Below are 134,532 nucleotides of genomic sequence, written 5' to 3'. Positions count from 1 at the left end.
CATTGAAACGGTATGTGAATAGCGGGTCTGGAAGTGAGAGCGAGGGAAAGATAGTGTTGAATTTTCTTTTCCAAGATCTCTCATCAGCTATGCCAATAGCTCATTGATAAACATAATCTTCTAACCCCACAAATTTTACTTTAAGTCTGCATACTTGCGGCATATAAACCTGCAAATATTAGAGTAAGATGGCCTCCAACTTTTGAACCTAGCAAAAGTGATTCACATGATATTTATTATACAACCCTAGATGTGTATGATTTATTTATTATGACTCCTCCCTCTGTATTGCTTTATAAGTCCCCAAAATAGCATCACTTTTGTGGTTTGCAAGCTTCTAATTCTAACATTTTTTTAACTTTTTTACATGCTTCTCTTTCAAGTTAGTAAACCAAAAATTATGACCTACTTTAAATTTTTTTGAAACGGTAAGCCGGTGAGTTATTTAGTTTTATATCAATATCTATATTAAACCTATCAGTAGATTATATCTAATAATTAAAGCACTATTTTTTTAGATCTCTACAGTTAATTTTTTGTAGGTTTTTCTACATCCATGATGAAAAATGTCCTCTTTTAGAAGAAAAAGAGGAAAGACAAAAAAAGAAGAGAGGATAGAGACGGTAACACAACATGAAATTTATATATATAAGTCATGTTAAAAGTAAAATTAGAATGAATTTGAATTAATATTAAGATTTTATTTAATTTTTTTAATTTTATATATTGGAGATGAATTTAAGAATAAAAAGATACTTGATTACTTAACTTCGCAAAATGTTGTTGACTAAGTTCAGGACCCAAGCTCGAAGCAAACTAAGGCTTAAATTCTTAAAAGTGCAAATTTACTTATATTATAAAGACTTTTGTACTTATAGTATGTAAAATATAAATTCATTTACTTTCTTTACCTCTTATAGTACAATATAACAAGTTCACACATATTATAGTGAATGTTGTAATTGAATATTTATAGTTTAATATGTTTGCAGCAATGTTTGAGGACTCAAGGCATTTTGTGATAAAATAGTGCATTATATAAAAAAGTTAGTTGGCAAATAAAATAGAAATATTACCTGGCAAATAGTAATAAAAATGATGATAATTAAAGAGATTATATTCCAAATGTACAATGTTTTTGGTCATTTTTTTTATCTTAGTTAAGTGAGATTAAAATAAAAACTTCATTATCTATTTTTTTCGAATTGAATTAACTACCGACTTCATGTGTATGTTCCTCAATGTTACAGTCAACAATTATATGTATATTTTGCACTTTAATATTTTTGTTATCTTTCTCCTTTTGTTCCCTCACATTATGACTTTTGTAGCTAGTTTTTTTTTTCTCTTTGTTTAATCATTTTGTAGCATTTTTTTTTCTCTCCTCCAATGTCTGATATTTTTGCAACTTAGCAATTAGTTATAAGAAATTGCTTGAATGGTAAGAATATTTTTACCTTTAATGCACTCCACTTTCGTGCTAATTTATAAGCATGGTATGACATATAGTATCTAAATAGAGTTTTCGTAAATTTCAGACTTGCAGCCACTGTAGACTCTTTCATAACTCGGACGCGCCGTATGTGAGCTACACCCAATCGAAGGTCTACCAGTCGCCAAAGATGTGGTGTCCCTGCGTGTCGGTCATCAAGGCCCAGGACTACGGGTCTCGTAACTGCCACCCGACATGATGTTCAATGTGCGAGTCAAGGTCCAAGTGGGGTTCCAGTCGACACATGAGGAGGTCATCAGTGAGAGGGAGCTAGTTGACCTTCTCATGGAAGGAGGATCTCATGTTCATGGCGTCAGAGCTGCTGGCCGACAACCTGATCATGCTCATCGAGGATCATTCGATCAAGGAGCCTACGCTCGTCAGCCATGCGATGGTCCCGATGGGCTCCGTCGAGCAGTGGCTAGATGAGTGCCATGTGGAGGCTAGCAAGTGGTTCAACCTGGAGGTCGAAATAGGGACTATAGGGCTCGATGTGGTCAACTGTAGCGCGATGACGACAACAACCAACTATTGCAGTCGAGTGCATCTGAGGTTGTGCTTGCAGGGTGGGTACCACGTGCTAGATGAGATGATGCACATGTGCAGCGACTATCACTTGGAAGCCACTAGTGGGGACGCTAGAGCTCGGCATAATCAGGGCACATGGCCTCTTCCCAATGAAGACCAAAGGCGGGCCCAGGGGATCGACGTCGTTCGAGTTGGTCTAAGCTCGGCGGCGTCAAAATTGGGGTTCAATTGACAACGTGCCAACGCAGTAGGGCTTGGCGTCGTTCCAGTCGAAGGAGGTGAACGGTGTGAAAAAGTCGCCGAACTTGGAGCTAGGGCAGATTTCAAATGGGATAAAGGAGGAGGAAGGAGAAATGGAGAAGGAAAAAAAAATAGTAGAAAGGTAAGGGCATATTTGTCGCAAATCCTACACGTGAACCACATGTGACTATTTTTATTTCAAAAATGGGATGTCGGCATAACGGAAGTGCAACACTATAATGCCCTGTTAGCTTAGAGGGTCTAGTTGTAGCGTTTTAAATGTTAAGGGGTGACTGCGATATTGCCCTATAGTTCATGGGGTGTTATTGTAATTAAATCTAATTTTTAATATTCATATTTAGGAGTTAGTGGTATCTACAAGTGCATTAAAGAATAAAGTAGCATCTACAAATTTAAGATGGTGTTAGTAATAGTGTTTTTAATGATGATAAAACAAAGAAGTTGATGTAAGATGTTTAGAATAATTTTGAGAATGTTGAAATCACAAAGGTAATTGATGAAAAAATAGTTAGCAAGTGTAAAATAATATGTAAATTTTGTTAAAAGCAATTTAGTAGGAAAATTTGTATGAGAATGATGCACTTGAGGGACCATTATAAAAAATAAGTATAGTAGAGAAAGTAAGCAAATATTACTCGATTTCACAAAAGTTAGAAAAGTGAAATTTTAGAGTAATACAGGTAGTATAATGAGAAAATAAGTAAAAAAAAAATTACCACAATGATGATAATGCATGAATCTACTCTCTATTGCTTTTCTAACAAAATCAAGGATTATTATTAGAAAAAATATTTCAAAACTAAATGTTAAGCAAAAAAATTTATATAATATGTTTGTTTTACTTTCATGTCGTATGAGTACTATTATGTCTAGACTTCTAGAGAGAAAGGGTTATTTGTGTGTTACCATACATTTCATTAATGATGATTAGAGTATTAAGAAAATAATTATAATGTCATGCATTTAAAAGGAAGATATACAAGATTAAATCTATGGAAGCATTTTTAAATAATATGATTAATTGAAATATTAATCAGAAACTCTTTTCATTAACTCTGGATAATGATCATGTTAATGATATTTGTGTTAAAGATGTGGCTGGTTAGCTTAATAAATAGCAAACTCTTGTTTGTGATGGTATATCTTTTATATTAAATGTGCGACATATATTATCAATTTAGTTATGTAGGGCGATTTGAAAAAAAAGAAGATGCAGTGAAAAATATTTGCCATATCATTATAATTATAAAAAATTTAACTTAGCATCTAGAGGATTTTTAAATGAGAGCAAATAAATGTAATTTAGATATAAATAAAGTTCTTTCTCTTGATGTATTAACAAGATGAAATTCTATTTATTTAATGCTTAGAGATATTATATATTACAGCAATACATTCAGAAGACTTCAAACCTATGATCTAGTAAATTTGTTGTATGCCCAACAAATGAACGATGGGATAAAGCTACTAAATTATATAAATATTTGAAAAGCTTTCATTAGATAGTTAAATTGTTTTCAGAAACTTCATATTCAATTATTTATTTTTTAAAGAATTTTATGCTATTTAATTAATTAAATAATGGTGCTAAAGTTTTAATGAATGCCAACACTAATAAAAGAGAAATTTAACAAATATTAAAGGTAAAGCAATCTTATATCAGTTGTGGCTTCGTTTTAGATTCTCGGTACATAATAAAATTTATGGTATATTATTTTACTAAAATGTATTCTCTCGATGATATTAAGAAATTTGAAAAAGTTTGTAAAGTTATAAAGAAGTTGCATAATGAATTTACATCTAAATTTTTCTATTACTCTAATCGTGAGGTGAATATAAATACTAAGTAAAGCTTTCCAAAATAGTACGACTGTAGCGCTTTACTCATCTACGTGGTGAGCATACGACATACACCTGGCCGGTGAAAGGACAGAAATGTTACACAAAGATAAACAAATATTTAAGGTAATATATCCCAAAGGTCATATTACAATTCACATAAATATATTAGCACATAAATATCTCAATTTATTGTAACAATACTAGACCACTACATAATTTAACAGAACTTACATTGGCCACATCAAACTATCGAGTTACGATAAATATACGAGTAAAATATAATCCAACATGTTTTATATAAATAACCGTATGATATAATAGAATACAAATATATAACATCAATATAACTCAATTTCTACCTAAGCTATCTTCTATATTATTTTACGTCTAACTCACCTCATCCTTACTTTAAAATGTTTCTTCACGATATCTAAAATTTATTAGATACCACATCTCTAGGTATTAGGAAAAAAATAGAGTCACAAGCTAAAAATTCAGTGAATAGATCTTATACCGAATCAATAACATCAAACAATAGTAAATCATATACTAGTTAATATAAATAAGAAATGAGCATCATATCATATATGAATATATAAATATATCATCAATAACATATAAATAGATAATAAGTCTTATAGCATAAATGAGCATATACTTATACAATCATACTATAACTTTTTCAATATATTAATAAATAATGGATTCCGACCATGAAAATACTATAAAAATCCAAATGCTATATGATGCATGACAACCATTAGATAATCATGTATATCAATATATGAAAGAATTAATGCATTTTTCAATATCTTTCTCATCAGTATTAATAAGAATAACATAATCATACTAGACCACCATGCACGGCCATATCTAATGCTCAGTCTTATCATCATGTCTAAAGGTAAGGGCATATACCATACCATCTGGTAAGAATATGTTTTGAGGATAACTCACCACATATACTTTGGAGCCTACTTGGGTATTCTCACACTTTTAATAGACTATCATATTAATGAGATTTTATGCTAGCATAATAATAATACATTTATCTAGTACTATAACAAATTATGTAGAGGAATTTAAATATAATATAGAGGAATTTAGGTGGTAAAGAAGTTAAACAAAATATGATGTAATGTAGTTTTAAATTATATCTGCATACTTATGTCTAAGATCATCCTAACAACTGAATGATAAAAATATACGCATATATAATATACTATATAGGATCATATGATCATACTAGAAGCCAAAGAATAATGTGTATATATAAATATAAAACATATCATATTATGAGAAAGCTATCTATGGGATAAACCTACTCACAATCTGACGAAGATATAAAGAATACACGTCTTTCGTCCATTAACTAAACGTCAACTCGTCGCTAGCAAGGCCATGTGGTTTTAAATAAGAAGTTTAAGATTTCAATTAGTATTTATTCATATAAAATGTAATAATTTACTAGGTTTAGAATTAGTTCTTTTATTTTTATTAAATAACTAGATTTATATTATATATTTAATTCTGATAATATTAAATATGATACTACTGCAAGTTATATTCTATTTATTAGTTGACCTTGTTATGCTAATTAGAAAGTAAACATAACAGTTATTCTCTTTATATATATATATATATATATATATATATATATGTTTAAATGCTATTAGTTATAGTTAATTACTAATTGTACTAAATACATTAAGCTAATAAATATATTAGTGAGCATATAATCTTACAATAATTAGTCGATTAGCTAATCAAATTTCTATTGTGGTTTCTGATTATGATATTGATTGGACCTATCCAACCCGTATTGAACTAGACCATTTTTGTTTTTAAAGAATAAGGAATTCTAGCTAAAGCGTTCGAACAGCCGCATCATGTTCGCATATACAAAGACACTATTTTGGCTATTCAGATGGCTTCTCAAGGTTGTTCGAATACCCAACGATTGAATTATTTCGTATTAGAATTTATTTGTTATTTTTGGACGTATTATTAGCCTCTAAATATGTGGAACGATAGCCACTTTGGTATTATTGATTATTTTTGGTATTTGTTTTGCATATAGGCTTAAGCCAATCTTCTCCTCCTCCTCTCTCCCCCTCAGTACCCACTTCGAGATTTAACCCGCGATCGAGGTTACACCTCTAATGCTTCTCCCACCTCATTCTAGTAATCAAGTCCACTTGGAAGCCCTCCCTTCCCCTCTCGACTTGTTCAAGGTACTATCTCATCTACCATAGCCACTTTCCACTTCTAAAGGAGCAATATTTCTGAATCTCAGATCATTTCAATGGTTAGATCGATTCCTATTACTTTCAAAAGTCTCATATCAATTTATGTCTGGAGCTGCAACTTAGATCGCTATCATCTTCCTAGCTGGTTAGCCAAGGACAAGAGAAAGAGACTACATTCTAGCCAACGCTAGGTGAGCCTCGCCAGTGAGCGCAGTTTGAAGACAATGATGACGATGATCCTTAAATTGTGAGGGATGGTGAGGAAGATCAAGGAGTTGATAGAGGATGTCGGAGGAATCATGTATGGCCAGAGAAGCACCCACCTCCGATTAGGGCTGGAGCAAGATTTGACGCCAATCGCAATACCGGCATCCATGCGCGCCGTTTGATTAGAGTTTCCTAAATTTTGAGGTGGAGATCCAATTTATTAGCTCTATCATGGCAACCAATTCTTTGTCCTCCAAGGCATGGATGAGGACTAAAAGGTTCTCCTCGCATCCTTTCAGCCCAAGGATGTGGCGTTATAGTGGTTTCAGTTAACTACCATTATAGGCCGATCAAAACATGGGCAGAGTTTCACCGCTTGGTTTTCAAATGGTTTGGATCGTCGGGCTATGAAGACTTTCATGCCATTTTGATGAAGGCGGTCTAGAAGACAATAGTGAGAGCTTATCAAGAAGAATTTGAGTGGGTGTCCAACCTATGTACGCCACATGGTCGGATATTTAGCTCAAATCCATTTTTATTGTTGACTTACAGGAGGACATTCAAGCCGATGTACGAGCATTGCAACCTATAAATCTAGGGAAAGTAATATAGGATGCTCTATTTATGGAGGACAAATATCAAGCACTTAGAGGGCACTTGAGGCAGCCATGGAGCAGCTAGCCACAACTAAAGTTGTCACACACTACTAGTGGCTCGGTTTACTCGCTGCAAGCTCCTATTGGTGCAGTAGGACAACGGCCACCATTTCACACTTTCATTGATGTGAAGACAGCCCCTAGGCCATCTATGCGTACTCTAACACCCACCCAGGTGGAGGAGCAAAGGGTAAAATGGTTGTACTTCAGGTGTGACAAGAAGTTCACCTCGGGGCACTGTTACATGTGGCAAATCGGTTCAATGATGCTTATTGATGGTGAGGTTGAGGACAATGTACATGAGGATAAGGTCGCTCCTGGCGATGAGCATAAAGATGTGAATTAGCTAGTGGCCGAGGAGGGGACTGTTTCGAAGGAAATATGGGTGCGCATCTCATTGCATGCCTACTCTAGAGCCGCTACATCGTCGAAGACCTTACAGGTGGACGGCATCATAACAAAGCATACCGTGCGCATCCTTATTGACATAGGGAGTATGTACAACTTCCTAAATAAGCGACTAGTTTGAAAGATCAGGCTCACTTTCGAACCGACGGTAGGATTTGATGTCACCATTGACGATCAGACAATGCTCCGAGCTAATATATTTGTAGTGCTATTTAGGTGTGAGTCTAAGGACACACATTTGCCATGGACTTGTATCCGACTGCACTCCATGGAACGGATGTCATCTTGGAGACACAGTGGTTATTGAGCTTGGAATTAGCCACTTTCAACTTTGGAGAGATGTGTCTCACCTTTAGGCATAACGATGTGAGGTTGCAACTTAATGGCATTAGGCCGCATTAGGGAGCTACATTGCAGGTCTTACTTGGCTTGCCGAGCACCATAGACCTAGCTTACTTGATGTAGCTAGCTCCTACTAAGCCTAAAGAGATACATGAGTCAGGTATAGCTGATGATTTGGCTCATATCTTACAGGAATATTTGCTCCTCCTTGAGGAGCCAAAGAGGTTACCACTAGTGTGTAAGGTGGATCACCACATAGAGATTATGTTGAGAGTCGGATTAGCAAACGTGAGGCCTTATCACTACCCTCACATTTAGAAAGAGGAGATATCTAAACTATTGACTAGGATGCTGGACTAGGAGATCATTAGGAAATTCTATCTCCTCTCATGAGCAGTCTCTAGTATAAGACTCTCCTTTAGCTGCATTATCACTTTAGCCATTGTTGGTCTTTGAGCTGAGAATTTTGCCGTGCAACTCACTGCTAGGTCCATAATCTTCCATAGAGAATTGGCATCATACTTTCCTTGCAGCCTTCAGTCAACAATATCATCAATATTTCCCTTGTCAAGCTTTGGCTTCATGCGTTCTAGAATGTGAACCTTCTCTGAGCATTGCATAGTTGGTGGTTCACTAGTAATTATCTCCAATTAAACAATTCCGAAGCTGTACATGTCACTCTTCTCACTGAGTTTCAATGACTTATGGTACCTACGAAAAAGCATAAAGATTAACCATGTGTAAGGAGCCACAAAGGACAATGTTTGCCTGCACATCTAGTGAGAAAAACTATCTCATACTCTTCCATGAGATATTATCTTAGATCCTTCTTCTTAATAAGGAAGTTCTTCCAGTTCTTGCCCGAGGAGATATTTCAACTAGATTATCTACTTTGTTGTGTTCCAAGAAGTCCCAACTCTCAAGCCATCAACTTCTATTAGAAGAAAATGAATATATGAAAAAGAGACATACTCTGCATCAATGTAGCCTGGTGTGCCAACAAGCGTTACTGTTGACACGTATTTGTACATTGCTTAGAACTGCCTTAGTCCGAAATCAACTATCTTTGCCTCTAAATTGTGGCCTAAAAGAATGTTGCTAGTCTTTACATCTCTGTGAATTTTTGGTTGCTTTAATCTTTTGTGCAGATAATCCAGGCCTACATCATTAGAGTCAAAGGAACTGGATGAAAAGAACTATGTAGTTTAGATCTAGAAAAAGAGATGAAACAATGCAAAATGTGAAACACCCAAACCTCAAAATACATGTGTATACCGCATGCGTAAATCCCCCACGTGGTGCATCACGTGACCTGTCAGTAATAGGTTTCCACAAGTCACATAGAAATATAGGTTTATACCATAAATAATCTCAAACAAGCATGAGTCCAGATACAAGTTCCACAGGCACAACAAGCCTTCAAATATACACATTCAAAATACAACGGCCAATTATAACACCCTCGCAGAGACTCACAACTAATAGAAATAGTCATAACACATTCAAAATAAAAGGCAGCTAGCTACTCCTCGCTAGTCGCACCTGCTACCCCTAGCTCTGAAATGATGCCATCAAGAGGTGGTGAGCACACCGCCTAGCGAGTAGAATTCATACAATCTATAACAATGAAATCACAAGTGCATATCTAATGCATACCTATAATTACTAGCAATAAAAATACATTTATTTAAATGACTTACCATGAGTTACTAAATCAATACAATCAATAAAGACTACATGTCACTATCCTAGAACATGCCAACTCCTAATCATAATAAGTCCACACAGGTATAAAGCCTAATATAATTTTTTATCCATACAAATCTCAATTATAGCATTTACATATTATGATTAGAAATAAAATAGTAGTTTCATCGTTTCATGCTTACCAAGGTATTAAAAATGTTTTATCATAGCTCATCGAGCCATTCACCACACAGTGTAGATATTCTCAAGAAAATCATCTATCATATAATCATCCATCATCTCATACATCGAGGAGGGATATATACACATCTAGCGGTAATACCACCCAAACATATATGGCGACACTACATGTGATCGATTGTCTGTGGCCATCAGACTAAGGACTTCGGTCATAGGCCCATATCTCACTATCTCTAAATCATCACCGTCCTCAGCGGGAGAATCAAGAGCCCTCAGCTCATCAATGGACGCCCTAACCCTACGTCGTCGGGTACAGAGATATATTTTTGCCTCACAATCATGTTATTCTATCACCATAATCTAGTTATGACTATATAGTATAATTACGTGAATGCCACACAGGCTCCCAACTTCAGGTGTAGGCCGTTAATAATATAGTCATAAATGATACACTCTACCATTAACCCCAGGCTGAGCGAGTAGAGGCACTACCGAATCAGAACCCGACTACTAATAATAGGTGGAAGTGGTGCAGTGTCTGTGAGTGTATAAGTCATGTCATAGTCATCATGATCGTTACATTCTATATTTACAACAGATATTTATGCAAGGGTTAATCATACATGATACATGTAGATCATCGTTACACTAATGTATGTGCTAATATTAACATTCTCATAGCACATGTAGATCATCGTTACACTATCAATAACTGCACATATCAAGATATATCATAGCACACTAGATGCATGTAATAATACTAACATTCCTATAGTGTCAGAGAAGGTATAATAGCTGTAACTATATTATTACTCGCCTGAGGAGTCTCCACAGTACTCTAATTCTCTTTAGCTAGTCGGCTCCTCCGAAATCCCAAAACCCTCCTCACGTGGTGTCCGTCCTATTAATTTACGCAAGTAAAGTCATACGTAAGGTTAGCGAATTAATAGAATTAATTATCTTATTAGAGAATTTAGGTTTAGGCATATACATGAGTCAATGGTCCCCACTATTTAGGTGATGGAGTGGTTAGGCTAATTAATCAGGTGGAATAGAGAAATAGGGCTATAAGATGATCCCAAATGGCCTAAACTGGGGTGTTGGGTTGGGCTTAGCCTAACCCAATAGGCAAGGGAGTCCTTGGTGGGCTGCAGCCCACAAGGTTGGCTGAGGTGGGCTAGGGTCCAACCACAGCTCACCAAAGGCTTGGTTGGTGGGCTGTAGTCTGTAGCCCACCCAACCTAGGCCTAGTGGGCTGTGGTCTGGACCGCAGCCCACCAAGGGAGGGCTTGTGGGCTGTGGGCTGTGGTCTGACTGCAGCCTATAAGGGGCTTAGAATAGGCTTAGTGGGCTGCGGCGCTGCGCTGCCGGTGCCCCTTGTGGGCTGTAGTCAGACCACAGCCCATAAGCCCTCCCTTAGTGGGTGGCTAGCCGGAGGGAAGGGGAGGGAAAAGAGAGAAGGAAATCGAGGAGAGAGAGAGAGACGGCCGCCATCGAAGTTTATGGCACCAGCGGCGGTCGAGGGGGTAAGTACAGGGAAGAAAAAAAAAACAACAAAAAAAAAGGATTTACTGAGGGGTCGCGCGGTTGGCCTCGTGGGCCGTCGGCTGTGGGGCTTCGTCGGCTCCGGCGTCGGCAATTCGAGAGAAGGTGAGGGAGGGAGAGATGGTGCGGTAGGGGGGGGGGAATAGGGGGGGGGGGGGGAATAGGGGAAGGTTGTGATGGTGGCGTGCACAGCAAGAGAAAAAGAAGGGGAGGAGAAGAGGAGGATGGGTCGGACGGGGTGGCAGGGGTGTTGGGATGCACGCATGTGCTCGACGCGTGCGCGGGTCCCTCCCCCTTTTTTTTTAATTTTTAGGGTGTTACAAAATGTTCAGGATAATCTGGAGACACTCTCTCCAACTCAATGGCCTAGCAAGGCCAGTTTTACCTATGAGAGAACAAAGAAAATCCATTATTGATTTGCAGACCAACTAGCTATATCATCCTATTAATGATGTCTTTCACACAGAAAAGTTATCAGATTGGGATGCTTGAAGCTTCTAAGAAGAAGAAGAAATGCTAACAATATATCCAATTGACTATCAGGCTTCACTGATTCATCCTTTTACCAATTTTTCAACAAAACACCTAAAAGAACACGAAGTGGATTTTAGACCTAATGGAGAGTGATATGCTTAAGGCCCCAATACAGAAAATCCTTGAATACGAATTCAATCAACTAATGCATGACAAAAGAAACTAAAGACTAAGAGAAGCAATCTTAAAAATTGGCAAATGTCATCAAAACTACAAATAAATAATAGTGCAGTAAATACATGAGAGAAAACCAATCAAACCAATCATCAAAATAAGTCAAACTAAGTTATCACATTGGGGCCAATGCTTGAACAGGCTAGGTTGGTCTGTGCTCTCCATGAAGGTATTTAAGCAAACTAAATGAAGAAAATAAGAAAGAATACCTACATGTATTTGCCGTGCAGCGAAACCACACCCTACAAATCAAGTTGGTATGGCAGTCAGTACACCTTCAATTTATATTGATTAAGAAAATTACAACTATAAGAAACTGGACCGGATAGGCAATATACCTTCAACTAAGCATTTATCTCATAATATAATTGATTACATGCATAGTTATCAGAATCGAACCAAGACCATGTGGTCAAACTAGAGAACAAATGAACCGTTCATCAAATCGATTTGATTTTTTGTTTTATTATTAGACTAGATAAACAATCAACCTGGTAAAAACTTACAAACCTAGTGGCTTAATAAACAAAACCTGATTGGTTCGCTGTTTTTTAGCGAACCAGGAAGGTCAAGTATATTTTATTTTTATACTACTTTATAGATATTTCTATTTTTAAAATTACATAGAACAATTTGTATATTATTGGTTCAACCGGGTCTCTAACCGAGTCAATGTTCAGTCCGGTTCTGTTAATTATGATTACATGGATTAAGACTACAGCTTGTTCATCTTGACTGACCTCTGAGATGATCATGAAGGCTTCCTTGAGGCATATATTCAAAGGCAAGAGCTAGGTTCCCCATCGGTTACTAAAGAAACTAGGTTCTTATGGTGAATCAACTGTCAGATAGAACTTTGCATAACTAGCATCAAGAAGATTCTACTTCATGATGATGTTCTGTACAAAGCATTTATAACACTTTTTACATCTCAATTTTGTCATGTTAATTCAATCCTTGCATGCCATATGAAGTGCCTAAGCACTGATTTAACATCAGCTATAGCACAAACCTTTGTTTCCAAAGCTCATCATCACATTGCTAAAACCCATCTCATTTCTGAGAGAACAGACACCAAACAAGATTCAATTTAGTTACTTCAGCCAGAAATTCCTTCTGTCCTTGTGATGATGATCCGAAGAGCAGCTTGGCTGCAACCACAGTACCATCTTCCATGTAACCATGTAAACGGTCCCAAATCCTCCTTGTCCGATGACTCGCATAATTCTGTTGGTAATGTTCGTCAACTGGAAGTATGTGAGCTGCCTAATCTGAAGTTGCACATGATGCTTTTTTAAAGATCCACATTACTTCCAGGATCTTCTTCAATATGCGTCCTTGTAGGGGCATTTGGAGAAGATACTTCATAAAAAAAAAGGGGAGATTATGAGATAAACATCACAGATAAAGGCTTCAAGTTCAAAATATAACTGGAATAATATTCGAGTAAAATGAAAATGAGAAAGGGATTATTGCAAAGTAAAGCTTGCAGTTACAAGTAATAACCTTGTGGCCTTCCTCTCAATATCAGTATGGTGAACACCACCACTGCCAGTAAGACCACATGAACTACTGAAATAACTACAATGACTGGCATAGTGATCTTCTTCCCCTTTGAAATAGACTCGGGTGAGACACCATTGCCACATGTATTAGAACTGTTGTCAAATCTAGCACCAAGAAATTTTAACAAAAGTTGGCAGTAAGCAAGCTCAAGAAGAAAAATGCTAGAAGGCAAAAATAAAAAGGAATCCCATGAATGCAGTTCACTCCACATTAAAGTGCAGCAAAAGAGAGAAAAAGATATTTCCTCACATTATGATCTGGGATTCTGGCATATTGCATTTGCCTCTTTCTTCAAAAAGCTGGAGTTGAGTCTATTACCTATGTGCAACATGTGAAAACAACTTCTACCCATAACCAATGTCCACAAGCAACACTATGTTCCCCTACTTGAGGACTTTAAGCTAATTGAAATTTGAAAGAATCCCCAAGCATCTAATAACTACTTAACTAGCCTATTAGAATTATTAGATTTAAATTATCTAATTATCTTATTTCATGCTGACTTTGTATAAATAGGGGTCAACCCTCTTTGATAAAACGTCGAATACAAAATATTTCTCACCACTCTCTTCTCTCCTCTCTTCTCTTCTCCTCTCTCTTCTCCTTCAACCCAATCTAGGGTAATCCAACTATTGTTTCATGGTATCAGAGCGTTCCGATCTCTAGCTCTCACTCTCTAATAGTCATCTCCCCCTTGGATCGTTTTTTTTTTCACCATCGTTGAGCTTGGGAGCTGCCGCCTCACTCCTCGAGCTCGCTGATGCTACAGCAGCCACTGCCGCAGCCTCTATCACCACAGCCACTGCAGCAGCAGCCGCAGCCCCCACAGCAGCAGCCGTAGCCACCGCAGCAGTAGCCGCAGCCACCGCAGCAGCAGCAACAACGACAGCTTGCAGCTGCCCCTGTTTTCAGCAGCAGCAGCACATCTATTCTTCCTCGCGAGTTCCTGCAACTACAGCAGCAACTACAGCAGCCACAACCACCGCAGCAGCAGCAGCAGCAACAACGGTAGTCGCAGCTGCCTCTGTTTTCAGCAGCAGCAGCAGCAGCACGGGCATCAATTTCCTTCCTCTTCTTAGTTCAGAAGCAACAGTGCAGCAACCACCCTTTAAGCTGTTGTTCTTGATCGAGCTGCCTTTCATCTCCTTTAATCTGACAGCTCGGCACCACTGTTTTGGCTAGCGCCCACCAAGTGTTCGACGAAAGTTCCCTGCCTCCACAACACTCTTTTTTTCTGCAGTTCTTTGATTCTGCACTTGCAGGATTATATTTTCACCTACTGCCCACTAAGTATTCGACGAAAATTCACTGTATTCTCAGCTCTCTTTCTGCTGTTCTATTCAAAACTTTCCGCTCACCAGGTGTTCGACGAAAGATTTGAGTGGGCTAAGTGGAAAATCTTACATCACTCTCAAGGTGGCTGATCAATTGTCGTTCCTTCCAATGGCATCTTATGTTCCGGTCGATCGTGAGAGTGTATCATTAGTCGGTTTTCTACTTGTCACCGAGCAGGATTGGATCACATGGGCATCTTCTATTGAGACAGTCCTCCGCGGGCGACGTCTTCTCGGACACATTGACGGCATCTCTACGGGATGTGCTCCCCCTCGCACTATCATTCAGACTACCATTGTGACCTCTACTGAGTCTGACACACCCAAGGCTGTTCAGTCGGAGGTTCCGTCTTCGGAGTATGGTGAGTGGGAGCTACGCGACATGGAGGTTTGCACCTACCTCATCTTGCAGGTTGATCGATCGTTTCGACCTCAGCTTCAGACCTTGTCTTCTGCTCAGGCCATTTGGGCTCATCTTAGTCGTCGATTTGTTCAGTCGAGTCTGATGCGTCGCTTTCAGCTTCGTCGCGATGCTCAGGAGGTCAGACAGGGTCAGCTCTCTATCCAGGACTTTTACGCCCGCATGACTGACATATGGCGTGAGCTTACGTCTATGGAGCCCACTTTCAGCCACCCCTCTGACTCGATGTCCGCTCAGCGCCACCGTGATGAGGATCATCTAATGGATTTTCTAAATGCTCTTCGTCCGAAATTTGGGGATTTGACTCGTCATTTATTGCATCGTTCCACTTTGCCAAGCCTAGACAGTGCTATAGCTGAGTTACAGGCTGAGGAGCTTAGGCAGCGTCTTACACCACCTTCTGTAGCCATAGAGAGTGTGCTTGGTGTTGCTCCTGCTCCTATATTAGTCACGCCTGATATTTCGACTGCTGCTCGCGTCACTCATGTGCCTGGACGAGATCACCACTCATCGCGTCCTATGTGCACTCATTGTGGTCGTCCTGGTCATCTTGCCGCTCGTTGCTATCGACTTCATCCTGAGCTTGTTCCCCGTTCTAGCAAAGGGGGATCAAGCAAGGACAGGAGTCGTCACTTAGCTTCCTCTACCGCTGCACCAAATATTAGTCCATCTGATCACTCCAGCAATCTCACCTTCAGCAGTGCGCAGCTCCAGCAGATTCAGCAGCTCATTCATGGAGCTCTCAGCTTCACTGGTGCCTCTACTTCTGCATCTGCTGTCTCTGGTATGACTAAGCCCTGGATTTTTGATTCTGGCGCCTCACATCATATGACTGGTGACCCTTCCATCTTTACTAGCCTCACCTCTGCCCCTATCACTCTTCCTCATGTTCATACAGCTGATGGGACCCATTACCCTATCTCTCATATTGGTTACATTACTCCTACCACGGATCCCACGAGTCGTCTTACTTTATCTGATGTTTGGCTTGTCCCCGGCCTAACCATGAGTCTTATTTCTATTACTCAGCTCTCTGACTCTGGTTACACTGTATCCTTCTCTTCTACTTCTTGTGTTGTGCAGGACCCGTCTACAGGCCAGAGGATTGGGATCGGTAGTCGGATACATGGGCTTTATTACCTGGATCAGCTTCACCTTCCATCACCTCGTCCCAGTGCTTGTCCAGTCACTCCTCTCTCTCCTTCAGACTTGTGGCATCGGCGTCTAGGTCATGTATCGAGTCAGCGTCTCAAGACCTTGTCCCGATCTGGATGTTTAGGCAGTGGTCATTTTTCTTGTTTGTCCCCTTGTACTGGCTGCAGGTTGGCAAAACACCGGGCCCTTCCGTTTCCTCTTAGTACAAATATCTCTGATTCCCTTTTTCACCTTGTGCACTCTGATATTTGGGGACCTGCTCCACTCCCTTCGGGTCTTGGTTTTATCTACTATGTGTGTTTCATTGATGATTTTTCTCGTTTCACTTGGGTTTACCTTATGCGTCAGCGCTCCGAAGTGTGTCAGATTTATCGTGATTTTTCTTCTATGGTTCGTACTCAGTTTGGTCGGTCTATTAAGATCTTCCGATCTGATGGTGCTCGTGAGTATCTTTCCTCTGAGTTTCGTTCCATTCATGCTTTTGCCGGTACTCTACCTCAGCAGTCGTGTCCCTATACCCCTGCTCAGAATGGAGTTGCCGAACGAAAACATCATCATCTTCTTGAGACCACTCGAGCTCTTCTCTTTGAGGCTTTTGTTCCTCGTTCTTATTGGGCTGAGGCTCTTCTTACTGCTCTCTATCTCATCAATCGAACTCCATCATCTGTCCTTGATGGTTTGACTCCATACGATCGTCTCTATGGTACTTCCCCCTCGTATGGTCATCTTCGTGTTTTTGGGTGCACCTGTTTTGTTCTTCTTCCTCCAGGTGAACGTAACAAGTTATCCCCTAGAGCAGCTAAGTGTGTCTTTCTAGGATATAGTCCTGAGCATAAAGGTTATCGTTGTTATGACACTTCTGCTCATCGTCTTAGGATATCGCGCCATGTCACTTTTCTGGAAGAGATACCTTTCTTTAGCACTGATACCTTAGCTCCATCGGATTTATCTTTTTTAGATCTCCCTACTCCTAGCCTATCCTCCATCCCCTTCGAGGTGCCTGGTTCAGCCCCACCATCAATATCCCACATGCCTCAAATTTCTCTACCCATCGACACGCCTTTACTACCAGTTCCTTCTGCTCCACCAGACCGCTCTCTCGCTGAGTTCCCAACCCCCCCAGAGGAGTACCCCCCTCCCATGACGACTTTGCCCTACTTCTATACTCGCAGGTCCTGTCCTCCTCCCACAAATGAGCCCCCCACTCCTGGCAGTATCTCTGCCTATCAAAAGTTTGCATTTCTTAAAAGAACTGACCTCCATTGAAAAAAATTCCAGCTCTGCAATAAAAGCAAAAATTTTGCAAAGCGCCTATTGCATTGTTTAATCTTCATCCTCCTATGGTTATTAGACAATTTATAGAAGTCCTCTAAAAAAATCTCGCTTAACTTCTAAATAACAGTCTGAATCTCTCCATCTAATCCTATATAATTTGTTTCTTTCTTCACAAACACTTATTGATAATAATTTGGAGCTCTTAAAGCTAGTAACATTCAAAGTAATTTTAAAGACAAAATGATATACTTCATTCACATAACACCTAATGGCAGAAGTGGATTGAATTCTTGAAGAAACTATATACCCTTGTTCCATCATTAACATCTAACCACGGTTATGATAGTGCTTACAGCAGCGTTCATGTAATAAATGCCAGTAAAGAAGTGTATTTTGGCCTGGGACTATTTTTACTGGCATACCCTACCTCACATTAATGGAAAAAGACATGGGCAATGAGGATGCTACTTTTATTAACTACAATAAAAAAAATTAGTGGAGTCTTTGACGGAGGTCCACGAGAAGGTATCACATAACACATTAGTAAAAGAACCTCAAGAAGAACATCAGGGACTGGTCCAGTGAAGCAATTGCCCGTCAAGTCCCTGCCTAGAAGTTGATAGCATTTAACCTCCAAATATTTTTTTTCTTTCCTAAAGTCTGAAAAATAAGCTTGATCTGAACAGTTATAGTGCCTGAAGGGAAGATAAATTTGCTAGAAAACCGGGCATTGTCCCATTTAACTTTTTGTAAGACAAATCCTAGAAACAAAATACCAACAATGTACAATTGTCCTAGAGGCTCTCCATCTCAAGATGTATAACTATTAGTTAGTAATGTACTGCATAAACGTGTTTCTGGGATAATGAAAACACTACAAGATCTAAACAACTGATTCAGGAAAATTGTAGATGATCTTGAAAATAAAGAATAAAATGAAAATGACAAGGCATATTATTGCACATCGTTGGATATCGTGAGTAAATAACTATAAGTCTATAACTCATCCATCAGAAATCTTAGCAGCCCCAAAAGAAAAATGTGTACCTTACCATTAGTGGCTTCAATTAGACAAGACCATCACTTGCTTAATAATGATTTGCTAACAATTTCCACAGAGGGAGTAGCTCAAAAAAAACGCCAAAGGCAAGTTATATAGAAGGTTGCATAGTTGATGGTTCTATTTAAAAATTATATAAATTTCATTGTGAAGCTTTGGGAAGATCCTACACGGCACAAGGTATGGGATCCAGATCTGATTACAAATCTTACACAACTAAAGTGTCAACTGAAGTGCGAGATCTCTAAAAGTATGTTCCAGCTAAATTTGGTACTAGTAAACTGAACGTTTCAAGTACACAACCAATAAAAAAAATGCTAAGAATAGCTAGCGAATCATTCAGATGCAAGGCTTGATCACATTTGGATCTGTTTTACATGCTCAAATGCAATACGCCATTGAATAGTTGAGATTCCATTAACATGCTTTTGGTCATTCACCATCATGTTTGCACGGGAATTGGTATGTAGATCCGAAAACTGTTTCTTTTAACAATCAACTTTCTGGAAGAGTGAAAGAAATTGGCAGATATAACTTTTTGGCAGAGAGCTAAAACTATTAAAAAAAGGTGGCCCGTGGCCATACTTACTGTAATGCCTTCGCCTGGCACATGCACATGCACGCCCACATGGCACGTGCGACGCACGTGACAGGACGGGCGAGGCCCAACATACACAAATACACTTACACTCAACATAATTCATCTCAGAGATAAATCATACTATCAACCAAATAAACATATTAACATAGATAAATCATACTATCAACTAAATAAACCTATTAACATATGAATATCCAAGTACACAACAACCATACTAGACAGCTACATAATCTAGCAAGATCCACATAGGCCACAACAAACTATCAAAATACAATTTAAAATTATTAAAACATGAGTACACTATAATCCGACCTGTATTATATAAATTATCGTCTAATACAATAAAGTACAAATATCAAAAAATGATACAACTCAATTTCTATATAAACTATCATCTATACCGCCTCGCATCTAAATATCTTTTTAGGATATCTCAAGTCGCTATTACGTACCACATATTTAAGTGGGTTAGAAAAAAATAAAAAAAGTCATGAGCAAAAGGCTAAGTTAATAGACCTTATCTTAAATTAGTGATGCTAAATAGAGAGTAAATCATATACTAGATAATATGAATCAGAAAGAGCATTATGTTATGAATGAATATATAAATGTATTCTCAATAATATATAAATATACAGTGGATATCATGTCCTAACTGATCAGATATATAATTCTCGACAATGTACTCTATGTCATACTATTACCATAACTCTCTCAAATATGACACATCATATGGTGCATGCTGACCACGATCATGTTATGATATCAAATGCAATAACATATAATGCATAATAACCACTCAATAAACAGGTATATCATGTATATCATATGATAATGAAATTATATATATTTCTCAGTATCTCAGTTATTAGTATCGACTCTAAATAATATCATCATACTAGACCATTATGCAAAGTCAACACCTGGTACCTAATTTCAACATCTTGCTCATAGACTTAAAGCATACCATGTCATGCGTTAAGAGTATCTCAATCATAATCATACTCTGTCATACACTAAGGGTATATCAAAATTCATCTAGATCGGATACTCTACCAGTTAATAGAAATCACATGAGGGTAACTCGCTGCACACATGCCTTAGCGAACAACAGGTATCCGATTGTCTATGCGTACAGATTCAACTATTCTAAGACATGGGTCACAAGATATCGCATATCAGCGACCACCCTTAACCCTAGCGCTTACTCAAGTATCCTCATACATTTTCTATTAACTTTTCTATTAATGATATTTATGTATTTTTTTCCATATAATTGATCACGTGCATATATCAAGTACTATAATAAGTCATGTATATCAAAAATATAGGTGGTAAGAAAGTCAAGAGAAAAATAATGCAATATAGTCTCCAACCATATATTTAACACATGCATATCTCTACTAGTCTATCACATTTATACTCATGCTAGAGATCATCTCGGTATAAAGTTATAACAGTATAATCATCTCTAATCATCTCTATATGTCATCAGCATACTCATATCATAGATTAGTCTAATCAAATACATGATAAAATATGCTCGATTGAAATCATCTCTAGATAAGATCATATAATCATGCTTGAGGCCAAAACATGTATATATATAATTATATAATAGATCCTAATTTAAAAAAGGTGTTCAGGAGATAAAACTACTCACATTTGATCAGAAGACACGAACCACGTGACACTCACATTCGACAACGGAGTGTCAACTCATCGCTAATAGAATCCATAAGGTCTAACATAAGGGGTTTAGAATCTGAAAATATTTAAGTAATATAAAATTAGTCATTTATCTCATTAAAATATGTTTGTGTAAAATATGATAATTTTTTGAGCTTTAGTGTTTATACTTATCTTTTAAACTTTTAATGTTAAGATTATACTATGTATTATAAAATGGTCGGTTATAAAATGAGAATAAAAGAGTTGCTCCTTTTTAGATAAAAGAATAGTCTAAGTATGACATTATAAAATAAAATAAAATAAAAAAGCTGAATATATAAATATATATATATAATTATAAATAAATATATAAATATACATACAAATCTAATTATAAATAAATTGTGGTTCCCACTCTATTTTGATTAACTAGGAACAATGTAGTCGTTACTTTATAAAAATAAATAAATAAATAAGCCTAGTATCTCATTTGTTACAAAATAATATATAATAAATTATTAGAATTGTTTAAAATATATAATATGAATATTAGTATACATCTATAAATCTAATGATTATAATTTATGAATCTATCTATTAATCTAATAGAAACATAAATAAATAATAAATATAAGTATTACTTGTATTTATGTGTAATAGCTTATAACATAATTAATCATTAATTAATTATAATTAATAATAATCATATTGATGAATGTATATTATTATTAAACTAATTAATGTCTAAATCTATTTGTATTAATTAAGAATGAAATACCTAAATAAATAAATAAACAAAGAAATAAAATTAAAAAAATAAAGGAGCATTGCCTACTACACTATTGTAGAAAGATGAGGAGAAGAAGCTACGGAAGAAGGAGAAGAAAGGAAGGAGAAGAAATAAGGAAGAAGAAGAAGAGAAGAAAGGAAGGAGAAGAAATAAGGAAGAAGAAGAAGAGAAGAAAGGAAGGAGAAGAAATAAGGAAGAAGAAGAGAAGAAAAGAAGAAAGGAAGGGAAGGGAGGAGGAGCCAGGTCAGCAGGGAGGGGCTCAGCCGTTGTTGGCCAGCTAGCGGTCGGCCTCTCGCTGGTGGCCTAATTCTAACGAATCCGAGAGGGAAAGAGAAAGAAAGGGAGAGAAGAGAGAGAGAGAAGAGAGAGAAGAGAGAGAAGGGGGGGGGGGGGGAGAGAGGCTCACTAGCATCAGTGGAGGTGGCGACAGGCCGGCGAGGCAACGACGGTAAGAGATAGAGAGATGGTGTTAGGTGAGGAAGGCGGCGACGGCTACGACAGTTGTGAGCACGCGTGGCGCCCTCAATGCACGCCTACAAACTGCATGGCACAAGCTCGTGCTATACAACACTAAATTTATTATTATTATTTTCTTTCTTTTTTTTCTTTTTTTAAATTTAATTTATATATTATTATTATCATTATTATTATTTTATTATATATATATATATATATATATATATATATATATATACACTTACAAAGTCTTGATTGCTTTCAGAATAGAAAATGAAATGGATAAGTGACCCGTCAATCCACTGGAGGAAAGATTTCTGCAACATTTGAATCCATTAATTATCTTATCCTAACTAATTTCCAACAGAAGCTTTCCTTTTAAAAAAATTTATAAAGTTTCCTTCATAGATACAGAAATATGATCCTTGAAGCATTCGCGCCATAAATATAAGTCAAGCCATCCCTAGCATACTTATTTGGAGCACAGGGATCACCCATCCAATTTCTCTTCATCTGGCATTGCACCTTGATTGCTGTAATGGCATCAACTGGTACCACAAAAGCTTCATGCAAAAAACCTAGATTATATTGATTGAAAATATTTTTTTACCTAGGTAAGATCTGATTCATATCTAGTTTGTATCAGTATTCGTATTCGTTTAAGATTTGATTCACATTCATTTAAAATTCAACTCATATCCTATCCTATTCATCCAAGATTCGATTCATATCCAAAATTATTCTCACCTATTTAGTTAAAATATAGTTTCAACGTTTACTATTCATATCCGAATTTTTCAAATATGAATTGAGCATCCGATCCGCTTTCACCCGATAGAAATGCTCTTTGGCGGGCCGGGCGGCCCGCATTAGGGGGAGATAACGGTCGGCGTCGGCCGGGCTATCGGTCAGGACAAGTATTTGGTTAGAAAATAACCGATTAAAAAGAAAAACCCTCCCTCGAGACTTTAATCCCTAAATCCTCTCCGCTCTGCCTTTCTGGATCTCTCCACTCTCCAACGGCGCACCGGCGGCGAGTGGCACACGGCGACGACATAGGTACGCCCGCGGATTGTTCGCTCTCTCTTACTCTCTCGCCACCCCCACTGGCGGCCGCCGCCTCCCACAACTCTCCCATCTCTCTCTCTCTCACCTGCATTCTCTCTGACTCTCCCACTCCCACAAGTCGCTCCCCACCGGCGACCACCCCGCCCGCAGCCACCGGGCCACCTTCCCACTCTCACTCTCACCTTCCTGCTGCCAAAGCTCCAAACAATTTCTTGATTGCTCCTTGATTTTCAATCTTTCTTAAAGTTGCTAGGCATGACAAACTTTCTGCCCATTACCGCTTGTGAATGAACAGTCAACTGATTTATTATCTAAATTGAATCTCTGCTTTGCTTTTTTCTCTAACGATATTAACTGTTTATTACATTAAAATAGAGTAATGTGGTAGGAAGTTCCAAAAAATTGCAAGAAGCATAGTCAGAACTCAGAAATATCCTGGGATTTAACCAAGATTTCAGTAGATGTAGATTAGTATCACAGTATTACTATTTAGTGAATGTAGATTACTGCTAATTACTTAATTATTTATTAGATGTATATTCCTTAAGAATAGTCTCTGTGTGCGTGCGCGCATGTCTGCGTGCTTGTGCTTGTGGAGATCTCCCTCTTACCTGCTTCACCGTTTACCATGGCTTTCACCCCCTCCTCTACCACCTGGGTGTACAGTTGGTTCTTCACTTGAATACTGTTGAACTGTGCTTTTTAATCGATCAGTAATCAGCCAAGGATCTATACTGTGCATGCATGATGAAATTAGTTTTCGGTGATTGGTTATATGATTCATGCTTATACAATTTCATGTTGATTTTTATTTTTTATTTTTCGAGTTACTCTTTAGAATTTTCTGGCTAGGAGCTGTTATCTTTTCTCGACATAGATTTTGTTGCCACTTCCTTAAAAAGTAAAAGAAAGAAGGCAGGAAAAACTTGTGGATGAATGTGAATTTGAATTAATGTAGGACATCACCAGATTCGGAGGGCTTAAAGAGTACGATGAAGCTAAAGGTTGTCTGCAGGAAATTATATGATTACATTCGATATGATCTAAAGGAAATTGCTTTCCCTTCATCCCTGCCTGACCCTCCCCATCTCAAAAAACGAAGAGAACTGACCTGGAAAGAACGTTGGTATGTTTTGAAGGAAGCATCCAGGCTTTATGCCATTAGCTGGGTGCGAGATATTGGCCCTGACCTCAGACCAAATGACTATAAAAAGGATGTAGAAGAACCTCATGTAGAAAATGCTAGATCTCGCCAAAGTGAACCTTCAACATTGGAGGATCTTGCAGTGGCCGCAAGAGGTGGAATGGAGACCCTGAGACCTGCATTGCAACGCATCTATATGATGCGTGCTTCTGCTTATAGAGATGCACTTAAAAGCTTCATAGAAGGTTATCAAGAAGGGGTAGGGCGTATCATGGAAGAAAAAGCAGATGCTGCGTCTCAGCATCAAAGTGATGAACCAAAAAAATCTACGTGATCTCTGTCTATGAAAAATTTCTGTAAGTTATTTGTAATGTCGACACTATTAGCCATAATTTTCAGACATACAATAGAAATGATTCTGACTTTCTGATTGTTGTAAACAGAGGTATCTCTTTCACAATTTATGACTTCTTAATAATGGCATTCTCAGCGACCTACCCCCTGCAGCCATAATTATCGCCTCCTATTCCTTGCAGTGCGTTGGTTGTGCTATTCTTCTGTTCTTAATGTAGATAGGTACATGTTGTCGATCAGTCATTTGTTTCATAGAATTTAAAGGCACAAGTGTTGAATGGACAAACAAGTGATGCTTTCGTCATCTTCGATATATATATCTGGTTGTGATTTAATGAGCTCAGAATGTTTTCAGATTATCATGCAAAACTTCTGTATGTGGATGTGCAAGTTTACAGATGCATGCTTTGTAATATGGTTTATATTGATAGTACAATAGTACACTTAAAAGGAAGATGCTCTTCTCAGTCGCAGTTTGATCATTGTTGGAAACAAAATATAAACTTTATTCACACATAAATTCTAGACTCTACTCATAATAGAGTTGATATAAGCAGGGACATTTGCACTTAATCGAATATTCAACTGCTGCAATATATCCCCAACATCCTGAAAAAAATAAAAAGAAAAAGAAAAGAAAAGAAAGGAAGAAAGAACGAAAGAAAGAAGTGAAAAAGACAAAAGGGGAAGACTAGGTGGGGCCAAATAAATCTTCGCACATCTTGGGTTGGGATTCAGTTGTGCAGGTCAGTCCAGGCACGCCAATACATTAGTCGCGCTTATTCGATGGCTCTAATCAATTTTGCTCACATACTGACCTTGGATATTTCCTTTTGGGCACAATTGGAACCGTCGGATGCATGCAACCGTATCTTGGTACACATCCGACGGGCACCCGGACTGAAATTGAGCTCTTTAATCTTGACTTATGCCTACATATACCCAATAAAGCTCATAAGACTCATAATTTCTTCCGTGTAGTCGGAGTGAGCACCCACCCACTATTCGTGCCTGCTCTCTTAAAAGTTTGCAGACTGGTGTAGGCATTTTGTCGAACGTTTGGCGTGCACTAAAAGAGGAGGCGATGAAGACGAAGGCCGTGGCCCTCTCTGTCGCTGAGAGATGTAGAGTAAGACTTTCATATTCCTCTCCTTAAAACTCCATTCTTACGTAAATACTCTAGACCTTTTAAATGGGTCTATTTGGGAGCCGACGCAGAAGAAATAGTCGATCTAGTAATGCTTTCATGGCTTCTTTTTTGCAGAATATTTTGGCTTCGAATTGGCAAGCTCATCTCAATACCATCAAGGCAGATGTGAAGGGGAGGTGAATGTCACATAAATCGATTTCTTTGATCATATGGATTCATTCTGTTTCTCTTATTATTTTGAACAAATTGATCAATTTCCCATTATGATGGTACTTTCTATTTGTACATTACCTGCAATTATTCAAGACACTGATGTTTTTCTGTTAAACTGAAAAAAGCAAGAATGACATCTACACATCGAAGGTTTACTACATGATTCAGAAGGGCAGGCCATACTTGTGGATACGAGATGGGGACTTCCACAACACGGTATTGTGTTATATATCTAGCATTTTGATGTTCTCTTGCTATGTAACTATGCTATTTTAGATGAGCTGAGACTAATTAGAGTCCAGTCAAAATGTATGATTTATGTCTGAATTTGATGCTTTACAGATGAGATTCTGTGTTGCAGTTTAGTTAGTCATTGTTATGTTTTTGCTTAGTTTTGGATATGCAATTTTGACTTTCACCCTGCCTGATAGATTAATTTTGCAGAACACACTTATCGATGAACGTGGTTCTCTTTCCATTTCTACCCTGATCCCTGGTCCTCTTATGGGCTTGCTTAGATCCATAAAAAAGGTTGGTGCTTCACAGATCTCCAATTATTCCATGTGACTGTTTATGCATCTGAAGTTCCTTGCAAGACTTAGTAGATGAATCGCTACAGAAATTTATCTTTCCATTTTCTTAACCTATCTCCTCGATTGTGTAAATCTCATAGAGCAATTTATAGAATTGTCTAAGGAATTTGCAATTACTGATTATATTGTTAATGAAATGGTAATAGCAGAGGGATAGTGAGCTCGTATTCTCATGGTTAAAGTCTGCAGTTAAAATATCTTAATGAAATATCCTCCCATGTCCATGTTTGTGTTACACTACAACTATGTAAAGCTACCTGCTCATTGCTGGGAAAGGTAAATAAACTTGAATTATGATCTCTTGAGATTTGGATATGGAGATGAAAATGATAAAACACACGTGCACACAAACAATAGAGATAGGCAAAAAGAGAGTACCATGCTAAACTTCTATATGAGGCTTTCTTGCCTGTCCGAAGCTTTTTGTGAGGTTCACATTGGGTGAAAATTTGCTGATATTAATTTCAATTTCAGTATCTGTACAACAGTTTCTAGAGTAGCCGATCCCGATCTAGGCCGAAACCAGCCGATCCCGACTGGTTTCGGCCTGCAGCAGCTGTCACACAGAGAGAGAGAGAGAAAGAGAGAGAGAGAGATTAAAAAAAAAGAGGGTGAGAGAGAGAAAAAAATGAAGAGAGAGTGAGGGAGAGGGAAAGATTAAAAAAGAGAGAGAGAGAGAGAGAGAGAGAAAGATAGGAAAAAAAAAGTATGGAAGAGAATGAATATTTCAGACTAACAGTTAGAAGGATAGGAAAGAAGAGAGAGAGGAAGAGAGATTTTTATTTTTTAGGCTTTATATGTAAGTAATTATTATTTCTTATTTTCTTATAATTTTTTCTAAATTTTTAGAAATTTCTCAACATTTTTAATAATATTTAGAATTTTATTTAATTAAAATAGTCTAATCCGATACAGGCGGCCGATATGGCCGATACGGCCGATACGGCCGATACGTATCATTTTTCTGGACGGCCGATTCCGATCCCAATACCGATTTTTGGAACCTTGCTAAATACCTATGTTGAATTCACATATTTCTGCTCAAAATCCTCAGTAATTTAGTAGCTTGTCTGTAATATTTCATTGCTAAAAGAAATTGAACAGCATATATAATTTTGATAAACTCGTTCTATGGGCACAATTTCCTTATTTGTATTGTTTCTTATCTTGTGTAGTTGCCAGCTCGGGTTGCTTTGTCAGGTGATGTCATACGTATGAAAGATAAAAAGGTAGCTCTTTACACAATCTTAAGAGAATGCTCCACTTTCATCAACATTCTTAATTGGGCTTCATCTAGGGGTTCAAATGCAATCTCAGTATTACTTCTCTTGACAGTAGATTATTGGGATTCATCCTAAAGGATTATATTGTTTGTCATGATTTTAAGTATTCACTTGTAAGGTGATTTAACAATTGGGTGTTTCTTTTGCTTCTGAATTTTGATACTTGATACAGGTCCAGGTTGTTAAAGATAGCATAAAGGAATCCATATTATCAGAATATAACACAGCTAGCCAAGCCAGTTATACAGTCTCTGCTATACTAAGTTCTGCCAGTATCAGTTGCAGATCAAGGAGCGAAGGCTTCGTGGACATACTAAACACAAATGATTGTTACAATGTTTATAAGTTTGATATTAGGTATGACAGGCTCATTTATTTTAATTTTTGTAGTAGGTAGTTTTAATACATTTAGCAAGTAGCATGCATAAGTGTTTCTCTTGATTTTTTCCCTTTGTTGGCTGAACACTTGAACAATTATTTGGAGTTTGTGTGACTGAAAACTGTTATCTCTCTAAGCCCTTCCTTTGTTTCTTCATCTACTAGTGACACAAGGAGATCCTACCAATTTGGTTGTTATGATTGAAACCATTATAACATGGGAAATTAACCATCTAATGTGCTTCTTAATCTTATTTTCAGTTCGTGCACTTATATTGATGGCAGTGGGGACATACATGATGTGGAGCTGGATGATATTGAAGCTCCTAAAGCTGACTTGCTATGTATGACTTGCTATTTGTAGATTTTATCTGTGCATTTTCTTGACACATTTTCTAGTGTTCTTGAATTCTTTGTATAAAAGATGTCAGCTAGTTTATTGATGCCAGAATATAATGTGCAATCATTCACTACAGAAAGTATCAATTCTTTAACTAAGACTAATCCTTTTGTTTTCTAAGCCTGTAGTCACTTTTGGGATCTAAATGTTTCTGTCTCTGCCTAGTGCCCTTCTCTGGGAAGCTCATCGATGGTATCAATCAAAGTCAGACAAGACGGAGAGCATTGATTCTTTTCTGTTTTGAATATTACAATATGACTGCACGAGTAAGTGAAAGAACTTTGTCATATCTTCAGACAGAAATTCTCTGCTCATTTATTATTAAAGCTGATTTAAAAGTAGAGACCAGTCAGTTAAAAGTCATTTAATCATGCTTTTGCTTCGACTATGGTAGGTCACTGTGGCCATTACTATTGATATTTTATTTAAAATGTTAGTGCAACTTAGTGATATTGCAGACAAGAAACTACAAGACGTCCATGTTCTCTTTTCATCAGTATGTATGTCATGCAAGTTAGAGATGCTTCCTTCCTTCTTATTCACTTGTCATTTGTTAGGTCATGGATTTTGAGTCTTCACTTGCTTATCAATACTATGCATGAGTACGATTTGGCTGTGATATGGGATGAGATCTAAGTGGTTCTATTCTGTTTTTCTGGTGGAAAAATTAGAGTGACTTGGAGGACTTGTATGGTCCATGAATATATCCATGTAAATAAAATCGTGGAAAATCAATTTTATGTGGTATATCTTATGAAAATCGGACAAAAGCCACGACTGATTCTAGGCCACTAGGTAATAATCAACTTTGGTGCATGAATGATGCATTGGTATCCTGGTTGACTATAATTAGGCTCCGAGTACCACTTTATAGTCATGTCAGGTATGTGACCTCTTTTTATGTGAAAGGACTTTGACTTGCTTTTGTCATACAGGATCGTTTGATTTTAGAAGGTTGTGGCAGGAAATTCATTTATTTGTTAATGGCGGAATCCTGAAAATGTTGTTGACTTGATATTATACTTTCTGTTCGAAGGACGCATTGATGCTTTCCATTGACCGAAAGGGATTTGACGTCCTCGCGAAGGTTCCGGAGACTGCGGCGAGCAGTAGTCTTCCTCAACACTACCAATGGAAAGAGTTCAGGTTCTCATTCAAGGAAGAAGCAAAAGATATTGAAGCTTTTTGTAGCATGCTGGTTGACCTGGAGGAAGAAGCTCTTCAAAATGTCAAGAGTTACAGCGGGCTAGGCTGAATCAAAGATATAGAGCAGAAAAAGATGCAACCAGCCTCACCATCTTTACTTTTGACTTCACCTGAATCCGATCTAAATAGCAGCATGATCGAAGGAACTGTATTAACATATTCGATTAAGTGGTTAAGCGCTTGCACTTTTGGGTCGATCAATTGAAATTAACAACGCGAATGATTATTCTAATTAATAGGAATGCCTGCCTGCAGTATTCGATTTAATCTGTTTTTTTTTTTATTAATCTCCTATTTGTCTAGGCTGCTAGTAATGGCATGTACATAAAAAACAACAACGTCAAAATGACATCACGAATGATTTATCCCAAACAAATAAATTGGTATAATTATAATTTTAAAACCATCACATAACAAAGATGGATGTACAACAATCTCTATTCTCCCGGTATACCGTTAATTTCTTCCAAATAAAAGAAAGAAAATCAAGAAAAATGAGTTCCCAAACACCTTATTAACTAATAGGATTCACTCCCATTGCCGACAGGCCGGCGGATCCGAGGATTCTCCGGGCAAGGGCGAGCTCGTCGGAGAGGGCCTTGACGTGGACCCGATAGGCTAAGGCATCCTCGACCGCCTCGGCCTCGAGCTCGCCGAGCTGGACGCTGAGCCGCTCCTCGGCCTCTTCGATAAAACTCAACCGCGATCGCATCCTCTCCAGCTCCGCCCTCGCCTGCCTCACCTCCCTCTCCAGCTCCTCGTTCCTCCGCCTCAGCTCCTCCTCCACCATCGCCTTCTTGGCAATTATACAAACACTTGTATGTATATGGACCGACTTAAATTTGTTTCCCGGGTAGGAGGGAACGAGCTTAATTCCCATTTTATAGGGCCGGAAGATGAGAGGAGGGACGGAATTGCGTCCAGATACAGGAGGGATCACTGATTGCTGAGTCCATAAATTATTGGAAAAATTTGTGGAATTTTTTTTTTATATCAAATTAGCCCTCTTTCTTAAACTTTATTTACACAACACCCCTCACAATACAAAAACTATATTTATTATAATTATCAGTAAATTAGGCTAGTCCAGTATTTTATCTTCTAAATATTTATTAAAAAAACCTAAAAAAATTTAGTGATTATAAAAAATAAGATTCTATATTTTTATGCATAAAATGCTAAACAAATTATGTATCTTATTGTGAAAAATGCTAAACTATTCAGCTTCTTAATATTTCAAATTAATAGTCTATTTTGGATATACTGTTACAAAGATAAAAGTATAATAATTTTGACCAGAGCTTAATCAGACTTTTAACGAGAAAAATGTAAGTAAAAATATAAAGAAAAAATTTTAAATGTTATAATTTTATGCTTGATTATCTATTTTAGTTATTAAATATATCGTCGTAGTAATTCTTTGAAATCAATCTGCACCTAGAATAGCAACAAAGAAAAGAGAAGAAAAAGGAAATTTCTTCTAATTTTTTGCTAACAAAATGTTGAATCAAAGAAAAGTAAGTCCCAAAGAAAAAAAATTTCCGTACCATCATCTAACAGTAAAATACTAATAAATTCAGCGTACGGCTATAATAAAAACTAATTTTAATATTAAGTTTGTGATAAAGATATTTCAGTAAATAAAATTTGTGCAAGGGCTAATTTAGTCAAAACCTCAGATTTGCGTGTAAAGACGGACTTTTAACTATTCTAGGTCTGGACAGCAGAGAATGTATCAAAGTAGGATTGTTACAAAGTTATTTACGAGGTCAACAGACTCTTGGAAACTACGTAAAATATTCTCTGGAAGTAAACAAAATTCGTTGTTTTCTCTAAGCTATTTAAGATATTCGTACATAAAAAACTCACGTACTTCAGGTAAATAAAAAAAATAAAAAAAAAATCACGAAAAAGATGTCTATTTAGAGCTTTGTGTCCACATCTCGTCTGCTGGATAACTTTTCCTGCATCTCGCAACGGGTCAGGGGTAAGAACGACAGTAAATTCGATACAAACTAAGTACTACGTACTGCTGATTAGAGAGATGCCTAATTATAGATAGAGAGGGCAAACGATTGAGTGTGTCGTAGAAGTAGAGGTTCACATCTCACTAGTTCCTTATTTGCGGGGATAGAGATAACGTTACACGTAACGCCATGGGTTTGTGTGCAAGTTATACATCTGCCATGACCCATGAGGTAGATTTTCTTCATTTTTTCCTTGTCAGTGTTGCTGTTCTTGGATTCGGAATATCGAGGGGATAATTGCTCTTTTCCTTGTTGTTCTGCTTTCATTTGTTATAACCAAAAAGACTTGATCTGGAATATTGACGTGATTATTGCCATAGTTAACCAAAGCAAATTTTGTTATTATGTTATCTCAGAAATTGAACAAACACACTACATTTTATCTTCATTGCCTTCACATTTTATTTCTACTATCTTAAAATATTTTAGTTAATTTTAATCTAAACACCATAAGTCATAAATAAATCATTTATTTTAAATCAGAAAATGAAAAGACGAGCTTCGCAATATATGTAGCAAACCCAAATCCTCCCATCCTTGGATTCAACAGTAAATATATAAGATAGACTCGGTCAAGTTAATATATATATATATTTCTTTTTTCGAACTCTTCTAGCAGTCGAAGTATGGAAAAAGAAGCCCTGTAGACTGCTGTCAAGTCCACAGAGACAAATCCACCTCAGAATACACATAAACTGAAATGCTAACGTCGTCAATGACGAATAATGAGTCAAAGATATTAAATGCAATTTTCATCACGAATATTGTGGGAAATTACTTCTATTAGCCCCGGCATTCAAAACATAAAGAAAATGATATAACGTTAATTCTATAATAAAGTTATGATATCTGTCCATGCAAATCACTCACAAATATCTAGTTAATTATATCATCAACAGAAAAAAGAATTTGATAATTTTTTTAATATTTACAAATTGAGCCCTCCATTTTTATCAAATATTTCTAAAAAACACCCTACTATTAGTTAGATTAAAAAATTATTAAAATATCTTACTTTAATCTAAAATGCTCTTACCAAAAAAAAACCTCACATAAGCTAAGAAATTAGAGGAGAATAACTCACTTTAATTTTTGCTCAGATTCTATTCTTTGAGATTTGATGTTGTAGGAGAAGATGAATTTCATTGTATCCTAGAGGAAAGTAGAAGATATAATTTTTTTTTGATATTTTAGAAAATAATTGTTTATAGTGGACGGAGTATTACCATACCAAATGATGTAAGCATTAACCAAATCCATAGTATTTTCCACGTATATGTGGTAAAACAAAAAGATCAATTTGTAAATATTAAAAATAAAAAGAGGTAACCCAAAATAAGTAAAAAAGATAGGGTCTTAAATGCAAATTTTCCTATTCATTTCTATTTTCCAAAATATCTAAACATTATTGCGCTCGTCTAGATTTCAATCTCTTGGGTAATTTGCAACAAAAAAACTTTTAGTTTTGGCAGAGATAAGCACACTCCATTTATTAAATTACAAATTCAGACATTTTTTTTACTGATTTAGACTAATTTGCCATTTTAATCTTAATACGCACATTTTTAAAAATGAGCATATCTTTTGCATAAGCGATACATATAAATTACATAGGTGATACGTGATATTTTTTTTTTAAATTTTGATGCACACATCGTTGATCATTATAGCATATATTTTGTATAGGCAATGCGTATATATTATATAAGTGATGTATGACATTTTTTTTTTGAAATTATAGTGTACATTTTGCATAGTCAATGCGTATAAATTATATAAGTGATGTGTGACTTTTTTTTTTAAAATCTCGATACGCATTTTTAAAAAAAAGTTAGAGCGTACATTTTGTATAGTCGATGCGTATAAATTACATAGGTGATGCATGACATTTTGAGGATATGATAGTCTTTTTGGGATTTGTTAGAACTAAATCAGTAAAAAATAGGCTATCTATTTACATACACTCGAATGACCCCTTCTCATAATAAGAATGTACATAACCCTATTCTGGTCTGGTCCGGTATGGAATGAACTTATAATCTGATGATCGAGTCAATTCCATGATTATAAGTTTATAACCCCAGCCCATTCCCATTTTGGGCGGAACAGATCTACTAATTCTTTTATTTCAGTTAGTAAGAGCGATCTCCCAAAATTACACTTTAATAAATGGGATGCCCTATTTCTGCCAATTAGAAAACTAAAAGGCTTTTTCCTGTAAATTGCCCCAATCTCTCATGTTTTTTTTTTTTGAGGTAAAAGTCATTTTCATTGATCAGGTCAATTACATATTGGAATCAGCTCAATAGTAGACCAATCATGAGACCCTCCCAAAGTCGTAGCGACCTTAGTGAGCGAATGGGCCAAAGCATTGTTAGAGCGGTTTGTGTAATAAACCTTCACCATACATAGGTAGCTAGAATCTCTTTGTAGTCATGCACAATATGCTCCACTCTCCGGTCGTTGCATTTTGCACCACTTACCATATTGACAAGGGTCTGAGAGTCACTGAAGACATAACACTACCTAATAACCTTCTGCTTCTGCAGCTCCTTAAGTCCTTCCAGTAGAGCAAGGGCTTCCCCTACAATGACGCATTCACATTATGATACAATCTCCCATTTTGGCTAAGGTTCGATCTCTTTCAATTCTCTGATCTGAACTAGATCTGGTATGGAACTTTATAGAAAGATCTCGAAAGATGTCATTGTCGGATCAACGTGAAATTTGGATATGTTGGAGCCCTAGAAAAGAGCTTTCCAACAAATTAAGTTTTAGGCAAATCGGATGTGGGAATCTCGAGATATCGTCCGATTAGTGGACGAACGTCAGGAGGTTTGATCAGTATCCGTGGATAGAGGCACAAGATCCTAAGATGATGGTGATTGGTGGTGGACCGATGTTAATGGGGTGGCACCGGTGAAAAGCGATGGTGGAAGGGTTATGGTTAACGGAAGAATTAGGGCAAGTGTTGGATAGATTGGAAGAAGGGGAAGGAGAGGGCCACCTCTAAGGGACTAGAGTGATTGACTGATCGAGGGAGGTTAGAAGCGGCGTCACTGGAGATCGAGAGAACGAGAGCGAAGAAGACGAAGGAGGCAAGGCAAAAACTCAATTCATCAATAATAATCTCTGGTTGTCATCCACATCCCTTTTAGAGGCTAACCAAATAACTCAAAATTAACCCTAAACAATATAATTTCGTCGACCGCGTTCGAACGCGCCCAATCGCGTTTGAATGCACCGAGTTCGCTCTTCTCTAGATTTGCGAACGCAATGTAAGCGTTCGAACGCACTGCAGACGTTAGAATGCACGACTGAACACATCTGTTTTCCACTTCTCTAGATTTGCGAACGTGATGCAGGCATTCACAGTGCGTTCGAACGCATAATGCACACTCTCACAACTACATTCACAACCGCGTTCACAACGGCGTTCGAATGTGACTTACAGAAAACTTATTTTCTTGGAAATTAAACATTAAAACAAGAAACAAAGACACTTCTAAAGTGAATCAATACTCGAGACGACATCGGTGAAGTCCACATTGTATCACATTATTCCAGAAATATAGCTTTGCCCAATATAAACTTGTATGGATGCTCACTAAGAAAAATGCCAGCTCCCCCATCATGGCGACCATGCCATAAGGCATCCATCCAGCACATAATCTCTCACACTCCATCTGCTAGGTCATAGTGGTTCACTTGTGCGCACTCTACGCCCTTTGACTACAAAAGGACAGGGCACAGCTCCTTACTAGAGATGTTTACTGCCACTAACATAATATCTGTGGGAGACACCTCTTTCTTTCTAAACACTAGATTGTTATGAGCTTTCCTTATGGCTCACATAACAGCGTATAGGTAAGCTTTCTAATTTGGCGAGAGATCTTTTCTTACCAAGAAGAGCTAGTCATCTAAGCGGTGAGTTGTGGCACTGAGCTAGAGGCCAAGGCGACTAGCAAACTAGGCTGCCCTTGCATGGTCGCACTTAAGAAGTATATGCTCAACAGTCTCTTCATCATCCGTGTAGTGCTGTAGTCATTGCTTTTTTCAATTCTTCAAATACCTTTGTTGCTACCTTAGTCCATTGGAACTCCCCTTTCTTTAATAGTGATGTTAAGGGGGTGGCGATCTTACCATAGTTAGCAATAAATCGACGGTAATAGCTCGTCAATCTAAGGAAGCCCCACAATTCTTTTAATGTCTTTGAAATTTGCCATAGCACCATGTTCTGCACCTTAGAGGGATCAGCTTCCACTCCCTCCGCTGATATAATGTGGCCAAGGTACTCCACCCTTTGCTGACCCCATAAACACTTGGACTCCTTTACCTTTAGCTCATTGTCTTTCAAAATCTGCAACACTTCGCAGAGGTGGACAAGATGCTCCTTCCATAAACGGTTGTATATTAGGATGTCGTCAAAGAAGACAAGCACTTACTGTCTCAATAACGTCCTAAAAACATCATTCATCAATTCTTGGAAAGTGGAGAGGGCATTAATGAGTTCAAAAGGCATGACCTTGAACTCATAATGCTCGTCATGTGTGTGAAATGCAGTGGTGGCCGGCTTGCAAGTCTAACTTGCTGAAGTAAGAGGCCCACAAAAGCTCATCCAAGAGTTTTTCAATGACAGGAATAGGATAGCTATCCTTCACCGTAATGGCATTGAGTGCACGGTAGTCTACGCAAAATCGCTATGTTTCATCCATCTTTCGCACTAGAAGCATCGATGATAAATATAAGCTCCGACTTAGTTGAATGATTCTATCGTCTAGCATCTCCTTAACAAGCTTTATGATCTTCTCCTTTTGTACAAATGGGTATCAGTAAGGCTGTACATTAGCTGGCTCAGCTTCGGGAGTAATCTCAATGCGGTGGTCTTGGGGTCAACCTATCACAGTTCTGCCAAGCCTTGGATTCCTTGAGGAGATTGGCTAGGAAAGTAAGACTCTCATTAGAGGAGGGGCAAATGTTACTATACTTAAAATCAAATGCACTTTTGAGCACCTTTATCACATATTGTCACCCACAAGAGAGTAGAGCCTCGGCATACGTTTTCACTAAAAGAATCAAGCCATTGCGAGCCTTTTCCTCATGGAAGGACTAGACCACCAAGAGATCGGATCAGATGAAGGGGATAGAGAACTACTATTCGCATGGTTCTTCAAACACCTCGCTGAAGTCCTTCAGCAAGGCAAACAGATCAGCGGGTACTTCTTCCTTTGTATGGTCCACTTGACTCTAGATTAATTGCATTAGAAGGCCATGGGTCCCAGCCCTTGGCGGTCCCACCATCGGCTAAAATTGGGCTCTAAGTCGTAGTCGAATTCTGTCTAACCGTATTCATTTGCCACTTCGCTTGAAATTCATCCATATTTTGAAAAAGTCAAAGGTCACTAGGCCCAAACTTTACAATTAGTGACTAATTAAGTAAATGTAGTAATCACCAAATAATTAAATTATACTTAGATATCGTATGTACTATATTTTTAATTATATTATTATATATTTAGTCTTTTATGTTTTATATCAAAGAGATTAATTATTATATGCCTAATATATGATTAGGAAACTAGAGTCCTTAATAAACAACTATAATTTATAGTAACAACATATCAATGTTATCATAATTATATATATATAATATAAATTATTTATTTAATAAAACCTAATAAATCATTATATGTTACACGAAAACGAATTCTAATTGAATAATAGCTAACATCATACTAATTAAATATTTTCAGACCTCGAACCCTCTTATTAGTGATCCTGTGAACCCTAATAGCAATGAGTTGACACTTGGTTGAAAGACACAAGGGTTACGTGGTTTGTGTCTTCTGATCGGACATTGAGTAGTCTTACCTCCTAGAAAGTTTTCCTATATTATAATATATTACATATTGTGTATATGTATTCTGCTTTGACTTTCAGTGTGATTATATAATCTTATATAAAGATTATTATAATCAAGCATATTTTATTATTTATTTAATTAGACTAATCTTAGATATGAATATGTTGTTGATATCTAAAGATGATTAGAGATGACTATACTAGTATGATTTTATATTGAGATGATCTATAGTATGAGTATGCATATGATAGACTAGCATGGGTATGCATGTAATAGATATATGATTAAAGATTGTATCGCATCATATTTCTTTTGATCTCTTTACCACCTAAATTCCTAAGATGCATGACTTGTTATAGTACTGGATAAATATATATGATATATCATTTAGAAGAAATGAATGAGTTCTCATGGATAGGATTCTAGCTCAGAACAGAACCTGGTTCACTTCTCTAATTACGTATGTTAATGTCTTCTTTCTTGCTTTTCTAATAAAAAAACCTCCACCCAATAGAGCCTAGTCTGAGAGACGAGTTCTCTAGTGTAGCTGGTAGAAAGGATAAGGATACTCGAGAGGGCGTGAGGGTTAGGGCATGCCTATAGTTGACTAATCGCTTGATATATTTGTAATTCTATGACCTTATGTCCGAGGTCAGTAGTCTGCATTAGCAAATATACGGACACATTTCGTTCGCCAGGTCATATGGGCTAAGTTATCCTCATATAATTTATATCAGCTAATTGGGTACCCAGGTCTTGATAATAATGACACATTAACGATTGATAGCATATGATTATATTATTGAGATACTTTTAACAGTTGGCAAGGTATACTCTAAGCCTTCAAGTTAGACTATGAGACCGGGTACCGGATGTTGACTATGTATAATGGTATAGTATGATGATGTTATATCAAGATAATATCAATGATTGAGATATTAAGAAATTTATATGATTTCATTATCATCTAATATATATATATATATATATATATATATATATATATATATATGATTATCGAGTATCATGCTCCAAATATGATTGCATTTGACGTTATAGCATGGTCATGGTCGATATGTATCACATGTTATATTTGAGAATGTTATGATGATGGTATGATTAGAGATTTATATATATATATATATATATATCTTATTAGAAATTACATACTTGATCAGTCATGACATGATGTCTAACGTATATTTATATAGTATTGATAATATAGTTATATATTCATTCATAACTTAATACTCATTTCTTATTCATATTATTTAGTACATGATTTACTTTTTATTTGACATCATCGATTTGGAAAAAAATTTATTCACTGAGTCTTTAGCTTATGGCTCTCTTTATTAGTCTTTTCTATTCCCTTTAAATATGTGGTATGTGATAACGACTTAAGATATCTTGAGAAAATATTTTAGAGTAAAAGAGGTGAGCTATAGACGTCAAATGGTATAGAAGATAATTTATGTAGAAATTGAATTCTATCAATGTTGTATATATTTGTATCCCACTATATTAGACTATGAGTTGTATTACTTGTATTAGTTGGTTTGTTGTAGCCTATGTGGTTTGTTTCACGATTTTGTATTAGTTGTATTACTTGTATCTTGGTGGTTTATTGTAGCCTGTGTGGATCTTGTCAGATTATATAGTGATCTAGTGTATATTATTATTGACTTAGATATTTATATATTAACGAGTTTATTTGGGTGATGTATAATTTATCTCTAAGATGGATTATATTGAGTATAGGTGTATCTATACGTGACGGTGCTCCCCGTCCTATTGCATGCGCCGCGCATTCGTGCAGATGCATGGGCGAGCACATGCCTATGCCAGGTAGCGACGTTACAAGATTGGTCCAGATTTAGTCCGTAACATTACATAAGCACCCATGGAAAAAATTAACTAACTTTGCAAGAAATAACTTTCTAACGAGTCTTACCTTCTCGGTTGTCAAATGAGGTACAATAGTTGCGAGAACATCTTACCGAAACCTATGTATACCAGCCTATCAAAAATAATTCTGAGTCATGCATAGAAACTTGGGTCGCAAAATTTTACACCATTCTAAAAACTAAAATTGTGATGTGAGAATAAAGTTAGTTAAAAAAAATATAAAGTAAACAATGTAATCATTGGCAAAATTTGTGCCTGTTTATAGTCAATATAACGGTACAACCGTTGATGTACACTTTATTTTTTTTAGATTAATCTTCTCAACTGTCAGTCAAATGGAATTACGGAGGAAGCCATGGATTGCCAATTCCTAATTATATTTAGATGTATCTTGAAATTTTTTAATATAAGACATAAGTTATAAAGGGCAAGCATAATTTCTTATTGAAATATAACAGAAATGAATACATACAAAACGTATGCTCTAATAAAATCAAGAATATTATCTTCGTCTTCCAAGCGGGACAATCTCACTTACATAACCTTCACTTACTTTCTCACTATTTTTATTTCATGAACAAAGTGCCTCTTTATAAAAAGAACTTTGTGGACTTATTTAGTACATTTTTAGTCTTAGGATTGCTCATGTGGAATAATACCTATTCACCATTCAAAAGTAATCCAAAAATTACACGAAAATTTTCACTACCTTCATGTAAACCTTCATTTAACTAAAAAAATGTTGATCTAATCTTTCATCTCTTAATTACCTTTTGGAGGAATGGTGTGTCATGTGGGATATGAGAATAGTCAAATCCAAATTTAAAAAGTATTATGAAATCAATCTCTATATGTCAATTACACACCAACTTGAACACTTCACTCATATTACGTGTATAGCAACGAGAAGAAACTACCACACATGCTTTCAACAACCTATATATATATATATATATATTTCTAAAGAGATTCAAATTTAGCCTCTTCAGTCTATATGATGAATGGGCCTAACTTGGTTGAATTTTCTTATTAAAGGCTCTATTAGATCCCATCCCTTATTAGTCCAAATCTTCTTTAATTCTTGCTTTTCAAGTTTACCATGATAAGTGGAGTCCTTCTTTCTAGTATTTGGCATTGTATTAATTCAAATTATCTGAATAAATCATGAGAACAAGTATTTTCAGATAGATAATAGGAATATATGTCCCACAAGGGTTATTTACAATAATTCAATAAATGTGAATTTTGCAATTAAACTGCCAAATATAACTTACAACTATTGAAGTAACTTATATTCACTAAATATTGCGAATTATGTTCAATAATCGTGAACTATCATATTAATAAGTGCAAAAATTATTAATTAACTGCCAACAACTATACAACAAATAGTCTTAATATTACCCATAAAAAGCATAATCCCTACGATAAATAAAATGATCATAGTAATAGTCCACAAAATCAAGAAGACATTCTCAATAAATGATCTTATAAATTCTTATATATATATATATATATATAATATTGCTTGTGAAACATTGATGAACTATGAAGAAACATAGAAGAATAAATTAACAAGAACCTTAAAATATTCAGCATTGCTAAATAAGTGGAGAGTACCTTGTACCTACAGTGAGAATGTAAAATACCTAGCTAAAATAATGGAGGTGGAAGATCTTGCTTCCTAATGATATATAATAGCTTTTGATTAAACTCTAGAAGATAAAAGATGAAGCGAGATAACCATGAACCATAATAACATCATCTAATTATGAACCATAAGGACAGTTTTTATTTATTGTTTAATTATGAACCATAATAATGAATTTTTTTATTCAAACTCATTTAACTGTTTCTTTATTCAAACCTATTGCAACACATTGCAATAGGTGGTTCTGACCAGTCTTTATTCAAACCAGTCTTTAGATATCCAACTTCTACGTTCTTCTACTGCAGAATTAATTTTTTCAGCTAAATCCGGAGCTACTTTTGACCAAACTGGTCTAGTTCTGGAGTTTATTTACCAATACAAAATGCTTCTCAAACCTACTACCATGAGAGTCTATTACACTGTAGTCTTTAACAAATATTAAACTTATAAGTATTTTATCTTTAAAATAAAATGCTATTAAAATAAATATGTTTATGTAAAAGTAAAATTTTAACTTAAGCTTGTTACTAATAGTTATATTTACCGAATTAGTAAAAATATAAAACACCTCGGAATTGCTACAGTAAAAAAACCTTATTATATATTTTGGTAAATAAAACTTAAAATAGGGCTAGTTTGGTCTCCTAAATAAGTCTTTTTTTAAGTCCGTAGACGATTCACTGAGAATTACAACCACAATCCCACGATCAATGAGAGATAGGATTCTGGCTCATAAAGAACAACTATGTTGACTACACTTTATCTAAATATACTTGAATACATTATTTTCTCCCATAACTAATCTGGTCAAGATCTCCATTCCTGACGTCAAGTTAACATCCTTCTCTTCATCTTCCTAATAAGACAAGTCTTCTGAACGAACAAGTATCTCTTGGGACCAGGAAAAATCTAACTTTTTCTGGAAACTGGGACCATCAAAGTGCTTTCTTTACTTTTTCTCTTCTTGTTTTTTTGAGAAAATTTAAATAACACCTTACATTTTAATTATTTTCTAACGAATATTCGATCTTAGAGAATTTTATAATTCAACCTCTCTTTTTCCTATAGTTTTTGGATGACTCTCTCACTTATAAATTCAATTATTTTCAAATAGAAGAATGTAAAAACATTTTAAAGGTATTTTAGTTATTTAATTAGTAGAGTTATATAAATTATAAGTCCGAGTTAATAGCCCTTAGTCAAAATAATAGTAGAGTATTATAAAAAAATTTATTGGGAAAATAAAATGTATAGGTATAAAATCCTGAAAGACAGTAACAACAAATGATAAAAGTATTTCTTAGATAGTATTATTTTAATCTAGTTAACATGATGGATACAGAATAGAAAATAGGATAATTACCCCCCCCCCCCCCCTAAAGAACCCTTTTTTAATTTCCAAGATAGCGCCATATAATATAAATATAATGCACATTTTCAATTAAGATATTACTAAATAATATTATATTCTCACCTGGCCCGCCACTAAATTTCTAATAATAAATCCTGGCAACACCCTTGGTCAGCTAAACAGGCTTCTCTTTTCTTCTTCCTTTTGCCAATTTATTATCTCTTCTTTAGGTAGAATATGATAGTATTATAATTTAACATTATAAAACAAAGATGCAAATCAGCATAACCAATGAGACATAACCCCAAGATGTTGGATATAATAAGGACAGTCAGTGTACTGCATGGAAATATTAGGTAGAATAATAGATTTTCTCCCACCGGTACTGCAAAGGGTTATTCTTCAAGTATGGTTCTTGCATTATTTTTAATACTTACATTTTGAACCATTGGTGTTATTCTCTCAACCAATTTACTTAATGGCCAACATCGACACCAATCATATATATATATATATATATATATATATATATATATATAGTTGCGAAATGGCTAAGCAGGCTGAACGGTAGTGATGTAAACAATAATTTACCCTAGAATTAAACAGTCTAAAGTAAGAATTTTTGGCTTAATCTAACCTAGATGTTGGATATAACAAGGATTCCGAGTAGTACAAATATTTTGTAGAATGATTCTATTCTGGATTTCCCTTCAACCTTTTTATCATGGCTGCAGCAATCTAGCTAGCATGCACTACAAGATCCACCATAGTATCATGGAAGCACTAGATTTTGACTTTCTCACTAGAATTATGACACCACCGGTAAATGAGTACGGATAAAAATAAATTAAATTAAATTAATATTAAAATCCAAGCAAAAGAAAAAGTACTTTTATTTTAACAATTTAAGAGCTGAAAAGCTAAGATACAGACAAGACAAATATCAACCATCTTTTTGAATATGGAAACATTTAAGCACGAATAAAGTTTAATTAATATATTAAATTATTATTTCGAAATAAACATTGTTAATGCATTGCGGAGCTATTAAAATAAATCAAGAAAAAGAATCACCACTAACTCACCAACCCATCCATTAACAAAAGGGCAGCAGATCCTCTGCATCCTTCGTTGAGGAAATCTATTACAGCCAGAAACTTGGCAAAACCTGAATTGGCTACCAAAAGACAAAGTACTCCGGATGTAGCAAGTTCCTGAAGTTAAAAGATACAGACGATCTGGCCCCGGTGAAGTAGCCAAATCTAACTTGTAATCTTGTACTAGTAACAGGAAAGGATTCGGTCCCCAACGCACTCCTTAAAACTCGCCACCTTCTCCTCCTCACATTTACTTGCGCCTCGTGTGCATTCTCCTCTTCCACTTGGCTTCCTCGTCGCGTTTCCTTCTCTCTCCATTGTAACAATATCGAGTACTACCCAAATCTATTGCCAAAATCCACTCATCCATGAAGAGGGAGGAGTTAGATTATGTCTTGGTTCCTCTCGGGCTCTTGGTGATGTTGGGTTATCATGTATGGCTCCTCTTTCGCATCTTGAGGCATCCCACCACCACCGTCGTCGGCATCAACTCCATCAACCGCCGCATCTGGGTCCGCACCATGATGGAGGTTATTTATTAGGCCACCACCTTTTTAGTTACCACTGCTAGATTATATTACCTCATCTTGTACCTCTAAGTTAGCTTGCCAAAGAGTCCAGCTCTTCCGTTGCTTACTTATCTATCCTCGTTTTAATGAATCTTACCTAGTTAATTGTTTGAATTCGTTTCGGACCAGTTTCGTTGCGGAATAAAAAAAAAATAGTACTAAGTCTAGAATGAGGAGTTATTTCGAGATAAATGAAATTTTTTATCCTAAACGATTATCTTATCTCACAACTATTATATTATCATATCATGATTATTTTTAAAAAATTGATCACAAATTAATTTAACTTAATGTCTCATGTTTGCATAGTATAAATACCATCACAGATGAATATCTCATATCAAAATTATTTATTTATAACTATATTTTAATATATTATTTAAGAGTGTAAATTAATTATTTATCACTTATTCCATTTTCTTGTTGCATTTGCTAATGATGTAGTATTAATTTTCTACAATAAAGAGGTGTATTACATAGCCTCACTTATTCCACTCTACCAAATGGTCTTTTGAAAACAGTCGCTTATTCATATGAATATTTAGAAAATATTTCCATTTTCCGGTAAGTTACTGTCTGTATTTCTCGTATAAGATGGTGTCTTCCATAAAAGAAAATCTATTGGGAATAGCAACCTTTTGGAAATGGCAAAAATACCTTTCTCTATGGACTTGTTTAAATAGAGATGAGTCAGAAAGGATCAACTTTAACAATAATTTTTATTTTTATTTTCTTTTGCAAAGGTGAGAAAATAATTAAGATGGCACTAATTTTAGTCATATATATATTAATATATTATACGTACTAATTAAGATATATATAATTGATGTAGGACTCCGCCAAGAACGGCGTCTTAGCCGTCCAAACCCTCCGCAACAACATCATGGCATCGACTCTCCTAGCCTCCACCGCCATCATGCTCAGCTCGCTCATCGCCGTCCTGATGACGAACAGCAACGGCAGCTACCGCGGCCTCCGCGGCGAAGCCTTCGTCGTCGGCGCCACCAGCGACCTCGCCCTCTCCGTCAAGTTCTTCGCCATCCTCGTCTGCTTCCTCCTCGCCTTCCTCTTCAACGTCCAGTCTATCCGCTACTACAGCCACGGTAGCATCCTCATCAACGTCCCCACCAAGAAGAGCTCCCTCTCTCCGGGCTTTGCGGCGGAGTACGTCGCCAAGGTGTTGAATAGGGGGAGCCACTTCTGGTCGCTTGGGCTGCGGGCGTTCTACTTCTCCTTCCCTTTGTTCTTGTGGGTGTTCGGGCCCATTCCCATGGTGGCTTGTTGCTTTGTTTTGGTGTTCATGTTGTACTTCTTGGATGTGTATTCTGAGTGGGGAGTGAGAGGTGAGGACGGAGAGTGTTAGAGCTCGCACTGCCCAATTATTAAGTGGCATCCTGTGGTGGTGGTGCAGATCCGATCCGAGTTCAACGGTCGCTGAATGCGGATCTTAATATGTCATGCATTATTTGTTACCTAGATCTTTGGCGAAGTCATGCATCAGGACTTTGGTATAGTGAAGTCATGCATGTGGACTTTGGTATAGGTGAAGTCACGCATTACGTAATCTTAATGTCTTCACTTAATAAACTATATGCAACAAAACTTTTTGCATGGTGCCAAATTGGGCAACTCTAGAGCCGCCTTCTTCGCATTGACGTCAAGAAAAATATAAAATAACTATATATTTTTAATTTAGCTAAATAATGATATAATAGTTATTCTTGATGCTACGTAAAGTAAAATTAAAGCTAACATTTTTTTTTGGTCTTATATAAATTTATAAAAATATTTTTTGATATGACATAAAGTGGAATGATGGAATGAATAGAGATATACAATGGCTATATATTATTGTTATTTATATCTGCAATGGTTATATGTAATAATCTCTATGTATACAATGATTATATATTAACTGAAGCAAGATATGCAATACCTGTAAGCCCCCGTAGGTATGCAGTGCTTGAAATGATGGAATGAATTCGAGATATACAATGGCTAGATATAATAGTTGTTTATATATGCGATGGTTATATATAATTGTCTTTTATGTATACAATGACTATATATTAATATAAGCTAAATATGCAATGCTTTTAATGTCTTTGTAGGTGTGCAATGCTTGAGAGAAAAGTTATCACATGTTCAATGATTTATAGGGAAGCCTTTACATGCACAATGCTCGGTAGCGTGCTATGTAGATATATGCAATTGATATATACATCTAACCAAATATGTATGCAATCAATGCACTCATACGTACAATTCAGTATACAATTGATGTATAATACATCCAAACAAATAGATATGCAATATGTAACACCACCCACAGGCCACATGCTCATGTGCCCACATAGTATGCATGACTCGTATGATAGAACGAATAGTTGGGCATTAGCACATGAAATAAGCATATACTCAGGATGCTGCGATTCTTGATTTAGATACAAATTGGACACGATCAAACTACTTCAAATTATATTATTTTTTATCTTTATTTTAGGAAAATAAGATGACTTTTGGCAGCTGCGTTTGAACGCAACTGGAGGGCATTCGAAAACGGCGTTCAAACGTTTGATTCGCTCATCCATAGCCCTATTTTTGGATGTTCGGATGCAATCAAGGGGCATTCGAACGCGTGATGGATAAGTTATGTCGTAAAAGGATTTGTTTAGGGTTTTTGGATAATTGGCTAGCCTCCAAATATGTGAAAAAATAATAAACTTGAAATTATTAATTATTGAAACTTGTTTTGCATCTAATTTGAGCCAACTTCTCCCTCCTCCTTCCTCTATCTCGATATCCAACCTAAGCTCTTGTCAACGGCCAAGACTAATCCTTTGTCGCTTCTCCCTCCTCTCTTCTAGTGACCAGCCACACCTAGAAGCTCCCTTCTCCCACCTTATCTTGTTTAAGACACTAATCCGTCCACTAAAGCCATCATCGTCTCCTATAACTCTAACCATATAATCCACGTCTATCCTACCACCTCTTGACCTTTGGTCATTATCGCCTTCATAACTTTTGATCTACTAGCCTGATCGACGAGATTTCGATTGCGTTGGATTTCTGACTTCTAGAGAAACAACATATCCAAACCTTAGATCGTTTCAATAGTTAGATCGATCTATATTTCTTTCACAAGTTTTATATTGAGTTCTGTTCAGATTAACAAATTGGATAGACAGTCATCTTACTCGAGGGTGACCGTAACAAGTTGGTATCAGAGACAGCCTTCCTTAGCACACATCCACAATGATGTCAACCACTAGATCTATGACAACTCGAAGAAGAGAAAAAGAAAAGGAGACATCCATGTGTGTAGGAGAGAGGAACTCTAGACCTCCATGCACTGCCACCCAAGGGCAAGAGAACCACGCAAGACACAACGTTGCCTCCTCCACCCTTATTCACGAATCCAAACATGGAGATGCTATCAAGGTCCATTAAAGTTTTGGGATAGACGTTCTCCACTATTCTCATCCAAACCATCGAAATCTTGAGTCAAATGATCACACAACAAAACGCCAGTTTGTTGTGAGCGATTTGAGAAGACCAATCCGAGGACATGAGGTACACAGATCTTCCACACTAGAACCCCCTTTGATGGTTTCACCAATCGACCAAGAATAAGAGAGAGAGACCACGCCTGAGTCAAGGTAAGGTGGGCCTCGCCGACGAGCACGATTTGTAGACGAAGATGATGATGATCCCTGGATTAAGAGGGATGAAGAGGAAGATCGAGAAGCTAATAGAGGATGTCGGAGGAACCATGTATGGCTAGAGGAGCACCCACCTCCAATTAGAGCTGGAGCAAGATTCAATACCAATCGCAATACCGGCATCCACAAGCGTGTTGATCGATTGGAGTTTCTAATATTTTGAGGTGGAGATCTAGTAAATTGGCTCTACCATGCCGAACAATTCTTCATCTTCCAAGGCACAGAGGAGGACCAGAAAGTTCTCCTTGCATCTTTCCACCTCAAGGATGCGGCGCTACGGTGGTTTCATTTGGGTACCACTCATAGGCTGATCAAAACATGGGCGGAGTTTAACCATTTGGTCTACAAATGGTTTGGATCATCGGGCTACAAAGACTTTCATGCTATCTTGACGAAGATGGTCTAGAAAATGATGGTGAGAGCCTACCAAGAGGAATTTGAACGAGTGTCTAGCCTATGCACACCACTATATTTGGATATTCAGCTCAAATCCACATTCATCACTAGTTTGCAGGAGAACATTCAAGCCAGCGTACGAGCGCTATGAAATACAGATCTAGGGCAAGCCATAGAGGATGCTTTACTCATGGAGGAAAAATATGAAGCACTTAGAGGGCACTTTGAGGCAACCATGGAGTAGCAATCTACAACCAAAGCCGACGCATGCAGTTGATGGCTTAGATTATCTGCATGCAACTAGACAGCGGCCACCTTTTTGCATTTCTAATGATGTGAGAACATCCCCTAAGACTTCTATACAAACTCTAACACCTACACTGGTGGAGGAGCGAAAAGCCAAGGGGTCGTAATTTAGATTTGACGAGAAGTTCACTTCGGGGCACTGCTACGTGAGACAAACCAGTTCAATAATGCTTATTGATGTAGAGATCGAGGAGGATGTGCCCAAGATGAGGTAGCTGTTGGTGAACAACACAAGAATGAGCAATAGCTAGTGACCAAGGTGTTACGATCCTTCCTCGGCTATAGGCTCTGATACCAGATTGATACGAACCCTCTTTTGGTGCTATGGCTCTGATACCAGATTGTTACGATCTTGCACGGAACTTTGAGATAAGATCCCTAAATATCCCGCCGTTGGATCGCTGTGAAATTTTGATATGTTGTAGGCCCGGAAAAGAGCTTTCCAACGGATCTAGTTTGAGGCGAATCGGAGTTGGGGATCTCGAGATATCGTTCGTTTAGTGGACGAACGTCAGGATACTCTGTTTTTGGATTCCGTGGATGAAGGCACGAAATCCTAGGTAATGGTGGATTGTGGAGGGCCGGTGTTGATGGGGTGGCACCGGTGTAAAAGTGATGGTGGAAGGGTTATGGATGATGGAAAGGTTGGGATAGCGATGGATAAATTGGAAGAAGGGGGAGAAGAGGGCCACTCCTAAGGGACTAGGGTGATTGGCCTGTCGAGGGAGATTAGAAGCGGCGTCGCCGGGGAGATTGAGGGAACGAGAGCGAAGAAGATGAAGGAGGCAAGGCAAACTCAATTCTCAATATTCAATAATAATTTTGGTTGCCCTACACATACTTTTATAGGCTAACCAACAACTCAATCTTATCCTAAAACACAATCTTATCCTAAAACACAATCTTATCCTAAAACTCAATCTTATCCTAAAACTCAATCTTATCCTAAAACTCAATCCAAACTCGAGACGACGTCGGTGAAGTCCGAATCGTATCAATCCACCACGCTTCCGCAACCTTGTCCTCAAGGTTTGAAATTTGGGAAGCGATCCATGATGTCTGTCTCTAGCTCCCATGTAGACTCGTCAGTAGGTTTGCCCAGCCACTCAATCAGCACTTCAGTCCCTAATCTGGATCCTTGGCGTCTTCTCCTACGACTTAGGACTCGAACCGGCTCATTGGAGCCATCTTCCTCCATTGGTTCGGGTAAGGTCGAACCCACTACATGGTTAGGCCCGATCTGGGCCTTCAATGCCGAGACATGGAAGACGGGATGTATCCTGGTTCCTTCAGGTAGGTCCAATCGGTAAGCTACTGGACCGATTCGTTGTAGCACTCGGTACGGACCATAGTACTTGTATCCCAACTTTTGGTTCAAAATTGGCCTCAATGTGGATTGTCGATACGGTTGAGCTCGAACGAACACCAATTGATCCACCTCAAATTCTCGCTCACGTCTGCCTTTGTCATGCGTTTGCTTCATGCGGTTTTGTGCTGTGGCTAGGTGAGTCTTGAGCCGTCTCAATGTTTCATCTCGATCAGCAAGCTCCAAGTCAAGCTCAGTCCTATCCGTCGCTGCGAGTCTATCGTAGGCACGCAAGACAGGGGGAGTGCGCCCATAAACCGCCTCAAATGGGGTCATGCCAATGCTTGAGTGATGAGCGGTATTGTATGACCACTCAGCCCAGGGAAGAAATTTGACCCAATCCTTTGGTCGATCCGCCACAAAGCATCGCAAGTATTGCTCTAGTCCACGATTCACCACCTCGGTTTGGCCATCCGTCTCGGGGTGATAAGCTGAACTAAGATTGATTTGAGTCCCTTGCAATCTGAAGAACTCGGACCAAAACTCACTTATGAAGATGCGATCCCGGTCTGACACGATCGTCCTAGGCATCCCATGCAAGCGTGCCACTTCCCGAACAAAAATTTCAGCAACCCTTTTTGCTGAAAACGGGTGAGACAATGTTATGAAATGTGCGTACTTGCTCAGTCTATCCACCACAACAAACACCACCGATTGTCCTCGAACTTCCGGCAGCCCCTCGATGAAGTCCATGGAGATATCCTCCCAAATACGCTCTGGTATCGGTAGTGGTTGCAGTAGCCCGCTAGGCTTGAGTGCCTCCGATTTGGTTCGTTGGCAGATTTGACATTCACGCACATACTTCTTCACGTCCGTCTTCATCCCAGTCCAAGTACAGTTTTGGGCCAGCCGCTTGTAAGTACGTAATACCCCTTCATGACCTGCTATAGGAGTATCATGGAAGTGTGCCATCAATAGCCTCCGTAGCTCTTCGTTTCGGGGTACCTTGATTCGCCCGTGCTCTAGTACTAACCCATTGCGCTCCTCGTGCTCGGGGTTGCTTGAGGGGTTCGCTCTCAACTCCTCCATGAGTCGGACCAGATCACTATCCTCTGCACTGGCTCTTCGTAGATCTGAAAAGAAAGGAAAAGTGGGTGCCGAGAAAGAAGCGAGCTCCCTTTCTTTTGAAAGTTCAAGCAGCGGTTTACTTCCATCCAACAACACTCTCTGATCATCTCTCCAAAAGGTCAATGTGAGGCTTATAAAATCAAAGGTCACGGGCCCCAAGCTCCGAAGCCATTGGGTCCCTAAAACAATATCGGCACCTTGCAAGGCCAATGGATAAAGATCCAATGTGAAAGTTTGGCCTTGCACCTTCAATTCTGCACCTCCACAAATAGAATCTGCTCGCAAGGTGGTGCCATCTCCAATCGTCACATCGAACCCTTCCATGGGTTCCGACTCGAGCCCAATCTTCCTAAGGAGCCTCATGTCAATGAAGTTGTGGGTGGACCCGGTGTCAATCAAGATTCTCACTGTGGTTTTCTTGATTACACCGTTCACCCGCAAGGTCTTTGGCGCGGCTGTCCCCGAATAGGCGTCGAGGGAGATTTCGGCCTTCGTGTCCTCCACGTGTTGTTGCTCCTCAACTTCTTCTCCTCGATGTCCAGCCACATCTGCACCTTCAGCTGCCATGGGTGGAAGATCGTGGCCTTTTCCTTTGAGTTGTAGCTTGGCAGGGAGCTGCAACGTCATCACCGGTGACGAAGCTGTCGTGGTCGACTGTCGATTGACCGAGGAGAATGGTAGAAGATCGCTGGAGGCCATATGCGATTTCTTCTTAGTTGCCGACTCACTATGGTTGCAAAGGGAGCTAGTGAAAGGCGGCCCAAGTGTCGAAATTCGCGATTTCGGATCATCTCCTTCACCACTGATGAGGATTCCTGATGAGGGATATCCAGCGACCAGGTGTGGGGTAGCCAGCACTTCGCGGTTTGTCGACGAGGTCTCCGGTGCATGGGAAGATGTGGAGGTTCCGAGGGCTGCTACAATGGTTGAGGATCTCATTGTAGCCGGTGGCAGTTCGTTGCGGCTGACCATAGGTCGAGGTGTAGAATCTCGCTCTTGCTGGATAGCCGAACTTTCCCCTATTTTTGTGATGAACGGGGAGGCCGTGGAGGATGTTGGGTATGTTGTGGAGGGTTCCCAATGCTGTCTTGTGATTGCCTTGCTTGTTGAAAAAGGTTTCGTCCATGCCCGTATTTCCTGCATCATCTCCATCATTATTTGCTTGTTGATGGCAATCTGTTTGGAAATAGACCCCAACATGGATAGAACGCTAGGTTCTTCCGTATTCCTATTAGATCGAGTGATCGTCATTGGAAGCGCTTGTCCGAGGAACGGTGGCTCTGATACCAGCTTGTTACGATCCTTCCTCGGCTATAGGCTCTGATACCAGATTGATACGAACCCTCTTTTGGTGCTATGGCTCTGATACCAGATTGTTACGATCTTGCACGGAACTTTGAGATAAGATCCCTAAATATCCCGCCGTTGGATCGCTGTGAAATTTTGATATGTTGTAGGCCCGGAAAAGAGCTTTCCAACGGATCTAGTTTGAGGCGAATCGGAGTTGGGGATCTCGAGATATCGTTCGTTTAGTGGACGAACGTCAGGATACTCTGTTTTTGGATTCCGTGGATGAAGGCACGAAATCCTAGGTAATGGTGGATTGTGGAGGGCCGGTGTTGATGGGGTGGCACCGGTGTAAAAGTGATGGTGGAAGGGTTATGGATGATGGAAAGGTTGGGATAGCGATGGATAAATTGGAAGAAGGGGGAGAAGAGGGCCACTCCTAAGGGACTAGGGTGATTGGCCTGTCGAGGGAGATTAGAAGCGGCGTCGCCGGGGAGATTGAGGGAACGAGAGCGAAGAAGATGAAGGAGGCAAGGCAAACTCAATTCTCAATATTCAATAATAATTTTGGTTGCCCTACACATACTTTTATAGGCTAACCAACAACTCAATCTTATCCTAAAACACAATCTTATCCTAAAACACAATCTTATCCTAAAACTCAATCTTATCCTAAAACTCAATCTTATCCTAAAACTCAATCCAAACTCGAGACGACGTCGGTGAAGTCCGAATCGTATCACAAGGAGTTAGACTCGGTGGAAATACGAGCAAGCAACTTGTTATATGCCTACTTAGGAGCTGCGACATCGTCGATAATCTTACAGGTGGATGGCATCATTAGGAAGCATACCGTGCATATTCTTATTGACACGGGAAGTACGCACAACTTCCTAGATGAGCGACTAGTTCTAAAGATCACTGAGTACGCACAACTTCCTAGATAAGTGACTAGTTATAAAGATCGTGCTCACTTTCGAACTGATGGTAGGATTGGATGTCACCATTGGAGATAGCTGATACACTTAATTAGGATTTTATCTAATTAGTTAAATCCAACTCTGCGCAGTTTTGGAAAAATATTTGTAGAATATTCGACACATATCCAAATAATATCAAACTAGTTGGATAAGGTCGACAACCTCTAGATCTACAACTTTGATATTCATGACTTCTCCATATTTGGAATATATCTATGACAAAATGAAAGCTTAATCCAAAAGGTATTCGGAGAAGATAATGAATACTGGTTTAGTTGGTTTGTTAGGGTTTCATATTGTTTTAGAACTTGTTGGCTAGTCTCTATAAATATATGGATGGCACCCAACTTTAGATTGCTATTGGATTCTTGATTTATTGCCTCCTATCTTCTCTCTAGACTCCTCCCTCGTCCCTCTTCAGCATACTTCCACCTCTACCGTTGGCAAGGTTTCTTATCGCTTCTAATCTCCCTCGACTGTCGAGCCACCCCTCTTCTTTGAGATCTTGACCACTTCGTTCCCTTAACCTACTTCCCTTAATCACTTCTACAATCCACCCTCATCTTCATATCCATCCATAACCCTAACATCCGCTCCACCTATCACCACCACCATCACCCACGTTGTTCCGTATTTTCGTCCTGGCTACAGTTCGAATCTGCGAAGGGTGTAAATACAAAAGTTGTAGATTAGGAAGATACGGATCTAACCCAATTAGTTTCATAATTTGCTACCTACCAGAAAATATCTAACGAATATTTTTCCACGGTTGTGCGGACTACTTTCTACTATAAATTCATATCTTAAGGAACTATTCCGTAGCCGATCTTTTAGTTTTAGATCCCATCAATTTGGTATCCGAGCCTTAAAAAATTGGTATCAGAGCCTATCAATTGATGTCAGAGCAGGCGAACCTCAGACCTCCATTAATGGTTGAAACAAGGAAGATGACATCAACAAGGAGACCTATGGAGAGCACACCGACAAGGGATGACTCAATGCACGATGATCCTAACCGTGAGGCCAATTCCCTTGGAGCGACCACGGTAGGACCAAGTCAACCAACGTCTATAAGTTCGAATATGGATGAACTAAGGAGCATGTTCCAAATATTATTGCATAGAGTTGACAACATACAAAAGGATCACAATAAATTCAAGGAATATGTCGTGAATCGATTGGGTTCATTATCTCCTCGACGACAAATGGAGTTTCAAGAGAGACCAACGGTGGGACCCCATCGAACCGATACCCCACAGGTCTAGGTGCGTCATATGAGTGTCAATGATCCCCTCCTACCTATGCCTTCACATCATCCCCCACCTCCGTTATAAAACCCAAGACCGGCGGTGGTGGAACCCGAGAGGCGTGAGGCACCAGTGCGCTTCGTCGATGAGGAGGATTGGCATTATGAGGATAAGCTTGATTCCTATGGAGATGGTGATGGACGTGCTCGAGGATTTAGAGAAGGTGATCAACATGCACAAAGATTTAGATCTTAACCAAGGATCTTTCGCGAACCTGACAATGCTATTTGGGGGAGAACCGCACGTTTGGACTTTTCAAAATTCCAAGGCGGTGATCCAACAGATTGGGTATTTCAAGTTGAACAATATTTTGATTGTCAAGGTATAGCGAAAGATGCAAAAGTCCATATGACAAGCTTTCACCTCCAAGGAACGGCATTGCATTGGTATAGATTGATTATTCGTGGTGGTGGATTTACCGGATGGGTTGATTTTTGTAGGAGAATTACACGCAGATTTCGGACAGCGGTATATGAAGATTTTGCTGCCACATTAAGCAAGATGGTTCAAAGGACTACCGTATTGGAGTACCAAGCTAAGTTTGAAAGAGTTAGTAGTCGTTGTGAGCCACCGTGGCCTGAACATACATTGATGAGTACATTTATTTTAGGGCTGCGAGAGGAGATACAAGCGGATGTTCGTGCTCTATGTCCTACTACTCTTGAGGAGGCTTTTGAGAAGACCGTGAGGATAGAACAAAAACATAGGACTCTAAAGATGGCAGCGAAAACTAATTGGGGCAACCGAGATGAGCGGTTTGCACCTAGAATATCGGCTGCAAATTCCTGCTTTTCAAAAACAACGACTGCGACTACTAGACCATGACCACCTTTGAGACCTTCTTCCGATGTTAGAGGAGACACTAGACCCCCCGTTCAAAATCTCACACCTGCCCAGGTGGAGGAGCAAAGAGCGAAGGGCCTTTGCTTTCGATGTGATGAGCGTTTCACCCCCGGTCATTGGTGTTCTAAACCGATGGGGAGTGTGATGCTTATCGATGGTCCTGAGGAGGATGATGAGATTGATGATGATGGAGAGTGTCCAGAGGAGACCCATGAGGAGACCGTTGAGGAGGCGTTGAGAAAGATATCCAAGCTGAAATATCGATGCATGCATATTCGAGTACTTTTGCGCCAAGGACGTTACGAGTAGATGGACTCGTTAGAAAGCATTGTGTGCACATCCTCATTGATTCGAGGAGTACACACAACTTTCTAGACGAGAGGTTAGTGAGGAGATTAAGTTTGAATGCCAAACTGACTACGGGGTTTGACATTGCTATTGGAGACAGCACGAAGCTTAGGGCGGAGAGCTTGTGTCACCGAGTCAGTATACGGGTGCGAGGACATGACATCATTGTGGACTTGTATTCGTTGGCGCTACGAAAAGCAGACGTTGTCCTTGGTGCTCAGTGGTTACAAAGTTAGGAACCCGTCATATTGGATTTCAGGAGCATGTGGATGAAATATAAACAAGGAAACAAAGATGTGCGACTTGATGGTGTACGGACTACGCCGATTCTTGCGATGCAGCCTATGGTGAGGCCGCTTGGTGTGTATGATTTGGCCTATCTTATTCAGTTAGGACCAGCAGGAGATGAGTCTCAAATGAGTTCAGGTACTATAATTGAATTGTCCAATTTATTAGATAACTTTTCTGGACTGTTTGAGGAGCCGCAGGAGTTGCCACTAAGGAGAGTGATGGACCATCACATAAAGATTGTACCCGGAGCTGCATTGGCGAACGTGAGGCCATATCTGTATCCACATGTGCAAAAAGAAGTTATCTCAAAGATGATAGCCGAGATGTTGGAGCAAGGCCTCATACAACCAAGTCATAGTTCATACCCATCCCCCGTGCTATTGGTGCGAAAAGGGAACGGAATATGGCATTTTTGTGTCGACTATTGAGCACTAAACGCTATTATTGTCAAGGACCGGTGTCCTATTCCGATTATCGAGGAGTTGTTGGATGAGCTTGTAGGGGTGACTATATTTAGTAAGCTTGACTTGAGGGCCGGGTATCATCAAATTAGAGTTCACCCGGCGGATGTGCATAAAACTGCATTTCGGACTCCGAACGGGCATTACAAGTTCTGAGTGATGTCTTTTGGTCTCACCAATGCTCCAGCTACCTTCCAAGGGCTCATGAATGATATATTTTGGCCTCTCTTGCGAAGGTATGTCTTGGTATTTTTTGACGATATTTTGGTGTATAGCAGGACTGAATTGAAGCATTGGCGGCATTTGGAGGACGTGCTGAATTTGTTGGAGCAAAACTAATTGAAGATCAAGAAGTCCAAGTGCTTATGTGGAGTACCAAAGGTGGAGTATCTATGCCACATCATTTCAGCAGATGGTATAGCGGCGGATCCTCAAAAGGTTGCATGTATGACCGCTTGACCTATTCCTACTACTACCACCTGATTGAGAGGATTTTTGGGGCTGACTGGTTATTATCGTCGATTCATAGCCGGATATGGCAAGATCGCTGCTCCTCTCACTTCTTTGTTGAAGGACTCTTTTAGATAGACGGATGAAGCCACTTTAGCCTTTAAAAAATTGAAAACAATAATGATGACAGCACCCGTTCTAGCGTTACCAGACTTCACCAAAGAATTCATTGTTGAATGTGATGTGTCGGGTGTTGGCATAGGAGTTGTACTAATGCAAGAAGGACGTCCCATTGTCTATCTTAGTAAGGCTTTATCGCAAAAATCTTAGCAGTTATCGACTTATGAGAGAGAGATGCTAGCAATTCTATATGCTGTGACAAGATGAATGCCTTATTTGATTGGTAGACGATTCATTATCCGAACCGATCAAAAGAGCCCTCCATACTTTATGGGACAGTACATACACACTCCGGCATAGCAGCGATGGGTCACAAAATTGCTGGGGTATGATTATAAAATTCAATACAAGAAGAGAACGAAAAATAAAACAGCGGATGTACTATCGCACCAACATGTTACCATCAAGCTTGCAGCCTATTCATCTCCTACCTTTCCCTTCCTTGATGAGCTGAGGTATGCTTATACATCTGACCCAGATATTTTGAGATTATTGTAGGAGGTGATGGATGATTCGGAGTGCCATCCTGAGTTGGAGAATCGAGGCAGTTTGCTGTTGGACCGCGAATGCATTCGAGTGTTGGAGCGTATTGGTCCGGTTGCATATCGTTTAGAGTTGTCGGAGAGGTCGAGAGTGCACCTTGTCTTTTATGTTTTATTATTGAGAGAGTGCATTGGAGATCATGAGATTATTGGATCGGTTCTACCGGAGCCATTAGAGGAGATAGAGATCGTAGAGCCAGTTCGAGTACTTGCTAGACGCCGACGACGACATGGTACCAGATTGGAGATAGAGATTCTAGTTGAGTGGCTTGGCAAACCATCTGATGAGGCGACATGAGAGTTAGAGACTGATATCTTGGAGCGTTTCCCTGACTTTTCACCTTGAGGGCAAGGTTGGGGAAGCGTGGTGGGCTGATACACTTAATTAGGATTTTATCTAATTAGTTAAATCCAACTCTGCACAGTTTTAGAAAAATATTTGTAGAATATTTGACACATATCTAAATAATATCAAACTAGTTGGATAAGGTCGACAACCTCTAGATCTACAACTTTGATATTCATGACTTCTCTAGATTCGGAATATATCTAAGGAATACTAGTTTAGTTAGTTTGTTAGAGTTTTATATTATTTTAGGACTTGTTGGCTAGCCTCTATAAATATGTGGATGGCACCCAACTTTAGATTTCTATTGGATTCTTGATTTATTGCTTCCTATCTTCTCTCTAGACTCCTCCCTCCTCCTTCACCATCCTTCCACCTCTACCGTTGGCAAGGTTTCTCCTCGCTTCTAATCTCCATCGACTGTCGAGCCACCCATCTTCTTTGAGATCTCGACCACTTCGTTCCCTTCGTCTACTTCCCTTAATCACTTTCACAATCCACCCTTATCTTCATACCCATCCATAACCCTTAACAAATCGGTATCAAAGCCTATCAATAGGACGACACTCCGAGTTGACTGTATCTATAGTGATATTCTAGTGCGAGTCCAAGAGCATTCCTTTGACATGGACTTGTATTCGATTGCACTCTAGGGAGCTAGCGTTGTCTTGGGGACACAGTGACTATAGAGCTTGGGGCTAGTCACTTTTGATTTGGGTGAGATGTGCATTACCTTCAAGCACAACGGTAAGAAAGTGCGACTTAATGCCATTCGACCACACCGGGGCACAACCTTGCAGCCACTTCAAGCCTTATCGAGCATCACTAACCAGGCCTATTTGATGCAGTTGGCTCTTACCGAGCCTGAGGAGACACACCAAGAAGGTGTAGCTGATGATTTGTCTTATCTTTCTCAGGAGCTTTTGGTCCTCTTTAAGGAGCCGAAGGAATTACCACCAGAGCGCGAAAAATGAGGTTCTAGTAGAGTGGGTTAGACGGAATACCAATAATGCGATGTGGGAGATGAAGAATGACTTGATGGATCGTTTTCCTCACTTTGCACCTTGAGGACAAGGTGAGGGAAGCATGGTGGGTTGTTGTGGTTCTTGATTTAGATACAGATTGGATATAATCAAACTACTTCAAATTGTAACATTTTCTGTCTTTGTTTTAGAAAAATAAGACGAAATCTGGCATGTGTGTTCAAATGCAAGTGGTGGGTGTTCAAATGCCTAATTCGCACATCCAAAGTATAATTTCTCCCTCCTTCTTCTTGCCCCTCGGCTTCCAACCCAAGCTCTCATCTATGGCCAAGGTTAATCCTTCGTCGCTTCTCCCTCCTCTCTTCCAGCGACCAGTCATACCTGGAAGCTCTCTTCTCCCATCTCATCTTATTCAAGGCACTAATCCATCTATCATAGCAATCATCATCTCCCATAACCCTGGCACATCATCCACATACATCCCACCACCTTCTGAACTTTGGTCATTATTTTCTTTATAACTTTCGATCTACTAACTCGATCGACGAGATTCTAGTTACGTTGGATTTCCTAACTTTCAAAGAAACAATATATCCAAATCTCAAATCGTTCTAATAGTTAGATCGATGCCTTTTGCCTTCGCAAAGTTTCGTATTGAGTTCTGTCCAGATTAACAAATCGGATAGATGGTCATTTTCTTCGAGGGCGACCGTAACACAAGATAATCCATTCAAAAGATAAATAAGACTAGTATCAAAATAGAATTTTTAGCATAAGAATTCACATTTATGTCATAACAAGGCTAACCAACAATGAAATTTGGCATGACCCACATACACCACGACGAACTGTCAAGTTTATGACTAATCCATGAATAAAAATATAACCGAACATATATAATATCCTCTATTATACAAATTATGATCTAATATATTGAGATACAAATATATAAATATTAGTACAACTCCATCCATATATAAACTATCACATGTACCAACTAATTACTAGCTCACCTCATCTTTTTTATAATTCTTAAAAATCTATCAATTTGCTTTCAAGTATCACATTTCTAAGGGTTAAAAAAAATAAAATCATGAGCCAAAAGACTTAGTGAATAGACCTTACACCGCGTTAGAGATGTTAAATAGAGAGTAATTTAGATAGTGGCTATTTATGAATTAGAAATTAGTATCATGTCATAAATAAGCATGTAAATGTATCATCAATAATATATAAATCTCATATGATATAATCATACTATAATCTTATCAAATGTAACAACATACGATGCATAAGAATCGTAACTAGATTACAACAATTCCAAATATAACAAAATATGTTGGATGACAGCCATTTTATAGTGACATTTTATAAACGCCAGTGGAGACATAACTCGTGGCATTTAGTCAATCGCCGGTTAAAAAAATAATAATTAGTTGCATTTCCTTAAATACCGGTAAATCGTGGCATTTGTGAAAATGTCGCTAAAACTAACATTTACAAATTTTATGATAGAATTCATCAATATATCTTTTAAAATCTCAATTACTAATGTCAACTCTAAATGATAACAACTATACTAGACCACTATGCATTGCCCACATCCAATACTCGGTCACATAATTCTACCTAAAAAATCAACATATACTTTGTCATACACAAGGGTATGACAATCATCATTATAGTACTCTGTCATATACAAGAGTATGTCTATCTTCAATTTAGACCATCATATCACTCGAATTGATAAAAATCACATAAGGATAATTTTCTACGTATGTCTTGGACATGTCTTATGTGTGCATTAGACTCAGCTAACCTTGAATGCAAGCAATGAAATATCGTATATCAATGATCATAATCATTTCAAACACCCCTATCCTTGGCGCTTACTCAGGTACTCGCATATCAACTATCTTACTGATATAACTTCATGAATTCTTTCTGAACAATAAATCATGTATATTTATCTAGTACTGTAATAGACCATACACCTCGAAAAATTAAGTGGTAGAGAAGTCAAAAGAAATATAATATCATGCCTTTTCTAATTATATATCTTTCATATGTAGGGGGTGTTAATGAGTCGAGCCTGAGCAAGCAGGCTTTTGCTTAGGCTCGACTGAAAATTAATTTCTAACTAGTATTTTTGTTAAGACTCAATTTAGTTCTAATCAAACCTAGCTCAAGCCAAGCTGCAGTAGTCGAGCTTTAAATGAGCCTCACCATCCTCTTTGAGCATGTTGTTATGAAAGAAATTAAATGACAATTTGCACAAGAAAAACCAATATAATTTTCCTTTTACTGCCCTTGCTCGTTTGAGTTTACCCATTCTATGTATGACTATAATATCCCCATTTCTTGTTACGAGGATATAAAACTATCTTCATATTTATTGTGACATTAATTATTAATTAGCTTTGTCTTCTGTGTTTGTCATTTGTTATGAAAAAATGGCATTTATATAAAGGGAAACTATTAAATGTCATTTGGTTTTCTTTATTCTTTTTCCTTACAACAACAAACAACAATTGTATCATCTTCTTCTTTCCTGTAGCAACAAACAAGAACATTTCTTTTCTCCCTTTGAGACTATTCTTCAACAAATTTTTTTCTTGCCTTTACGATCAAAACCTTATCAATAATCATTTCAAACAACTATTTCTATAATATTTATTTTACGAGAGAATCTATTCTATCCACAAAGAATTTTAGTTGGATGACATATTCTTATATGTTAATTTTTTATCTTGAATAGTGAGAATCAAACTGAAGCAAAAAGATAAGAAAAGAAGACCATTCCAATACAAAAATGCAAAGGTAAGAAAGAAGAGAATGCAAAATAGAATGGCACAACATAAGATCTTATAAAATATCTCCGATGATGATGCAAATAATTAAGTGTTTGCTATGTCATTATATCTAACATCAATCACGACATTTAATTTTTTGTTTTAAGGATTCTCTTGTAATTATACTTCTATATGTATATATTGATTTCTTTTATATAATATATATTCTTACATCTATAAATGGATAATGAGATTTAACCAAGTTATTTTCTATGTATTCTAAAATAATATATGTTACTGAAATATTATGTATGGTTTCTAAGATATTGTCCTAGGATTTCAAAATTAGTATTTGTGGATTCTGCAGTAATTCCGCAATAATATCTGTAGATTTTGTAAATGCATATATTATGAGAATATTAATTTAATATAATTTAACTATCATTAATTATCTATAGATATTAAAACATATACGGATTACTGAAATATTATCTTTAGATTCTGGGATATTATCTCTGAAATCTGAGATAATATTTGTTAGTTTCAATAAATACATTTATGGATTATGAGAATATTATTTATGAATTCCATAACAAATTACATAAATAAATTAGTAAAATCTATGGAGATAAAGTGACAAAACTCTATAATATTATATATTCTAATTACACAAAATAAACTAACATATCTATAGATAAATTAACATAAATAGATAGCTAGGAAGAAAAGAAAACTGTTAGAGCGAAGAAGGAGATTGTTTAGGTAAGAGAGGACAAAAGGAAAATTTGAAATGAAAGGTAAAAATGGAGGAGGATGTTAGGGTAAGAAGGGAAGATGAAGCTAGGATAATAAGTAAGGAGAATGCAATTTAGGCAAGAAGGGAGAAGATGAGTTGGGAAAGAATTTTATTTTTTAAAACCCTTAACTTTGCTTCTTCTTCTTTTTTTTCTTGAGTTGTGATAGGTTTTCTTTTTTAGGATTTCTTAGATTTGACTTGTCATCAACTTATTTCTATCTCACACACTACAAAAAATTTCTTGGATTTAACTTCTGGTAGCTTTGTGTAGGATTTCTTGGATTTGACTTATCATCTTCTTATTTTCTCCTTCTCTTTCTCATCTCATCTCTACAAATCCATCGATCTCTGCCATTTGAAGAATAGACCTTGAGCTCTAACCCACATCAACCAAAGAGCCCCAAAGCCTTATAGTCATTTTCTACAATCGTGGCACCTCGTTGAAAGCAAAAATCTTTTGTAACTCAAGGTAATATGATAGTTATTACCTAGTGTATGTTTTTAATTTATGATGCACAAATTAATGTTGGATGGAATTATGCCCTAAAGCTAAAGTTGCTGAAATAATATATTTTTTTAGTTAGTTCGGGAAACCATTGAGTAACATTCCTATATCTTTTAGTAATGTCAATGGTTCATCTTATGATCTGAAATTTGAACCTCTGCATTAAACTTACCATATATATCAGTTACATTTAATGTTTGATTTCTTTATAGATTAACCTAGTATTATAATTAGAAGCTAACATCTAATTGGTTAGGTGATGTTTAGATAATTTTACTTGTATTTTTTTTTTAATTAGGAGTTGATAGAATTTATGAATCTTTCGTCAATTGATTTTGACTTGTTATTCTCTGTATTTCTTAAAATAAAAGAATTTAATATGCTTTGTGTAATCTAAACAGATATTGAATTTTTTTCAGCAAAGAATGTGATTTTGTTCTTTTATCCTCTCAACTTTTTAGCAAAATTTATATTTAATGCGTCAAGTTTTAGTACAGCTATCGGCTCTACTTGATTAATAAAGGTAGAAATTACGAGATGGACTTACCCAAGCCTGTAGTAAACATCAATAAAATTATTTAATTAGTTAGTGATAGGAATATTGTGCTCATGCTTTTTATTTACTTTTTTTTATCAAGGTAGACTTCGTACTCTATGAGGATGATCTCGTGGCGTAGTTACAGCTAGTATTAGGAAAGCAGTTCAGGCAAGTGAAACTCCTATAATCTAAGAATAGTGTAGAGAATAAAATAACTTATCTTATGACATCATCACATTCATAGCATGCATGTGCATACATTTTTCTTACGGTTATTATTGCACGTCATGTATAATAAATTATTTTGTTGTTCGGTAAGATTTTGCATATCAAGATTCTGCGCATATTTATTGGGCATGCACATATGTGTTGGCACCAAATCATGATAATGATGTGTTTCATTATGTTTATTACAATGTATAATATCATGTCACTTGCACACATGCATGACCATAAAGGGAATGACTGCTGCATCTCGACAGTACCCAACACATCCTCAACTAGGGTTAGGGGCAGGGGATATTCTTATATTTATATATATTAGGGCCCATGCCTAAAGTCTTAGTTTATTGATCCTAAATAATTAAACAACCGTTTCGCTTGGCGATGGGCGATATACTGTCGATCGACAAGAGTCATACCCTTTAGGGTATTTAAGATAGAGAGAGAAGGATAGGATGACGTAAATCTTGCGGTACCTAATGACGTAAGGTGAGGGCACCCATGAGCGATGACTCATGATTTTCGCACGATGGTGTGATGACGTAAACCGAGGGCTCAGATGGTAGTATCGATGTGTGATACTGACATTTGTGATGGGCTTATGACTGAGGTCCTTAGTCTGTAGTAGCAGACATTCAGTCATACTGTTCGTTGGGTGATAGGCTGGTAATTTTACCACTAAGGTCTACCCTCCCTTGGAGTATATATGTGGTCGGGTATGAGAACTAATGTGGCCTATGGGCGTAGCTCTACATAAGCCTATATTACAGACTTAGTAGTTTGAGATAATACATATTATGTGGGGTGATGTTGACATGGTCTATGAGCGGAGCTTAGTGTAAGCTGGAGTTTGAGGATTTGATAGTCCGGATTGATTGCATGGTAGGTTATTGACTACTAATGCATGTGCACATTAGATGAACATGTTGTGTATGAGATATTGATGCACTGATTTGATCATGATGCGCATATTCATATCTACTTATTGTTGCATCATTCATCACACCATCAAGCTGCACATCTTTGTTTTCATGTTTAAATTTCATCCATACGCTCCGGAAATCAAATGGACGGGTCCAAAACTCTATAACCACTGAATGCTAAGGACAATGTCCGCTCCTCGTAGTGCCAACGGATATAAGTCCACAATGATGTCGTGTCCTTGTACCCGTATACCGGCCCAACAACACAAGCTCTCCGCCTTAAGCTTCGTGTCGTCTCCAATAGGTCGCTTCGGCATCCAAACCGAACCTCCTCAGTAAACTCTGGTCTAGAAAGTTATGTGTACTCCCCGAATCGATGAGGATGTGCACACAATGCTTTCTAACGAGTCCGTCTACTCATAACGTCCTCGGCACGGAAGTATCCGAATATGCATGCATCGATATTTTAGCTTGGATATCTTCCTCCACACCCTCCACAACGACCTCCTCGTGGACCTCCTCTGGACACTCTCCATCATCAATAACCTCATCATCCTCCTCAAGACCGTCGAAAGTATCACACTCCTGATTGGTTTAGAACACCGATGACCGAGGGTGAAACGCTCATCACATCGAAAGCAAAGGCCCTTCGCTCTTCGCTCCTCCACCTAGGCAGGTGTGAGAGTTCGAACGGGGGGGGGGGGGGGGGGGAGTCTTGTGCCTCCTCTAAATCGGAAGAAGGTTTTAAAGGTGGTCATGGTCTAGTACTCGCAGCTGCTGTTTTTGAAACTGTAGAATTTCCAATCGACGTTCTAGGTGCAAACCGCCCATCTCGGTTGCCCCAATTAGTTTTCGCTACCATCTTTAGAGTGTTATATTTTTGCTCCATCCTCACGGCCTTCTCAAAGGCCTGCTCAAGAGTAGTAGAACAAAGAGCACGAACATTCGCCTGTATCTTATTCTGCAGCCCTGAAATAAATGTGCTAATCAATGTCTGTTCGGGCCAAGGTGGCTCCCAACGACTACTGACTCTTTCAAACTCAGCTTGGTACTCCAATATGGTCGTCCTCTGAACTATCTTGCTTAATGTGGCAGCAAAATCTTCATAAGCCGCTGTCCTAAATCTGCGTGTAATCCTCCTACAAAAATCAACCCATTCGGTAAATTCACCATCACGAATAACCAATCTATACCAATGCAATGCCGTTTCTTGGAGGTGAAAGCTTACCATCTGGACATTTGCATCTTCCACTGTACCTTGACAATTAAAATATTATTCAACTTGAAACACTCAATCCGTTGGATCATCGTTTTGGAATTTTAGAAAGTCCAAGCATCCCCTGAATAGTGTTGTCGGGTTTGCGAAAGATCCTTAGTTCAGGTCTAAACCTTTGGGCATGTTGATCACCTTCTCTAAATCCTCGAGCACATCCATCACCATCTCCAAAGGGATCAAACTCATCCTCAAAGTGTTAATCCTCCTCATTGACGAAGCACACCGGTACCTCATGCTTCTCGGGTTCCACCACCGCTGGTCTTGGGTTTTGTAACGGATGTAGGGGATGATGTGTAGGCATAGGTAAGAGGGGATAATTGACACTCACATGACACACCTAGACCTATAGGGTATCGGTTCGATGAGGTCCCACCGCTGGTCTTTCTTGAAACTCCGATCGTCATCGAGGAGATGATGAACCCAATCGGTTCATGACATATTCCTTGAATTCATTGTGATTCCTTTGAATTGTGTGAACTCTATGCAGTAATGTTTAGAACATGCCCCTAAGTTCATCCATATTCGCACCCATGGACGTTGGTTGACTTGGTCCTACCGTGGTCGCTCCAAAGGAATTGGCCTCACGGTTAGGGTCATCATGGATTGAGTCTTCTCTTGTCGGTGTGCTCTCCATAGGTCTCCTTGTTGATGTCATCTTTCTTGTTTCAACCATTAATAGAGGTTTGAGGTTTGCCTGTTCTGATACCAAATGATAAGTTGTGATACCAATTGATAAGCTCTGATATCAATTTGATAAGCTCTAATACTAGATTGATGGGTTCTTGTACCAAAGATAGGCTATGCAATGATTCCTTCAAGATCTAAATGTATTACATGAATCAGTCCGTATAACTATGGAAAAATATTCGTCAAATATTTTATGGTAGTCAGAAAATTACAAAACTAATTGTGTTACATCCATAACTTCCTAGTCTACAACTTTCATATTTACGCTCTTTACAGATTCAAACTACAACTAGGATAAAAATATGAAAGAACGTGGGTGATGGTGGTGGTATGTTAGGGTTATGGATGGGTATAGAGATGAAAGTGGATGGTGGATGTGATTAAGGGATATAGATAAATGGAACGAAGTGGTTGAGATCCCAAAGAAGAGGGGTGACTCGATAGTCGAGGGAGATTAGAAGTTAGGAGAAACCTTATCAACGGTAGAGGTGGACGGATAGTGAAGAGGGAGGAGGGAGAGAGCTTAGAGAGATGATAGGAGCAAGAAATCAATAATCCAATTGTATAATGAAGTTGGCTGCCATCCACATATTTATAGAGGCTAGCCAATAAGTCCTAAAACAATATGTAACTAAGTGTTTCATATACTTATATATATTATGGCCCATGTCTGAGGTCTTAGTTTGTTGATCCTAGACAATCGATTGACAAGAGTCATACCTTTTAGGGTATTTAAGATAGAAAGAGAGAAGGGTAGGATGACATAGACCTTGCGGTACCCGATGACGTAGGGTGAGGGCGTTTGTGAGCGACAGCTTATAATTTACGCACAGTGATGCGATGACGTAGAGCTGAAGGCTTAGATGGTAGTAACGATGTGCGTTACTGACCTTCGTGATGAGCTTACATCTGAGATCCTTAGTTTGCGATGGTGGACATTCGGTCATGTTGTTCGCTGGCGATTCTACTACTAGGGTCTACCCTCCCTTGGATTATATGTGTGGTCGGGTGTGAGGACTGATGTTGCTTATAGAAGTAGCTTTGCATAAGCCTATATTACAGATTTAGTAGTTTGCGATAATGCATATTATGTGGTGTGGTGTTGACATGGTCTATGAGCGGAGCTTAGTGTAAGCTCAAGTTTGAGGACTTGATAGTCCGGATCAAGTGCATGGTAGGTTATTGACTACTAATGTATGTGCATATTATATGAACATGTTGCATTTGAGATACTGATGCATTGATTTGATCATATTGCACATATTTATATTTACTAATTATTGCATCATTTATCGCACTACTTTTAGACTGCAGAAGTAGAAACTTGCTGGACTTTATGCTCACTACCTTTTGATGGAAATATTTTCAGATTAGTTGATGAGCCAGAGTTCATAGAGGAGATGACGAAGAAATATCATTAATTTCTCTTGTTTATTTATTCTTGTAAATTAAGCTAGATGGCTTGTAGCCCCTACGTGAGTAAGTTTTTATCTGTCTATGGATATGTATTTTGAGACTTGTTGTGGCTTATGGTGTTATGAGCTTCTTTTTGTCTATTTTATTTGTGGAAATGTGGACTTTTTCATTTGTATATGGTGTTGAAATATTGACCAGTATGTCTGAAACACCTACTTCCATAATTCATGTGTTCCTCACGTGGAGAATTTTCACGTGATTCTCATGTGACCTGTTAGTGAAATAATCTCACAAAGTATTTGAATAAGTTAAGAAATACCATAATAATCCAACAAATAATCTAGAATTATAATATCACAGACCTCAACAAGCCTCTAGGAATACAAGTCCAACTAACAAAATTTTAAAACATAAATACCCTCGCAGGGGCTAAGTCCAACTAAAAATAATAGAATAAACAAATACTAAAATAAAGGAATGAATCTGCTACTCCTCAATATCCGCGTCCTCCATAATTAGCTCTGAAATATTTCCACCAAAATGGCGGTGAGCACGGGGCCCAGCAAGTAAAATCCAATAATAATCTAAGAATATTACATGATAAATAGAAATGCAAATCCATAACACGTCAAGGAAAGTGTACATTATGACTTTTAACTTTCATCATTATAGCTCATTTTACATAGAAATCCACACAGAAGTCAAGTCACAATGATATATCTCACAAAGCACCATAAAATCGAGGCGGACTAGTCATCTAGCGGTATTATCACCCATACATGCCTAGCGACGCTGCATATGAACAGTTGTTTGTGGCCATCAAACTAAGGACCCAAGTCGTAAGCCCATCAACACCGCTCTAGTAATCATCGCACAAAGCGGAATCATCACATACGGCGGATAAGAACACATAGCTTAATAGATGCCCTAACCCTACGTCCTCGGGTACCGCTAGAACTACAATCCCTACCTCTCAATCATCTTTTCTAATATCATACTAGACTAGTCTCCAACTAGGGTAGTGTAGTCATCTGAATGCTCCACCAGCTACCGACCTCAGGTGTAGACCGCTAATATAATATTATATAATACACTCTACCCTTAACCCCGGGTTGAGTGAGTGAAAGGGGCACTACCTAGCTGGGGACTTGACTAACAATGATATGTGTATATGGTGCCATGCCCTCTATTATTTATTTACTAGAATTATTAAAATAACAGGTATTATAAACAAGCATAGAGTCTATCATATATGTGCATTAAGTGATAAATAACGCAAGTAAGAATTGACATGTAATTAAATGCAAGTATGAAATGTCATGTAATTTTCACAAGTAAGAAAACAACATTTAATTAATACAGGTAAGAAATGACATAAGTATGCATTTTTCGTAGACTATTATAGAATTCTACTCCCCTGAGATATTTCTGGAATTCGTCTTACTCTCCTAATCAGTCGGCTCTTCTTGATTTTCGAGATCCTTCCCGCACAAAAATGGATCTAATAATTTATAAATAAAATAAACATAAGATTAATGGACTTATAGACTAACTATCTTGTTGTATGAATTTAAGTTTGATTTTCTAGGTCCGAAATATTATTTGTCTTAAATTAAAAAAAATAATGGTCATTTAGAGTCGTTTACAATGTAAGTGTCGAAGATAATTGAAAACACTAATAAATTCAAATATCTAATTTAATGATGTATAAATCCTAATTTTATTAATATCATGGTTGAGAAAAATCAATTAATTATAATTTATGTAGCTAACAGAATTTAAAAAAAATAACAAACTAATAAATAAATTAGTTTTAGGGTTAATGGTTGGGTTGGGCTCAAGGCCCAGCAAATTAGGTGAGAGAGAGTGGGCTGTAGACCTACCTGCAGCCTACTGGACTAGAGACAATGGACTGGGCTTAAGAGCCGAGTCCAATAGAGTGAGGAGGTGGGCTGCGGTGCGAGCTTACCGCAGCCCACCAGGTTCTAAAGCACTCTGGACTGGGCTCAAGGGCCCAGTCCAGCAAGGTGAGATGGTGGACTGGGCTCCAGAGCCCAGCCCAATAGAGTGAAAAGGCCTACCGTAGCCTACCAGAAAATAAGGGGGTGGACCAGAGCCCAATCCACCGAGGCCTTAGAGAAGGTCTGAGGACTTGGGCTGCAGCGTAGCCCACGCCACAGCCTAGAGAGAGAGAGCGGTGGGGGTTGGCCCAACCCCCACCTTCTCCTCGTCTCCTTGCGAGAGAAGAAAAAACAGAGGAGAAAGGGGTGTTGCTGCTAGTGATCCTCGTCACCGGCAGCTAGACGTGATCATCGGGCAGGCCGGGCCGGGTTCGGGCAGGCCGGGCCGGGTTCGGGCAGGCCGGGCCGGGTTTGGGCCGGGCTAACCGGGCTTAAACATTTGTCCATGGCCCGACCCACCAGTCACTCGGGCTGGGCCGGGTTCGGGCTGGGCTAGAATAGTCTAGCCCGTTAATGCCCGTCGGCCTGTGAGATATCGGGTTGGCCGGGCCGGGCTCTACCAATTAAGATTTTTAGCAAACCCGACCCGTGAGATATTGGACAAGATCACAAGAGCCAGGACGTTGGCTTTGGCGGCAGCGCCACGGCGGAAGGGGCGAGATCTCGCGACCGAAAGGCGGGGTCAGCGACAGAGATCCATATCTCCTACCTCCGGAGCCATAATGTCCTGATGAAGCCACGGATGTCGAGAACGGAGTAGAATTCCGACGGTCGGCGACGCTCCACCGTAGATCTCAGGCGGATCTCACGCTGCTCAAGTAATGCCTCATGCGAGGTGTCGTCGGAATAGCCTCTATTGTGGTATATCGACCGGAAGAGATGATGCCGACGAGTGCTCTAAGGGACAAATAGGCCGATCTGAAATCGACGCCGAGATGGCGCCGCCTGAGGCTGAGATCGAGGAGTTCTTCGCTGCGGCTGAGCGGCGGCGGTTCGCTGACGACAAGAATGGATCCGAGTGGACAAACACAAGGGTCCAAGGTATTGAGGTAGGTAAGCTACCGCTTTCGACCACGAGATCTCACCGGACTCGCCCCCTCCGTAGCTTGGACGGTTGGACCTTGGCCAAATAGGCAAAATGACATATGAAGATTGTCAGATTGGAGAGACAGAGAGAGTGAGAGAGTTTGGTTTTGTGGAGTCTTGTCATTATGTCATAGTTGATAGTTGTGCCATTGTGGGTGGTGGCCAGCTGTTGCCAGTTGGACACTACCTATTTGGCCAATTCTTTTTTTTTACTCGGGTTGTCACTTGGCGGGATTTTTTAGAGTTTTATATAAAATACTCCATATTATTATTCACCTAAATTTACACAGTACCGCGTTCACACCGCGTTCGAACGCGAAAAACAGGCGTTCGCACATACAAAGAACGCATTGTAAATAAAGTAAATGAAAAATTAGAATTAAAATAAATAAAAATAAATGAGCAGATATAAAAAATAAATAGTTAAACAAATGAGTAAATAGAAATATTTTTATAATTAAACAAATAGTTACACCAAAATTAGGAGGATATTTTTTGCATCACTATAGAATGAGCACATCCCAACTAGGTTGGCACCTACCCACCTATCTATCATTTGCATAATCCATCCATTAATTGTAAAAAGTAAAATAAAATTACATTAGTCATTGAGATTTAAAAACTCAAATTCTATATTTTCTATTGCAAAATGGTCGTCCATTTGCGATCTAGATTCGGCAGCATACCAATTTTGTAGGCACATCAGCGCTTCAATTGTTTCTTTTTCCAAACATGATCGACGTTGATCAATTAATCATTCACTTGTACTGAAAGCATATTCTAAAGGTACAATAGACACAGGAATGGTCAATATATCATGGGCCATGGCAACAACAATTGGAAATCTCATCTCATTTGTCTTCCACCATACTAAAGTATCTATTTCATCATCACTTACAAAATGATTGTAATATGCTTGAAGCTCAATGATTCCCCCCGACATTGATGAAGTTCTCCTAATTTTAATTCGGGCAAGCAATGACTTCTTAGTACTACCACTTTCAGGAGGAATAACAGAAGATGAAGGCGTAGAGGAAGAAGAACCATATATAATAGAATAATCATTAAAAAGTCTTTCAAAATAACTTTTAATAGTTACCGCATGAGAAATATAGTCATCTTGTTTATCTTCATATAAATCATTAAAAATATCGAAAAGGTCGGTCTCTTTAAGTTAGGTTCTAATAAAATGCCAAAACCAATAAGTAAAGGAAAAGGTTCAAAATATTTAACATATTTAGTTTCCATTTTTTGTAAGATATTATGTAAAGTCCGATCATTTTTAAAAGCAATAAAAAGTTGAACAATATTAACAAGTTGCATACCAGGAATTGTAATTGTAGGAGAATAAGAGCTTGATAACATATTAGTAGCATCAAAAAATATTTTTAAAAAATCTTTTATTTTTTCTGCATTTTCCCATTCTAAATCAGTAGGACATTCTAGTTCGTTATTAATATCTAAAGAAACATAAGAAATTATAGGTTTTTGATATTCAAGTACTAATTCTAACATTTCATAAGTAGAGTTCCATATATGTTGTACATCAAATTAAAGTTTTTTAGCTTTTAATCCACACCTTTTACACATATTTGCAAATGTTCTAGCTCTTTTATCATTAAAAATAATATGATGTATAATTTCTCTAATTTTATGAATTAACTCATCAATTTTTTTAGACCACTTTGCACAATTAAATTTATAATATGACACATGCATCTATTGTGTAATAATTCACCGTTACAAAGTAAAGGAAGAAAACATCGAAGATTAGAAATTGTGGAATCATTATTAGATGCATTATCAAGAGTGAGAGAAAAAAAATCTTATTTTGAATATTATAACTTATTAACTCTTGAATAATAGTACGAGAAAGATATTCACCGATGTGACTCTCATCAAGCTTTCGAAAAGAAATTATTAGTTTTTGCATTTTCCAATTATTATCAATAAAATATGCGGTTATATACATAAAAGACCAACGTTGGCATGAAGTCCAAATATCACTAGTAAAAGAAATTCTAGATTTTAATTTTTCAAAATCTAAAATTAATTTTTCTTTTTCTTCAGTAAAATATTTTAAAACATCTCTTCTAATTATATGATGAGAAATTCTTTTAAAAGCCGGAATAAAACCTCTTTGTAAACAACCTTCAAGTTTTGGATCATCACCCATAGCAAAAGGTTTATTTCTACGAATAATATATTTAACTATTTCTTTATAAGCATTTTCATAATTCCATTGAAAATTAGAAATATTTCCGGAAGCACCTTGATTAAGCAACATTTGACTAATATCAAGTTAACCTTTTTTATGCTTATCTTTAATATGCCTCATTAGGTGAGTAGTGTCATTCTTAGTTAATGCAGAAAAATCATGATTACATTGAAGACATTTAGCTCTACAATCTATAGCATTACTTTGGCCATCTTTCGTTTCAATCCTTTTGAAATACTTTTAAACTTCGGACTTTAATCTCTTAGAACTGTCTGATGATGAAGCTGAAGCCAGAGTTTCCAGATCAGGTTGAGGTTGAGATGCGGGTGTAGGATTAATTGAATCTCCGCCCTCCAATTGAGATTCTATATGATCATCAAAGGAATCCATATTGGAGAGACTTTGCTAATTTGAAGACAAAAAATCTTGAAACCTTTAATTTGGAAAGAACTTGAGAGATTAGAGAATTTGAGAATGTGTGATGAATTTAGAAAAGTTAAAATTACCAAAATACCCCTATAAACTAGTTGTTTATTTATGTTAAAAGGGTAAAATGGTAAAAAAAAGTTGAGGTCCTATTTTGCTAATTTTCTGAATTTTTTAGCTATTTTTAGAATATGTTTTACCGTTACATATTTTTTTAAAATATATTTTTGTTCTTCTCTGTTTAAAAAAAGTATATTAAAAAAATTAAATAGTACATGGGCTGATATGTGATGGGAGATGGGCTAAAAAATTTAAACAATACTTGTACTTTGGGCTGAATTGTGATGGGAGAGATGGGCTAAAAAAAATTATAAAACGGTACAATGTACAAAATTTCCCGTTATTTTTTACTGTAGCAGAGGGCCGAACGGGCGGGCGGGCCTAACAGGCGGGTGGGCCGAACGGGCGGGTTTTCGGGCCGAGCCGGGCGGGCAAAGGGTTGGCTCGTACCGCCCGTTGGTAGTTCGGGCCCGGGCCGGGCATGGGCAGGCTGGGCCCAATGATCAGGTCTACCGGCAGCCCCAGCTTCGGCAACTTCTCCCCAAGTCGACTGGGTGCAGGAGTGATTAGAACCTCCGGCCAGTGCGACTGGAGGGTGAGAGTTGAGGAACTCCATGACCGGCAACGATGGAGCTTCCTGACTCAGTGCTAGGTGGGCTTGAAGCCCTCATCTTGAGTACCTACCTCTTCCATGTGAAGAGGTGGATCAGTCGAGGTTGACGAGCGAGGTCACCACTGCCGGTGGTGGCCGCTTGTGCCAAAGAAACCCGGTGGTGGGAGGCGACATGGCATCGCTTCCCTCGCGCCCCGTGGGTACCCATAGCAAGGGGTTGAAGCGAGGAAACTTCCCGGACCGGTGGGTGGTCGATCTGAGGCCGTCGGGTGGCAAATTTCTCCGGTGAAGGAAGACATAAATCAATTCCTAATTACACATGATTAACTAGGCTATTTTCAAATTAAACTAAAGAGGGGATGGAGGCTAACCCGAGGATTGAGGTGAGGGGTTTTGGTTGGCTGTCAGCGCTTCGGTGACTCGCTGCCCGCGGCGAAAGCGTCGGCGGCTTGGGAGAGAAAAGAGAGGAAGGTAGAACGAGAGAGAGGAATTTCGAAGAGTGAAACCAATCTAGAAGGTGAGGGGGGAGGGGGTTTAAATAGGGTGAGGCCGAGAGGGCAGCGGAGTGTAGTTAGCTCCACTTCGACGCACTCTTCTCCCACCTCTCGTAACCAACTACGAGAGGTGGGGGTATTTTTATTATTATTTTTTTAAAAAAAAAACGGGTGTTACAAGGTCACGTGGGAATCACGTGGTTTCTACTCATGTGAGGGCCACATGTTTAGTCGCGAGTGTTACATCAACTCCTTGTCTTCTACCTCCGGCTCTCCCTTGCAGCCACTCTCTCAGTCTCTCACGTCGTTGTTGCTGACCCATTTCTACGGTTTCAAGAGCTCCTCTCCTCATCGAACTCTATTCATCTTCCCTTCTTCGAGTCGGAGACATGGATCCCTCTAGTCCTCCCGACCTCCCCTTATTGGAGGATTTTGGGAAGAGGGGCAACCTCACGAGGCAGAACTGTGATATTTCTACACCTTATCAGGTATTGGTATCGGAATTGCGTTGCGATAAATGAGGAGCTCGGTAGCGAATCGGACGGTGGAGGCCAAAGGAGAGGAGGAGTTCTATGAGTCGTTGGATCGGATCCTATCGTCCTCTTGCTCCTCCACCTCTACCTCCGATGATGACACTAATCACCACCATACATGGGGTCTGCCTCTGCCTCTGCCTTGATCACCGCATACATGGGGTTTATGATGGTGCTGGTGGTGAATGATACGATCTCCCCTTAGGCTAAGGTTTGATATCTTCCAATTCTCTGATCTGGACTAGATTTGACACGAAACTTTAAAATAAGATATCAAAAGATGCCGCCGTCGGATCAACATGAAAGTTTGATATGTTGTAGCCCCAGAAAAGAGATTTCCAACAAATCTAGTTTCAGGTGAATTGGATGTGGGGATCTCAAGATATCGTCCGATTAGTGGATGAAGGTCAGGGTGGTCTGTTTAGGATCTATGGATGGAGGCACGTGATCCTAAGTGATGGTGGTTGGAGGCGGACCGACGCTTGTGAGGTGGCACCGGTGAAAAGTGGTGATGGAAAGGTTATGGTTGATGGAAAAGTTAGGGCAAGTGTTGGATAGATTGGAAGAAAGGGGAGGAGAGGGCCGCCCCTAAAGATCTAGGGTGATTGGCCGGTCGAGGGAGGTTAGAAGTGGCATCGTCGGAGAATAAGGGAATGAGAGTGAAGAAGACGAAGGAGGCAAGGCAAAACTCAATTATTAAATAATCAATAATGACCTCTGGTTGCTTTTAGAGGCTAACCAACAACTTAAAAATAACCTTAAACAATGCAATTTCGCCGATCGCGTTCGAACCCGCTCGACCGCGTTCGAACGCACCGAGTTTGCTCTTCTCTAGATTTGCGAACGCGATGTAGGCGTTCGAACGCGCGATCAAACTCGCTTGTTTCCCATTTCTTTGGATTTGCGAACGCGATGCATGCGTTCACAGTGCGTTCGAACGGGCATTCGAACGCACAATGCACACTTTTCACCCACGTTCACAACCCTGTTCACAACCGCGTTTGAACTCACTTTACCCGCGTTCGAATGCGACTTACAGAAAACTTATTTTCATGAAAATTAAATACTAAAATAAGAAACAAAGATACTCCTAAAGTGACTCCATGCTCGAGACGACGTCGGTGAAGTCCGAATCGTATCAATGAATGTTGCCATGGTAGTAGATCTGGCAGTGGTGAACAACGATCTTGTTTTTAAAATTATTTTGTTATTGTGTATACGAATTATTTTGTTGTGAGCTCATTTTTTGTTATTTTGCATTTGTTATTTTGTATGCCTATGTTATTTTGTATTTTGAAACAATAATGATGTTTTTTTGTTGTATAAATTATTAATCGGGTTAATCATGTTGGGTTGATGTGTTAACCCGACACGACCCTTTTATTAAACGGGTTACATATGTCATGTCGTCTTACCCGTTTAATAAACAGGTCGTGTTCATATCTATCGAATGCAACCCATTTAATAATCGGATCATGTTCGTGTTAAGGCAAAGTTTACCCAGCGCGAATCTGACCCGATCCGGACCTAATTGCCACCCCTAACTGAGTGGTAGTTGATTGGTATAAGTATAAATTAGTCTAAGAATAAAGAAAGTAATACCATATCAGAGGAAACTGTGCCCCGGAGAGAGATTTTGTGAACGGCCAGTTCGCGCACCGAGCTAGAGCTCCATTTCGAACGCTTCCTCGCAATCCTCTATGGCGACTCCTCTCTCTCTCGTTCGCCAACCTCTAATTCTAATCCCATCGAATCCCCTCCTCCCTCTCCTCTCCCGCCCATTTCAATCTCGTCTCCAATGGCTTTCCTCCTCTCCACTATCCTCCCTCGCGATGCCTCTCCGTAGCGTGGCCACGGACGCGGCCCCAGTCGTCGTCGTCGATGACGAAAAGTACGGGAAGAAGCAAGTCATCAGCCTCACCTCTCAGCTCTACGAGTACGTCTTGTCCAACGTTCGCGAGCCGCCGGTAACCATATCTTTTTGCTTGCTCTTTCTATACAACTTCCAATATAGATTCAGTGCTTATTTGTTGGAAAAGTTAGATCCTAAGAGAGCTCCGTGGAGAGACATCAACCATGCGGGGGAGCCAAATGCAGGTATAAGTGCAGTTTGATTGGATATATTATTTGTGTTTTCTTAAGATTAGACTCCAACTTGGTGGGTGGGATTGGAAAATGTTTGATGTTGGGAGGAAGCAAGATTGTCTTTTGAGGAACTTCTATTTGTTCGTCTTTGTTTTCTCTATAAAAACTGACTAAAAGACTGCCCTTAAAAAGCTAGCTCTCGAATTTCAATATCATTTTTTTGAATCTTTTGATTATATTATGATGATTAAAGTAATTGTAGTAGTAGTAGTTTTGTTTCTTCTTCTAGGAACTTCCATTTTGCGCTCGGACATTATTGATTTATTTTGGATCAAGTCCTACTTTTCTATTTCTATGTTGAACCTGTGTTTCCCAAAGATGTTTAAATAGCACTGTTGGCCATGTTTAATCTAACAGATACTAGCAGGAGATAGTAAAAGGATTAGTCCTTGTCCTTTATAAATCTAAATGTTTGTGATTCCCATATTGCTTTGCTCATTTCTTTCTAATCCAGTTATTGCAACATCAAGCCTGTTTGGGATGGGCTTGGTTTGTTTTGATTTTAGTCATATTTGTATCTGTCAGCTTCTAATCAAGTTATTAGGGGCATTCCAGTAATTTGCTTTTTGTGGTTACGTTAAATAAAGGGGGTAAGGTTACAATCTTTCATCCAAATAACAACTTGAGTGCTGCTGTACATTTTCAATAAAATATGAGGCTTCATTTAGAACTAACAAAAAGGTAGGGTGGAGGGTTCAAATCCGAATAAGCGCATAAGGCATTATGTGAAATAGAAGTTCCCTTATTTCTACTTCTTACCTAAAATTTTGTCTCAGATGAGGTGTTATAAGATTGCAACACAAAGAAGAGAATTCTATAATTTTTATCTGAAAAAGATGGATTTTACATTATATTCTAACATGTTTCTCTTTGTCCCAAGATTCCTTGTAATATTAAACACTTGGTTTGTAATTAAACATTGTCTAACACTACCTCCCACATGTATGCTCATATTTTTTCTTTTGGTTTAAAAGATGAAACAGAGGGGTTCTAACTGAACTGTATATATCATTCCCTCTATTTGGGCTCAACATCCTTATTAAGGACAATGTGTGTTGAATTTTATAAAAGATTTTATCACAAACTTGGTAATTTTCCAAATAGCCTGTTTTGCATTTAGCTTAAGCTATTGAAGAGTTATTATTTTAAAGTGGTTTTCCTACAGAAGGGACAATCCAAAAGTTCTATGGATGTCAGTTAAAAATTTATGCAAGAACTCTTTCATACTTTCATTCATGTCTCTTTATGGGTTTGGGCCTAAAATGAAAGTGCACTTCTATAGTTTAGTTGTGATACTTCAACCCCTTGGGTTGCTAATTAGTAAGCAAATGTAGATGGATATAAGAAAACTTTTAAAGGCACAAATGCCTATATGATTGTAGCGGTTGAATCTTATTCCAAATGTTGAATAATGCGGGAGGCTGTTATAGCAGGCTTGGTCTTGACTTCTCAAGCAGATTGGTTGCTTCATGAATAATGTGGCTATGGTGGCTATATCAGCCCCTCTCAATTCCTCTTCTCTAAGCTAGTGGCGCAACCATAGGGAGGTATTTGGTTTTGAAGGAAGAAGTTGCAGAGATGTGTTGGGGTTTGAAGGGAGGAAAAACAAAGAGAGAAGAAAATGGATATATAGTAGTGGGGTAATTTTCTCATGTTTGAAGGATTGATATCATACTATCAGTCTATCATCCATTACCAATCTGAAACAGGGACCAAGACTGGGTTTTCCCTTGGTTTCAAGCTTTCGGCCTAGTATGTATTGGCCATATCAATCATACAGTCCAAATTTTGATTTCATTTATGCAGATTAGATGTAGGTCAAATCATAAGTTAGATTTTACCCAAGTCCAACTTGGGGCATCAATTATTGATATTCCAAGAGCTTAGTTTCTTTTTCTCCTTTTACTACCTTTGCACTCACCTCTATTGGGGAGGTGACAACAACATTTTATTTACCGGATCCACCCGGAGTTCGATATGGTCTTATTATTTTTACTCTTTATATTGCTACTATCTTATGTTAATAATCTTAATTTTCTTACTATTTTGCTAATTTTTTATTTTTTCTGAACTTTTAGGATTTTTTTACATTTTATATATATTTTCAAAAATTTAAGTAATTAAAACTTAAAAGAATAGTTTGTGACTGAAACTATCAGTACAATAGTTGTTGCTATCTTGTTAGTTCATAATCTAGTTCTGATAGTCTCTTAAGTGGATTTGCAGACCATGAACCAATCAAGTGAAACAATGTAATGGTTAGATAGGAGGTAGGCAGTTGTGGCTAGCCTAGGTGGTGGCTAGGGCTTTTACAACTTGAAGGTAGTCGATCGAACAAGGAGGAAGAAGATGATCTTGTAAAAATAATTCAATAATCCAAGATGACTAACCAGGTGCACACTATATCTATTTATAAGTGGCTCTTTGACTTGATTAGACTTGACAATAAATACGAACATGCTTAAATTTTATTGCCTAATATAAGCAAAAAATATTTAATTTAAACACCTAAATGGGGCTCCTCGCCGTTGGGCATTCGAACAGTCTTGAGAGCATTTGAATGCCTAATTTAATTTTTTGGTTCTCTGATAAATTTGTTTGAATGGCCTTGAGGGCGTTCGAATGCCTAATTAACTTTTTACTATCAGAAATTTGTGTTCGAATGCCTATAGGGGCTGTTTGAACACCTTATTACTTCTTTTGCTCTCGGGAATTGGCATTTGAATGCCCTCAAGACCGTTCAAACGCGCAATCCCGAGATTGATTCTTTTGACTGTTGGAATCTTTATTTCCTTCATAAGTAACTACTATCTAACCATTACAAATAATTTATTCGCTATGGAAGTATATATTGGATACTGGTGTTGTAACTTTCTATTAAAAATGTCTTACATTCTTGGTGATTTTGAGTGGATGAAATTTATGAGATTTTATTATCTGTTCTCACAGAGAATTAATCCCACATATTAAACTTATTCTTTGGTGTTTAGTCGACTTTGGTAGGTGAAAACCATATATTGCCTTACAATCAATATGAACCTAATTGGAAATAATCTGTTTGTTTTGGAAGTAGGTATCTCCTGACCAGGCCCAACTACTAGCAATGCTTGTGCAGATTCTTGGTGCACAAAGGTGCATTGAAGTTGGGATTTACACTGTATGTTTGAATTTTGATAAACTATTTCCTAATTAAGCTTATTTTGTGGCTCAAATAGATAAAGCATTCAATTTAATTGATATTCCTGCTTGCTTTGAATTACAGAATATAATTCCTCAAGCTCTTTATGCTAATTGCATAGATATTGCTGTAATGCTTATTCACTGTCGATGTATGTATTGATCATTCAAGTGCACACTTACTGAATCTGTGGAATTGGAATAAGAGCATTCTAAATTGGAACATGCTAAATTGTATTTAAACCTTCTATGCGGCCTTCATGCTTATATCTTGGTATATTTTCATAATTTAGCAGAATTTTTGTTGATGTACTTGAACCAATCATGACAAATGCATGAACCAAGCACATGAGTACAGCCATACAGGAAGAAATAAAGAAATATTGGATTGGTTACTGAGTTACTGAGAAAGATATTTAAATTTCTCATTGCCTGTTAACATTTTTTGCCAACATCATCTACAATATACCGTATGATACAGTCCATTAATTGGTTAGATATTGAAGAGATAGTACACATAGATATTGGGAACTGGAGTGATTAACATTCTCTTTTTAGGTAAATAGTGCTGGTAAGCTAACATTTTCTTTTAGTTATCCAAACTAATCTTTCTGGACCTTCTAGGGAAGTACTTGATCTCATTTTCTTATGTACATAGTATGCTTGAATAGACAATTGGGAATGCAAGACACCATAAACTGAATTTAGCATATTTTGGCTTTAGAATGCATGTCAATTATGCAAGAATTTCTGGATGGGGAAAGCAGTTTATCCTTCAAAAGATAGACTGTTAGCGTGATGTTTTCTTACTTGCAATTTCAACAAGAGACTAGTATATGTGATTCCACTCATGGTTTTTAAGATTATACTGACAGTTTAGTGCATCGTAATGTTTATATTAAAGACTTATGCAGTTGGATATCTCTTAGTGTTTGACAGATTTAGATTCATAGGTTAATAACAGTAATGCATGTAGAATTGTAAAAGTTCTGTTGTTCATGTTGTGCTTTAGGTTGACAATCATGATTCTACTTTATACTGCCTGCTTTTGGGATGTGTTCACAATAATGTTCTAATGTTTTGCTCATGCTAATGGTCTTGTTAGATTTTATTATTAGTATCACTAGTATTAGTTTATAATTTCTTCTGAGAGGACAATATGTCCATTTTACCAGGGATACTCGTCATTAGCTGTTGCATTAGCGCTCCCTGAATCAGGTCATTTGGTTGCTTGTGAAAGAGATGCAAAATGTCTTGAAATTGCGAAGAAGTATTATGAACGTGCTGGTGTCTCCCACAAGGTTATAACTCACATCTTTCTGTTTGTGGACAACTAGTCATGAATTACTTTTATCTTGTTCACTTGTTTTATGCTTGATTCATAGATACTTTTCCCATAATTATAAATCAATGAAGGGTGGTTTGTAATGTGTCTTCTTATATTTTCTGATTTGAATATCTTTCAAGTCCAGTTTGTTATTATCTGACCACGTAGGTTAAGTCGAGTCAAGTTAGTTAGTTAGATTTATTTATTTATTATTTTTAAATTTAAATAAAGTGGATTATTCATATGTGGATCCAATCTATTAGGACTTCACTTCTATTTATAGGAGTAGTCATGAGATGATTATTATTGTGGAATAATCAATATAATTAAGTTATTTTTAATATTGTATTTACCATTTTACCATAGCAGTTACATCATTCTTATCTTTATAAGAGTAGATCGTAATCTTAGATCCACCTTTAAGCACCAAAATCCTAGCCACAATCCCCACCACGAGCCACTCTATTATACGGCCGTCCACCACCACTCTTGGCTATCCGTCACCTTTCAATGACCGCCGCAACATTGCATATTTATTGATTTGTCTCAATCTGATCTATTTCCACTGTTTTATTTTTAACTTTTCATCCCAATCTTTAATTTACATAAAACTAAAGCCATTAAAACTCCTAACTTCCAAAACCACCATCTACATAATTATCATAATTCTTTTACGTTCTGATTGATCAAGATCTAGTTCGTAACACAATTTATGATTTTTCTTTCTTCTCTTTTTGGATGGCTAAGCACACATTGTTTCCCAAAGTATATTTTCTAAGGTTAGTGAATGTTGAATATTTTATAGTGAGGAAAATTTGACGTAACCTATGACAATCTATATTCTCTCTTGTGTAAGTTTATCTTTATTAAGTTCTCCTTTCTGTTTTCATGATGGTGTCATTCTCTAGAAATAATAAGGCTTGCCAAGATAAACTTTGTATTTACAAGTTTGATCTGAAATTATTCTCCTCCAAAAGTATGGGTAAGGTTGTGTATAAAGGGTTCTAAGTGCTGTCTGCATGAGTAATGCCAGCTGATGGCCTGCCTGCATGTTATGTCAACACACAGTTCAGAATAACTTGCATGTCCGGTGTAGAATCAGGCTTGTTTGCATGATATTTGCCAAGGGTAGTTACCATAGCACCCAGCACTTAAACCATGCTATGTACATCTTGTCTTCCATGGATCTTACATTTGCTGTGTGACTTGTGCCGTGCTTTAATCTTCATTTCTGACTTCATATAGAGGTTTGGAAAATCAAATGTTGATGTTGATGATCTTCTTGTTACCAATTTTTAAGTGCTGATACTACATGAGGCTCATCATTACTTAGCATGTTTCTTTGCAGTAAATGCAATTGACACCACTCCCTTGTCAACAGACATTAGCTTATACTTTATATGTTAACAAAGATTTACAAGAATGACACCAATTGGAAGATCTATTAATCTGATCTGATTTCTTCTATAGTGAGGAGAAAAGATATTGTGATATCTTCTGTTTGTTAGTAGCCTTGATTCATGACATATAGATTAAATCATTGTCTTATTTAGTGTTTTAGATGTATCATGCTCCTTAATTAAGAAGAGGAAAGTTATTTGAAAAAAAAATCATTTAGAGAAATGAATATAAGTTTTTAGAGTCATCTTAACTGTTCTAAATAGAGGTTTTCTGAACTAGAAATAAGGCCAAATTACGTGGTTCACAATGCTATTCAAGATATTATAATGCAGTTGTCCCTATAATTGATAACTCATGCTCCCGCTCGCTCCCTAATCCAACCACTCCTGGAGGCTTATATTGTGTTAGTGCCTTACCAACATTGGTTTAGTGGTCTTGATTATCATGCCTCGATTTGGGAACATAATGGCCACAAATCTCTATGGTAAAATTTGGAAAAGCACAAAATTGCAGTCGATGATCAAATCTTAAAATAAGGTTGATACAATGGAAATGTGCTTAATCCACTACCGCCAAGACTGACTCTGCATGGTCAATCCTCAGTGTGTTAGTCTTATGATCTGATCATTTAATAATTGGTCAGATATATTATGTAGCTTAAATTTGAGATGGTTCCATAGAAAGATTGACCTTTTTCATGTGGCCAGTGTTTGATTTGATGTCATTCACCTAGATATTGGTGCCAAGTTCCTGTTAAGGGTAATTTATTTATATTTTATAGAAGATTGCTTTAATCTACAGGGCTAGGTGGTTAATAGATAAAGCTATAAATTGATGCCCTTTATGATCACAGAAGGAAAATAATCTCTTGCAAGTTCCTTCAGAAATGGAAAGGGTCTAGATGGAGGAAAATTAATCAACTTCAGTCTTTTACACAGCGATTTCTTTTTATTTATAAGGAATAAAAGATCATTTACTAACCCCATTACTTTAGAAGTGCTCTATCTGATAGTTAGTAAATTGGTACTTTTACCTGTTAATTGCAATAATTCTGGAGTACTGTTTCTAACTTTCTAACTAAAATGTGGAATTGAAGGTATAGTTACTGCCATTTTTCTTTCCTGTGTTTTCAACAATGTTTGTGACTTTCTTGGGACTATTTCTTACTAATAATTATCACTTAGGTTGATGTAAAACTGGGTTTAGCAGCAGATTCTCTAAGAGCATTACTTTTTAATGGTGAAGCTTGCAGGTATACTTATGAAAACCTTGTCTTTTAACTGATAATATGAGCACCACATATATAATTCCTAACTCTCTAGGTTTTCTTCCTTCTATGGTAATAATCTGAAATAAGCTATCTTGTGTCATATTTGGTTACTTTCGGAAAGTGGACATAGGCTCTATCTTGTTTTAATGTCTTTGTGCATAGAAATATTCAGTTATAAGTCTTGATATTGATTAAACATGTTAATTAGCACTAGTGGAAACTCTGATTACTTTACAGTTTATACTTCCTAAATCTTAAGCATGTGCTTTGCATTTTCCATCTAATTAATCAGGCTTCCAGTCTTCGAAACTTCTATCTTCTTAAGATCCTTAAAATTGCTACCAGAAGTTCCAATGTTCATTGAAACAAGGATAATAAGAGTTTCTCTATTATATAAGAAAGATTCTGTAGGTTTTACAAGTTTAATTAAGATTACACATTGCAACAGTTACTTGGCATGATATAGAATAACAAAGGAGATAAAACTCCAGTGCCTTACAAAAGAATAATCTCAAAAGTCTTTTGGTGATCGCTGAACAGCAGTTTTTAAGTTTTGGTGCTGAGGTTAAATTTATGGAAGAGTGGATTTGATAAACAATGTTTTGATCCTTTTGGAAGGAAAGTGTTGGTGGTGAATATCCTGCTAGCTGCAATTTGCATGAAACCTGATTTTGAGTGAATATGAAAAAAAATATTATTTGGAAGAAATTAACTGCAGTATAGGCTTTCAGATGGTTATGAAGAAGTATGATAAAGCTGAGGATTCTATTATCATCCAAAGGGTAGAGATGTGAAATTTCTGAAGTTTCAAGTTAAAACTGAAAAAGAAATAATGAGAGTAGAAGTCTCAACTCACAAAATACACCATATTTTGGCTTTTTCATTGGACATATTGTTAAAGGTTTCAAGTTAAAGCTGAACAAGAAGAAAAATAATGAGAATAGAAGTCACAAAAACACACCATGATTTATTTTTATTTTTTGGTTAGACATATTATGTTTTTGCTTTTAATTTTTCTGTTTAGTGATTTTTAAGATTATAGCATCATTATAATTGTTGTATATAATTTATTTGACTCCAGTAAGCTGCATTCATCTAAAAGCGTCAAATTTATATCTGAAGCCCACCATTAATGTAAATTAATTTTGTTGAGTTCTCAACAACTTAGTATACAATTTAATTTCTTCCTTTCCAAAGAAGATATCAAGCATGCAAACAATAAAAGAAGTAGGATAACTAATGAGGTGTCTAGCAAATGTAAGATAGGCATGTGATGTAGCATCGAGGCTTTCCTAATGACCATAATTTCCTAGGTGATGCAGTTCCTTGCTGTTGAGTTTATCGGTTGCACTGTTATCTTATATATGTTATTTCCATAAAACTGGGTCACCTTAAAGATTTACTAGCGCAAATCAATTAGTCAAAATTGTGCAAATTTTCTCCCTAGTCTCTGTGGAGTCCTATAATGAAGCCTAGAAGGTTATTTATTGGTTAGGCTCACTTGCTACTGGCCAAAATTTCAGGTGGCCTTTTGAAACCATCGTATTACTCTTCTTACCTCACTTTGCTGTTTACTTGCCTTAAATATAATTCTTTAAAATACAATTTAAATGTTTTTCAATTAAGTGCTGGGTGGTATGCTCCATGCCCGCCTAGTGCATACTGCAATGATAAGGTTCCAACAAAGCTTGGCAGGCTGAGATTACGGAGAAATGCCAGGTTTTGATGCATCTATCTGTTGCTATAGTAGTATGTCATTGCATTAATCTGCACATAGGCAACACTTAAGACCTTTCTTCCATGTCCATATTTGATTTTCATCTTGACCTTTGTTTCAATGAATGCATAAATAAGATCCAGATAGAAAAACTTGAATTTCAGAATAATTCGTGATTCTATTATTACTGAAGATAATAGGCAAAAAAAAGTTAAAAAACTTTCTCCCAACTAGCTGGCATTGGAGCAAAGGTCATCTCAATTGAGTTTGGGTATGAGCTCATCTCTTTACTGTAGTTGCATCCTCTTTCTATCAATTCTGTTCACGAGGAATCCAGGCATCAAGTTCTTTTTGAATGTGATCGAAAATCTCACACTTCTTAAGTGGTCTTGTATTGCAATCCTTTTCTCCCTCTTAGATTAGTGATCATGAAGTATTTATTGGCCAGGACATACTTTGCAAACTTTGAAAGCTTACTCAAGTAACTAAGGCGCCACTTGAACGTGCCTTTCTTAGAGGTCGAAGATCCTGGCAATTTTTCATCCAAGATGTTGGAAAATAAAAAATAGAATTAATTAAAGTGGAATTGAGGAAGGTTTTGTAAGATTTAGCTTTATTTTATTTCCGTATTTGGGACCCAATGATTTAGCACGGTACTATACTTTGATAGTACGGAGAGTAGCCATGTAGGGTCCCTAGGATAGGGTGGGGAAATGCACATTGAATTGATTCCGTTAGGAACACCTCTCTAAATTGTCCTGTGGCCACATGACAGGGTCGGATCCTTCTAGATGGTTGCACAATCCACATACCCACTTTTAGAGGTCATGTAAACAGAGTGAGAAGATGAACAAAGTTTCTGATTTTCCATATTTTTAAGGTTAATTGCTCTTTAACCCCTTAAATATAGAAGATTTTCATTTTCACACCTTGACCTTTTTGTCTCTATCGGCATACCCCTGTAGCTATTTCAACTTGTCAAAATGGACCATCCCTTCATCTCTTGTTAGGAATTAGGAATTAGGATTCTATTAGAAAAATTTAACACGTACTTGTCATTTGTCCAAAATCAAGCTTTGTAAGGACATAATTGCCCTTATTGAAAGAGAAGAAAGGATATTATTATTTTACTCATAAATTGCTGTACCTATTGGCACGACTGATATGGGTTGATACGTATCGTGGTAGTGAATTATCGGCACAGATATGGAAGGAGTATCTATCTCGATATTCCCTCATGATTACTTATGTCGACAAGTGCCATTAGGAATTGAGTATATCTTATTTAAAACAAATCTAATTTTGAGATTTTTTTTATCTCTTTTGATACCTTTTAGCTTTGTGGTGCTTGATCTATATAGTTTATATTTTAAATTCTCGAAATTAAAGTTTTCTTTTTTACTTTCCCAAAATTATTTACCCTAACTTAGAAGATCCCAAAAAACTTAGGAAAATGATGAGATTAGAATCTAATTGCATATGTTATACTAATAACTAGTGTTGAAGGACTTTATATTGGCCCTTTAGTCTATTTTAAAGTCATAGAAAAGTTTTTAAATTGTTTTCTTGATACGTCAAGACTATTTAGTATGCCAACAACACATTGACTTGGCATGACACATGCTAGTGCTGCATACCGTGTTGACCCAAGGTTAGCTAGCATGCCCCATGCATTTCGCATGGCAATCCTCAATTTTACTGAAATACCCTTTTCTCATCTTTATCTTTCTCGTTCACGCGCACTGGTTCCTCTACCTCTACTGACCCTTTCACCGGCTTGCACAACCCCTCACCCATTGTTTCTCATCCTCTTCCCCCTACCTTCCTCCTCCGTCTCATTTCTTCTGCATCCTCTTCCCTATCATATTCCATGAACTCAATACCCACCTAATCATGAAATCCGCTCGTCCTTCTTCTTGCTCTCCTTCTCTTCTTTTTATATTTCCCAACCCCCCCAAACCTTGACCTAGAAATCAGGAACTTCCCCAATCTATGGAAGTTGGCGTAGTAGCTGAGATCTACTAGGTTTGGACTAGAAACCTTGAACCGAGCTTGCTAGGATCCTCCAAATCGTTGATGAGTAGGCAAGTAGCCCTTTTGTCACCATGGCCAGTTGTGAGGAAAGCACTAGCATCCCATCATTTGATTTATTTCTTCTGACTCATAGCAGTAGCTGAATCAACAAAGGTGGCTTGACTCTAGTGGTTTAGAACTTCAGATGTAGTTCAAACTGGCAAAAGTATATCTAGGTAGAACAAGCATACAATTTGGAGATTTGTTGATGAAATGACAAATGGATATTATAATTTCTAAGCCTTCACTATGTTTAGTCCCTAATACTATGAAACAAGAGGAGTTGGATGAGTTTCAAGATGCTACACTCATGTCTTAATGACATGTCACAATAATAAATGTATTTAAACAGTGACACAAGCTTATCATATGTCTACTTAAGATAGAGTTTTTCATGCAAATGTATATCTATAAGTTTTTCTTTTCTCATCTTTGACTTTAACCACCTGACTAACCAGTATTTTTTTATCTGCTAGTTATGATTTTGCATTTGTTGATGCTGAGAAGCGATTATACGAGGAATATTTTGAACTGCTACTACAGCTAGTAAGTTCATTTTCTCTTATTCTATGCAGAGATAATCATAGATTATGGATCTAATTTGTCGATGCCATATTTTCTTTCGGTTAATGTATATACTCCTATGCTATGCCTGAGGGATAATATACCCTAACCATATATTTATACTTATTCTCAATGTGAATACATTAGAGTTCTTCCATTCGTCACATGGTATTAGAGCAATTACTAGGTTATCATCTTTAACCTTCTTCGTGAACTCGTAGTCGATCGATCTCTCCGGTTGACGGATCACACTCATCGACGCTGCCTCGCCGCCGTGAGCTTCATATCCTTTGACACCTCACCACCGTCGATTGTCGTGAGCTTCATTTCCTTTGACGACTCGCTGCCATTGATTGTTGTGAGCTTGAGTGGCAGCGAAAGGTCTCCATCGGCGCCCTCATCGACTTCATAGATAGCTCCAAGGTCTCCATCGACGCCGCCGGCGAATTTGTTGACTCTACCCCCTTTCCGTTGACTCTGCCTAAAACACCCAAACCTCCAAATACACGTATATACCACGTGAGTAAATCCCCCTATGCGGTGCATCACATGATCTGTTAGTAACATGTTTCCACAAGGCACATAGAAATGTAGGATCATACCAAAAATGATCCCAAGCAAAATATAAGTTCAGATATAAGTTCCATAGGTCACAATAAGCTTTCAAAAATACACGTCTAAAATATAACTCGAATTATAATACCCTCGCAAGAGCTCAATACTACTAATAGAAATATAAGTAACTCTAAATAAAGTAAAGGCAGTTACTCCTCGCTATCGCCATCTGTTTCCCTTAACTCTGAAATGATGCCACAAAGAGGTGGTAAGCATACGACCCAGCGAGTAGATACCATATAATTTATAACAATGTAATTATAAGTGCATATTTTAATGCATGCCCATAATTGCTAACAATAGAATAAGTATATCCAATTGACTTACAATGACTTAATCAATGCAAAAGATAGAGACTACACGGTACTGTCCTTGAACATGCCAACTCCTAATTATATCAAGATGAGCTTACATAAGTATACAGTTCGATACAAATCTCTTATTCATACACAATCCCAATCATAATACTCATATGTTATGCTTAAAATTAAAAAAAGATAGTTTTCCTTATATTCACGCAAGTCAAGGAGGGTTAGATATCACATGCTCACCAAGCTTTTAATCATGATTTATCGTCGTATGCTCATCGAGCCATTTACTACATAATTCAGATATTCTCCAAGAGTTATTCATCACGTAATCGCCCATCATCTCATGCATTGAGGAGGGATATATACACATCTAGTGGTAATGTCACTCAATGCATGGCGACGCTGCATGTGACCGGTTATTTGTGGCCATCAGACTAAGGACCCCGGTCGTAAGCCCATATCTTACTATCTCTAAATCATCACAGCCCGCAGCGAAATAATTAAGAGCGTTTAGCTCATCAGTGAACGCTATGACCCTGCGTTGTCGGGTACCGCTAGAGATATAGTCTCATCTCACAATCATGTTTTTACTATTATCATAATCTAGTTTTGACAATGCAGTGTAATTACCTGAATTCCACTTAGGCTTCTGACCTCATGTGTAGGCCGCTAATAGTATTAGTAATATACGATACACTCTACCCTTGACCCCGGGCTGAACCAGTAGAGGGCATGCCTAGTCAGAACCCAACTAGCTAATGATAGGTGAAAGTGGTGCATTGTCTATTAATATGTAAGTCATGTTATAGTTATCATGGTCATTACATTCTACATTCATTACAAATATTTATGCAAGAGTGTCTCATACCAGGATATATATAATAGTTACGCTAATGCATGTGCTAACATTATCATATTATAACATCAAGAAGAGTATACAGCAACTGCACATACTAGGATACATATTAGTTACACTAGATGCATGCGCTAACATTATCATTCTTATAACATCATGAAGAGTATACCATCAACAATTGCAAATACCAGGATACATAATAGTTTTACTAAATACATATGCTAACATTATCATTCTTATAACATCATGAAGAGTATACTATCAACAATTGCATTATTCTAGACTTATATAAAGTCTACTCGCCTAGGGATCTCCACAGTACTCTAATTCTCTTCAACTAGTCGGCTCCTCCGGGATCCCAAAATCCTCCTCGCGCAGTGTCGAGCCTAATAATTAATGCAAGTCATACATAAGGTTAGTAAATTAATAGAATTAATTATCTTATTAGAGAATTTAGGTTTAGCTCTTAAGTCTAGTGGGGCGTATCCGGTCTCTACTTTAATCCTACCATGTTCATCAGATCACTTAATATCATTTAAGGGAGATTATCTGGGGTATAACCCAAATCCTATTCAGTTACATGAGTCAAAGGTTTTCTAAGGTTGAGTTTCATATTATTGTAAAATTTACACTATTTAGGTAATAAGAATTTATCGTTAAGGAGGCGGTTAAGCTAATTAATAAAGTGGAAGTAGGGAAATGAGGTTTATCAGGCTAAAAACACCACCCACGGGCCTAGATTGGCTTCAGGCCTAGCCGGGCTTACCACAGGTGCCGAAGAGGTGTGTTAGATTGGGCTCGGGCCCAATCCAATAGGGCAAGGGTTTTGTGGGCTGTCGTCTAGTCCGCAGCCCACACCAAAATGGCCTTGGTGGGCTGCAGTCCAACCGCAGTCCACAAGGATTTTGGTTTTGGTGGGCTGCGGTCTAACCGCAGCCCATCAAGGATGGGTTTGTGGGCTACGATGGGGTTTTACTTAACCCCCCCACCTCATCATCTCCTTCCAAGGGAAGAAGACCGAGGAGGGAGGCACGGCCACACCGAGGCTATTGGTGTCGGCGGTGCAGCCATGAGGCCAGGGGGAGAATGTGACAACGCTCATCACCTGATGGTGGGTGGCGGCCGGAAAGAGGGAAGAAAATGAAAAGAGGAGGAGGGGGACTCGAGCTCAACGGCGGCGAGGGCGTAGCCCGCGGTGGAGCAGTTTGAGGACCATCCGCCCTGCCTACGGGGGAGCTGGAGCAGCTCGCCTCGCGGTCGGGGTGGCCGACGGGGGCGACGGGGTGCACTCCATGGTCGACGGCCATGGATGTCCCCCTCTCTCCCTTCACTAACAGGCTCGAAGCCCATCGAGAATGTATCCACTTCTCCCATGCTGGAGCTCTTGGATCGGACGGGTAGACGTGAAGTCGCCAGCCGAAGAGAACTCCGACGAAGGCGAGATGGGGGGAGATAACTACCGTAAATAATGAAGAGGTTTAAGGGCTTACCAAGGAGGTCTAGGACTTGGATCCGCATGGCTTGGCTCTTGGTCTAGGGCTTCGTTGGCAACACGAGAGAAGGAAAAGGAGAGAGATGGTGAGGTGGAGGAGGAAGTAGGTACGACTCTCCTTCAAAGCGTCTTTACACACTTGCCAATGATCCGCACTGGTTGCTCCTCATAGGAGAAGTCCTTCAGCTGGATAGGTTCCTCTCTCAAAACATGTGATGGGTCATACAGATACTTCCTCAATATTGACACATGGAATATATTATGAATCTGAGATAGTTTTGAAGGCATATCCATCCGGTAAGCAACCAATTCTATCCGTTCCAAGATCTCATAAGGGACTATATATCGAGGGCTCAGCTTGCCTTTCCTTCCAAATCGAACTACCCCTTTTCACGGTGAGATCTTCAAGAAAACCTTATCCCCGATCTGAAATTCTAGATCTCGTCGTCGACGGTCAGCATAGCTCTTTAGTCGACTTTAGGCAAGCCGCAAATTCTCTCGCACCTTTCGCACCTTATCTACGGTCTTCTGAATCAGCTCTAAGCTCTCTATCTTTCGCTCTCCCACTTCGTCTCAACTGATATGTGTCCGATATTTCTGTCCATATAAAGCTTCATAGGGGGGCATCCCAATGCTAGAGTGATGACCATTGTTGTAGGCAAACTCAACCAGTGGAAGGTGTCGATCCCAACCGAGTCCGAAGTCTGCAACTGAAGGATGTAACATGTTCTGTAAAGTTTGGATCGTCTTCTCCGACTGGCCGTCGGTCTGAGGATGATAGGCGGTGTTGAATTGCAGTTTAGTACCTAGTAATTTAGTAAAATGCTGCCACAGTCTAGAGGTGAACTTGGGATCTCGGTTGGAAGTTATAGAAACTGGTGCCCCATGGCGGGCAAAGATCTCATCTCGGAATAAAGTGGCTCGACGATTCATAGAATCAGTGGTACTGACTAGAAGGAAGTGAGCTGATTTGGTCAATCGATTACCCATATAGAATCTTTTTTCTTTAAAGTCTTCGGCAAGCCCACCATAAAGTCCATAGTGATATGCTCTCACTTTCACTTAGGAATGGGCAAGGGTCTAAGTGTCCCAGCAGGCCTTTGAGATACAAATTCTGCAATGCTCTTCTTCAATCCCGGCCACCAAAAGGATCTACGAACATCATGGTATATCTTCGTCTCCCTAGGGTGTACACTGTAAGAGGTCTGATGAGCTTCTTCCAAAATCTCCCAACGGAGTTCTCCTACATCCGGTACATAGAATCTATCTCTAAACTTTAGGATTTCCATTTCATCAAGGCAAAAACCCTTTTTACCTAAGGTTTGAACCTGCTGGAAGACCTGTAGTAAATGTGGGTCCTCTGCCTATGTAACTCTGATTCTCTCCGCTAGCGTCGGTCTTATAATTAACTGAGCAAGCAGTCCAGTACCCACATCTTTAGCTATAATATGTATATCCATGTTCTGCAAATCTCTCAAAGTGCTGCTGCTGTGTAATCAAACTAGCCAAATTTTTCGTTGGCTTCCTAGTAAAGGCGTTAGCTACCACATTTGCCTTCCCAGGGTAGTAGTTAATAATGCAGTCATAATCATTCACCAGCTCAAGCCACCTGCACTGTCTCATGTTCAACTCCCTCTGAGTAAATAAGTACTTTAAACTCTTGTGGTCAATGAAAATCTCACACTTTTCCCCGTAAAGATAATGTCTCCAAATTTTCAAAGCGAACACTACCGTTAGCTCTAAGTCGTGAGTAGGGTAATTTCGCTCATAGTTCTTGAGTTGCTGAGATGCATAAACGACAACTCCGCGCTCTTGCATTAGAACACATCACAGTGTGAAACAAATTGGATTACTTTCTCCTTAATCTACACAAAAACACACAACTGATTGACAATGGAAAGATTGAAAAAGTTAGTTTTTTGTTATTATAATATAAGATTGAGAGAGAGAAATTTAATAGGTTCTTGGTATCTTAAAATCTACACCCGGTGGTACAGTGCTATAGTAGGTTCTTAGTATCTTGATATCTACAGTACCTTTTCATTGCACTCTAAATATACGGTAGTTCTTCTCTTTATTTTGTGTTGATTGTGTAGGTTTAAAGTTGGGTATATTCACATTTTTAAAAAGTGATTCATGTGGCCACATATATGACTGTATAGGTGGTGGCAACGGGTTAGCTGCCCCAGCAGATGCACTATGAAGGCTTGTATGCAATATGCACCTCCATGTACTGCATATTGACCAGACTTGTAGTGAACATACACATGCCCACAAAAGCATATAATAACTGTATTTTTGTTATATTTATTGTACAAAAGCATACAAAAACAACCTCTTTAGAAATAAGCGTAAGATTGGGTGCAGCTTCCTCAGGCTCCACATAAGCTAGAGATTCATTCATTGGGTTCCCCCTTTTAAGGTGGCTTTCAACTTCTCACATTTTGTTAGAAATGTTTACTTGTTTGTTTAATTGGGCAATCAATAATAAAGCTCCTTGTGAACTTGTGAAATACCATTTTGATGAAGATGATTCTTCATATATTAGTTAGCTACTTTACATATTTGTTAGTTTATTCATAAGTGTATATATAAATGATGACGGCGCAATACTACATGCATCTCGGAGTAGGGGATTTGGAGAGATGTCATAATATTGTGGTGGTTTGAGAATTTACATTCGTTTTCATGGAAGAGCACAATGAGGATGTGGGTGCCTTAAAATTCTCTCTTTTAGTTCCTTAATTTTTTTTCTTCTGTTTGAGCTCCTCCTCTTGTTAATATGTTTGAGATATTCTGAGCACATCAGCTAATTTGGGATAGTTCAGCTGAAACCAACCTTAAACAGGCTGACACGGTGGTATCAGCCTAAACTAGGCCATATTTCTGTTCTGGAGTTGATTTTATGCAAGAAAACGTTATGTTGTAAGTTACCTTTTGCAATTTCGAATCCATTTCCACTAGGTGGTGCTTGTAAAGGAATTTTAATCTTCCATCTACATCAAATGGTTGGTTTGTTACTGTAGTAATTTATTTTCTCTTGCTCTAATGTATATATATATATAAATAATGTTGACATAATGTTGCTTTGCAGGTCAGAGATGGTGGTCTGATCGTCTTTGATAATGTTCTCTGGCATGGAAAAACTGCTGACCCCCAAGTTAGTTATTATAGTTATGTATATTCATAGTACAGATCCACTGGTTGACAAACTAAATAATTTGTTGTTCTATGTATTGAACAGGTGAATGACCCCAAAACAGTCAGCATAAGAAATTTCAACAAGAAGATTCTAGAGGATGAGCGGATCAGCATCAGCATGGTACTCCGTACTCACTATCTCAATACCTCTGTCCATATGTATAGATAGAATTGGACTTAAAAGTTTTATGTTGAAACGGTGGAAAAGTTTTATTATTTTCATAGCCATCACTGGTGGTACCTCAGGATAATACAAAAAGTAATCCCAATGTGGAGAGATCATAACTGACGGCCCAAACATTGCTAACCACCACACAAAAGCAAGCTGTAGTTAGTCAAACCTCCTGAAACAGCCCTTGGATGGGAGAAATCAGCAGCTCGAAGCATAAAGTTGCTTGGCTATATATATATAACTCTATATGCATGTACGTTTGTGTGCTGCACCTACTGGACTTATACTAAATCTGAAACACCCAAACCTCCAAATACTTGCATATACCGCCTGGGTAAATCTCCCCACGCGGTGCATCACGTAACAATAATATGTTTCCATAAGGCACATAGAAATATAGGTTCATACTATAAATGATTTCAAGCAAAATATGAGTCCGGATACAAGTTCCACAAGCCACAATAAGCCTTCACAGATACACATCCAAAATACAACTCCAATGTCCAAAATATAACTTCAATCATAACATCTTCATATAGGCTCAATACAACTAATAGAAATAACTCTAAATGAAGTAAAGACGGCTACTCCTGGCTACTCGCACCTGCTTCTCCTTATTTTGAAATGATACTACTAAGAGGTAGTGAGCACATAACCTAGCGAGTAAAATCCATACAATCTATAACAATGAAATCATAGGTACATATTCTAATGTATGTCTATAGTTGCTAATACTAGAATAAGCTTATTTTAATAACTTACAATGAATTACTAAATCAATACAAATGATATAGACTACACAGTACTGTCCTTGAACATACCAACTCTTAATCATATCAGGATAAATTTACACAAGTAGAAAGTTTGATATAATCTCTTATTCATATAAATCTCAATCGTAGCATTTACATATTATGCTTAGAAGTAAAAAGAGTAGTTTTCCTCGTATTCATGCAAGTCAAGGTGGGTTAGTCATCACATGCTCATCAAGGCATTAATCATGATTTATCATAGCTCATAGAGCCATTTACCACATAATTTAGATATTCTCCAGAAGTTATGCGGTAATGTCACCTAAACATGTATGGCGACGCTGCATGTGACCGGTTGTCTGTGGCTATCAGACTAAGGATCTCGGTCGTAGGCCCATATCTCACTATATCTAAATCATCACCGCCCTCAGTGAAATAGTCAAGAGCTCTCAGCTCATCAGTGGATGCCATGACCCTGTGTCGTCGGGTACCGCTAGAGATATATCTCCGCCTCACAATCATGTTCTTACTATCATCATAATCTAGTTTTGACCATACAGTGTAATTACCTTAATGTCACTCAGGTTAATGACCTCAGGTGTAGGCCGCTAATAGTATAAGTCATATACGATACACTCTATCCTTAACCTCGAGCTGAGCGAGTAGAGGGCACTGCCTAATTAGAACGCGACTACTAATGATAGGTGGAAGTGGTGCAGTGTCTGTTGATGTATAAGTCAGGTCATAATCATCATGGTCATTACATTCTATATTTACTACAGATGTTTATGTAAGAGTGTCATACCAGGATTCATGTAGATCATAGTTACACTAATGCATGTGCTAACATTAACATTCTCATAATATTATGGAGAGTATAATATCAACAATTGCACATACCAAGATACATAATAGTTACACTAAATGCATGTGTTAATATTAACATTCCTACAACATCATGAAATATATACTATCAACAACTGTGCATACTAGGATATATAATAGTTATACTAAATACATGCGCTAACACTATTATTCTTATAACATCATGAAAAGTATAATAGCAGCAACTACATTGTTCTAGACTCATATAAACTCTACTCGCCTGGGGATCTCCACAATACTCTAATTCTCCCCTCAACTAGTCGGCTCCTCCGGGATCCCAAAATCCTCCTCGCGCGGTGTCGATCCTAATAATTCACGTAAGTAAAGTCATACGTAAGGTTAGTAAATTAATAGAATTAATTACCTTATTAAAGAATTTAGGTTTAAGCATATCACATGAGTCAAGGGTCCCCTAGGTTGAGTTCCATATCATTATAAAATTCATACTATTTATGTAATAAGAATTTATCTTTAGAGAGTGGTTAGGCTAATTAATAAAGTGAGGATAGTGAAATGGGGCTTATTGGGTCCAAATAACCCCATTGGGCCTAGGCTAGTGCATAGGTGGGGTGTTAGGGTTGGGTTCGAGCCCAACTCAGCAGGGCAAGAGAGGCCTTGGTGGGCTGCAGTCCCATAAGGGATTAGATGTGGTGGGCTGCGATCCAACCGTAGCCCACCAAGGACTTGGTTGTTGGGCTACGGTCTGATCGCGGCCCCACCATGAAGTAGGTGGGGGGATTTTGTTTAACCCCCCCACCCTCCTCCCTCATCTCCTTCCAAGGGAAGGAGACAAAGAAGGGAGGCGTGGCCACCACTGAGGCCGATGGTGGCGGCAGCATAGCCACGAGGCCAGGTAAAGGTACGGTAGCCGGAAGGCGGTAAGAAAAGGAAAGAGAGAGGACTTGAGCTTGACGGCGGTAGGGTGTAGCCCGAGCCCGCGGTGGAGCCGCTGTCTATCTTCCCCGTTTACGGGGGAGCAGGAGCAGCTCGCCCCGCGGCTTGGGTGGCCAACGGGGCGCACTCCATAGCCAGCGGCCATGAAGGTCCCCCCTTCACCGAAGCTCTCGAACCGAGCGGTTATACGCGAAGTTGTCGGCCGCTAAGGACTCTTATGATGGTGAGGGGGAGGGGTTGATTACCAAAATTTAACGAGGGGTTTAGGGGCTTATTGAGAGGGTTCTAAGGCTTGGCTTCGTCGGCTCCGGGTCGGGGGCTTCGTCGGCTCCGACGTCGGCAGCACGAGAGGAGAGAGAGATGGTGGGGTGGAGGGGAAATAGGGAAGGGTGTGTAACACCTTGAAATATAAAAAAAAGGAAATCGCCCACGTAGCGCGTGCGTGCATCCCAACCTGCCACCGTCCTCTCTTCCTTCTTCCCCTGTAGTGCACGCCACCAGCCACTCCCTACTCTATTTCTCTCCACCCCACCATCTCTCTCCCTCTCCTTCTCTCGTGTTGTCGACGCCGGAGCCGACGAAGCCAAGTCATACGACCCCCTCGGTAAGCCCTTACTCTCCGTTAAATTCCGACAAATCAACCCCTCCCTCGTCGTCATCGGAGTCCTCGGCGGAAGGGGAACCTCCATAGCCATCGGCCATGGAGTGTGCCTCGTCGTCCCGTTGGCCACCCCAACCGCGGGGCAAGTTGCTCTCGCTCCCCCGTAGGCGGGGAGGATGGACAGTGGCTCCACGTGGGCTCAGGCTACGCCTTGCCGCCATCGAGCCCTCCTCCCCTTTTTGTCTTTCCCTTTTTTCTTACTATCTCCCAACCTCGTGGCTGCACTGCCAGCACCGTCGGCCTCGTGGTGGCCGCGTCTCCTTCCTCTGTCTCCTTTCCTGCTTGGGGGGAGATGGTGAGAGGGGGTGGGGGTTTAAGCAAAACCCCTCACCCACTTCTTGGTGCTTGGTGAGCCGGGCCCTTGGTGGGTGACCGCAGCCCACAGCTAACCTTGTGGGTTGCAGTTGGACTGCAGCCCACTAAGGCCTCACTTGCCCTGTTAGGTTGGGCTCGAGCCCAACCCAACACCCACCTATGCACCAGCCTAGGTCCAATGGGGTTATTTGAACCCTATAGCCCGATTTCCCTATCCCCACCTGATTAATTAGCCTAACTACTCCCCTAAAGACAAATTCTTATCACCTAAATAGTGTGAATTTTAGGATGGCATGGAACTCACCCTAGGGTGACTCATGTGATATGCCTAAATTTAAATTCTCTAATAAGATAATTAATTCTATTAATTTGCTAATCTTACGTATGGCTTTACTTACGTAAATTGATAGGATCGACACTACGCGAGGAGGATTTTGGGATTCCGGAGGAGCCGGCTAGTTAAGGGAAAATAGAGTACTATGGAGATCCTCAGGCTAGTAGAGTTTATACAAGTCTAAAATAATGTAGTTGCTGCTATTATACCTTCCATGATATTGTAGGAATGTTAGTATTAACACATGCATTTAGTGTACTATGATATATTTTGACATGTGCAGTTATTGATAGTAAACTCATCATGATGTTATGAGAATGTTAATGTTAGCACATACATTAGTGTAACTATGATCTACATATATCCTGGTATGGGAAACTCTTATATAAATATCGGTAGTGAATATAGAATATAATGACTATGATGACTATGATATGACTTAAACACCCATAGACACTGCATCACTTCCACCTATCATTAATAGCCGGATTCTGACTAAGCAGTGTCTCCTACTCGTTTAGAGTGTATCATATATGACTTATATTATTAGCGGCCTACACCTGAGGTCGTTAGCCTAAGTAGCATTCAGGTAATTATACTACATAGTTATAACTAGATTATGATGATAGTAAGAACATGATTGTGAGGCGAAGATATATCTCTAGTGGTACCCGACTATGTAGGGTTAGGGCGTTCACTAATGAGCTGAGGGCTCTTTGACTATCCCGCCGATGGCGGTAATAATTTAGAGATAGTGAGATATGGGCCTACAACTTAAGTCCTTAGTCTGATGGCCACAGGCAATCAGTCACACGTAGTGTCGCCATGCATGTTTGGTTGATATTACCGCTAGATGTGTATATATTCCTTCTCGATGTATGAGATAATGGATGGTTATGTGATGGATAATTTTTGGAGAATATCTACATTATATAGTAAATGGCTCGGTGAGTTACAATAAAACATGATTAATGCCTTGGTGAGCATGTAATGACTAAACCTCCTTGACTTGCGTGAATACGAGAAAAACTATTCTTTTTTACTTCTAAGCATAATATGTAAATGCTATGATTAAGATTTGTATGAATACGAGATTGCATCAAGTTTTATACTTGTGTAGACTTATCCTGATATGATTAGGAGTTGGCATGTTCAAGGATAGTACCGTGTAGTCTTTATCGGTTGCATTGATTTAGTAACTCATTGTAAGTCATTTAAATAAGCTTATTCTATTGTTAGCAACTATAGATATGCATTGGAATATGCACCTATGATTTCATTGTTATAGATTATATGAATTCAACTCGCTGGGCTGTGTGCTCACCACCTCTTGGTAGCATTTTTTCAGAGCTAGGGGAAGCAGGTGCGGGTAGCGAGGAGAGCTGTCTTTATTTCAGTTAGGGTTATTTCTATTAGTTGTATTGAGCTCCTGCAAGGGTGTTATGATTGGAGTTGTATTTTGGATGTGTATCTTTGAAGGCTTGTTGTGGCCTGTGGAACTTGTATCCGGACTCATATTTGCTTAAGATCATTTATGGCATGAACCTATATTTCTATGTGCCTTGTGGAAACATATTACTGACAGGTTACGTGATGCATCGCGTGGGGGGATTTACCCACGTGGTATAAACGTGTATTTGGAGGTTTGGGTGTTTCAACTTAGTATCAGAGCCGAGGTTCACCATAAATCCGGCAAGTCTTCCAAGATATTGTCCATATGCATAGGAAAGTAATAATAATAATAATTAACTAGGAATAAATGAACATCAAGGACATGTACGATATTTGACATACTTGTGAATTAAGAACTAAACTGCGTTGAACTTACCAAGAATGCCGCCTAGACGTGCTCGGTCTGTGTGTGCCACTGTTCGTGGATGAGCTTCAGCCCTCGTTGACGAATCGGTTGCCGGTACTTCAGCCAGCATTGAGGCCCTTGGACAGCTTGTCAGACAGCAGGAGAGACTCATTGAAAAATTAGTTTGGGAGCGCACGACAGTTGTGTCTAGAATGCACATATCGAGGGAACCGTCAGAGTAGGTTGCTTGTAACACCCCAAATTAAAAAAAAAAAAAAAATTCCCCTCTGACTGACGCACGTGCGTCAGCCCTGCCACTCTGCCCCCCTCCTCCTCTTCTTCTTCTTCCCCTTCCCTTGCCGTGCACGCCATCTCTCTTCTTCTTATCCCCTTCCCATCACCGCAGACACCTAGATTTTCCCCCCCATTTCTCCTCCTCCACTGCTTTGCCTCTCTCCCTCTCTCTCGTGGTTGCCGACAGCCGCGGAGCCGCCGAAGCCCGGACCGAGAGCGTTCGAGCTTGCCGACCAACCCCTCTTTTTTGGTAAGCCTCCCCCTCTTGCCATTAACTCTGTACCATAACCCCCTCGCTGTCGGCCCTCCTCCTCCCTCTTTCTTTTTTCTTTCTTTTTTTTCCCCTTTCACTTACCCGTCGGTCTCGTGGCCACCGCCGGCCTCACACTGCGCCGCCGGCTTCGTGGCCGTGTCATCGGCCTCGCGCTGCGCAGCCGGCCTTGTGCCGCGCCGCCGTAGTCCCGCAACCTCGTGGACCTCTCTCTCTCCGCCTCGACCTCCTTCCATCGGGAGGAGATGGGGTGGAGGGGTGGGGGTTAAAACCCCCACCCATTTCCTCCTTAGTGGGCTGCAGTGGTCTGTAGCCCACTAATCTGGTTTGGGGTGGGCTGCAGACCGCAGCCCACCAGCTCGGTCTGGGTGGGCTGCAGCCCACCTAGACTCGGGTGGGCTGCAGACCGCAGCCCACCAGCCCGGTCTGGGTGGGCTGCAGGCCGCAGCCCACCTGGCCTTGGATCCGGGTGGGCTGCAGGCTGCAGCCCATTAGCCCATTGTTGGGTGGGCTGCAGGCTGCAGCCCATTAACCCATTGTTGGGTGGGCTGCAGTCTGCAGCCCACTATTCCAACCTTGGTGGGCTGTCGGGCCCCCGAGCCCACCAAGGCCTTATTTGCTTTTGGGTTGGGTTTGAGCCTACCCATTGCCTCTAGCCTAGCCCATTTGGGGCCATTTGGACCCTGTAATCCCGTTTATCTTTTGCACCTGATTTAATTAGCCTGATCCCTCGTAATGATAATTTAGTATCATGTGAATTTTAGGATAACATAAAACTCGCCCTAGGAGACCCTTGACTCATGTAATTGCCAACCATAAATGCGCTAATAAGATAATTAATTCTATTAGTTCGCTAATCTTACGTATGGCTTACTTGCGTGAATTAATAGGATTGACACCGCGTGAGGAGGATTTTGGGCTTCCAGAGGAGCCGGCTAGCTGACGAGTTTTACCATACTGTGGAGACCCCCCCAGGCGAGTAGAGTTATACAAATCTAGAATAACATAATTACAGTCATTATACCTGTCATGACACTGTAGGAAATGTCAGTATTAATGCATGCAGTTAGTACACATGTTATATCCTTGCATATGTGGTTATTGATAACTTGCTCATCATATCATTATGAGATTATTAATGTAGCACAAACATTAGTGTGATAATGTTTTACATGTGCCCTGTATGGTATACTATTGCATAGATGTATGATTGCTGTGAATATAGAATGTAATGATCATGATGACTATAACATGCTTTATACACTCAGACACTGCACCACTTCCACCTATTATTAGTAGTCGAATTCTGACTATGTAGTACCCTTACTCACTCAGCCCAGGGTTAAGGGTAGAGTGTACCTTATATAACTATACTATTAGCGGCCTACACCTGAGGTCGGGAAGCCTATGTGGCATTCAGGTAGTTATACTGCATAGTTAGGACTAGATTATGATGATAGAAGAATATGATTGTGAGGCGGGGATATAACTCTAACGGTACCTGACGACGCAGGGTTAGGGCGTCTGTGGATGAGCCAAGGGCTCCTGATTCTCTCGCTGAGAGCGGTGATGATTTAGAGAGAGTGAGATACGGACTTACGACTGGGGTCCTTAGTCTGATGGCCACAGACAACCGGTCACATGTAGTGTCGCCATACACGTGTAGGTGACATTACCGCTAGAGGTGTATATATCCCCCCTCGATGTATGAGATGATGGATGATTGTTTCTTAAGAGTATTCACCCTGTGTGGTGAATAGCTCGGTGAGCGATGATAAGTATGGTTAATGCTTTGATAGGCCTGAGATAACTAAACTGCTATTTTATTGCTATGCATAAACATGTAAAACCTATGATTGAGATGTGTACGAATAAGAGATTGTATCAAGCTTATTATCTGTGTGAACTTATCATGATACGTTTAGGAACTAGCATGTTCCAGGATAGTGATTAGTAATCTTTATCAATTGCATTGACTTAGTAAATTGTGGTAAGCCATTTAAATAAACATATCGTTATCATTAGCAAATATAGGCATACATTGGATATACACATGTGATGTCATTATTTTAGATTGTATGGATCCTACTCGCTGGGCTGTAAGCTCACCCCTCGTGGCGGTATTATTTTAGAGCTAGGGGACGCAGGTGCGGGTAGTGAGGACTAGCTGCTTTTCCTTTTCAGTACGTATGTTAGTTGTATTAAGCCCCTGCGAGGGTGTGATGATGACGTTGTATTTTTGGGCTTTAGCATAGTATTTTGGATGTATATTTGGAAGGCTTGTTGTGGCCTGTGGAACTTGTATCCGGACTCTTTTAGTTGAGTTTATTTATAGTGAAATTGTGCTGTTGTGTGCCTTGTGAAATCATTGTACTGACAGGTCATGTGATGCACCGCGTGGGAGGATTTACCCACACGGTTTACACGTGTATTTGGAGGTTTGGGTGTTTCATTGCTCTAGCCGAGTTGACCGGAGGTGGGTCCACCTGGTCACTAAACCGTCGTTTCATGCAGCTCAATCCTCCTTTGTTCAGTGGCACAACGGACCCAATGGAGGTAAATAGGTGGATAGTGGATGTGAGGAAGATCTTGACTGCTTTTGAGTGCCCAGAGAGTCGTCAGGTGATCTTTGCGACTTTATTTCTCTGCGGAGAGGCGAAAAAGTGGTGGAGGGCCACTGAGCGTATGATGTTGGATCGCCTTGCTGGGGAGTACATCACTTGGAATGCGTTTTCGGATTCTTTTGATCAGAAATATTTCCTTGCATCCCTGCATTTCGAGCTGACGAGAGAATTTATCTAGTTGAGATAGGAAAATATGACAGTGGCACAGTATAAGGACAGGTCTAACACCCTATCCCATTTTTACCCCAGTGTCATACATGATGCTGCTAGGGCTGACCAGTTCAAGATGGGCCTCCGGATCGAGATCCACAATCAGGTGAATATGGTGAAGAATCTGACCTATGCGGAGCTGGTGGAGAATTCGGGGATACCTGAGAGGGACTTACTAGAGGAGTGCTTGCAGCGTCAGGAGCGAGTAGTTGGACATACTGGCCACTTTGATAGGCGTCCGCTTGGAGGTTATTTTGGTGGGACCTTCCTGCGAGCGAGGTGTCATCCCAATACTGGTGGTGCAGGCTCTAGTGCTACCCTGATTAGACCTAGCCCTCTAGGTTCAGGCGAGCCTAGTAAGGCTCGACCTTCTATTAGTGGTGGGGGGTCGACAGCAGTTTTGAGCAATTCCGGCAGTGGTGATTTTGCACGGTCGTCTACCCCTGAGGGTAGGACCTTTTATGCTTACGGCAAGAAGGGTCACATATCTCGTGATTGCTTTAGTGCTCGCATTACCTACTTCTAGTGTAGAGAGTCTGGGCATGTCTATACGCAGTGTCCCCTCTTGGTCAAAGAGCCAGTCACTCCTGCCACATCATCTATATCTAGAGCATTGGGAGCCAGTACTGCTGCGAGTACGGGTTGCGGTGGTGCGTGATTGGGGCCTTCTAGCAGAGGGTGGGGCAAATGTATCGGCCGAGTTTTCACGATGACCCTGCAGGATACTAAATCGTCCAATGAGATGGCCATAGGTAACAGAATAAATTAATCATGTTATTTAAGTTTTACGTATGATATTAGGCCCTCCTTCTTGACCTTGTGCAAATTTGCATAATGTGAAAATTGCATTTTTCTGTTGTAGTTAAAACTTATATACGTAATGGCAGGTATTATGACCTTATTTGTACACACCGCTAGGATTTTGTTTGACTCTAGGGCCACCCACTCTTTTATTTCTACGTCCTTTCTAAAATATGCGGATGTGGCGCTGGGACCTCTTATTAAGCCCTTGGTCATAGCCACCCCACTTGTGACTTTCTAGAACTTCGCCATGTTTATCGATTTTGCACCTTGACATTTGGCGAGTGGGATTTTAACGTGGACCTCCTATCTCCCTATCTATTGAGATGCATGACTTTGATCTAATTTTGGGGATGGATTGGTTAGTCGCCTACCATGCCAGTATTAACTGCTACAGCAAGGAGGTTATCTTATAGCTTAATGATGGCATGGAGTGTCGATTGTGTAAGGATCGACAAGTAGATCGGTCGCAGTTGGTGGCAATCATGTTTATTGAGTCTTCAGGGACCTAAACCCTGACTGACTTGCCAGTAGTACGAGAGTTTTTGAATGTTTTTCCAGAGGACATCCAGGGGCTTCCTCCAGATAGGGGAGTTGAGTTTACCATCAACCTGGTCCCGGGGGCAGGACCGATCTCTAAGGCACTTTGCCGTATGGCTCCGAAGGAAATAGAAGAACTCACATAGCAGATTGATGACTTGCTAAGTAAGGGACTCATCCGACCTAGCTCATCCCCTTGAGGCGCTCTAGTCCTGTTTGTGGAAAAGAAGGATGGTACCCTTTGCCTTTGCATTGATTATTGGCAATTGAACCAGTTGACTATGAAGAACAAATACCCCTTGCCTCGCATTGAGGACTTTTTTGATCAATTGCGGTGGGCGCGAGTCTTCTCTAAGATTGATCTGAGATCTGGGTATCATCAATTGAGGATTAAGAAAGCGGATGTCCCAAAAATCGCTTTCCGTACTCGGTACGGGTTGTATGAGTTCCTGGTCATGCCTTTTGGCTTGACCAATGCACCGGCTATCTTCATGGACTTGATGAACCGAGTCTTTCGCCCTTTCTTGGATCGGTTCGTAGTGATCTTCATTGATGATATCTTAATCTATTCGGCCTCGGAGTAGGAGCATGAAGAGCATCTTCGGTTGGTACTACAGGTACTAAGGAGAGAAAAATTATTTGCTAAGTTCTCCAAGTGTGAATTTTGGCTAGAGGAAGTGGTGTTTCTTGGGCATGTGGTCTCAGGAGAGGGCATTCGGGTTGATCAATCCAAGATCACAACCGTTCTCAATTGGAGGCAGCCGAGTATCATCTCGGAGGTCCATAGTTTCCTGGGTTTGGCCGGTTATTACCGGCGTTTAGTAGAAGGGTTTTCAAAAATTGCCAGTCCCTTTACTAGGCTGACCCGAAAGGATCAGTGTTTTGTATGGACAGCTGATTGTGAGGAGAGCTTCCAAGAGCTGAAGAGGAGACTTACGTCTACACCTATCCTTATAGTTCCTCGTAGTGGAGGGGGCTACCAAGTCTAACTGCGATGCTTCACACTCGGGTTTGGGCGGAGTTGTCACTTATGCATCTCGGTAGCTCAAGAACCATGAGCGAAACTATCCTACCCATGACCTGGAGCTAGCAGCGGTAGTGTTTGCTTTGAAGATTTGAAGACATTATCTCTACGGGGAGAAGTGCGAGATTTTCACTGACCACAAGAGTTTGAAAAACTTATTCACCTAGAGGGAGTTGAACATGAGACAATGCAGGTGGCTTGAGCTGGTGAATGATTATGACTGCACTATTAGCTATCACCTTAGAAAGGCAAATTTGGTGGTTGACGCCTTGAGTAGGAAGTCAATGAAAAATTTGGCTAGTTTGATTACTCAGCAGCAGGGCATCTTGTGAGATTTGCAGAAGATGGACATGCATATCATAGATAAAGATGTGGGTGCTGGACTACTTGCCTAGTTAACTGTAAGGCCGACTCTAGCGGAGAAGATCAGAGTTGTACAGGCAGAAGACCCATATTTACTGCAAGTCCTCCAATAAGTTCAAGACTCAGGTAAAAGGGTTTTTGCCTTGATGGAATAGGAATCCTGAAGTTTAGAGATAGATTCTATGTACCTGATGTGGGCGAACTTGATGGGCTCTGATACCAAATTAATGAGATCTGGAACCAAAGATAGGCTACGCTAAGATTCCTTTAAGATCTGAATTTATTACAGGAATCAGTCCGCGCAACCGTAGGAAAATATTCGTCAGATATTCTCCGGTAGTCAGAAAATTACGAAACTAATTGGGTTAGATTCATAACTTCCTAATCTACAACTTTCGTATTTATGCCTTTTGTAGATTCGAATTATAGCAGGGACGAAAACACAGAATAACGTGGGTGATGGTGGTGGTGACGGGTGGAGTGGATGTTAGGGTTATGGATGGGTATGAAGATGAGGGTGAATTGTGGAAGTGATTAAGGGAAGTAGACGAGGGGAACGAAGTGGTCGAGATCCCAAAGAAGAGGGGTGACTCGACAGACGAGGGAGATTAGAAGCGAGGAGAAACCTTGCCAATGGTAGATGTGGAAGCATGGTGAAGAGGGAGGAGGGAGAAGTCTAGTGAGAAGATAGGAGACAAGAAATTAATAATCTAATTCCATAATGAAGTTGACTGCCATCCACATATTTATAGAGGCTAGCCAACAAGTCCTAAAACAATATGAAACCCTAACAAACCAGCTAAACCAGTATTCCTTATCTTCTCCGATTACCTTTCGGATTAAGCTTTCGTTTTGTCACAGATAGATTCCGAATCTAGAAATGTCATGAATATCAAAGTTGTAGATCTCGAGGTTGGCAACCTTATCCAACTGGTTTAATATTATTTGTATATGTGTAGAATATTCTACGAATATATTTCCTGAAAAGTTTAGCTAATTAAATAAAATCTTAACCTACTAAGACTCTAACTAAACAAAATAACCAAATAAGATAATTAGACTCAATCCATTGAGCAATCTCCTTTTGATGTGAGATGTGATCCGATTTGATCCAATTCGTATCAGAACTTCGTCGGAAGATTTTGGAGGAAGCTCACCAGACCTCTTACAGTGTGCATCCTGGGGAGATGAAGATGTACCATGATGTCCGAAGATACTTTAGGTGGCCGGGACTAAAGAAAAGCATTGCAGAATTTGTATCTCGATGCTTGATTTGTCAGCAGGTCAAGATTGAACATTAGAGGCCTGTTGGGACACTCAGACCCTTACCCATTCCTGAGTGGAAGTGAGAGCATATTACTATAGACTTTGTGGTGGGCCTGCCGAAGACTTTGAAGAAAAAGGACTATATGGGTAATCGTGGATCGATTGACCAAAGTCAGCTCACTTCCTCCCAGTTAGTACCACTGATTCTATGGATCATCGAGCCACTTTATTTCGGTATGAGATCTTTGCCCGCTATGGGGCACCAATTTTCATAAATTCCGACCGAGACCTCAAGTTCACCTATAGGCTGTGGCATCATTTTGCTAAGTCACTGGGTACCAAACTGCAATTTAGCACTGTCTATCATCCTTAGACCGACGGTCAGTTGGAGCGGACGATCCAGACTATAAAGGACATGCTACGTGCTTCGGTTGCAGATTTCGGATTCGGTTGGGACCGACACCTTCCACTGGTTGAGTTTGCCTACAATTATAATCATCACTCTAGCATTGGGATACCCCCCTATGAAGTTTTATATGGACGGAAATGTCAGACACCTATCAGTTGGGACGAAGTGGGAGAACGAAAGATAGAGAGCTCAGAGCTGATTCAGGAGACCGTAGATAAGGTGTGAAAGGTGCGAGAACATTTGCGGGCTATTCAAAGTCAACAGAAGAGCTATGCTGATTATCGACGTCGAGATCTGGAATTTCATATCGGGGATAAAGTTTTCCTCAAGGTCTCGCCGTGGAAGGGGGTAGTTCGATTTGGGAGGAAGGGCAAGCTGAGCCCTCGATATATAGGCCCTTATGAGATCTTGGCACGGATAAGACCGGTTACTTACCGGGTAGATTTGCCTCTCCGGAGCTGTCTCAGATTTATAACGTGTTTCATGTGTCAGTGTTGAGAAAGTATCTATATGACCCATCACATGTCTTGAGAGAAAAACTTATCCAGCTGAGGAAGGACTTGTTCTATGAGGAGCAACCAGTGCAGATCATTGACAAATGTGTGAAGACGCTTCGAAGAAGAGCCGTACTTTTGATCAAGGTTCTTTGGCGGCACCATAGTGTAGAGGAAGCTACATGGGAGCCCGAGGAGAAGATTTAGTCTATTTACCCTCATTTATTTTTCGACTTAGGTGGGTAATTTCGAGGGCGAAATTTCTTGTTGTTGGGGTTAGTTGTAACACCCTAAAATATATATATAAAAAAAATCGCCCACGCAACACGTGCGTGCGTCCCAGCCTGCCACCGTCCTCTCTTCCTTTTTCTTCTTCCTCTGCCGTGCACGCCACCAACCACTCCCCACTCCTTAATTTCCCTCTACCCCACCATCTCTCTCTCCTTATCCTTCTCTCGTGTTGCCAACGAAGCCCCGGACCTGGATCCAACGAAGCCAAGCCGTACGACCCCCTCAGTAAGCCCCTACTCCTTGTTACATTCCGACAAATCGACCCCTTCCCCCTCGCTGTCATCAGAGTCCTCAACGGCCGACAACTTCGCGTCTAGTGGCCGGTCGAAGAGCTTCGGTGGACGAGGGGGCGGAGAAACCCCCTTAGCTGGGCTTCGGGCTTTTAATGGAGGAGGAAGGGGAACCTCCATGACCGCTGGCCATGGAGTGTGCTTTGCGGCCCCGTCGGCCACCCTGGCCGCGGGGCGAGTTGCTCTCGCTCCCCCGTAGGCGAGGAGGACAGAAAGTAGTTTTTGGGACATCCGCTTCCCTAATCCTCAATTGATGATACCCAAATCTCAGATCAATCTTAGAGAAGACTCGCACCCCACGCAATTGATCAAAAAGGTCCTCAATGCAAGGCAAGGGGTATTTGTTCTTCACAGTCAGCTGGTTCAATTGTTGATAATCAATGCAAAGGCGAAGTGAAACACCCAAACCTCTAAATACACGTGTAAACCGCGTGGGTAAATCCGCCCACGCGGTGCATCACATGATCTGTCAGTACGAGGATTTCACAAGGCACACAACAGCACAAATTCACCATAATTAAACTCAACTATAAGAGTCCGGATACAAGTTCCACAGGCCATAACAAGCCTTCCAAATATACATCCAAAATACAATACTAAAGTCCAAAATACATCATCAATCATAACGTCCTCGCAGGAGCTTAAAACAACTAAAAGACATATTGAAAAAGAAAGGTAGCTATTCCTCGCTACCCGCACCTGCGTCCCCTAACTCTGAAATAATGCCACCACGAGGTGGTGAGCTTACAGCCTAGCGAGTAGGATCCATACAATCTAAAATAATGAAATCATATGTGTATATCCAATGTATGCCTATATTTGCTAACAATAACAATATGGTTGTTGAAATGACTTACCATAAATTACTATCAATGCAATTGATAGAGATTACTAATCACTATCCTGGAACATGCTAGTTCCTAAACGTATCACGATAAGTCCACGTAGATATAAAGCTTGATACAATCTCTTACTCGTACACATCTCAATCATAGTGTTTATATGTTATGTATAGCAATAAAAGAGCCGTATAGTCATCTTATGCCTACCAAAGCATTAATCATACTCATCATCGCTCACCGAGCTATTCACCACACAGGGTAAATACTCTCAAGAAACAATCATCCATCACATAATCATCCATTATCTAATACATCAAGGGGGGATATATACACATCTAGCGGTAATGCCACCTACACGTGTATGACGACACTACATGTGACTGGTTGTCTGTGGCCATCAGACTAAGGACCATCTGTAGCCATCAGACTAAGGATCATCTGTAGCCATCAGACTAAGGACCCCGATCGTAAGCCCATATCTCACTCTCTCTAAATCATCACCACCCTCAGCGGGAGAATCGGGAGCCCTCGGCTCATCAACAGACGCCCTAACCCTGCATCGTCGGGTACTGCTAGAGTTATATCCCCGCTTCACAATCATGTTCTTCTATCATCATATCCTAGTCCTGACTATGCATTATAACTACCTGAATGCCACACAGGCTCCCGACCTCAGGTGTAAGCCGCTAATAGTATAATCATATAAATACACTCTACCCTGGGCTAAGTGAGTAAGGGTATTGCCTAGTCAGAATTCGACTACTAATGATAGGTGGAAGTGGTGCAGTGTCTATGATTGTATAAAGCAGGTCATAGTTATCATGATCGTTACATTCTATATTCACAATAGATATATATGCAAGGGTATATCATACAGGATACATGCAGAGCATCATCACACTAATGCTTATGCTACATTAACAATCTCATAATATCATGATGAGCAAATTATTAATAACTGCGTATGTAAAGATCCACATGGTACACTAAATGCATGTATTAATACCGACAATTCCTATAGTGTCATGACTGTAACTACATTATTCTAGATTGTATAACTCTACTCGCCTGGGGGGTCTCCACAGTATGCTAAATCTCGTCAGCTAGCCGGCTCCTTCGAAATCTCAAAATCCTCCTCACGCGGTGTCAATCTTATTAATTCACACAAGTAAGCCATACGTAAGATTTGCGAACTAATAGAATTAATTATCTTACTAGAGCATTTATGTTTGGCAAATACATGAGTCAAGGTCTCCTATGGCGAGTCCTATGTTATCCTAAAATTCACATGATACTAAATTGTCATTACGGGGGGTTAGGCTAATTAAATCAGGTGGAAATAGGTAAACAGGGTTATAGGGTCCAAATGGCCCCAAATGGGCTAGGCTAGAGGTATTGGATTAGGCTCAAACCCAACCCAATAGGCAAGAGGGCCTTGGTACTAGGTTGCAAGAGGTGGGCTGGGGGTCCAACCACAGCCCACCAAGGCTTGCTGTGGGCTGCAGTCCAACCACAGCCCACCACAACCGAGCTGGTGGGCTGCGGTCTGCTACCCACCAAAACCGAGCTGGTGGGCTGCGGTCTGCAGCCCACTAAGGGGGGATGGGTGGGGGTTTGTTTAACCCCCACCTTCCCACACCATCTCCTCCCGAGGGAAGGAGATCGAGGCGGAGAGAGGAGGTCCACGGGGTTCCGGGGCTACGGGCGGCGCAGCACGAGGCCGGCGAGTAAGTAAGGGGGAAAAGAAAAGGAAAGATGGGAGGAGGAGGGCCGATGGCGACGGGCTGCGCTCCATGGCCAGTGGCCATGGAGGTGCCTCCTCTCCTCAACGAGGGCCCGAAGCCCAGAGAGGGCTTCTCTCCCTCCACCGGGGCCTCTCGGATCGGCGGCTAGACGCAAGGTCATTGGCCGCCGAGGACTTCGACGATGGCGAGGGAGGGGGAGGTTACACTACTGAAAATAATGGCAGGGGTAGGAGGCTTACCGAGGGGGGGTTGGTCGGCAGGCTCGACGGCTCCGAGGTTTCGTCGGCTTCGGCGTTAGCAACCACGAGAGAGGGAGAGAGGTAGCGAGGTGGAGGAAATGGCACGGTCGGGGAGGGGAAGGTGGAGGTTAATAGAGGTGGGAGGAGGGTAGCGTGCACGGCAAGGGAAGGGGAAGAAGAGGAGAAGAGAGGACAGGGGGGTGGCAGGGTCGGCGCGTGCGTCAGTCAAATTTTTTTTTTTTTTTTTTTTTTGTGAATTGGGGTGTTACACGAAGGGTACCATCCTTGTTTTTCACTAATAGGACTAGAGCGTCCCAAGGGAATAAGCTAGGCCGGATGAGTCCCTTACTTAGCAAATCATCAATCTGCTCTATAAGTTCTTCCATTTCCTTTAGAGCCATACGGTAAGGTGCCTTGGAGACCGGTTGAAACACCCACTTCCAAAAATTCACGTGTTCTTCACGTGGAGCATGTCCACGTGATTCCCACGTGATCGGTCAGTGAAATAATCTCACCAAGTATCTGAATAAGTCAAGAAATACCATAATAATCCAACAAATAATCCTGAATTATAATATCACAGGCCTCAACAAGCCTCTAGGAATACAAGTCCATCACAAATTTGCTAAAACATAATACCCTCGCAGGGGCTAAGTCCAACTGAAATGATAGAATAAACAATGCTAAAATTAAGGAATGAATCTGCTACTCCTCGATGTCCGTATCCTCTATAATCATCTCTGAAATATTTCCACCAAAAATGGCGGTGAGCACGGGGCCCAGCAAGTAAAATCTAATAATAATCTAAGAATATTACATGATAAGTAAAAATGCAACTCATAACATGTCAGGAAAAATGTACATTATGACTTTTAATAGCTTTCATCATTATAGCTTATTTTACATAGAAATCCACACAGGAGTCAAGTCACAATAACATATCTCACATAGCATCATAAAAATCGAGGAGGACTAGTCAACTAGCGGTATTATCGCCCATATATGCCTGGCGACGCTGCATATGACCGGTTGTTTGTGGCCATCAGATTAAGGACCCCAGTCGTAGGCCCATCAACACCGTTCTAGTAATTATCGCACAGAGCGAAATCATCACATACGGCTGGTAAGAGCACACAGCTCAATAGACGCCCTGACCCTACGTCCTCGGGTACCGCTAGAACTACAATCCCTTCCTCTCAATCATCTTTTCTAATATCATACTAGTCAAGTCTCCAACTATGGCAGTGTAATCACCTGAATGCTCCACCTGCTACCGACCTCAGGTGTAGGCCGCTAATATGATACTATATAATATACACTCTACCCCTAACCCCGGGTTGAGTAGGTAAAAGGGCACTGCCTAATTGGGACTTGACTAATAGTGATACGTGCACGTGGTGCCATGACTTCTAATATTTATCTAACATAATCATCACAACAACAGATATTATAAACAATCATAGAGTCTATCATACATGTGCATTAAGTGATAAATAATACAAGTAAGAACTGACATGTAATTAAATGCAAATATGTGATGTCATATAAGTTTCATAAGAAAACGGTATTTAACTATCACAGGTAAGATATGACATAAGCATGCATTTTTAAAGACTATTATAAAATTCTACTCGCCTGGGGTATTTTTGGAATTTGTCTTACTCTCCTAATCAGTCGGCTCTCCCTGAATTTCAAGATCCTTCCCGCACAATGCTGAATCTAATAATTTATAAATAAACATAAAGTTAATGGACTTATAAACTAACCGTCTTGTTGTGTATATTAAGTTTGATTTTCTAGGTCCGAGATATTATTTGTCCTAATTACTATAATAATGGTCATTAGAGTGGTTCGCATTGTAAATGTGAAGATAATAGAGAAGACTAATAAATTCAATATTATTTTGATCTTGCAAAAATCCCTAATTTTATTAATAACATGATTGAGAAATTATAATAATTACAAATTGGGCAGCTATCAGAATTTAAGAAAATAACAGACTCAAAATTAATTAGACTAGGGTTAAAGAAAAAATGTTAAAGGTTGGGTTGAGCCCAAGGCCCAGCAAGTTAAGTGGGGGTGAGAGGGAGAGAGTGGGCTGTAGACCCACCTGCAGCCCACTGGACCAGAGGTAATGGACTGGGCTCAAGAGCCCAGTCAGGCAGGGGGAGATAGTGGACTGGGCTCCAGAGCCCAGTCCGACAATAAATAAGGAGATGGGCTGCGGGGCCTCCCGCAGCCCACCAGAAGCTAAGGGAGGGGGTGGACTGGACTCCAGAGCCCAGTCCACCGAGACCTTTAGAAACAAAAGGGACTATGGACTTGGGCTGCAACGCAGCCCATGCCACAGCCCAAAGGGAAAGAGAGAGAGAGCGGTGGGGGACCCAACCCCCCACCCTCTCCTCGTCTCCTCGACAGGGAAAGAGAAACAGAGGAGAGGGGTCTTGCTGCCGGCGTTCCCCGTCACCGGCAGCCCCCTCCTCCCCCCGGCTCCAGCAGCAACTCCCTATGTCGACTTGGGCGCAGAAGTGGAAAGAACCTCCGGCTAGTGCGGTCGGAGGTGAGAGTTGAGGGACTCCATGGCCGGCGGCCATGGGGTTCTCAACCTAGTGCAAGATGGGCTCGAAGCCCCCTCCTCGGATACCCAACTCTTCCAAGTGAAGAGGTGGGTCAGCCGAAATTGATGAGCGAGGCCACCACTGCCGGTGGTGGCCGCTAGTGCCAAAGAATTCTGACGGTGGGAGGCGACATGTCATCGCCTCCCACGCGCCCCGTGGGTACCCAATTTGGGTACCTACAGCTAGGGGAAGAGACCGGGAAGCTTCCCAAACCAGTGAGTTGTCGACCCGAGGTCGCCGGTCGACGAATTTCCCGGTGAAGGTAAACTAAAAATAAAATCCTAAATACGCATGCTTACTAAACTATTTTCAAATTAAACTAGAAAGGGACTGAAGGCTGACCTGACGGTCGAAGAGAGAGGGTTTTGGTTGGCTGCCGGCGTTCCGGTGACTCGTTGCCCGCGACGAAGACCTCGGTGGCTCGGGAGAGAAAAGGAGAGTAGAGAAACAATGAAGATGGGGAGATTCCGCCAAAAGAAGAGAACCTTAGGGGGAAAGGGATTAAATAGAGGAGAGGGGAGAGAGCATCGGAGTGGAGTTACTCCACTCCGGCGCTCTTCTCTCCCACCTCTCACAACTAACTGCGAGAGGTGGGGGAAGAAGGAGTCAGCGGCGCACGCGCCAAGCGCGTGCGCTGCGGTTAGGGTGCACGCGCATGGCGCGTGCGCTAAATTTTTTTTTTTTTTTTTTTTTTTTTTTTTTTTTTTTTTTTTTTTTTTTTAAACGGGTGTTACACCGGTCCTGCTCTTAGAACCAGGTCGATGGTGAACTCAACTCCCCTGTCTGGAGGAAGCCCCTTGATGTCCTTCAAGAAAACATCCGTAAACTCCCATACTACTAGCAAGTCAGTCAGGGTTTGGGTCCCGGAAGACTCAATGGACATGATTGTCACCAACTACAAATGGTCTACCCGTCGATCCTTACACAATCGACACTCCATGCTATCATTAAGCTATAAGATAACCTCTTTGCTGTAGTAGTTAATACTGGCATGGTAAGCAGATAACCAGTCCATTCCAAAAAATTAGATCAAAGTTATGCATCTCAAGAGGTAGGAGGTCCGCCTTAAAATTCCACTTGCCAAATGTTAGGGTGCAAGATCGATAAACATGGCAAATTTTCAGAAAATCACCAAGTGGGGTGCCTATGACCAAGGGCTTAATAAGAAGTCCCGGCGCCACATCCACATATTCTAGAAAGGACGTAGAAATAAAAGAGTGGGTAGCCCCAGGGTCAAGCAAAATCCTGGTTGTGTGTGCAAATAAGGTCATAGTACCTCCCATTGCGTATATAAATTTTAACTAAAATAGAAAAATGCATTTTTCACATCATGCAAATTTGCATGGGGTTAGGAAGGACATAATATCATGTGTAAGTAGAACATACGTAAAACTTAAATAACATGATTAATATACTCTATTACCTGTGGCCACCTCATTGGACGCTTCAGCATCCTGCAGGGTCATGGTTAAAACTCAGCCAATACGCCCACCCCGCCCTCTACTAAAAGGCCCCGATCGCACGCCATCGCGACCCCTACTCACAGCAGTACTGGCTCCTGATTCTCTAGATATAGATGGTGTGGCAGGAGTGACTAGCGCTTTGACCAACAAGGGACATTGCATGCGAATATGCCCAGACTCTCCACACTGGAAGCAGGTAATACGAGCACTAAAGCAGTCACGAAATATATGACCCTTCTTCCCGCAAACATAAAAAGTCCTACCCTCAGAAGTAGATGGTCATGCAAAACCACTACTGCCAGTTCTGCTCGAAACTACTGCCGACCTCCCACCACTTACAGAAAGTGAAGCCTTACCAGGCCCTCTTGAACCCTGAGAGGTAGGTTTACTCAGGGTAGCACTAGAGACTGCACCACCAGCATAGAGATGACACCTCGGTCACAGGAAGGTCCCACTAGAATGACCTCCACGCAGACGCCCATCAAAGCGGCGAGTGCGTCTAGCTACTCGCTCTTGATGCTGCGAGCGCTCCTCCAGTAAATGCCTCTTAGCTATCCCCGCATTCTCTACCAGCTCTGCGTAGGTTAAATTCTTCACCATATTCACCTACTTGCGGATCTCGATCCGAAGGCCTATCTTGAATTGGTCAACTCTAGCAGCATCATCAGGTATAACTCTGGGGCAAAACGGGATAGGGCCTTAAAACTTGTCCTCATACTGTGCCACTGTTATATTTTTCTATCTCAGTTGGGTAAATTCCCTCGTTAGCTCGAAACGTAGGGATGTAGGAAAATATTTTTTATCATAAGAATCTAAAAATGCTTTCCAAGTAATGTACTCCCCAGCAAGGTGATTTGACATCATACGCTCAGTGGCCCTCCACCACTCTTCTACCTTTCCGCACATAAGGAAAGTGGCAAAGGTCACCTGACGGTTCTCTGAGCATTCAAAAGCAGTCAAGATCTTCCTCACATCCACTATCCACCTATTCGCTTCCATAGGGTCAGTCGTGCCACTGAACAAAAGGGGGTTGAGCTGCATGAAACGGTTCAGTGACCAAGCGGACCCACCCCTAGTCTGCTCGGCTGGAGCAACCTGCTCTGACGGCTCCCTCGGTATGTGCATCCTAGACACAGCTGTCGTGCGCTCCCGAACCAATTCTTCAATGAGCCTCTCCTGCTGCATGACAAGCTGCCCAAGGGCCTCGATGTTGGCTAAAGTACCGGCAGTCGGTTCGTCAACGGGGGCTGGGGCCCGTCCACGAACAGTCGCACGCATAAACCGAGCATGTCTAAACGGCATTCCTGGTAAGTTCAATGCAGTTTAGTTCTCAATTCACAAGTATGCCAAATGTCATATACATGTGTATACCGCGTGGGTAAATCCTCCCACGCGGTGCATCACGTGACCTGTCAGTAATATGTTTTTACAAGACACATAGAAATATAGGTTTATACCATAAATGATCTCAAGCAAAATATGAGTCCGGATATAAGTTCCATAGGCCACAATAAGCCTTCAAAGATACACATCCAAAATATAACTCCAATCATAACACCCTCGCAGGGGTTCAATACAATTAACAGAAATAACTCTAAATGAAGTAAAGGCGGCTACTCCTTGCTACCCGCACCTGCTTCCCCTAACTCTGAAATGATGTCACCAAGAGGTGGTGAGCACACAGCCCGATTAGTAGAATCCATATAATTTATAATAATGAAATCACAGGTGCATATTTCAATACATGCCTATAGTTGCTAAAATAGAATAAGCTTATTTAAATGAGTTACTAAATCAATGCAAACGATATAGACTACATGGTACTGTCCTTGAACATGCTAATTCCTAATCATATCAAGATAAGTCTATACAAGTATATAAAGTTTGATACAATCTCTTATTCATACAAATCTCAATTACAGCATTATATGTTATGCTTAGGAGTAAAAAGAGTAGTTTTTCTCATATTCATGTAAGTCAAGGAGGGTTAGTCATCACATGCTCACCAAGGTATTAATCATGATTTATCATAGCTCACCGAACCATTTACCACATAATTTAAATATTCTCCAGAAGTTATCCATCATATAACCACCCATCGTCTCATATATCGAGGGGGGAATATATACACATCTAACGGTAATGTCACCCAAATATGCATGGCGACGCTGCTTGTGATCGATTGTTTGTGTTTATCAAACTAAGGACCCCGGTCGTAGGCCTATATCTCACTATCTCTAAATCACAATCGCTCTCAGTGGAATAGTCAAGAGCCCTCAGCTCATCAGTGAATGCCATGACCCTGCGTCGTCAGGTACCACTAGAGAAATATCTCCGCCTCACAATCATGTTTTTGCTATCATCATAATCTAGTTTTGACCATGCAGTGTAATTACCTAAATGTCACTTAGGCTAATGATCTTAGGTGTAGACCGCTAATAGTATAAGTCATATATGATACACTCTACCCTTAACCTCGGACTGAGTGAGTAGAGGGCACTGCCTAGTCATAACATGACTACTAATGATAAGTGGAATTGGTGCAGTGTCTTTGATGTATAAGTCATGTCATAGTCATCATGGTCATTACATTCTATATTTACTACAGATGTTTATGCAAGAGTGTCTCATACTAGGATACATGTAGATCATAGTTACACTAATGCATGTGTTAATATTAACATTCTTATAACATCATAAAGAGTATACTATCAACAACTGCATATACTAGAATATATAATAGTTACACTAAATGCATGTGTTAATATTAACATTCCTATAACATCATGAAAAGTATACTATCAACAACTGCGCATATTGGGATACATAATAGTTATTACTAAATGCATGATATCATTCTTATAACATCATGAAAAGTATAATAGCAGCAACTACATTGTTCTAAATTCATATAAACTCTACTTGCCTAGAGATCTCCACAGTACTCTAATTCCCCTCAACTAGCCGGCTCCTTCGGATCCCAAAATTCTCCTCGTATGGTGTCGATCCTAACAATTCACACAAGTAAAACCATACATAAAGTTAGTGAATTAATATAATATTAAACTTTATTAGAGAATTTAGGTTTAGGCATATCACATGAGTCAAGGGTCCCCTAGGGTTGAGTTCTATATCATCATAAAATTCACATTATTTAGGTAATAAGAATTTGTCTTTAGGGGAGTGGTTAGGCTAATTAATAAGGTGAGGATAAGGAAATGGGGCTTATAGGGTCCAAATAACCCACTGGGCCTAGGCTGGTGCATAGGTGGGGTGTTGGGGTTAGGCTCAAGCCCAACTCAGCAGGGCAAGAAGGGCCTTGGTGGGTTGCAGTCCAACTGTAGCCCACAAGGGATTAGATGTGGTGAGCTACTGTCTAATCGCAGCCCACCAAGGACTTGGTTGGTGGGTTGCAGTCAGCCCACCAAGAACCCTGGTTTGTGGGTTGCGGTCAGACCGTAGCCCACCATGAAGTGTGTGGGAGGGGGGTTTGTTAAACCTCCCCACCCTCCTCCCTCATCTCCTTCCAAGGGAAGGAGACAGAAGAGGGAGGCGCAGCCACCACCGAGGCCAATGGTGGCGGTAGCGCACCCACGATGCCATGTAAAGGTACGGCGGCCGGAAGGCGATAAGAAAAGGAAAAAGAAAAAGAGAGGAGGTGGACTTGAGCTCGACGGCGACGGGGCGTAGCCCGAGCTTGCGGTGGAGCCGTTGTTCGTCCTCCCTGTCTATGGGGGAGCGGGAGCAGCTTGCCCCGTGGCTTGGGTGGCCGATGAGGCGGTGAGGCACACTCCATTGCCGGCGGCCATGAAGGTCCCCCATCCACCGAAGCTCTTGGACCGGGCGGTTAGACATGAAGTCGTCGGCCGCCGAGGACTCTGATGACGACGAAGGGGAGGGGTTTAGGGGCTTATTGAGAGGGTTCTAAGGCTTGGCTTCGTCGGCTCTGACGTCGACAGCACAAGAGAAGGAGAGAGATGGTGGGGTGGAGGGGAAATAGGGGAGGGTGGCAGTAGTGGCGTGCACGGAAGGAGAAGAAGAAGAAGAAGAAGAAGAAGAAGAAGAAGAAGAAGAAGAAGAAGAAGAAGAAAGAGAGGACGGTGGGGGGCAGGTTGGCTCGTCCGTCGGCGATTTTGTTTTTTAATTTCTCGGTGTTACAAAATCTTTCGAAAAATATTGAACACGTCTACAGTCATTGAATGCACCTTCAGATTATCTCATCCTAAAGGTGAAATAAGATCATGCACTTCATCTCATTGGATTAGCTTTCCACAATACCGAGCCACAATCAATGGCTCAACAAGTGTTAAAACTTTTCTCAAAGTTTACATAAAATTTTCTAGTCTGACTCTCTCTCTCTCTCTCTCTTGGAAAATGTCTTCTTTTGTTCTCGGATTTTATTGTCTTGGGTTACTTTACTAGTTCACTGTATCTTTTGTAATCACTCTGTAATAAACTAGCAGGTGCCTATTGGGGATGGAATGACAATATGCCGCAAAAAAGGCTGATAATGAAACTTGTAAGATGTCCTGTACTCCAAATCATGTTACATTGGTAACCAACCTTGAACTTTTAGGCTGCCATAGTGGAGCAGGCTAACTTTGTTACAATTCTTTTCATTATCAGTACCTTCATTTTTCGCCAGCCAGAGTTTTCGTTGGAAGACAATGAGATGGGCCCATAAAGATATATTCCTCATGAGCTAACGAACTGATCCATTCACTTCCAATGCAACTGGTATATAGATCCGGAAAACTGCAGATTTCCTGGTGTAAATGGCTGATGTATTTTTTTCACTTTAGAGATTAAGATGTATCCCGCATATCTTTGAGAGAGATTGTAGACTTCCAAACTAGTTGTGCATATCTGAGTTGGTTGTTTCTGCTACTTAAGTTTGTGTGAGTTATTCTTATTCATGTTTTGTTTAATTTGGTTCAATATGGATAAAGAGAGATAAAGGCCAAATATCAAAAATGTCCCAGATCCTTTTAGGAAAATATCCGTGTTCTTTGCTTTTATGGTTAAGTCCCTCTCTTATTACAACTCCAAGTTGGAATAGGAAAATATGGATAAGATATCATGTGACGGGATGTTAACCATGTTTTGAGTTATGCTAAGTTAAGGTGGTGTTTTGTTACAAATCATGAATAAAGGGATAGTAATCCATGAATAGAAGTCCCTTATTCCTAAACCAATTCTAAATTTCAGTTTCTTATGTATCGTAGAAAGGGAATTTTCTCATTTTCCCTATTGTTTGAAGTCAAAAGACTTCAAACATGTATTGTCACAAAATTTCAGTTCCAAATATGCCCAATTTTTGGACCAGATTCCTTTTCTCTTTCTTTTTTTATTTCCTTTCTTGTGCCAAATTCATATATATTTTTTAGAGGAAAAAAGGGTTTATGATTAAAGGTTGACCAAAACTTACAAATTTGCCTATTGTTCTCAAGCCAATTTGTAACTCGGTGGACTTCTCGTTATACATTTCTGAGGATATACATCTCCAAATTTTATTGTTTCTTTATCTTTGTGAAATCAGATATAACCTCCTACGAGTTTGTCCTTGATCAAACAACGAGTATCAGAGAGTAGAAAAGAACAAAAATTTAAAAACAGAACTTGTTTATATAAAGCAAGTAGGTTAGAGCTTTAGGACAATGTAAGACTTGAGAAAGATGTTACTTAGATTTTGATGTATTGAGAACAAGAGAATTAATGATGTGAACAAGGATTGGTGATGTTTGCTCCACTATTTATAAATCAAGTATTATTATCATAAAGGATATTTGATTGCCGCACCGTAGCTGCCAGTTGTTAAGGGGGGTATTGTGCATGATGACTCTGTAATCATAACTATGGAAATAGTCAAAGACAATGTAATTTTTCCTAGCACAAACTTGGGAAGTAGATCGATTTGGATTTGAGGTTGAGAGAGTTGGACGAGGGGATGGTGTCCTATTATTGTTGTTCAGATTAAATAATGTTTTGAGATCATTGTGGATGAGGTGAGTTAGAAGAAAATGAGAATGGTTGCCAACTATGGCAGTCACTGAAGTTGATAGTTTTACCGCATACACTCATGAAGAAAATGATTTTTTGTTTTAGAGGTTCATAGACATATATGGTTACTTTTTTCTTGATTCAATGAAATATATGTGAATATTTTTTTCTTAGCTCAAGAAGTGTATATATATGAGCAAAGAAGTTCAGAGAGTATATAAAAAATAATAATAGATTTAAGAGTCTAAATAAAATTATACCTTTAAATAAACTAAATACAACTCTTACTGCCTTGTTATCGTAGAAAGTAGTGCAAGATAATGGAATATATTTTCTCACTTTATTATTGTACTTTGGTATGTATAGTACATGAGCTCATCTAGTGAATATTAGCGTGAAACTAAGCCGTTGTTTGGTTTGAGTTCAGCCCGAGCACCTTTAGTAATTAAACATCATTTTATTTCTAATCAAATTTACTCCCTAATAATCAATAAAGAGAAAATAAAAAAATATTTCAATTTGAATTCAAATAGATTTTTAATTTATCTTTGAAATTATCGATATTTAACACTTTCATATTCTCTCCTTTCTCTTCGCAAAGAAATGCATGTTTTTTATTATACCTCTTCACCGCAGCCGACTAAAAAAAACCCTCAAAAAAATATTCATACACATGGATGGAAAAGAAATTAAAAAATTATTATTTAATATAATTTATTAATATGTTTATAATGAGTTTAAAATAGTTAACATGTATTTATATTTTAAAGTTCTAATAATAATATTTTGATACTATTTGTACGACAAATATTCAATTTCCGTCAAAAAAAAGTTTTTACTTTTTCATTCGACATCAAAATAATCGTTACATCTCTATTTCAAATCCCCTTTCATATATCTTCAATTTTTCTCCGGTAAGTATATTTCACTCTAAAAAAAAAAATTTAGAACTTATTAAGTCCATAATACATTATAAAGTATTTGGAGGCTTGTAAAATTTTAAGTCCGCAATAACTTACCTTTTTTATAATAAAGTTTGCAATACTAAGAACTTCTTAAAAAATATTAGAAAAATAATGTAGCCTTATACATGGGCTTATAGCACAAAATAAAAATAAAACATTAACCTTACATTATTATTTAAAAGAAAAACAACAATAAACTTACGTTATTTTAGAAAAAATAAATTTAAAGAGAATGAATATGTAAGCCTACAAGCGGGCTTACCTGCATGCAATACATCTTAGGGGCTTAATACATGCTTGTAAGCCCCCCAAGTGGGTTTACATGATTGCATGCTCATATTGCGGAGCATACAAACAGTTTTAAAAATTTTACATGCTTACAAAATAGCTAATACATCTTAAGGGCTTAATACATACTTACAAGTTTTTTTATTAATAAAATAATTTTTTTTAAAATTTTATTATCAAAGTAAAGGATATTTTGGTCCATTAATTTGTATATCATCTATTTCCCTCTAAACCAATATTTTTTTTAATTTTTTCACATCTCATCAAAGATAATAGACTTTAGCTCACCTCACAACAAAATATTTGTTACGAATCAAATCTAATTGATCTAGATGTAATAAAATTATAAAAACATAGACGATGGTAGCCTCATGAGTTAGGATTATAATATCTCTAGTTTCACCTAAATTAGAGATTTTGATGAAAAGATATAAATAAAATAGTGGAGTAAGATCAGAACGAGGTAGAACGGTAAATATCTAATATTGCGGCGGTTGTTAGAGTAGCGGATGGCCAATAGTGGTGGTGGTGGACGACCGTAAGTAGGGTGGCTGTTATAGAAAGGTGGTGGCTAGGGTTTGGGTGCTTTGAAGGGTTCTATAGTTACAATCTATTCCTATAAAAATAAAGATGAAGATGATTTAACAACTAAGATAAAAATAATAAATATGATAATAAGAAAATAATTAAACTCAATTAATTCTTAATGCTTAGATGCTTAGATGAATAAACTAAGAAGTCTAACCTCTCTATATATAGAGGTTGGTTATAATAAGTCATACTCGGATTTAACCCTAAATGCTTATACGACTCAAACTAGGACTTACTTTAGAGGCTTACATGACTTAATTAAATTTACCTTAGTGGCTTACATAGCTTAATTGAAGTTGTCTTAGTAGCTTATATGACTTAAATAGACTTACCTTAAGGGGTTACATCAACTTGAATCAATTAAAAGATAAATAGGCTTATAATCCCAATGTCCTCATAATGCGATCAAATATGACCCGATCCATATTAATATTATATTTGCTTAGCATAATTCAAGGTTTCTAAATCATGACAAAAGAAAAAGAGTAAACTAGCCACATTTAGGACTTAGACTCAAGTCAAACAAACTTTGAGTGTAACAACATATCCTTTAAAAAAAATAGTTGCATGGCACGATGTTGCCGAGTTGAGGGCCCCACGCCGCTCCCAGCAACCAGCCGAGCTAGTTGTTGCGGCAAGCCCTGCTGTCGCCATAGTCGCTGCCAACTCCCTTCACACTACCTTTCTCTCTTTTGGTCTCCTCTCACTCTCCCCTCTCTCTCAAACTCTTTCTCTCTTTTGGTCTCCTCTCACTCTCCCCTCTCTCTCAAACTCTTTCTCTCTTTTGGTCTCCTCTCACTCTCCCCTCTCTCTCAAACTCTTTCTCTCTTTTGGTCTCCTCTCACTCTCCCCTCTCTCTCAAACTCTCTCTCTCTCTCTCTCTCTCTCTCTCTCTCTCTCACTCTTATGGGCGCCAGCCTATAGCTGTCATCGCCACCACTACCTCCACTAACACTAGTGAGCTTCCCTCCTTCCTCCCTCCTCCTCCTTCCTCCTCCTCCTCTCTCTCTCTCCCCCATTTCTTCCTCTTTCTCTCAGGTTCGTCGGAATCAAGCTACCAGCAAGAGGCCAGCCACTAGTTGGCTAGCAGTGGTGAGCCCTTCCGCGCTAGCCTAGTTCCTCCTCCCCTCCTCTTTCTCTTCTCTTCTTCCTTCTCTTCCATTCTACTCCTTTTCTTCTTCTTCTTCCTTAATTCTTCTCCCTTAGTTGTGACAGTGCTGGTCTCGGCCCAACACTGTTAACAGACAATACTAGGCCGAGCCCAACACTACCGTAGTGTTTCTTTATTTAGTTAATGCAATAGATTATTTAGACATTAACTATTTTAATCATATATATTCATCAATATGTTGTTATTAATTACAATTAGTATAATTAATGATTTATTAGGTTATAAACTATTACACATAAATATAGGTAATACTTTGATTTTATTTTAATTTATGTATTCTTCTTTTTGTTAACACAACTAGATTATTTAGACACTACTTATTTTAATTAATATATACGTATATTCATTGATATGCTTATTATTAATTTTAATTAGTGAAATTAATGATTATTTATGTTATACATTATTACATGTAAATATTGGTATTAATATATATATATATATATATATATATATATATATATATATATATATATATATATATAAGTAATTTCATACAAGCATCTTTCAAGTAAGAGAATGCAGTTGCTTATACTGCTCAATGAAAGGGGAGGGGTAGAGACATGCGAAAGGTGAAGTGCTATAGTTGCAAAGATTATGTGTAACACCCCAAATATTAAAAAAAAAATCCCGTGACGCGTGTGTCACAGGCGCCTGCCACTCTGCCCCCCCTCCTCCTCTTCTTCTTATTCTTCCCCTTCCCTTGCCGTGCACGCCATCTCTCTCATCTTCTTATCCCCTTCCCATCACCGCGGCCACCTCGATCCTCCCCCCCCCCCCCATTTTTCCTCCTCCACCGCATTGCCTCTCTCCCTCTCTCTCGTGGTTGCCGACGCAGGAGCCGACAGCCTCGGAGCCGCCGAAGCCCCGGACCGAGAGCCTCCGAGCTTGCCGACCAACCCCCCTTTTTTGGTAAGCCTCCCCCCTGCAATTAATTTCGATAGTGTAACCCCCCTCCCTCGCCGTCGTTGGAGCCCACGGCGGCGAACGACTTCGCGTCTAGCCGCCGATCCGAGAAGCCCCGGTGGAGGGAGAGATGCCATCTCTGGGCTTTGGGCCCTCGTTGAGGAGAGGAGGCGCCTCCATGGTCGTCGGCCTTGGAGCGCGGCTCGTTGCCGTCGGCCCTTCTCCTCCCCTCTTTCTCTTCTGTCCCCTCTTTCCCTTTTCTTTCCCCCTTCTTACTTGTCGGTCTCGTGGCCATGCCGCCGGCCTCGTGCTGTGTCGTCGACCTCGCGCTGCGCCGCCGGCCCCGTGCTGTGCCGTCGGCCTTGTGCCGCGCCGCCAACGTCGCAGCCCTCGAGCTTTCCTCTTGCCCTGCTGTCTCCCTCCCTCTAAAGAGATAGGGGTGGGAGATGGGTGTTGGTGGACTGCAGGCCACAGCCCACTGACCTAGTCTCTGGTGGGCTATAGGCCGTAGCCCACCTGGACTTGGTTTTGGGTGGGCTGCAGGCCGCAGCCCACCTGGATTGGTCTCGGGTGGGCTGCAAGGCGCAGCCCACCTGGCCTTGGACCCAAGTGGGCTGCAGGTTGCAACCCATTAGCCCAATGTTGGGTGGGCTACAGTCTGCAGCCCACTATTCCAACCTTGGTGGGCTGTGGCTGGGCCCCCCAGCCCACCAAGGCCCTCTTGCTTTTTGGGTTGGGTTTGAGCCTACCCATTGTCTCTAGCCTAGCCCATTTGGGGCTATTTGGACCCTATAACCCTGTTTATCTTTTTCACTTGATTTAATTAGCCTGATCTCTCGTAATGACAATCTAGTATCATGTGAATTTTTGGATAACATAAGACTCCTAGGAGACCCTTGACTCATGTATTTTACCAAACATAAATGCACTAATAAGATAATTAATTCTATTAGTTCGCTAATCTTACATATGTCTTACTTACGTGAATTAATACGATTGGCACCGCGTGAGGAGGATTTTGGGTTTCCGGAGGAGCCGGCTAGCTGAAGAGTTTTACCATACTATGGAGACCCCCCAAGCGAGTAGAATTATATAAATCTAGAATAACATAATTACAGTCATTATACCTGTCATGACATTATAGGAAATGTCGGTATTAATGCATACAGTTAGTACACCATGTTATATCTTTTGCATATGTAGTTATTGATAACATGCTCATCATAATATTATGAGAATGTTAATGTAGCATAAACATTAGTGTGATAATGTTTTACGTGTGTCCTGTATGGTATACCATTGCATAGATGTATGATTGCTGTGAATATAGAATGTAATGATCATGATGACTATAACATGCTTTATACACTCATAAACAGTGCACCACTTCCACCTATTATTAGTAGTCGAATTCTGACTAGGCAGTACCCTTACTCACTCAGCCTAGGGTTAAGGGTAGAGTGTATCTTATATGACTATACTATTAGCGGCCTACACCTGAGGTCGGGAAGCTTGTGTGGCATTCAGGTAGTTATACTGCATAGTTAGGACTAGATTATGATGATAGAAGAACATGATTGTGAGGCGGGGATATAACTCTAGCGGTACTCGACGACGCAGGGTTAGGGCGTCTGTTGATGAGCCGAGGGCTCCCGATTCTCCCGCCGAGGACGGTGATGATTTAGAGAGAGTGAGATATGGGCTTACGACCGGGGTCCTTAGTCTGATGGCCACAGACAACCGGTCACATGTAGTGTCGCCATACACGTGTAGGTGACATTACCGCTAGATGTGTATATATCCCCCCTCGATGTATGAGATGAGGGATGATTGTTTCTTGAGAGTATTTACCCTATGTGGTGAATAGCTCGGTGAGCGATGATAAGTATGATTAATGCTTTGTTAGGTCTGAGATGACTAAATTGTTATTTTATTGCTATGCATAACATGTAAAACCTATGATTGAGATGTGTACGAATAAGAGATTGTATCAAGCTTTATATCTGTGTGAACTTATCATGATACGTTTAGGAACTAGCATGTTCTAGGATAGTGACCGGTAATCTTTATCGATTGCATTGATTCAGTAAATTGTAGTAAGTCTTTTCAATAAGCATATCGTTATTGTTAGCAAATATAGGCATACATTGGATATACACATGTGATTTTATTATTTTTAGATTGTATGAATCCTACTCGCTGGGCTGTAAGCTCACCATCTCGTGGTGGTATTATTTTCAGAGCTAGGGGACGTAGGTGCGGGTAGCGAGGAGTAGTTGTTTTTCCTTTTCAATAGGTTTGTTAGTTGTGTTAAGCCCCTGCGAGGGCGTGATGATGATATTGTATTTTGGACTTTAGCATTGTATTTTGGATGTATATTTGGAAGGCTTGTTGTGGCCTGTGGACTTGTATCCGGACTCTTATAGTTGAGTTTATTTATGGTGAAATTGTGATGTTGTGTGCCTTGTGAAATTTTTGTACTGACAGGTCATGTGATGCACCGCGTGGGGGGATTTACCCACGCGGTTTACACGTGTATTTGAAGGTTTGGGTGTTTTATTATGGCTATATTGCTGTCAATTGTATCATGAAGTTTTGCACTTATTGTATGTATAAGCAACAAGGACATATCATCAAAGAATATCCAACTTGTCCTCAAAATCGTCAAGTTAATATTTATCATGCTTTTAGCAGTTCTTGGAATGAACAATTTAAGCACCAACAACCAATTCTCAACTATACTGATTAACGCTCTTACAATTGCTGAATCATTTGTCCTTCCCCCTGCAATGGTATAACAGATAATTATCTCAGCCTTTTCAGCCTTAGGGTGCAAAGTAAAGGTGCTCCTCCATCTCAACCTTACTTTATTGATTTTGTTGCCTCAAATAATATAATGAGTTCCTTAAATATGCCTAGCAATATTTGTAAGTATCATGGTTCATCACATGTTTAAGTTGCTAATGGATATATTTTGCCTATTATTACTATTGGGAATATTACATCATTTTTTGCCAATGTTTTTATTTCACTTGGACTTTCTACTAGTATTATTTCTGTTGACCAATTAGTGGATAATAATTTTGATGTTTGTTTCTCTCATAACAATTGTCGTGTGTAGGATTTGGTGTCGGGGAAGACAATAATGAACGGGCCTAAAGTTGGAAGACTATTTCCGCTATACTTTTCCACTTCTAATATTGTATCTTTGACTTGTAATGCTATTTCAAATAACTGCAAAGTATGGCACAAATGCTTAGGCCATCTTAATTCCATTGTTTTCTTTCATATATTAAATTTTAGTTTGTTGCGCAATAAAAAATATTTTTCATCTCTTAATCTTTCTTTTGATTGCTTTTCATTCAAAATATGGAAAAGTAAGACTTCCTTTTCCTTCTCATGGGAGTTGTGTAGAGAAGTGCTTTGATATTATTCATAGTGATATATCTAAGCATTACTCCTATTATTTCTCTAGGTCACTATAAATATTTTGTGACATTTATTGATAATTATAGTTTGTATACCTGGGTATATTTTTTTATTCAAAATATAAGATTCTTACTGCTTTCAAGTCTTTTTTGGCATATGTTGAGACTCAATTCTCCACTAATATTAAGATCTTGTAATCTGGTAATGTTGGGGATAATATACCTAATAAGTTTCATGATATTTTACATCAGAAAGGCATTATTTCTTAATATTATTGTCCTTATATGCTGCAACAAAATAATGTTGTTGAATGGATGAATCATCATCTTCAAGATGTTGTCCAAACATTATTACTTGAATCTTCTGTTCTATCTAAATTTTGAGTTAAGGCTTTATTTATTACAATTTATTTAATTATTAGACTGCCCTCTCAGGTGTTAAACCTTACTCTCCATATTTTTATCTACACAAGCAACATCCTAATTATCAAAATTTGCATACTTTTGGATATATTTGTTTTATTCACTTGCCCCCTCATGAACATCACAAACTCTTTGGCCAGTCTGTTAAATGCGCCTTTACAGGTTATATCGTTAGTCAAAAAGGTTTTGTTTGCTATGGTCCATATTTTAACAAATTTTATGTTTCACATAATATTGATTTCTTTGAGAACCAATATTTCTTTCCTAGTCATATTGCATCATTGCTACCATTCCTATTCTTCCTAACTTTGATGATTTGATTTCTTGATACGAACCAAGTTGGGTTCAATCCAAATCACGAGGAGTTCTGCATAATTGGGAAAAGATATTTGACTATTCTCCTAATAGTGAAAAATTATGAAACCAGTTGGAATAGCTTCGCGACTTTTCAATCTGTCTTTGGTAATTTAGACCTTTCCAAATTCAAATAAGGTTTGTGTCTAATCTAGATGAAAATTCAATGGTGGTGTTGGTGGTGGGTGTAGTAGTGATTGTAATTTAGAGGGTAGCAAGTGTATCGAGTTGGAGATGGTGATGGTGCATGGATGGTTATGATTACGGTGATGAATAGGTAAATTGATACTTTATAAGTGAAGAGATGGAAGAAATAGGCCGGCCCTATGGAACTAAGAGGATTGATGGACGAAGGAATTTAGAAGCAAGATGAGACCGTTCCGACAGGAGAAGCATTGACAATTAATGAGAGGGATGAGGGAGATATTGAGGCCAACAATCAAGTTGAGAGGGGAGAGAGCAGAGGGTGGCAAAGGCAGAAGACAATTAATCCTTCATGAATGTATTCCTCAATTAGGGTTGTACTTCACATATATATATAGGCTAATCCTAAACTGATTCGTATTAGGATTTGCTTTAAAGACTTACATAATTTAATAGAACTTGTTTTAAAAGGTTACATGACTTAATTAGAACTTGTCTTAGAAGCTTATATAACTTAATTAGGACTTGTCTTAAGAGCTTACATGACTTAATTAGGACTTCCCTTAAAAGCTTGCATTACTTAACTAAACTAGCATCCTTATCTTTTTCATATTAATTCTCCGTTTTACTAAAGATAGAGTCTGAATCTGAAGTTCTATATCATGAGGTCTTGATCTTATTCAATTGGTTTCATTATATTTAGACATCAAATAAATATCTTCTAAATACTTTTCAAAAATTATGCATAACTAGATTTAGCTAATTAAACAAACTCTAACATACTCATAAACTAATAAGATAAATAAACTCGATCCATCGAGCCCAATGTCCCGATGATATGATTTGACTTAACCCAATTCTGATCATTTCTCCTCCTGACCAGTTTTACTTAGATTTGTGTATCAATGACATCAACCAACTTCACCCCTTGTTGAGTCTGATTCGGCACCTACTCCTGTTTTGCCTCCTCTTTAACAACCTGGTCATGTTTCATATCCTCCTACTTAATATGGTTTCCACCATATCTCTCTAATTGTGGCCTTGTCCATTATTTTAATTGTCACAGGCCACTAATAGGTAGTTAAGCATAAGTGTTAATAGAAAGCTATGCAGGATGATGATGCGAACCAGATTAAATCGAATCACATCAAAGGGAGATTGGGCTCAATGGAGTTGGATTTAGCTAATTAAATAAAATCCTAACCTACTAAAACTCTAACTAAACCAAATAACCAAAGAAGATAATTAGACTCAATCCATTGAACCCGATCTCCCTTTGATGTGATCCGATCTAACTCGGTTCGCATCAGATGAACTTCAAGTCATTCAAGAGAATCAAACATGGGACATTGTTCCTTATACATCTAATGTTAAGCTTATTGGGTGTAAATAATTCTATTTAATTTAGCTTCGTACTTATAGGTTTGTGAATTGTATAAGGCATGTTTGGTTCTCTTGATAATCAACAGGAGTATGGTGGGCACTAGGCCAAAATGACTATTATGCATACAATTATTGTGATTGTTACTTCATAGGTTAGCCATTTCATCAAATGGATAACAAAAACACATTTTTTTCATGGTGATGTCCAAGAGGATATTTACTTGACACCTCTATCTGGCTTATTTTCTTAATCTGCTTCAGTTGTTTGTAAGTTGAAGTTGTCTCTATATGGCTTGAAGCAGACTCCCAAATCACGATTTGAGATATTTCAATCTATTTTGGTTCATATCTCTTTTGCGTAGAGCTAATATGACTCCTCTTTTTTTTTCTTCAAAAGACATGCTCTAGTGTAATCCTTCTTATTTATGTGGATGACATTGTTAACTCTAAGATGGATTATTTCCTCAATACTTAGCTTCAACAAAATCTTATTAGTTCTTTCATATGAAATATCTTGGTCCTCATTAGTACTTCTTGGGATTGGAAGTTCACACTGATCTATCTGGTGTGTTCTTACATCAACACAAATACATAGATGACTTAATTGCCTTGGCTGGTCTATTGGACTCCTCCACTATGGATACTCAAATGGAAATAAGCGTTAAGTATCACCATGAGGACAGTGACCTTCTTTCTAATCCTCCTTTCTTTTAGTAGTTTGTTGGTAGTTTGAATTATCACACTATTACACAGCTTGATATCACATTTGTTCTCCACCAAGTTAGTCAATTTATGCATTCTCCTCTCTATCTTCATTTAGTGGTTGTTCATTATATCATTTGGTATGTCTAAGGCTCTTCTCACCGTGGCTTGTTCTTTCTTACTGGTTCTTCTCTTTGTCTTATTGCACTTAGTGATGCCAATTGAGCCAAATGGCCTAATACTTGTCTTTATGTCACTGGTTAGCATATGTTTCTGGGAGATTCTTTAATCTCTTGGAAGAG

General features: G+C 39.3%; 4 protein-coding genes and 1 long non-coding RNA gene across 11 annotated transcripts; 4 read left to right on the top strand and 1 right to left on the bottom strand.

The window, feature by feature from the left end:
* Positions 1-13,177: 13,177 nt before the first annotated feature.
* LOC140771392 (uncharacterized) lies at positions 13,178-18,979 on the bottom strand. Its single transcript, XR_012106156.1, has 3 exons — positions 18,929-18,979; positions 13,632-13,737; positions 13,178-13,487 (listed from the first exon to the last, which is right to left on the bottom strand). It is a non-coding gene; the product is annotated as an uncharacterized lncRNA (long non-coding RNA).
* A 4,383-nt stretch (positions 18,980-23,362) lies between these two features.
* On the top strand, positions 23,363-25,487 carry LOC140771152 (uncharacterized). Of its 2 annotated transcripts, XM_073112576.1 has the most exons (3): positions 23,363-23,513; positions 24,481-25,022; positions 25,110-25,487. In XM_073112576.1, exon 2 carries the CDS (start codon positions 24,515-24,517, stop codon positions 24,998-25,000), a length of 486 nt encoding a protein of 161 aa, XP_072968677.1. In that variant the 5' UTR covers positions 23,363-23,513; positions 24,481-24,514; the 3' UTR covers positions 25,001-25,022; positions 25,110-25,487. The 2 variants fall into 2 exon arrangements, with proteins under 2 accessions (XP_072968677.1, XP_072968676.1); XM_073112575.1 differs by having other exon boundaries at positions 24,481-25,487.
* A 582-nt stretch (positions 25,488-26,069) lies between these two features.
* On the top strand, positions 26,070-30,504 carry LOC140771151 (uncharacterized). The gene is made up of 9 exons (XM_073112574.1): positions 26,070-26,149; positions 26,285-26,346; positions 26,513-26,599; positions 26,828-26,914; positions 28,152-28,205; positions 28,432-28,616; positions 28,899-28,981; positions 29,203-29,303; positions 30,074-30,504. The coding sequence occupies exons 3-9, from the start codon at positions 26,543-26,545 to the stop codon at positions 30,290-30,292; spliced, it is 786 nt and encodes a 261-aa protein (XP_072968675.1). The 5' UTR covers positions 26,070-26,149; positions 26,285-26,346; positions 26,513-26,542; the 3' UTR covers positions 30,293-30,504.
* A 13,909-nt stretch (positions 30,505-44,413) lies between these two features.
* On the top strand, positions 44,414-46,326 carry LOC140770933 (uncharacterized). The gene is made up of 2 exons (XM_073112267.1): positions 44,414-44,670; positions 45,542-46,326. The coding sequence occupies exons 1-2, from the start codon at positions 44,509-44,511 to the stop codon at positions 46,070-46,072; spliced, it is 693 nt and encodes a 230-aa protein (XP_072968368.1). The 5' UTR covers positions 44,414-44,508; the 3' UTR covers positions 46,073-46,326.
* Positions 46,327-77,748: 31,422 nt separating this feature from the next.
* LOC140771397 (uncharacterized) lies at positions 77,749-122,852 on the top strand. Of its 6 annotated transcripts, XR_012106157.1 has the most exons (11): positions 77,749-78,098; positions 78,175-78,228; positions 81,350-81,433; positions 82,629-82,754; positions 85,366-85,433; positions 89,718-89,787; positions 96,174-96,239; positions 96,324-96,401; positions 103,547-103,631; positions 122,339-122,394; positions 122,502-122,852. XR_012106157.1 is itself a non-coding variant. In XM_073112921.1 (10 exons), exons 1-9 carry the CDS (start codon positions 77,832-77,834, stop codon positions 122,381-122,383), a joined length of 858 nt encoding a protein of 285 aa, XP_072969022.1. In that variant the 5' UTR covers positions 77,749-77,831; the 3' UTR covers positions 122,384-122,394; positions 122,521-122,852. The 6 variants fall into 6 exon arrangements, 5 of the variants coding, with proteins under 5 accessions (XP_072969022.1, XP_072969021.1, XP_072969023.1 ...); XM_073112921.1 differs by lacking the exon at positions 103,547-103,631 and having other exon boundaries at positions 122,521-122,852; XM_073112920.1 differs by lacking the exon at positions 103,547-103,631.
* Positions 122,853-134,532: the final 11,680 nt, after the last annotated feature.

The sequence above is a fragment of the Typha angustifolia genome, chromosome 11 (assembly GCF_048772165.1).
Source record: "Typha angustifolia cultivar Huaian chromosome 11, ASM4877216v1, whole genome shotgun sequence".
Taxonomy (NCBI): domain Eukaryota; kingdom Viridiplantae; phylum Streptophyta; class Magnoliopsida; order Poales; family Typhaceae; genus Typha; species Typha angustifolia.
Note: the sequence above shows the minus strand (reverse complement) of the source record. Positions and strands in the feature narration are given on the sequence as shown.

Coding starts and splice junctions, on each gene's coding strand:
- LOC140771152 (XM_073112576.1), top strand. CDS start 24,515: ATGAAGCTAAAGGTTGTCTGCAGGAAATTATATGATTACATTCGATAT.
- LOC140771151 (XM_073112574.1), top strand. CDS start 26,543: ATGATTCAGAAGGGCAGGCCATACTTGTGGATACGAGATGGGGACTTC. Junction 26,915..28,151: donor TGCTTAGATCCATAAAAAAG/GTTGGTGCTTCA, acceptor TATCTTGTGTAG/TTGCCAGCTCGGGTTGCTTT. Junction 28,617..28,898: donor GTTTATAAGTTTGATATTAG/GTATGACAGGCT, acceptor TCTTATTTTCAG/TTCGTGCACTTATATTGATG.
- LOC140771397 (XM_073112919.1), top strand. CDS start 77,832: ATGGCGACTCCTCTCTCTCTCGTTCGCCAACCTCTAATTCTAATCCCA. Junction 96,240..96,323: donor GAAAAACTGCTGACCCCCAA/GTTAGTTATTAT, acceptor TGTATTGAACAG/GTGAATGACCCCAAAACAGT. Junction 96,402..100,369: donor AGCGGATCAGCATCAGCATG/GTACTCCGTACT, acceptor GTAAATTGATAG/GATCGACACTACGCGAGGAG.
- LOC140770933 (XM_073112267.1), top strand. CDS start 44,509: ATGAAGAGGGAGGAGTTAGATTATGTCTTGGTTCCTCTCGGGCTCTTG. Junction 44,671..45,541: donor GGGTCCGCACCATGATGGAG/GTTATTTATTAG, acceptor TAATTGATGTAG/GACTCCGCCAAGAACGGCGT.